Source organism: Pelobates fuscus, chromosome 9 (assembly GCF_036172605.1).
Source record: "Pelobates fuscus isolate aPelFus1 chromosome 9, aPelFus1.pri, whole genome shotgun sequence".
Classification (NCBI taxonomy): Eukaryota; Metazoa; Chordata; class Amphibia; order Anura; family Pelobatidae; genus Pelobates; species Pelobates fuscus.
In genome coordinates this window covers 98053133-98197311 of record NC_086325.1, presented here as the reverse complement: position 1 = coordinate 98197311, position 144179 = coordinate 98053133, and the positions used below count along the sequence as shown (strand labels likewise).

The 144179-nt window shown below is 41.6% G+C and overlaps 1 protein-coding gene across 3 annotated transcripts; it reads left to right on the top strand.

Annotated features, from left to right (window-relative positions):
* Positions 1-60600: 60600 nt before the first annotated feature.
* On the top strand, positions 60601-132083 carry GDPD2 (glycerophosphodiester phosphodiesterase domain containing 2). 3 transcript variants are annotated; one of them, XM_063432187.1, is made up of 17 exons: positions 60601-60627; positions 81547-81712; positions 95933-96036; positions 96167-96260; positions 97185-97244; positions 97382-97480; positions 122669-122762; positions 123214-123359; positions 123470-123552; positions 123634-123784; positions 123982-124203; positions 124334-124479; positions 125037-125184; positions 127429-127511; positions 129348-129376; positions 129916-130000; positions 131551-132083. In XM_063432187.1, the coding sequence occupies exons 2-17, from the start codon at positions 81608-81610 to the stop codon at positions 131600-131602; spliced, it is 1701 nt and encodes a 566-aa protein (XP_063288257.1). In that variant the 5' UTR covers positions 60601-60627; positions 81547-81607; the 3' UTR covers positions 131603-132083. The 3 variants fall into 3 exon arrangements, with proteins under 3 accessions (XP_063288257.1, XP_063288256.1, XP_063288258.1); XM_063432186.1 differs by lacking the exon at positions 60601-60627 and having other exon boundaries at positions 81463-81712; XM_063432188.1 differs by lacking the exons at positions 60601-60627; positions 129916-130000 and having other exon boundaries at positions 81465-81712.
* Positions 132084-144179: the final 12096 nt, after the last annotated feature.

Here is a 144179-nt window from a genome sequence, read left to right as displayed (position 1 = left end):
AGAAAAGAAAAGTAAAACAAGGATTAGTTAGATTAAAAACAAAAGAAGGAAGGTATGTAGATGAGGATAAAGGTCTAGCTGACTGCCTCAATGAATATTTTTGTTCGGTATTTACAGATGAAAATGAAGGAAAGGGACCTCAGTTAAGAAAAAGGATAAATGAGTCATTTATTACACGTGAGTTTACAGAGGAAGAGGTTCTATTTCAACTGTCAAAAGTAAAGACAAATAAGTCAATGGGACCTGATGGAATACACCCAAAGCTATTAAAAGAGCTTAGTGGTGTACTAGCAAAACCATTAACAGATTTATTTAACCAATCATTGATAATAATATTGTTGAATGGGTAAGGCAGTGGCTGAGTGACAGGCAACAGAGGGTTGTAGTCAATGGAGTATATTCGAAGCTTGGGCTTGTCACCAGTGGGGTACCTCAGGGATCTGTACTTGGACCCATTCTCTTTAATATTTTTATTAGTGATATTGCAGAAGGTCTTGATGGTAAGGTGTGTCTTTTTGCGGATGATACTAAGATATGTAACAGGGTTGATGTTCCAGGAGGGATAAGCCAAATGGAAAATGATTTAGGTAAACTAGAAAAATGGTCAGAGTTGTGGCAACTGACATTTAATGTGGATAAGTGCAAGATAATGCATCTTGGACGTAAAAACCCAAGGGTAGAGTACAAAATATTTGATAGAGTCCTAACCTCAACATCTGAGGAAAGGGATTTAGGGGTGTTTATTTCTGATGACTTAAAGGTAGGCAGACAATGTAATAGAGCAGCAGGAAATGCTAGCAGAATGCTTGGTTGTATAGGGAGAGGTATTAGCAGTAGAAAGAGGGAAGTGCTCATGCCATTGTACAGAACACTGGTGAGACCTCACTTGGAGTACTGTACACAGTACTGGAGACCCTATCTTCAGAAGGATATTGATACCTTAGAGAGAGTTCAAAGAAGGGCTACTAAACTGGTTCATGGATTGCAGGATAAAACTTACCAGGAAAGGTTAAAGGATCTTAACATGTATAGCTTGGAGGAAAGACGAGACAGGGGGGATATGATAGAAACATTTAAATACATAAAGGGAATCAACACAGTAAAGGAGGAGACTATATTTAAAAGAAGAAAAACTACCACAACAAGAGGACATAGTCTTAAATTAGAGGGACAAAGGTTTAAAAATAATATCAGGAAGTATTACTTTACTGAGAGGGTAGTGGATGCATGGAATAGCCTTCCAGCTGAAGTGGTAGAGGTTAACACAGTAAAGGAGTTTAAGCATGCGTGGGATAGGCATAAGGCTATCCTAACTATAAGATAATGCCAGGGACTAATGAAAGTATTTAGAAAACTGGGCAGACTAGATGGGCCAAATGGTTCTTATCTGCCGTCACATTCTATGTTTCTATGTTTCTATGAATAAAGTGGCAGTCATATTTCTATTAGGCTTTTCCAAAAAGAAAAAAAAAAAAACCTGCAGTGCTTTACAACAACACTACCCTACTCAGCCCAAGGCAAATGTGTCAGTCACACTCAACAAGAATTAAAGCTTTTGGCACCTCTACAACCAGTCTGCATTAACATGTAGAGATGGGTAGCCAAGCTTGCGCACGTTGAATGTTAATTGTTTCTCCAATTGCCAACTCCAGCAGGCCCTTACCAGGCTCCTCTTTCCATTCATCTCATGCACTTTATTAACAAATCTGCATTTCCACATAGTTCCACATTCTTCTTCACAGCCAGATTGCCTTGTACTCTTGTGTCACTATGGGAGCCAGCATTAACTCTGGAGTGATGTCCAACATTTCACACATGCAATCTTTCTATTCCTAATTTACTTTTGTGATAAAAGCTGCTACTTCTGGATGCAGGCTCTCTCCGGGTTCAGTCTCACAGCTCTCTAGGATTCATTTTATTTAGTTTTTTGGGAATGTGAATAATGGATTTACCTGCCCAAAGCTTGCTGAGGCTTGCGTTAAATTTTTCTGTAACATTCTTGAAAAGTTTAGGAACTGCCATCATTGAACCTATTGCTTCCCATTCCTCTCTCCCAAGTGGACATGTCACTCCTAAGTTCATCTCTGATGATAAAGAATGTATTGCTCTCTGCTGCTCAAGGGTAAGTTCGCTCATCTACAAAATGGAGTGGCACTATGTCACAACATCTTGGTGAAGACAATGCTGTTGCAACCCTAGCCTTTACTCTGCAGTGAAAGTGCCTAGCAATCTTTCAACATTTCTCTAAGACTGCTTCACAGACTTGCCATCCTTGCATCAGTGAAACATGCATTTATCACCACCAGATGTAAAACATGGACTGCACAACACACATCAATAGTCCCCATGTCTGCTAACTTTAACCATATTGGCTCCCCCATCACTCACTACCAAGACCTTGTGAACTGTAGTGCCTGCTACTTCTCCGTCCCACTCTTTTTTTGCATAGCTCAGTTAATTTGTAGTTTCATTGTAATGTAGGATTTTTTATATATATTGTTTGTACTAAGGAAAGTTCCACGTGGGAACTGAAACGTCGACCTATGGAATTTTTGATATAATAGAAAAAGAATTTAATTTGGAATCCAAAAGTTCTGGAATGATATTGATCTATGTATACACTTGTTGCTAAGCACAGGGTAATATATGTTTCATACATTGTTTGAGTTAGAGTGGAAAGCTGTTTGGAAGACATATTGTTAGTGAGGTATAATATTATATGAGTAAAGTAACAGTACGCTTTTCTTTTCTGAAAAAAGTCTCATAAAGTACTCCAATGGAAAAACAATTATATTAAAAAGACTCTATAGGCACCCAGACCACTTCATCTTATTGAAGTGGTCTGAGCAGATGATTATTGCAGTTTTAAGGAAACTGCAATAATTACCTGCTAGGGTTAACTCCACCTCTAGTGGCTGTCTACGAGGCAGTCACTAGAGGGACTCCCGTGCTGTTAGGCGTCTTTTGGTCACCTAACTGATGCTGGACATCCTCACTCTATGCATGGGGACGTCTAGCACAACCAAAACCCCGTAGGAAAGCAATGAATAATGCTATCCTATGGGGAAATCCTAATGCACATGTGGCCATTGCCACGCATACGCATGAGGTCTCCCCACCAACGTAAGGAGAAAGTCGGACCTGAACCAGTGCCGACATTGGCGCTAGACCCAGGTAAGTGACAGAAGGGGCTTATAACCCCTTCTGCACCATGGAGGAGAGGGGGGGGGGGGGAAGGTCCTTGACTGAGGCACTACAGCTTCCCTTTAATTCATAATATGCTGAGGGAATCAAAGTTAGTACCCAATAAATGTATTGTACTGTAACCAAACATTGCTGTTAGTTCACTGTCTCAGTGTACTTTTCAAATTAAGTTGTGTCACTTTAAAACAGTTTAGAAAATCTAGTGCTTTTACAGGGCTAAATTACTAGCAGGCTGAGGCTAGCAGTGAAACAAGCAGCCGTACCCTAAACTGACACTCCCTTCCTTGCTTCTTCTAACATTAAATAAATAAGTTATTAAGAATATTATTTCAATGTTGGAGAATGATGGGAATAAGTCTCCAGTGGTTAAAATAACTGCTAAGATTACTTATCTCTCTAATAATCAACAACAGCCCAATCTCTCGTAGCTTTAAGATTGCACACTGCAAGAAACCAGAATACAATCCAACAACAAGCACAATGCGGCTAATTCACTGTCTTAGTATTCCAGTATCAGGAATTGAAAAACTGACAGGTGGTCCTATTTACAGAACTTCCATGACAACCCCTTCAAAAATTAAACCAATCTTGAACTTTACACGAACTTGACATTGATTGGCTGATGTAACAGGTCCCCTATACTCCGACTGAGTATATCCGTTGTAAATCTCCTGAGTCCGAAGTGAAGTAGTGATTATAGCTCTGATCTACCCAAACATCAACCAAGACTTGACGAAGGGTATTAGAAAGAATGATTTATTATGGCCTAGCATGGGGTCTCCATTCACACAGACCCCCAGCATGGAGTCTCCATTCACTTGTACAATAAACCTTCCAGGCAACTCTGTGTCTGGGAGATAAGAGAGCTAGTTTTTCTTTACCTAATTATCTCCCAGGCACTAGAGGCACAAACTATTACACAAAACCCCTTAAAATACACATAACACACATTTGAACCCCCACAAGCATTATATCCACGGATAGCCTGGATATGAGCGCCCAACATATCCAAATAGCGCTCAGGTCCCACGACCACAGCCAAATCGCCACTGGGGTAAAGTTTTGACGGACTACACATGTGGCATTTGCCCAAATTAGTTCCAGAGAAAAAATGGTAGGGGTTGGTCACTTTTGGGAGATCAGAAATGAAGGAAATGTCGAACTGTTCCCCTGGCTCATAGGTACCTGACTCATAGCGCTGATCCTATTTCGATTTTCTCTATACCGAGTGTTCGCCTAGTTCATGTGCATTTAACATACAAACAATTCTAATAATGATATAACTAATTTTATGTATTTGTATTAATTGTATATTTACATTTTTTCTATGTTTATATTATTTCATTTTTTTCCTTTTCCAATACTTTATTGCAATTGATGTGTATGCATTTCTCAACGTGATATATATATATATGTATTGCTTATCAATGCAATATAGGTCATATTTTGTTGGCAAAAGTGTTTTACTTAATTTCTGTAACATGGAAAAATAAACACACAAATTATTTATAAGCATTATTCAAAGTGAGAGTGCGGTATTCATTTTCTATTTTCTATATACATTTTGGGGGTTCTTCTGGAGTGTGTGCCCCAATATGAGCACCTTAGTTAATAGAGTGCCAGTACCGTACATATTGTTTTGTAAATTTGTCCAAGTATACAGACATCCTCCTGCAGCCCTCAGTTAAACTCACGAGATCATATTTAAAAGACTCAATGACTCTCCTTTATTTTTTTTAATTTGTTTTATTTATGTTATAGGACATGTAACAGGTTTGAAAACACGGTGCATCGGTGCCTACGCAGAGGCATTTAACATCAATCAAACAAGAGGGGGCTTATTACATAGTTCGTAGTGGTTGCCGCCTTGTTAATGGAGGGCATTGCTTAACATTTGTCAGAGGACAGTTTACCCACGCAGGGGTAGTGTGGTAGGATTGGTAGATGGTTTGAGATGCGTTTTTGGTACATCGGTAATTTTGCAATCTTAGCCTACGCAGAGGCTTATAACGAATAATCCCTATGAGTTCTGAGGTCGACATTTTGTATTGTTTTGTATTGTACCTTTCTCAAGTATTTTGGGTGTGTGTGGGTTCATGGGGTGTCGTTGCTATGGTAATATTGTTTTATGGTATATTGCGTAGTGATCAGTGCTGCGTGCATTCCAGAGGGAGTCGGAGAGCCGATCTTAGAGTGCTATATTACGTACCTAGGTCGTGTGTCGTAGAGGTGTAAAGCAGTATGTCTCTACTTGTTGCCTTGTGGGAGTGCCTGTGGTCAGAACCCGTTTTGTTGGATCCTTGTGTCGTTTCTCTCTATTCGAGGCCGTCTCCGGATTGGGGTTAACTGTGTGTCGTACTGGTTGGGTCGGGGTGGTTCCTTGGGTGTCCTCCCTCCATCTCTCTACTTGGGTGTGGTGTTGTCGCTTGTGTCTAGTGGAGGTTAGGACAGTAGGGGGAGGTCTGGTGTGTTGTGTGGTACCGCTTGGGTCAGTGGTGGCGTGTCTGTGTTTGTTCTGTCTTCGTGTTTCGTGGGGGGGTATGTCATGTTCCTGAGGGGGTAGGGTTTAGGGGTGGGTTCTCCTCGGGGCACCCCAGCCCCCGCGTCCCGCCAGCGCCCAGGCCCCCCCTCTGCACAGCCTGTGATATGTGGTCTCGTTGCGGGTCTTCGGGTATCGCAGCCTCGGTCCTCATGTGCCCTGTCCCCAGGTGTGTGTGTCCCGGAGTCCGTGGGTCCTCACCCTTCGTTGTTCATCCGTCGTGGGCGTGGTCCCGGGTTTTGTCTAGTGGTGAGCCATTGTAGCCAGTGGAACCACGTCGTCAGGTATGTCTGGGGTCTTCCTTTCGCTGTCAGGATCATTTCCTCTATGGTCCTTATGGCTTCTACCCTTGTTATCCAGTCCGTCAGGGTTGGTGTCGTGGTTGCATTTACCAGATACGGGGTGATCGTTTTTTTGTAGGCAGGGGGCTGTAGAGGTGTCAGATGTAGTAGGTAGTGTTCTGGTTTGAGATCTACGGCGTTGTCTGTGAGCGTCATAACTACCTGATGGATATCATGCCAGAAAGGTTTGATCCGCGGGCATGTCCACCAAATGTGGTAGAGTGTGCCCAGTTCAGTTCCGCATCGCCAACATTCCGGTGCGCTCGTGTCATACATTGAAGCGAGTTTCTCTGGTGTTTTATACCAGTGCGCTATCATTTTATATCCCGATTCTTGGAATCTAGTGCTTATGGAGGTTTTGTGTGTCATCGTGAATACTGTGGTCCATTGGTCTTGGGTCAGCGGATGCCCGAGGTCTCTTTCCCAGTATCTGGTAAAGTAGGGAGGTCGGGTGCCTCCTTGCGGTGTGGTCAGCAGCCGGTACAGGAGTGATATTGCATGCGGCGTGGGTGCGTCTTGCGTACAGATGGTCTCAAACGTGGTCAGGGGGTCTAGCTGCCGAGGGTAGGTTGGGGATTCGCTTCAGTGCGCTCACCAATTGGAGGTATCGGAATTTAGTCATGTGATCAGGCGGGTTGGGTGTGGGCCTTTCCATTAGCGGAGGGATGGTCCCGTTCACTAGGACGTGGTGTAGCCTGCACGGGGAGGGTAGGCCCAAGTTAGTCAAGGTCCGGGAGTTGTTGAGCATGTGGAATTGTGTTGTGCCCGAGAGGTGGTACAGGGGGGAGATAGATGGTGCAAGGTCCGGGTTCCCTGCTATCCGTCTCCACACCTTCAGTGTGGCCGCTTTTGTGGGGTGCCTAATGTCGTACCTTTTCGTCTGGCCTGTGGGTTGCCATGGGAGCGAGCTCAGCGGGTCCGTTGAGAAGCTAGCTTCCATGGCTATCCAGAGTTTGTCTCTTGTCCCCTGGGTCTATTCGACTATACGCTGTAGGTGGGTCGTCTGGTGGTACTTGGCCAGGTCCGGGAGTCCCAGTCCGCCCTGCGGTTTGGCTTTTGTAAGAATGTCGTATTTTATCCTGGCCGGTCGATTCCTCCAGACGTATTTCGTGAAGGCTGTGCGAACCTGGGTCAGGAAGGATTGCGGGATATGTATCGGGAGCGTTTGGAGCACGTATAGGAAGCGTGGAAGGATGTTCATTTTAAGAACATTTACTCTGCCAAGCCAGGTGATGTGTGGTACGTCCCATTCTGCTAGGTCTTTGAGTACGCGTTCCAGGAGGGGGGTAGTTTTGTCTGAACAGGTGGGTTGGGTCCGCTGTGAGCCATATGCCTAGGTATTTGAGTTCGTCCTTACGCCAATGGAGCTGTAATCATGTTTTGAGGGTCGTGATCAGGGCGCGGTCGCATCCCAGGTGTAGGATCTCCGACTTGGAGTAGTTGATGCGAAGGTTGGATAGTGAGCCGTACGTTTCGAATTCTTGCATGATAGCCGGGAGTGCCGTTTGCGGATCTCGGACCGTGAACAGCAAATCATCGGCGTAGGCTGAAATTTTGCTTTCCCCCCATTTGCCCCGATATCTGGGTTGGTGCGGATCGCGTTGAGGAAGGGTTCTAGACTTAACACGAACAGGAGGGGCGAGAGGGGGCAGCCCTGCCGGGTGCCGTTGTGTATCTGAAATGGCTGTTCACGCAGACTTGTGCGGTCGGTCCATTGTATAGGGCTTCAATCCATTTCCTCATGTTCGGTCCCAATCCTAGAGGAAGGTCCAATCTACCCTGTCAAACGCCTTCTCTGCGTCCGCGGAGTCGGAGTGCCAGAACTTTTGCGAATAGTTTCAGGTCGGCGTTCAACAGGGAGATTGGCCTATAGCTCGGGCAGGTCGTGGGGTCCTTGCCTTCTTTGGGCAGTACCACGATGTGCGCTCTCAGGGTGTGGTGGTCGAGGGTCCCCCCTTGTCTGAGTGCATTGAGCATGTTTAGTAGGTGCAAGATCAAGGAGTCCCGGTATGTTCTGTAGTATTTGATCGTGAAGCCGTCTGGGCCTGGGCTTTTCCCATTCTTGGCCATTTTTAGGGCCCGTGATATTTCTTCCGCTGTGATCGGCTCCTGCGTGGCATCGGCTGTGTCTGTGTCCAACGTGCTGGTAAGGTATTTGGTAAGGTACTCGTTTCGTATGTGGGTTTTGGTGGCGTCAGCCCCCTCCCCGGTGCCTTCCTGATTGCGGAGATTGTAAAGCGCTTCATAGTAGGTGCGGAATCCTTACGCTATTGTTTTCGGTGTGTTATGTGTAGTGCCATTATGTGTGATCTCAGATATGAAGCTTTTTTGTCTGGTTTTCCTCAGTGCTCTCGCTAGCAGTTTCCCGCTTTTGTTACCATATTCGTAAAAATTCTTCTGCGTTTGCCTGAATTGAAATGCGATCTTCTGGGACAGGTGGGAGTTGAGCTTTGCCCTGGCGTTGACTAGTTGTGTGTATATGTCGTCGGCCATGGTGGACTTATGTTGTTTCTCCAGTTCTGCTACCGCTCGTGCAAGTTCGGCAGTTTCTTGGGTGCGTAGTCGCTTGCGCTGCACTCCATGTCTGATCAGGACGCCCCTGATCATGCATTTGTGTGCTTCCCATATCTTTTCCGGGGGGGAGTCCTGCTCGCTGTTTGTTTGGAAGAATTGTTCTAGGTGTGTTTTCACATCCTGGCGAATCAGGGGGTCATCTAGCAGTGATTCGTTAAGTCTCCAGTTCCAGTGTTTCTGGAATGGGGTTGGTGAGGTGAGTGTGATGATGACCGGGGCATGGTCCGACCAGGTCATGGGGGTTATCGTTGCTGTAAGGAGGTCGTCCAGATGGCGGTGCTGGAGGAACAGATAGTCAATTCGCGAATAGGAATTGTGGGGGGGGGGGGGGGGGAGAAGAAGGTGTAGTCCTTCTCTAGATGGTGAAGGACCCGCCAGCAATCTGATAGCTGGTGTTCGTGGAGGTTGGCTTTCATGCCTCTGAGGACATGGCCCGGGAGGGTTGAGTGGCCTGTTGAGGTGTCTAGTTTGGGTTCTAGCGGCGCATTGAAGTCTCCTCCAAGGATTAGTTTGCCATCACTGAAGGAGTCTAGTAGTGCGAGGGTTTTCGCCAGGAAGGGTTTTTGTCCCTTGTTCGGGAGGTACAGGTTGGCGAACGTGAATCGCGTGGTATGTATAGTTCCTTTCAGGAAGAGGAATCTGCCTCCTGGGTCCGCAAGCTCCTCTTCTTTGTAGAACGGTGTGTCTGCCGCAAAGAGTATTGTGACCCCTTTGGTCTTGGAGTCCGGGTTGGTGGCATGGAAGCTCAGCGGGTAGTGTTTATTCGTGAATTTGGGGTGTTTGGTCGTCTGAAAGTGCGTTTCTTGGAAGAACGCGGTGGAGATGTGCAGGGATTTCAGTTCTTTCAGTGCTCTTGCTCGTTTCTGTGGGGAGTTGAGCCCCTTGGCGTTGATCGTGTAGATTCTGAGGCCCGGTTGTAGTGTCTTTTGATGCCTGCAGGAGGGGTGTATCTGAGGGGGAGTAATGTCTGCGCAAACAGGCGTGCGGGTCGGCCCCGACGCCCCGCGGTCTTGGAAGGGGGGGAGGGTGGGAGTGTATGTGCTGAGTGGGGTCTCCCGCGCACGTCCGTCGGGTCCCCTCTAGTGGTCTCCGCCGGAGGCACGCGGGGAGCGTAATGTTGGTGCGGGGGTGCGGCGTGCGTTTAGTGCGCGTGCTGTGTAGTGTAAGGGTGTTAATGTCAGCTGTCTGGTGTGGTTTATTTCTCCCTTGGTCGGGAGAGGGGCTAGAGGTGGTGGTTGGGGTGTCAGGTACACGTGGGTTGGTCGGAGTTTCGTGTAGGTTTACCTAGGTGTTTCCTTTTATCTGTGTCACTCTGTGGCTGTGGGTGCTGTGGCTGAGCTGGTTGTGGTCGTGCGGGGGGGTGCGCGAGGTGCGCGTGGGAGGTGTAGAGTGGATTTGGGATGGTCTGGAACTCAGTTGTCCTATGTGTAGTGTCTCCCGTTGTCTGTATTCCCCTTTTGTGTCAGTAGAGGGGTCAGTAGAGATGGTAAAAAGGGGTGGTCTGCCTCTAGGGCGGGGCTCACGTAGGGATTGCGAGTCCGGTGAGCTCGTCCTGTGGGAGGGCAGTAACCCGTGGGGGTGTGGGTGGCAAGTCTCTGCTCTCTGGCAAAGTCCGTGGGTTGTTGATTCGAACAAGTGTTGGAAGTGTCCGAGCCCTGCCGTCAGGGTGTGTGCAGGTAAGGCCTTAAATAGCCAGTAAGAGTACAATTTTGGCAACAACGGTCGCATGCAGCTTTAACAATGGATAGTGAGACCCATTTATCCAGGCAGTGATGGTATAAACATTTAGCGATAAAGGTCCACATTGACCTTAACATTTGGCAGTTAGCAGCCATTTATGCCTGCGTCATGGGTTGGACGTTTAGTTGTGCAAACCCATTTCAGCCTGAGTCTGTAGTAGTCGGTTGCCATGAGTTTAGGCTTTATCAGTCTAATTGGTGAGTCGGCATTCCCTGTCCGGCATTACATTACATTCCTCAGCCCTCTCCCCCTGCCCCCCTCCCCCCCACCCACCCCCAGTGCAGGGAGAATAGTCTACAGAGCATTGCAGTGATACGATACCACGTCCATGTGGGTCTGCGTTGCTTTGCGGCAGCTCTACAAGTCCCGGAAAGAGCCCTTTCAGCTCCGGCATCCGGTTGGTAGGGGGAAGGTTAGATGGGGTGTGGGGGAGAGAGGGTGACAGAGGGAGAGGGGGAGAAAAAAAAAAGCAACAGAGCGGGGTAAGGACCCCGTAGTCCCAATTGCTAGACATCCAGAGTCTCTGCTTGGTGGAAAGAGGCCGTAGAAGCACAGGTGGCCTTCTCGCTGTCGGGGCTGCCATGTGGACAGAGGAAGGGAAAAGCTAGGAGATGGTCCGTGGTAGGGTCGGCGTCTTTGCATGTCCATTTCCAAGGGGTAAGGTGCGCTGTATGGTTCGCGGGGCCTTTCTAGTGTTTCTCAACTGGTGCGCCCGCCACAGGGGCTCCGTGCATTACTCTTCATGGGCGCCCTGGTGGGGTGGTATTGTATCCCCGACCGGCCCTTCCGCTTCCAACGTGCGGGCCACCGGTCTGCCCAGGTAACTTTCATTGAGGGGGCAGTCAGTCCAGTCCCTTACCGTGGTGGCCGGCAGTCCCAAGGTGTCCAGGAAAATGGGAACGTCCGCTGGGAGACGGATTGTGGCTTCTGTGTTGTCCTTGCATGCCGTGAGCGCAAACGGGAAGTGCCATCGGTACCTTATCTGGTGGTCCTGGAGCAGTGTGGTGATCAGGCGGAGGGCTCTGCGAGTTTGTAGGGTGAGGTGGGAGAGGTCGTTGTACAACTCCACCGTTTGGCCCTTGTATCGCCAAGACCTTTCCGCCCTTGCTTCCTTCATGATATCTTCTTTTAGCTGAGTGTCTTGTATGTAGCAAATTACATCTCGCGGCGGGGCAGATGGAGGTGGCTTTGGGCGGAGGGCACGGTACGCCCTATCAATATATAGACGTGCTTCTGGGGGTCTGTGCAGTATGAGGTTAAACAGTGGGATCAATGCCTCCCTTAGGTGTTCTGGGCCTATGGGTTCGCGGAGTCCTCTTATTCTAATATTGTTCCTACGGCTCCTGTTATCTAGATCTTCTACATGGAGCCGCAGGTCAGTGAGCTGCCTGTCATAAGTGGGGTTGGGGTGGTGTACCTGCACTGTGGGGCCAGCATTTTCCAGCGCTGTCACTCTTCTCTCCAAATCTTGCAGAGAAGTGCGCAGGGAAGCAATTTCCGTTCTCAGGGTTGCTTTAACCTCCTGCACTATGGATTGGAGGTCTTCTTTTTTTGGCAGGGAGGTGAACAGGGCATACCAGTCTGGCGTGGGAGTCCCCTGATCTCGGGAGCCGGCGGCAGTGAGCAGGCTATCCTCAGAGACAGTGGAAACTGGTGAGGAGGGCGCCATGTTGGATGCCTCGTGGTGTGAGGCGAGGATCCCCGGCGTGTGCAGGTAGCTGCGGATGGAGGAGGACGGACCCTCTCCCTGCGTCCTCGGTGTGGTAGGGGTCATCATGCTGGGTTTTGTGCGGCCCATTAGGTCTCCGGGTGGGCTGATGCTTGCGGCTGGTGTCGGCAGGGCTCGGAGCGCGGGGATTATGCCGCCATTCTTGGTAAGCGCCCCTTCTTTATTTTTTAAATAATTTTACTTGACTGATTACCTTTTAGTTACTTGTGATGTACAATCTTTATACATAATCATTCCTCAAAATAAAGGTTGTAATGCAGTCGCTAAAAAATTAAGAGCAGAAAACTAAATCCCAGAAGAACAAATCAATTTTACTATACAGGGAACTAATATCATCTTGACCAATAATATCTGTTGGTTTTTAGATTATTTTTATATACAGAAACAAAGTACAACTATAGGGACTAGGTTTGCCTCTAGCCACGCTAATCTCTTCATGGCAGATTGGGAATCCGAGGCAGTTTGGGGTGACCATGGCTGGTGGGCAAACCTGATCATCTATTTTAGATATATTGATGATTTGGTTTTTATCTGGAAAGGCCCTGAGGATTTTGTCAAGTTGTTTTTAAAGCGTCTTAACAATAATAGAGATGGCATTATTTTATCTTCAGAATACAGTAAAAACTGTATAAATTTAGTAGACTTACATATATTTATTAATGGATATATATATCAGGGAAATCGCTGTCTGGACCTATAAAAATTAATAAGACATAGTGAAGACTGATACATATATAAAATAACAGACACGTTCTTGAGTGCACTCACAAGATGTAGGAAGGCAAATCGCTCTGAAATAGCCACCACCTACTCCTGTAGGGGGGTCACACTGAGAATATACTGGATCTTGTAGATATTAAAATCCGGAACCAAAAGTAGAGCAGGAACAAAGTATGGTAGAAAAGGTATTTATTCATAAATACAATAAAAGGCACTGGTCCAACGCGTTTCGTTCAAACAGAACTTCTTCAGGGACCTTTCAAGTTAAAAATAATAATACAGATACCATACATACAAATTCCCGCTGTACCCTCCCTTATCCCACAGTCCCAATATATAAGGCAGCTACTAATCCCATTGGTGGTGTGGTGGGTGTGTTCGAACTTGGTTCCGGATTCCTCAATCACTTGCCGACTCACAGCTGATCGTCAATTTCTTTTCCCGCTTCTCGGGTTTCAGAAGTGTCGCCGGAAGTGACGTCTGCGTTCCAAAATACCACTTCCGTGCGTTCCATCTCTGATTTCGCATCCGCGTGAAGTGTGGTCCTCGTGAGTCTCTATAGTTATGCATACACATGCGTGGTCGGCGGAAAGCCGAACTTAGAAAAAATTATGATCAGTAACTTGCTACTAACATAGCCCATTGGAAAAAAGAAAAAAGTGTATCAATATCAAATCATAAAACTTTATCAAGTGCAATTATTGCTTCAAATTTAGTTCATATAATGTCTATTTTTGATCATGTCACTTCCGGCGACACTTCTGAAACCCGAGAAGCGGGAAAAGAAATTGACGATCAGCTGTGAGTCGGCAAGTGATTGAGGAATCCGGAACCAAGTTCGAACACACCCACCACACCACCAATGGGATTAGTAGCTGCCTTATATATTGGGACTGTGGGATAAGGGAGGGTACAGCGGGAATTTGTATGTATGGTATCTGTATTATTATTTTTAACTTGAAAGGTCCCTGAAGAAGTTCTGTTTGAACGAAACGCGTTGGACCAGTGCCTTTTATTGTATTTATGAATAAATACCTTTTCTACCATACTTTGTTCCTGCTCTACTTTTGGTTCCGGATTTTAATATCTACAAGATCCAGTATATTCTCAGTGTGACCCCCCTACAGGAGTAGGTGGTGGCTATTTCAGAGCGATTTGCCTTCCTACATCTTGTGAGTGCACTCAAGAACGTGTCTGTTATTTTATATATGTAACAGTCTTCACTATGTCTTATTAATTTTTATAGGTCCAGACAGCGATTTCCCTGATATATATATCCATTTGTTCTATTTTGGCACCTATGTGGAAAGTTGCCGTTGGGAAGCTGTTGCTAAGTTAAGTTTATTTATTTATTTTGTGTTTGCACAGTCTATTTGAGTGTGTATTTTGTGATATATTTATTAATGATGGTATTATTAATACCAACATTTATTCTACAAACATTTGCACAAACACTGTCATTGATAAGTCAAGTTGTTCAGGGTTCAAGTCCTGGGAAAAAAGTGTGGGAACTCACCCAAGATCCACCTCCCCTTAAAAAAAAATGATATGCTCGTATGCATATATATAGCTGGGTGAAGGGGTGACAGTGTGTGGAGGCTGAAAGATATTGTATGGCGGGGTGTCAGTGTGTGTATGGGGATGATAGAGTGTGTGGGTGACAGTGTGTGTGTGTGGGAGGGTGACAGGGTGTGTGTGTGGAGAGATGACAGAGTGTGTGAGGGGGCTCTGACAGGGTTTGGGTAGGAAGGCTGTGAGAGAGTAGGGGGCAGGCACCTTTTCGGGTAGTGGAGCGTATAAGTAACACTACCTACATAGTGGGCAAATGTTCGGATGACAGGATACGGAGAGCCTTTCATGTGAACATGCTCAAGCCTTACTTTGAGCGAGCAGAAGACGTAGCAGCCGTATGTGCCCTGTCCTTTGAAGATAGTGAGGGCCTCCCACTACTGGACTTGCTCGCAACCTCCTCCAGTACCATCAATCAAGTCAGCTTAGGCAAAAAGTGAACCCCCCTTGAAAAGAGCGAGGCCTCTCAGCTACTCCAGGGATACCAGGAAATGTTCTCCGCCATACCAGGGTATACCTCCGCTGTGGTGCACTGAGTTGAGACCCAGGGAGAAACCCCACTACGACAACAGCCTTATCGTATCCCTGAGGCCGTTAGAGAAAATATGCTCACAGAGATAAAAGAGATGTTAAAACTGGGAGTTATTGAACCCTCTCAGAGTCCTTGGGCTTCGCCGGTAGTGCTGGTACCCAAGCGAGATGGCACGACTCACTTTTGTGTCGACTACCGGAAGCTTAACGACCGGACAGTAACCAACGCTTACCCCATGCCCAGAATAGATGAGTTGTTAGACCGTATGGCTGGGAGGAATTACTTGACTACCCTGGATTTGTGCAAAGGATATTGGCAAATCCCCCTGGAGCCAGCGGGCATTCCTAAGTCAGCATTCGTTACCCCATTCTGGCTATACCAGTTTAAGGTTATGCCCTTTGGGATAAATAATGCCCTGGCTACCTTTCAGAGAATGGCCGATAGGCTCCTGGAGGGATTTCAGGACTTCGCATGTGCATTTCTAGATGATATTGCCATCTACAGCCACACATGGGAAGACCATCTGGAGCACCTACCTAGCTTCAGGTACAGTATCTCAGCCATAGAGTAGGATCAGGTAAGCAGCGGCCTGAACCCATTAAGGTAGAAGCTATCACCAACTGGCCACAACCCCGTACCAAGACCCAGGTACTAGCGTTCCTAAGGACAGTAGGCTACTATCACAAGTTTGTCCCAGAGTATAGTGCCCTGGCCAAACCCCTCACCGACCTAACCAAAACGGCACTCTAGACAAGTAACCTGGTCCCCGGAGTGCGCGGTCGCCTTTCAGCAACTTAAGACTGCACTAATCGAGGCACCCGTGTTGGCAGCCTCAAACCATACTAAACAATTTCTTGCGCACACAGATGCTTCCATGTTTGGGCTGGGAGTCATGTTGAGCCAAGTGGGGGACGACGGGATGGAACACCCGGTGGCATATCTCAGCCGGAAACTATTGCCCGGAGAAGTCAGTTATGCCACTGTAGAGAAAGAGTGCCTAGCCCTAGTATGGGCACTGAAAAAATTGCAACCATACCTGTACGGCCATTCCTTTACACTTATGACTGACCATAGCCCCCTTATTTTGCTAAACCGAGTGGCTGGAGACAACCCCATTTGTTGCGCTGGAGCCTGGCTTTATCACCCTACAACTTTACTAGGCAGTACAGGCCACGCAAACAAAACGGAAATGCAGACGGTTTGTTTTAACAAACAGAACTAGACCCTTAATTTGACTTACCCGGACATCCCAAAGCCAACCTGGCAGGGTCTAGGTGGGTATGCCGACCCATGGAACGTAAGGGGAGCGATCTAAATAAATGACAGGTTTATTTCAGTTATTTGACTTTTTTGCATTAGGTAGCTGTAACTACCGAACACCGACCATCCCCCTGGCTCATTATCTTCAAAGAGAATAGTCGATTAAGTGCTTTCCCTGTGTGGCCACCGTTCGTATAGTCGTACGCCACGTGCAGGAGAAAACGGCGGCCATCTTGTTCGCACGAAAGGAGGCAGCGGGACTTGGTCGTCGAGTGTCTGGAACTAAAATCGGACACTCGACTTCCCGAACACCAGTCAAAATGTATGAACACCTGCTTCCTTTTCCCAAACAGCCAGGAGAGCGCTGTTCGGTAGTTTTGCTCCCACAAACCAGGGGAACAATCGCTACTATGAGCCAGGGGGTGCAGTTCATGAATTTGTTTGTTTTTAAGACTTGTCAAAATAGACCGGCCGCACAACCTAAATTCATGGAACAGTTTCTGGGCAGGAGTCTCGTGTGCGGTCAGTCAAAATTGGACTTCCATAAAATTCCAAAACCCCTGAACTGATCTGGGTGATTTTTGGATATGTTGGTCACCCAGATAAGGACTATCAGGGGATATAACATTTGTAAGGGAATTTATGTGTTTTGTGGTGCTTTTCAAGCTTTGTGAGAAATTTGTTTTTTCTGCCTGGAGATAATTGAGTTATTACATTATCTGGGTCAATTATCTCACAGGCAGAGAGGAGGGAATTATCTGTTTGTACTGGGAGTGCCACAGTTTGTCACTGTAATATTATTGGCTGTAACATTTGTGTCCCTGTCCCCCACAAGGTCCACGTGGGAGTGCCCCTTGCATGAGGACTTGCATAAAATCCAGTGTGGCACCTGTTAAAATCATTCATGTTACACAATTCATCTAGTTTCAGCTGATGTTTGGGTACCTGTCTACTTTACTGGGAGAATCTACTTGAGAGACTGTCATTCGTATGGACAATTGTTCGACTCAGCACCCGAACTGTGAGCTATAATCACTCAGGCTCAGGTAGTTCGGCAGGAATTAGACGAACGGGTAGCTGTTATACCAGCGTTCATTACACTGTGTTATGTGAATATTTCATATTATTATGGCGCAGCCTTCTGTTCTTTTTCTACTCCATCCTTGTTGGGGGGTTTTCCCCTATTATATTCTATGCAAAAAAAAAAAGGAGTAATGCGCAACTGGTATTTAAAATTCACACTCAGGTGCTACCATATTTATTAGAAGGAAAAAATATAAGTTGCAAACATTTCGGGCGATTGCCCTTTATCAATGCTAATGTTCTTGATAAAGCATGAATACAAACACACATAGATACATAAAAAGTGCTCACAATAATTGCAGTGCCGCCACCCACATATCAAATAGGATTAAAATCAGCTGCAGAACTATATACAGTGACCATCCACCTAACTGAGTATTCCATCCACTTCCTGGTTCGTCAGAATGTGCGTGATGACGCCATCAAGTCTGGTTGCCAGGAGAATTGTTTTTATTGTTCTGATAAAAACAGTAAGCTTCACAATTGGTATTGAATATGGACAACAATGTTCCTTACTCATCAAAATCAATCATAGGCATTATAATGCCCCATCACACATTTAAATAAAGCAAAGGAGAAAAGGCAGTGGCAAGGAACATAGCACAGCTGTTCTAGGTGTTAACAAATAAGACATAAATATACACAGTGATTATACAGAAGGAACAATAAACAACCTCATCCAATGTGAGGATATACAGCATGCCTCATATGATGTGTCAATATATGTAAAAAAGAGAGGCCGCTGGCAAAGAGTGTTTTTTTTTTTTCGTGCTTGGATATACACTGGAGGAACTACAGTGGGCGTTTTTAATGCTGCACGGTTATACTGTTGTTACTACTTATTGAATCAGTGCCGGCAGGTTTTCTGCCTCTACCTCTTACTGCATAGTGATCCCTTTTACAATTGCAAGTAATTGGAGTGAGATGTCAGCCAACTGGAGTCCAATCAATGAGATGAGATTGGAGGTGTTGGTTACAGCTGCCCTGCCCTATAAAAAACACACACCAGTTCTGGGTTTACTTTTCACAAGAAGCATTGCCTGATGTGAATGATGCCTCGCACAAAAGAGCTCTCAGAAGACCTACGATTAAGAATTGTTGACTTGCATAAAGCTGGAAAGGGTTATAAAAGTATCTCCAAAAGCCTTGCTGTTCATCAGTCCACTGTAAGACAAATTGTCTATAAATGGAGAAAGTTCAGCACTGCTGCTACTCTCCCTAGGAGTGGCCGTCCTGTAAATATGACTACAAGAGCACAGCGCAGACTGCTCAATGAGGTGAAGAAGAATCCTAGAGTGTCAGCTTAAGACTTACAAAAGTCACTGGCAAATGCTAACATCCCTGTTAGTGAATCTACAATACGTAAAACACTAAACAAGAATGGATTTCATGGGAGGATACCACAGAGGAAGCCACTGCTGTCCAAACAAAACATTGCTGCACGTTTACAGTTTGCACAAGAGCACCTGGATGTTCCACAGCAGTACTGGCAAAATATTCTGTGGACAGATGAAACCAAAGTTGAGTTGTTTGGAAGAAACACACAACACTATGTGTGGCAAAAAAGAGGCACAGCACACCAACATTAAAACCTCAGCCCAACTGTGAAGTATGGTGGTGGGGGCATCATGGTTTGGGGCTGCTTTGCTGCGTCAGGGCCTGGACAGATTGCTATCATCGAAGGAAAAATGAATTCCCAAGTTTATCATGACATTTTGCAGGAGAACTTAAGGCCATCTGTCTACCAGCTGAAGCTCAACAGAAGATGGGTATTGCAACAGGACAATGACCCAGAGCATAGAAGTAAAGCAACAACAGAATGGCTTAAACAAATATATGCCCAAAAGTGGATAACCCAGTCAACAAATAGTTCTACGGTGTACATTCCAATTATAAATACATTGCATTTTTTTTTCCCCAACGGCACTTGTAAATCAAGCTAAAAGTTTTTTTTTAATCTGTTCTGTGATCTAGTTGTCAATCACTTCTAAACATTTTTTAAATATTATGTAGAAATAACTTAATAACTTTATTTTGTAATGTGAGACTTTGCTTATGGTGGAGGGAGGTGTGTTTAGCCTTGAGCCATAGCCACACTCTCTGCTGGTATCGGATAAGGATCTGTCTGTCTGTCATTGCTGATAAATGAGTCATAGTAAGACATTTGGAAAATATTTTACAGCACAGAAGGTTAATACTTTTCATTTCCTTTAGCAAAATAATTCACTGTCTAAATATAATATAGTAAATGGTTTAGTTTGCAATATCCATTCTATATACCAGGGCTCAAAATTTCAAGTCCTGGTTTACTAAACAATACTAGACTTTACTAAAGGTTATTACCCACGACAAGACAGGATGGTCCATGGCTCGCTCACCAGGGATGAATTTCTATTTGCCAGGACTTACTTTTCATTTGGCAATGGTTAGTGGTCCGGTGGAAAGGTTGAGCCCTGTTGTATACCACATGAATATTGTTGGCTTGCTTAGCTTCATTTTATTAAAGGGGACCTAGAAAAATGCTGAAAATAATATTCTTCTTTTGCGACTATAAGTTCCCTACCATTACAGTGCCCCTTGACAACCTTTTCCCTAAAAAAAAAATAACAGCATTATGTATCTACTCAAATCAAAAGCTTCTCATAGTAATGAAATGGTATGGGTGCCTATAGTGGTTCTTTAAAAGAGATTTGCTGACTCTATAAAGCCTTATCAAAGACAATATACAGGTCTAGAATCCCTATTGTACAACACAAATGTGCTGTTTTCCTTACAGCTTTATTGCTGTGCCACTTCAGGGAATTTTATAAATACACTAAAACTATTAATGCTAACTGATCTTATTAAGGGAGAGTGTGTCAGGTTGCTCTATACAAGTATGGGGGTAACTAGTGATGTCGCGAACATAGAATTTTCCGTTCGCGAACGGCGAACGCGAACTTCCGCAAATGTTCGCGAACGGGCGAACCGGGCGAACCGCCATAGACTTCAATAGTCAGGCGAATTTTAAAACCCACAGGGACTCTTTCTGGCCACAATAGTGATGGAAAAGTTGTTTCAAGGGGACTAACACCTGGACTGTGGCATGCCGGAGGGGGATCCATGGCAAAACTCCCATGGGAAATTACATAGTTGATGCAGAGTCTGGTTTTAATCCATAAAGGGCATAAATCACCTAACATTCCTAAATTGTTTGGAATAACGTGCTTTAAAACATCAGGTATGATGTTGTATCGATCAGGTAGTGTAAGGGTTACGCCCGCTTCACAGTGACAGACCAAACTCCCTGTTTAACGCACCGCAAACAACCGCAAACAGTCCATTTGCACAACCGCAAACTCCCCATTTGCACAAGGTTGGATACCAAGCTAGCCATGTCCCGTTCCTTTTCCTCACTGATGTCATTGAAGGTCTCTTCCTCCACCCAGCCACGTACAACACCAAGGGTCCCCGAAAGGTGACAACAAGCCCCCTGTATTTTTTTTTTTTAAACGTACACTACTGTTACACCAGATATGAGTTGCACTGGTGTGACACTGTGCCCTGGCAGGCCCTGAAACGCACACGTGTGAAGGAAACTGACTGCTATTATATTACAGTCAAAAAAGTTTCGTTTTTTTTTAAATGCAAGCTATTGTGACACCAGATATGAGTGGCACTGGGACCACCTTAAAAATATTGGATATCGCTAAAAATCATGATCACTATATACTTTCTCTACAAACCTCTAAAACGAACCAAACTACTCATCCATCCGCTATACCACTTTATCCCACCTAGAACTAGTGCCCAGTTAAAATACTTGACTCTTACTTACCCACACTCAGTCATGCCACACACATTTCACCACTACTCTCACTGAATCCCTCTGACTACGGCTAAATTCATCTTCTACATCAGAACACTACTCCTAAGATTGGGTTGTATCCATGTCTCGGGTCTTTCATTTAGAATAGGGGCAGCTTCGGTCTCCTTCAACACTGACACTCCAGTGCATATTATTAAAAGATTGGGCAGATGGAAACCTTCAGTCTACAACCGATATATTCCTCATCCCGAGAAAGAAATGAGGAAAGCTTTTAAAAGTTTGGCTTTGTAAATTTTATGCAATAAGTGTGTTTTACACTTTGCATGAACCCGATTTACATATATTACTAATATGTTTCTGAACATATATATTATATTATTCACTCACTCACTCACTCACTCACTCTCTGGGCCGGCCTAAGACATCATGCTGCCTAGGTCCAACAATAAATGACTATGGGGGATAATGTATAATAAACACAGGTTACTGGCTATGGGGGGGATAATGTATAATAAACACAGGTTACTGGCTATGGGAGGGATAATGTATAATAAACATAGGTTACTGGCTATGGGGGGGATAATGTATAATAAACACAGGTTACTGGCTATGGGGGGGATAATGTATAATAAACACAGGTTACTGGCTATGGAGGGATAATGTATAATAAACACAGGTTACTGGCTATGGGAGGATAATGTATAATAAACACAGGCTACTGGCTATGGGGAGGATAATGTATAATAAACACAGGTTACTGGCTATGGGGAGGATAATGTATAATAAACACAGGTTACTGGCTATGTGGGGATAATGTATAATAAACACAGGTTACTGGTTGTGGGGGGGGATAATGTATAATAAACACAGGTTACTGGCTATGGGGGAGATAATGTATAATAAGCACAGGTTACTGGCTATGGGGGGGATAATGTATAATAATAAACACAGGTTACTGGCTATGGGAGGATAATGTATAATAAACACAGGTTACTGGCTATGGGGAGGATAATGTATAATAAACACAGGTTACTGGCTATGGGAGGGATAATGTATAATAAACACAGGTTACTGGCTATGGGGGGATAATGTATAATAAACACAGGTTACTGGCTATGGGAGGATAATGTATAATAAACACAGGTTACTGGCTATGGGGGATAATGTATAATAAACACACACAAATAAAAAAATAATACAAAAAAAAAATGAATGCAGCTTCAGAATTAATCTAAATTGTATGCTGTCTAGGAGGTGGGAGGGTCTGGAAGGGAGGGTCTGCTGCTGATTGTCTGGAATGTGTCTGCTGACTGTGAGGTACAGGGTCAAAGTTTACTCAATGATGACGAATAGGAGGCGGACCAAACATCGCATATGTTCGCCATCCGTGGCGAACGCGCTATGTTCGCCAGGAACTATTCGCCAGCGAACCGTTCGGGACATCACTAGGGGTAACCCCTAGTGCTAATGTTTAAAGCCCAAAAAACCGAACACTGAAAAAGGGGGGGAAAATAATAGTGAATATCCTTCATTAGAAAAAGCTACCCATAAATAAAGCTTAACTTTTATTAGAATCTATTAAAATTTAAATATAAATACAAGTACTAAAATAGAAATAATCCTAGCCTAAATAGGCTTAAAGGAGCACTATAAGGTCAGGAACACAAACACATATTTCTGACCCTATTTGCCCCCCGGTCCCTTCTTGCCACCTGTCTGCAGCTTCTACCTCTGTCCCTGTTTGCCTGTGAACTGTGTCTGTCTGCTGACATCATCAGAAGTGGTGTCCTGAGCCAATCACAATGCTTTCCAATAGGATTGTCTGAGACTATCAAGGAGGCAAAGCAGGGGCAGAGCCAACACAAGTCAAACACAGCCCTGGCCAATCAGCATCTCCTCACAGAGATGAACTAAATCAATGCATCTCTATGAGGAAAGTTCAGTGTCAGTATACAGTGGGTGGAGACACTGAATGGCAGTGCTGCACACTAGGCAGGACTGCCCCAGGAAGCTCCTCTAGCAGCCATCTGAGGAGTGGCCAGTGGAGTTACCACTAGGCTATAATGTGTAAGACAGTGTTTACAGCAAAAAGACTGAAGGTAATGATTCTACTCACCAGAACAAATACAATAAGCTGTAGTTGTTCTGGTGACTATAGTGTCCCTTTAAATCCAATAAGTAAATCAAAAAAATGTAAAGAACGCAAGCTGAAAAGATAATATGTCTAATTCATCATAAAAATCATAATATAATATAACTGCCTGTCCGAAAGGAAAGAAACAAATATAACAGCTACCTTAAAACAATGTAAACTTCCAAACAGAAACAGATGCGACAGCTATCTTAATGCAATTAGATAGCTTCCAAGAGAGTAAAGTAACTAGATATCTAATGCAAAATAACAATATATCTAAAAGAATCTCAGAGATAGAAAGGGTGGATATTGAATAAGCAGCTATCCTAGATATATCCATCCAATATGTTATTATAGCTGAAAGGCTAAAGAGGTATACTAACACTGCCATCAGTGTCTCCACCCACTGCATGCAGACACTGAACTTTCCTCATAGAGATGTATTTGACTTAAAGGGACACTATAGTCACCAGAACAACTACAGCTTATTGAATTTGTTCTGGTGAGTAGAATCATTACCTTCAGGCTTTTTGCTGTAAACACGGTCTTTTCAGAGAAAATGCAGTGTTTACATTACAGCCTAGTGATAACTTCACTGGCCACTCCTCAGATAGCTGTTAGAGATCCTTCCTGGGTCATGGCTGCCTAAAATGCATCCAAACATTCAGTATCTCCTCCCTCTGCATGCAGACACTGAACTTTCCTCATAGAGATTCGTTGATTCAATACATCTATATGATGCTGATTGGCCCGGGTTGTGTTTGAATCATGCTGACTCTGCCCCTGATCTGCCTCCTTGTCAGTCACAGCCAATCCTATGGAGAAGCATTGTGATTGGATCAGGCTACCACTTCTGAAGATGTCAGCAGACTGCCTGTTTTTTTTTAGCATGCAGATCTACAGCTTCTGGCTTGAATACAGTAAGATTTTGCTATATTTATGGAGGCATGAGGGGTACAGGGGGGCTAGATGGTGGTGTTAACACTATAGGGTCAGGAATACATGCTTGTGTTCCCGACCCTATAATGATCCTTTAAACACTCTTCAGCCTATTTAGGCTAGGATTATTACTATTTTAATACTTGTATTTATATTTCAATTTTAATAGATTCTAATAAAAGTTAAGCTTTATCTATGGGCTGCTTTTTCTAATGAAGGGTTTTCGTTATTATCTTTTGCCCCCTTTTCAGTGTTCGGTTCTTTGGTCTTTATACACTAATACTATATATTAAATCTGAGTAGGTCTATTGAACCGTTAAATAGGGTACAAAACCTACATAACACAGTCCCGGTCTGAACCTTGTACTGGCTAAACCTATAAGATGTCAAAGAATCCAAGAAAATTGCATCATAGATTGCTTCACCTATGTCTGGGGTGTCACGTTCTGTCTTAAAGGAACAAGGTCTATTGTTTGAATGGCCATCTTACAGAAACAGCGTTTGCCTGTTGAGGTATATATAAAGCCCTGTATGATAAAGCCTGTGCTTGGAATGTTATCTCCATTAATAGCCACATCCATCAGTGTAGGAACCAAAGAAAACCTGGCCTTTCATAATAATGCCAGCCCCACTTAGGGAGCACACATTAAACCATGCTGTTGCCAGGCAAATTCACTAGGGAGTCTATTAGCAGAATGAGATAACACTTTTAAAGTAAGGTTTATTTTTCATATTTTTCTTAAAAAGCCACCACCCCTGTTCTCCCATGCTGTAATTACGTTTGTTCTGGAACCAGTGTACGTCCACGCCTATCAATGAACAGGTGCTAGTGTACTGAACAGGTCACAGTGTACAGCTGGCACACCGTGGAAATGTCTCAAAAAAGCCCAGTGTGACTACGTCATTAGACACTCTCGCACTCTGCTGACTAAGCTCAGGGCACTAAGTCTTAGTGCTTTAGGATGCTCAAGCAAACATGGACATCCTTATTAGACAGCCTGCACATTTTTATGGAATATTCTACCCTTTCATGGATAAACTCCCCAGAATGCCCTCTTTCCATACCGTTGCTCCTTGATGCCCTGTTTCCATACCACTCATTGTTGAGACGTATGATTTATTGATCGGCTGTCCTAGTCATGTTGTGCCAGGTTTGCCGGTATTCATACTGTACTGCTTCCAGTTCTCTGTCTGATGTAGTGGAGGAGAGGAACATCACCTGGGGGACCACAGGTAAAACAGTTTGACTACTTTCAATTGGTGGTAAGGGGGTGGGTGCTGTACTGTAGTGGTTATGGTGCTTGGAATGTTCCAGAGTTCACACTGACCTTTTATGTCCACTACAAAAACAAGATTCAGGGGGGCGGAGCTTAGCTTCCTAGCAGGGTGGACGTGCTCCACGAGTGCTCCTGCACACCGACGACTAAAACGGGGGATATACCCCGATCCATCGCTCACTCACTGCAGGGAAGGTGCCTACTGAGTGGGGGAGGCCCAGGGAATCGTTTTGATGCCAGACACACACCCGTACCCCATCGGGTCCCCACGATTCCGGCCTGAGGCCTAACCACGATCGAGCCAGGGAGAGGCGGCCGCTCTCCTGGATGGTAACCTCGCAGGTGATACCCACACAGTGCTCACCTCCAACCCCCCCCCCCCCTGGACCGGCGGTGGTCATCCCGGTCCTCACTGGGGACGATCACCCCCACATCACGACCAGCACGAGAGACAGCGACTAAAACGAGGAGAAGCAACCAGGCCCTGATCAAGATGGCGGCACAGACACGGCCTAACAGGAACCGTATACTCCACACGCCACCCCAGCACATAGGGGTGTTCTTTGACAGGGTTTGTGCCAGCCTGTGGACCACGCTACACACTCAGAGAACGGCCTACATGAGGGCGATACAGGAGGTAGCAGCATGGATTCGCCCGGCAACAAGACGCCATTTTGGTGGGAATCCCCCTCCACGCAAGCACAAGCGGGAAAAAGCCCAATTAAGGCATCAGCTCCTGCACCCTAACCGACTGTCGCCAGCCAAGTCCCTGAACCAGCAGACCGGCACACCCCGGACCGATTATCGGTCAACACTCGCATGCTCACCGTTAAGTAAGCAGCAGACCCGCTCATCACGGCAGACAGGGGCGGAAAGAAGGCATGTGATTAGACTCACGGATCCCCGGGACTGCTACTCCCATCATCACCACTTGGACGCATGGAGATCCATAAGCCCACAGCATCCTGCCTCACTTCGGGTCCCCATCACTGATGACCGGATTAAAAGCAATATGATCAGTCACTGCATGGACTACCTGCTCCAGCACACCAGTGGCGTAGGGTGAAGATTTACGGTAGCCTCTCTCCCTACCACCACTTCGGTTGGCAGAGCAGAACTAAATAAGTACTTTCTTGCTTATTATTTTATTACTTTATAATCATCGGTCTCCAAAATATAGACTGAACTGCTTACATTAGCCTGCTCTTTCTGGTGTCTAGAGACGACAGGAACTGTTTGTATATAAATGCTAGATCTGGTTAACTACACCCGTACACTTTGCATACTAAGCATCACAAGCGTCTGCATTACCTTGCTTATTTTAAAAATGCTACAAATAGGCAACCTTGTACACATGCCATGATGCCCACATGCTTCCTAGCCTCTTTGTTTAAATTGCCCACAAAATGCTCACTTGTTTCAGCAAGAAATGTCGGTACAGGGCTTTAGTTAAAAGTACGAGTATCCTGTTTCTGTTAAATATGTTAAGCCTTGGCTTCGCTTTACTTTAGTCCAGATAACTGGCATGTTAGCCACGGAATGTAATAACCTATGCTCCCTCTGCAACAGGGATGCCCAGTTTAAACGATCTCACGATATTACGTTAAACTAGCTACGACACGTTAATTAAAAATAGCGAGCGCATCAGATAAGCATGCAACCCTACAATACTTCAACAGTGCTAGCTTGTTGATGCTGTATGAATAACCTACTACCCCCCCCCCCCCCCCCCGTGCCTTAGCTGATATATTTAATTTATTCTCGACAAATCTGAACTATGGTTAAGCATAGTCAGTCATGCCTAAGCATGTTGTGTAACGCCTACCAGACAGGGTACATGGCATGCCTATTGATTCGACATACGTGTAGTTACCATAAGTTTACGGACACTCAACTCTAATTCCTAAATGCCTCACGAATATAAACTTTGAAACACGCAGTAGTGGCAAGTACAGATGCCCTGATAGATGTTGCTCCACTGTACCGTATAAGCCTATAAATTACCGTCTAATTTACTGTATATGGTATAAAGTTACTCAACGACCTGCCACACTTAACGTTAGATTCAGGGGGCAAGCAGGGTGCACTACATCACAGATAAACCTAAAGCGAACTTAGATATGTTATCCTATGCTGTTTCATATAAGCAACGTTTACTCATGTTCCTTTCACAATTATGCATAACTATGTTATCCTCTTTATGCTAACCTTCATAGCTACTTCTCACTCTGTTGAACTAACTGTTTAGTTGAACACACCAATTATATAAAAATGTGCGAATTCTCACGTCATGGTTTATTCTATGTACAAACTGTGTTACGCTGTTGTGGCGTAGATTGATATGCCTGTAATCCCCCGCACAACAAAAATAAAGAATTTAAAAAAAACAAAAAAAACAAGATTCAACATGAGCTTGCATTTTCTTTTCTTTTCTTTTTTAATACCATAAGGAATTCTCAGCTGATTTTCATAGATTTGCAGCAACTCCAGGCACAGGTTAGCCATGTGTTATCCATTCCCCTCAAGGATTAGCAGGCCATGGGACACAGAAAGAAAATGAAGCCTTTAAATGAACATAACTACCCGAAACAAACATTCCCATTAAATATTCTTACAGTTCCTTAAAAAAAAAAAATCTCAGGATCACAAACGTTTGTCACTTCAAATTCTACAGACGATTCACATACGGCATTCAAAGCACTGTGCACTTTCGATTTTTTCCTTCCCCCAGTTTCTTATTACAAATAATACTTTTCTAGTCTGGTGCTTACAGAAACTCACTGTCACACAATATTATTTTCTGATCAGATGATCTCTCACTCACAAGTTCTCATTGAAGAATTAAAAACAACTTTGTTCAATGAAAGCTTTTACCATTAGTGTACAAACATGGCGTCAGTCCAGCCCTGGTGAGAGGTGGGAAGGGGGTGCACAGAGCTCCCCCTTCTCTTCTGTCACTCTTTGTAGTATGGCCTTAAGGGAGAACATTAGAGAATCTTTATTATTGTCTTTCCAGACTGACAGGGTGCTGGGGGCAGTGTACAGTAAATGGAGGGGGAGGGGATCCTCATTGCAAGGGGCTCACTGTCAGGTGTACAGAGGAGAATGTAGATCCGTTACTGTTGTTCCCCGAAGCTAAGGCCGGACTTGGAAATAAAAGCTGCCATGAAACCAAATTCCATACCAGCAGTATTATGTGTCGCGCTAGCATAGTGTGCAAATATGCAGGTGGAAAAAATTACTTGAAATTGAAAATTATTTCTTCTACGTGAAGGAAAGCACTCATAGGGCTACAAAATAAACTAAAGAACTGCTTTATTTTAAGCAGACGTGCTTTTCCATATACCGTATCTGCTCGATTGTAAGACAACCCCTCCCAAATTATGGATCTTGCTGGAAAAAAAAAAGAATATCTAAGAATATAAGACTACCCTATGGCATACACCAACACACACACACACACACACACACACACACTTTGACACATGCACACACCTTGACACACAGATACACACAGTGACACAAATACACGCACACACACACAAACACACACACACACTTTGATACATGCACACAGTGACACAAATACACGCACACACACACACACACTTTGACACACAGATATACATACATGATATAGAGTGTATAATAAAAATGCCCTGAAAAATAATTACTTTGTTTCCACTTATTTTAAGTCAAATTACATGCCATACAGAGCCACTTGAACTTAATATACAGCAAAACTGATAAAAAAAAAATACTCGAGCAGTAACTGCCCTGCGGTAAAGCATTACCAGCAACAGTGCAAAACAGTGCAAAAAAAACCTTTCCATAGTATGAAATTACAAAGTTTCTGTACAATGACCAACAAAATATTTTCTTTTCTTTTGTGTGTGTCCTTCTTTGTGTTCAATTCCGTGTTGTTTGCTTGTAAAGCATAACAATAAAAAAACAAACAAACCACACTTAGCAGTGTATATACAGAGCTCAGACGTTGTAATTAGACAGAACTGAACTGAGACAGAGCATGAGCATGCAGCCTGTAGAGTGGAAGATAGCAGCAGGGAGACACAGAATAAACTATACCACAACTACTTTTATGCCTGTCTGTCAATTTAAGATGCCGGTATATTTTTCGTGTATGTATTCTACCATTTGTGCTAGCAGTATGTGAACACCATCAGCACACTTCGCTCATCTATCTTGCATTACAATTATCGGCGATGACGGGCTGTTCCGGGTCTATTTAGCTTCCCTGCACAACTGGTGGGCCCCCAAGCGTGCAGGCTCCGGTAATGAGAATCAATGCATCTTTATGAGGATTGTTCAGAGCCTCCATGTAGAGCGTTGAGACGCTGAATATTAGTGCTGCACATTGTGCAGCACTGACCCGGGAAGCACCTCTAGAGGTGTTCCTAGGCAGTAATGTAAACACTGCCTTTTCTCATTAATGCATAATAAGGTATTTGAAAAATATGATAATGAAAAAACTACCCCTACAGAACCCTTGGAAATGAGCTTTACTTTACTAGCATGCCTGTGTTCAGGGCCGCCATCAGAAATTTTGGGGGCCCTGACAAAGCACAAGGTCTGCCCCCCCCCCCCCCGGGCCCGCCCACGCCCTACCTATTCCGCTGACAATGATGCAGGAATGAATGTGGTGTGTATAGTGGAAGTGTGTGCAGTGAATGCAGAGTGTGTTAATGTGTAGCAAATGCAGAGTGTGTGTCAGTATAGTGGATGCAAAGAGTATGTTAGTGTGTAGTGTATGCAGAGTGTATGTTGTATTAGTGTATGCAGTGTGTGTATTGTATTAGTGTATTAGTGTGTGTGTTGTATTAGTGTATGCAGTGTGTGTTGAATTAGTGTATTAGTGTATGCAGTGTGTGTGTTGTATTAGTGTATGCAGTGTGTGTTGTATTAGTGTATGCAGAGTGTTTGCTGTGTTAGTGTATGCAGTGTGTGTTGTATTAGTGTATGCAGAGTGTGTGTTGTGTGTTGTGTTAGTGTATGCAGTGTGTGTGTTGTGTTAGTGTATGTTGAGTGTGTGTTGTGTTGTGTTAGTGTATGCAGAGTGTGTGTTGTGTTAGTGTATGCAGTGTGTGTTGTATTAGTGTATGCAGAGTGTGTGTTGTGTTAGTGTATGCAGTGTGTGTGTTGTGTTAGTGTATGCAGTGTGTGTGTTGTGTTAGTGTATGCAGTGTGTGTGTTGTGTTAGTGTATGCAGAGTGTGTGTTGTGTTAGTGTATGCAGAGTGTGTGCAGTGTGTGTATTGTATTAGTGTATGCAGTGTGTGTGGTGTTAGTGTATGCAGTGTGTGTGTTGTTTTAGTGTATGCAGAGTGTGTGTTGTGTTAGTGTATGCAGAGTGTGTGTTAGTGTATGCATAGTGTGTGTTTTGTTAGTGTATGCAGTGTGTGTGTGTGTTAGTGTATGCAGAGTGTGTGTTAGTGTATGCAGTGTGTGTGTTAGTGTATGCAGAGTGTGTGTTAGTGTATGCAGTGTGTGTGTTAGTGTATGCAGAGTGTGTGTTGAGTTAGTGTATGCAGTGTGTGTGTGTTAGTGTATGCAGAGTGTGTGTTGTGTTACTGTATGCAGAGTGTGTGTTGTGTTACTGTATGCAGTGTGTGTGTTGTATTAGTGTATGCAGTGTGTGTGTTAGTGTATACAGTGTGTGTTGTGTTAGTGTATGCAGAGTGTGTGTTGTGTCAGTGTATGCAGAGTGTGTGTTGTGTTATTGTATGCAGTGTGTGTTGTGTTAGTGTATGCAGAGTGTGTGTTGTGCCAGTGTATGCAGTGTGTGCAGAGTGTGTGTTGTGTCAGTGTATGCAGTGTGTGCATTGTGTGTGTTGTGTTAGTGTATGCAGTGTGTGTGTTGTGTTAGTGTATGTAGTGTGTGTATTGTATTAGTGTATTAGTGTGTGTGTTGTATTAGTGTATGCAGTGTGTGTTGAATTAGTGTATTAGTGTATGCAGTGTGTGTGTTGTATTAGTGTATGCAGTGTGTGTTGTATTAGTGTATGCAGAGTGTTTGCTGTGTTAGTGTATGCAGTGTGAGTGTATGCAGTGTGTGTTGTATTAGTGTATGCAGAGTGTGTGTTGTGTTAGTGTATGCAGTGTGTGTGTTGTGTTAGTGTATGTAGAGTGTGTGTTGTGTTAGTGTATGCAGAGTGTGTGTTGTGTTAGTGTATGCAGTGTGTGTTGTATTAGTGTATGCAGAGTGTGTGTTGTGTTAGTGTATGCAGTGTGTGTGTTGTGTTAGTGTATGCAGTGTGTGTGTTGTGTTAGTGTATGTAGAGTGTGTGTTGTGTTAGTGTATGCAGAGTGTGTGTTGTGTTAGTGTGTGCAGTGTGTGTATGCAGTGTGTGTGTTGTGTTAGTGTATGCAGTGTGTGTGGTGTTAGTGTATGCAGTGTGTGTGTTGTTTTAGTGTATGCAGAGTGTGTGTTGTGTTAGTGTATGCAGAGTGTGTATTAGTGTATGCATAGTGTGTGGTTTGTTAGTGTATGCAGTGTGTGTGTGTGTTAGTGTATGCAGAGTGTGTGTTAGTGTATGCAGTGTGTGTGTTAGTGTATGCAGAGTGTGTGTTGAGTTAGTGTATGCAGTGTGTGTGTGTTAGTGTATGCAGAGTGTGTGTTGTGTTACTGTATGCAGTGTGTGTGTTGTATTAGTGTATGCAGTGTGTGTGTTAGTGTATACAGTGTGTGTTGTGTTAGTGTATGCAGAGTGTGTGTTGTGTCAGTGTATGCAGAGTGTGTGTTGTGTTAGTGTATGCAGTGTGTGTTGTGTTAGTGTATGCAGAGTGTGTGTTGTGCCAGTGTATGCAGTGTGTGCAGAGTGTGTGTTGTGTCAGTGTATGCAGTGTGTGCATTGTGTGTGTTGTGTTAGTGTATGCAGTGTGTGCAGTGTGTGTTGTGTTAGTGTATGTAGTGTGTGTGTGTTGTGTCAGTGTATGCAGTGTGTGTGTAAATGTGCAATCTGGGGGGGAGGGGGAGGAAGGGGCATTTTCCCATTAATTTTTTACTAAATTAAATGTAAATGTTAGTCCCGCTCCCTGCTTACCTGTGTCCAGGGAGGGGGGAGATTCCATCCCTGGTGGTCCGGTGGGGGGGGTCCCCCGGCTCCCTGTTACCGCAAAGGGGGCCCAGGCAGCACACAGCTTCTCCTCTCTTCTCTCTTCTAATAACTCTCGTGAGACCCGTTTTCCATGGCAACGCTCCGCGAGTCTCGCAAGAGTTATTAGAAGAGAGAAGAGAAGAGGAGAAGCTGTGTGCTGCTTGGGCCCCCTCTGGGGTAACATAGAAACATAGAAACATAGAATGTGACGGCAGATAAGAACCATTCGGCCCATCTAGTTAGTGTATGCAGAGCACGTGTTAGTGTATGCAGAGTGTGTGTTGAGTTAGTGTATGCAGTGTGTGTGTGTTAGTGTATGCAGAGTGTGTGTTGTGTTACTGTATGCAGAGTGTGTGTTGTGTTACTGTATGCAGTGTGTGTGTTGTATTAGTGTATGCAGTGTGTGTTAGTGTATACAGTGTGTGTTGTGTTAGTGTATGCAGAGTGTGTGTTGTGTCAGTGTATGCAGAGTGTGTGTTGTGTTAGTGTATGCAGTGTGTGTTGTGTTAGTGTATGCAGAGTGTGTGTTGTGCCAGTGTATGCAGTGTGTGCAGAGTGTGTGTTGTGTCAGTGTATGCAGTGTGTGCATTGTGTGTGTTGTGTTAGTGTATGCAGTGTGTGTGTTGTGTTAGTGTATGTAGTGTGTGTATTGTATTAGTGTATTAGTGTGTGTGTTGTATTAGTGTATGCAGTGTGTGTTGAATTAGTGTATTAGTGTATGCAGTGTGTGTGTTGTATTAGTGTATGCAGTGTGTGTTGTATTAGTGTATGCAGAGTGTTTGCTGTGTTAGTGTATGCAGTGTGAGTGTATGCAGTGTGTGTTGTATTAGTGTATGCAGAGTGTGTGTTGTGTTAGTGTATGCAGTGTGTGTGTTGTGTTAGTGTATGTAGAGTGTGTGTTGTGTTAGTGTATGCAGAGTGTGTGTTGTGTTAGTGTATGCAGTGTGTGTTGTATTAGTGTATGCAGAGTGTGTGTTGTGTTAGTGTATGCAGTGTGTGTGTTGTGTTAGTGTATGCAGTGTGTGTGTTGTGTTAGTGTATGTAGAGTGTGTGTTGTGTTAGTGTATGCAGAGTGTGTGTTGTGTTAGTGTGTGCAGTGTGTGTATTGTATTAGTGTATGCAGTGTGTGTGTTGTGTTAGTGTATGCAGTGTGTGTGGTGTTAGTGTATGCAGTGTGTGTGTTGTTTTAGTGTATGCAGAGTGTGTGTTGTGTTAGTGTATGCAGAGTGTGTATTAGTGTATGCATAGTGTGTGTTTTGTTAGTGTATGCAGTGTGTGTGTGTGTTAGTGTATGCAGAGTGTGTGTTAGTGTATGCAGTGTGTGTGTTAGTGTATGCAGAGTGTGTGTTGAGTTAGTGTATGCAGTGTGTGTGTGTTAGTGTATGCAGAGTGTGTGTTGTGTTACTGTATGCAGTGTGTGTGTTGTATTAGTGTATGCAGTGTGTGTGTTAGTGTATACAGTGTGTGTTGTGTTAGTGTATGCAGAGTGTGTGTTGTGTCAGTGTATGCAGAGTGTGTGTTGTGTTAGTGTATGCAGTGTGTGTTGTGTTAGTGTATGCAGAGTGTGTGTTGTGCCAGTGTATGCAGTGTGTGCAGAGTGTGTGTTGTGTCAGTGTATGCAGTGTGTGCATTGTGTGTGTTGTGTTAGTGTATGCAGTGTGTGCAGTGTGTGTTGTGTTAGTGTATGTAGTGTGTGTGTGTTGTGTCAGTGTATGCAGTGTGTGTGTAAATGTGCAATCTGGGGGGGAGGGGGAGGAAGGGGCATTTTCCCATTAATTTTTTACTAAATTAAATGTAAATGTTAGTCCCGCTCCCTGCTTACCTGTGTCCAGGGAGGGGGGAGATTCCATCCCTGGTGGTCCGGTGGGGGGGGTCCCCCGGCTCCCTGTTACCGCAAAGGGGGCCCAGGCAGCACACAGCTTCTCCTCTCTTCTCTCTTCTAATAACTCTCGTGAGACCCGTTTTCCATGGCAACGCTCCGCGAGTCTCGCAAGAGTTATTAGAAGAGAGAAGAGAAGAGGAGAAGCTGTGTGCTGCTTGGGCCCCCTCTGGGGTAACATAGAAACATAGAAACATAGAATGTGACGGCAGATAAGAACCATTCGGCCCATCTAGTTTGCCCAGTTTTCTAAATACTTTCATTAGTCCCTGGCCTTATCTTATAGTTAGGATAGCCTTATGCCTATCCCACGCATGCTTAAACTCCTTTACTGTGTTAACCTCTACCACTTCAGCTGGAAGGCTATTCCATGCATCCACTACCCTCTCAGTAAAGTAATACTTCCTGATATTATTTTTAAACCTTTGTCCCTCTAATTTAAGACTATGTCCTCTTGTTGTGGTAGTTTTTCTTCTTTTAAATATAGTCTCCTCCTTTACTGTGTTGATTCCCTTTATGTATTTAAATGTTTCTATCATATCCCCCCTGTCTCGTCTTTCCTCCAAGCTATACATGTTAAGATCCTTTAACCTTTCCTGGTCAGTTTTATCCTGCAATCCATGAACCAGTTTAGTAGCCCTTCTTTGAACTCTCTCTAAGGTATCAATATCCTTCTGAAGATAGGGTCTCCAGTACTGTGTACAGTACTCCAAGTGAGGTCTCACCGGTGTTCTGTACAATGGCATGAGCACTTCCCTCTTTCTACTGCTAATACCTTTCCCTATACAACCAAGCATTCTGCTAGCATTTCCTGCTGCTCTATTACATTGTCTGCCTACCTTTAAGTCATTAGAAATAATCACCCCTAAATCCCTTTCCTCAGATGTTGAGGTTAGGACTCTATCAAATATTGTGTACTCTGCCCTTGGGTTTTTACGTCCAAGATGCATTATCTTGCACTTATCCACATTAAATGTCAGTTGCCACAACTCTGACCATTTTTCTAGTTTACCTAAATCATTTTCCATTTGGCTTATCCCTCCTGGAACATCAACCCTGTTACATATCTTAGTATCATCCACAAAAAGACACACCTTACCATCAAGACCTTCTGCAATATCACTAATAAAAATATTAAAGAGAATGGGTCCAAGTACAGATCCCTGAGGTACCCCACTGGTGACAAGCCCAAGCTTCGAATATACTCCATTGACTACAACCCTCTGTTGCCTGTCACTCAGCCACTGCCTTACCCATTCAACAATATTGGAATCCAAACTCAAAGATTGTAGTTTATTGATAAGCCTTCTATGTGCATCAGTGTCAAAAGCCTTACTGAAATCTAGGTAAGCAATGTCTACTGCACCACCCTGATCTACAATTTTAGTTACCCAATCAAAAAAATCAATAAGATTAGTTTGGCATGATCTCCCTGAAGTAAACCCATGTTGTCTCTGATCTTGAAATCCATGTGTTTTTAGATGTTCAACAATCCTATCCTTTAACATGGTTTCCATCACTTTCCCCACTACTGAAGTAAGGCTTACTGGCCTATAGTTGCCCGACTCCTCCCTATTACCTTTCTTGTGAATGGGCACAACATTCGCTAACTTCCAATCTTCTGGGACTACTCCTGTTATCAATGATTGGTTAAATAAATCTGTTAATGGTTTTGCTAGTACACCACTAAGCTCTTTTAATAGCTTTGGGTAACAGGGAGCCAGGGGCCCGCGGCTTCACACATAGATGGAGATATTCGCTATCTATGTGTGCAGAGAAAGAAAGTGGGGCCCAGGACTTCCAGAGCAGTCCGGGCCCCCCAGGGCCACTGGGCCCGTGACAACTGTCATGGTTGTCACCCCCTGATGGCGGCCCTGCCTGTGTATAAGGACTCCTAAGTCTAAAAAATGCTAGTCTTTGGTCAGTCTGTTTCCTTGTACACATTATGATTTAATACATTAGTTTTTTTCCATTTTTAGCGCTGTATGAGATGTATTTCAGCAATGCAAAGTGTACTGTAACTTTACCTATATAACTTACTGTACACCTGACTAACAATATCTATAGGAAACAGCAAAACACCCTGGCAAATAGCATTACCAGAATTACAGCCTAAGTGGTGGGTGGGGGCCCTAAATAAAAATTGGGGGGGGGGGACACCTAATGTCAGCTTATTTGTTTGCCCCGCGTTAAAGACGGCCGTGTCTCCAGGTACAGATTTAAATAAACTCGTCTGGCAGAGTAAAGGATATCTGGTACTGAAAAAAATAAAAAAAAAAAAAAAAATCCTATCCTACATTTTTCCAGTATGGTTTAAATAAAGGAAAAATATTGGAAAAATCTATGGCGTTATGAAGTTGGAGATACTGGAGTCTCTTACAGATGATTTAAAACTAGATCTGTGGAGAGAAAAGAAAATCAAAGATGTCAATAATATAATGAAGGAGGGAAAAATGAAAACGTTTGCATCATTAGTTTCAGAATATAATTTACCAGAATCTGAAATATTTAACTATCTAAGAGTTAAATCACTCGTCTCTAGAACTTTTGATGAGGGGAAAAGTCAAAACGCCATCTATATGAACCACATTTTTGAAATGAGGAAAACCCCAAAACTTTTATCAAAATGCTATACGCTAACCCGATCAATGTTTCAAGCTATTCAGCCAAAACAGTTTTAAAAATTGGGAAACTGAGTGTAATATTAATATTGATGTCTGTGTATGGGGTGAAATATTAGTCAGAACAAAGAAAAATGTTCACAATATAATATTGATTGGAACATTTTAAAAAGTATGTAATAGGTGGCACTTAGTGCCTACAAGACTAAATAAAATAGACCCTATTTGTGTTGGAGATGCATGAAAGAGGTTGGAAGCTATATACACACATGGTGGAGTTGACCACAAATTAAAAAAAAATATGATATCTGGTCAATAAAACTTTACATGATTTCGATAAGATGAAAATTGATAAAATTCTGACAACAGCATTATTTCACTTGGGTTGGCCGGATTTAGTAACATCCCAATATTACTTGGCCACTCATAGCTTTCTGGCCGTGAAGATTCTCTTGGCAAGAAATTGGAAACAACCTACAGAAATCAGCGATGCTCAAAGGGTAAAACAACTGACGCTCAAATTAAAGATGGTACTTGGTATATGCTGGAGAAATAACACTTCGGTTAGGAATAAAATGTTATTTGGATACTGTATTGGCATTTATGTAAAGTCTGAGTAAAATATGCACTTTAGAATTTTTAATACAAGGTAAATAAAGAATAGATAAGTATCTCTTTATCCTAGCTCAGTCACTTTTCCTCTCAGATAGAATGTACTATCTATGAAATATTGTTCATTATTTTGTTTGTTAAATGTCTTGTGTCTTTCATGTTTTGTACTATCTTTTATATGATGAAGACATTTGAATAAATATTATTTAAATATAAAAGGCACATGATCAATGTATCTTTATTTCATATTGTATCCTGATTGCCACCAGTTTAAAGTGAATCCCAAAATCATGTGGATTTTCCATTAATCTTAAGGGGAACCATTACTTACACACTGAATAAAACATTTAAATGAACCTATAACTTTTCATTAAATGTTTAGTTTTCTTTTGAAATTTAAAAGAAAAGATTACTTAGATATCATAATCTAGCGAGGTCCAGGCATACCAAGCGATTGCAAATGAAGAAAACATATAGAAACATTGGATAGAGGTTTTTATTTATCTTATTTTTTTTAACAATGATTGACAGGGAACTAAGATGGAGGCAACCAGTTGTAGGATAAAGAGATGTTGATTTCAATATTAAATTTTTTTTTCACACCTCACAAACATACACTGAACAAAATCATAAACTAAACACTTTTGTTTTTGCCCCCATTTTTCATTAGCTGAACTCAAAGATCTAAGACTTTTTCTATGTACACAAAAGGCCTATTTCTCTCAAATATTGTTCACAAATCTGTCTAACTCTTAGTTAGTGAGCACTTCTCCTGTGCCGAGATAATACACCCACCTCACAGGTGTGGCATAGCAAGATGCTGATTAGACAGCATGATTATTGCAAAGGTGTGCCTTAGGCTCATAAATAAATTAGATGAGTAAAGTTAATATTAAAAATCCTCAGAATCCTGGTACATGATAATTCCCTTTAACCCCTTAAGGACCAAACTTCTGGAATAAAAGGGAATTATGACATGTCTCACATGTCATGTGTCCTTAAGGGGTTAAATGGGGACACCAGGTTAAGTTATGTTAACTGTTTGGTGCATAAGCAGTCTCACACATCGAAATCGTGAGTGATTTTCCCTGAGCTTCCTAGAAGTAAACACAATTATGCGAGACCAGAGGGAAAAAATATTTTTTTTCCAGCCGTAAAACTGTCTTCTAAACACACTAAGGACATTGTGCTTGCTAAATCTCATTGTATTTGGGGTTGAGAATGAGTATTCCTGACCCAGGATTCTGAGGTTGCTATGGGGATGTTGATACGCTTTATGGACTTGTTTTTTTAACTACGACTTTAAATAAGGAGTCCCTCTGAGTGATACAAATGCCTGTAACACTGCATAAAGAATGTCTACCCCCTCTAATCCCACCATCTGAATAGCCAGGGAACAAGAATTCTTCTATTGAAATTTTCTCACCACTCAAGCATCAATGGAGATGAATGTAACCCTTGCAGGACACAGTACAAGAGCAATTTGCATGTAAACCCATAACACAATATTCTAGTGGTATTTGAAGACGATAAATTGCACTCCATAAACTTCAGCCTTAAAATATCCATCCTCCCATTGTCCATTCCATTCACACATATGATCTGATATGTCGGCCAAATCATGAAAATAAAGCATTTGCCTACGATTGCTATGTGACGTGTGAAAGAGTGCTTTTGATCACTTGCAAAAACAGAATAAACTGATTTATTTCCAGTAACGGGAGCGGATGAGTTTAATTCTCTAAATGGGAGATAAGTATATGAGACACATTGACCCTTGAATATACATTGACTCTTGCTGTTTGCCTTAAAGGCGAACTTTAAGAATCATGGATATGAGTTCACTGCTCTAAACTTTGAAGCTTAATTTACAGAGATGATTGCTGCAACCAGACAAGTGTTTTTAAAACTCTCCTTCCCCCACTCACACTCTCCTCCACCCCCATCACCTATTTAATCTAAAACGCTCTCATTTCCACTACTCAACAATTCTTTCCTATTCATCTATGCTCCCATCCAACTACCTGTTCCCAAAATTAATTAAATTGCATTTTATTACATTTTTGTCCCTTGCTTTCACTTATCATTTTATGGATATATACATTTATACATGGTCCCTCTGTTTTGTAATGGTTTTGACCTTAATGATATAACTTATTGCATTCTCAAATTAAAAGTTTTTACTGAATGGAGCATCATAAGCCTGTCTCCTCAGTCACATTCCCTCAATCCAGGAAAAAAAAGTTCTGTACTAGTGTGTGTACAATCACACACAAAAATAAATTATCAGAAACCACATTTCTAATTCCTCCCCCCAACCTCACACACTACATTTACTTGCTTTTCTAACTTTCTCGATTAATGTGTCGTATAACATTCATCAATTTTATTACATTGTAGATTGAACAATTGCAGCCCCCTGTCACAGTATATTGAATACACTTTCCTTTTCCCTTTTGTGTAATAATACAGGTTAAAAAAAGACTAAAGCCCATCATGTCCAACCTTGAAATCCATTCTTTTATGCTGTTGATCCAAAAGAAGGCAGAAAAAAAACCTTCTTGACTCTATAATGACACTCAGATTTATCTTTGGATAAACAGGCTGCTCAGATGCATATCAATTATATCCTAATATTTAGTTTTTGGGGAAAACGCATCCGGGACTATAAAAAAAATTAAAAAAAAGCAATGACAACTTCTTTAAATAGAGAATTCTAAATATGTATTTGTTCTTACCCTTTCATCTGTGTGCGGTATTTCCCATCTGAGGCATCTTTTCTTCTAAAGAAAACAAAGCCAGTTTTATGGCCTTTCTTCATAACTAATGTTTTCTATTCCCCTTTATTGCCTGTCCAGTTCCTCAATTTATCCAAATCCCTCTGTAGAGAAGTTATGTCATGTACAACGTGTATTATTTTAACTAGTTTTGTGTCATCTGCAAATCTACGACAAATTACTTCCAATGTCCACTTGTCACGATTACACTTACCCAGAGGTCCCTCGCCGCGTATCTGTCCACAGCTGTCACGACTCCCCCTCAGCACCTAGTAGAACTCCGGCAGGCTCAGCACCAGGGACAAGCAGCCAACGTCTCTGCGGCATATGAACACAGTGCTGCGGCTCTCTCCACCATGCCACGGCCCACAGGAAGCTCCAGTCGAACCCATATGGGAACTCCACAAGACCCTAGGCGCGCACGCACCCAAAAGATGGCCTCTTAAAGGGGCAGAACACTTGAAATCTTTTAAAGAGACTAATCCCTTTTAGCCAATAGTATGAGAGAGGTGGATACCTCTCCTCTACATAATCTCAGTTTACCTTACCTCTGTGCTCATTTATACTGTGCTCTTCGGTGTGTACACTTCTGTGAATCCTGTTATCATCTGATCCTTGACCTACCTGCCTGCTATACTGACCCTGAACCTACGCTGCCTGCCCCTGACATCTGCTTTTTCTGGCTATAAAATTGTCACATCCCTACTTGATATGTTGCACTTGACTTACTACTTACTACCTCCTGGGCGCCACCTGTCAAAAACCCCAACACCACTTTAAGATCATGTATATACAGATTAGAGAGAAGTGGACCCAGGACCGTACCTTGAGGTACTTCACTTACCACTTTTGTCTGATATGAAAATTTTCCATTCACAACTACTCTCTGCACTCTATCATGAAGCCAGTGTTCTATCCAAGAACACTATTTTTCATTTAAACCAACTAATTTCATTTAATAAAAAAAATGTAATTCTTTTTTTTGTCGTGCTTGATAATACAGATGCAATCTGCAAAGCCACAACAGCAATACAGGATGAGATATTGACACAGAATTACACAAAATATACATGCATTATCGCCATGTTATGTGGCATTTGTTATCTTCGCACATTTCTTTTTTCGTAGTGGTATTCATGCTAAAGCGACCTGTCCAAGCCCTATGGCAACTCTTGGAGAACTACACATTTTTTAAAGGAAATCATAAGACAATATGCTAGAGTAGTGTATCTAGATGTGGATGCTAGGTAATGTTTGGCAATTTTCAGACATGCATAGTGGGAAATGTACATATGTCAATAGTGAAACTCTTGGTTAGCTCGCGTTATGCAATTAAGTTATTTACAGAGACTCTGCTTAAGTCATTACTATAGTGCTGTTCCCTTATTGAGGGAAGTGGTAGACATGGCTAGGACAGGTAATAAAAAGTAACAAACAAGGAAAAAAGAAAATAAAGAAAAAAAAAGAACTATAAACAGCTGATTGGGCTTGCTAAACTGAACTAGCTGTGGCCCGAAGAAATTAATAAAACTAAAAAATGATAAATGTTGCTTTATATTCTGTTGACGTATATTGTGGTGTAATGTGTGTGATTGTAGGGGGGTTCCAAAGACTACCCCTCCCCGAGGGGGGTGGGTGAGTATGTTAACGAGTGAACGGCCTAGTTTGGATTTGGCAGGGGGTGTAGGGTCGGATGTGCGCTGAGGGCTTGTGGCCCTTTTCAAGCCTGGGTGTCTGATCCCTACCCTGGGAGGATTATGGGTCTTGTTGCCCTGCCCTGCGGTGCGTCATGTCCTGATTTGCGGTAGTGCTTTAGGATATGTGGCTTGTGGGAGGCTGAGATGGCCCATACAAAATACAAGATATGAAACGGTGCTAATAAAAAAGAACTAAACAATCAGGCAATCGTGTAACCAAAGAGTGAGAGGAAAAAAACCAAAACAGTCAATGGTGGTGGTACCGGACAACGGCCTGTCTCTGCAGGCTGTCCGAGGTGCTTCAGGTGGTGACTGCTGCATGGGGTTCCTTCCTAGGTCCCCGGGGAACAAATAAAGTTGCAGTAGCTGGATTCCAGATGTGGGTGGTATTAGTCGACCCACTGTTAGCCATAGAGTCCCTTGGGAGCCCTAGCGTAGGGAACAGTCCCTTTGCGCCCTGTAGATCTTGGATAGGGTGTCTCCATGTTGTACCTACAGGGTGCAGGGTGCAGGCTCCATTGATGTTTGATGTTGTTCACTCGTAAGAGGGATGTGAAGGGCTGGAGAGAATGGCGCCGCGCAAGTGTTTCCCAACAGGTCCGTGCAGAAGGAGAGTGCCATGCTCTCAAAGGAGTATGGTGAGTGATTGCGTACTGCATTTAGGACCACCGTTTTGTCCTTGCCCCTCTGGAACCGGATGAGCAGGTCTCGTGGTGTCGCGGATTAGGGCATTAACCAGTTTAGGTAATTGGAACATCCCTTCTATATCCACTGCTTTCGCTTGCATGGGTGGTAAAAATGCTAGGAGCAGCCTTCACACCAGGTGAGGTAGCTCTGCATCCGGTGTTTTCTCAGGGATCCCCCTGACCTTGAGGTTTAGACTCCTCCTTTGGTCCTCCACCGCCACTAGTTGCTCACTGTTTAGAGGACAAGCCCACTCCTACAGCAGGGTTAATGGGGGCATGTCTACTAACATGGAAGTTATATTGACCCCCACAGGCCATCTTAAACTTGTATTTAATGACTTACAAGATGGCAAATGTTTATCTGATGCACATTTATTCACAGGTTTTTTTTCAACCTGTTTATTGCGTTCGGCTACTTGAATTTCGTTTGGCATTAGTTTGGCCAGCCGAAATTCGATTATAAAAAAAAATATTACTGAAAGCAGTTGATAATTATCAACTGGTTTCGGACGAAATAATTAAATTGAGGCCTTTGTGTTTAGTACATATAATATTACAATTTAATACCGGGTCAAAGAGATTATTTAACAATTGATGGATGAATCCCTGTGAAAAAAAAATAGGAATCACTGACATAGTAACAGAGAAGATTGTGGTCAAAAGGTAAGATACAGAAAATCAATGTAAGTCAACAACCCATCTTTTTGACACTACAAGACCAATTTGAAGATGTAGAAAATAGGAGCAAGTAAAATTAGGCTGCCTGTTGAAAAAAACATGCAATTAAAATTCCCAAACTTTAAAAAGGCTCCATCTTTGAGGATTATTTAGAACTAGGTTTCTTCATAATGCAAAATGATTAGTCCTCTTTCAGTTGTTTACCCTGCTAAACTGTAAGTCACCATTACAACAAAAGCTTTTTTTTAAATCTACACTGATGTATATAATTTTCCAAGTTGGATCTAACGAAACACCTGGCTTACTGTAGTGGCTATACAAACTGGGTGGGAGGTGGCTGCAATGCATGGATTACATTTTTTCTACCATGAGAACTTTGTTGCCAACTCACCCATAACAGGACACATATTTTATTACGAGTATCAATCGTTTTTTTTTTTTTTTTTACATACAAGTACAATGTTAGTCATCAAGGCTATTTGCTCTACATTTTCCTATAACATCCACAAAGACTTTCTCTTGGCTACAAAACTGTAGCTTGAAGTGCTTCTGAAGTCTCCCTAATTTATGGACCAGAATTTAGTCCTTAGTCAAACGCTCATAACCATTCAATGGGTATTGCTTATTGTATAGATAAAAACTGATAGTATCATAATTCAGCTTACCAGAGACCATGGATATGCTACTGCTTGTTTTACTTACGCAATTTATGATTTTATTTTTAATATGCCATGCCAACTTTACCACACCTTATCACTGCTTACACAAGTCCTCCACTTAAATCATTTTTAAATTATTTGTTTCTCATATCACTATCCTGCTGCTTTAACCCTATGTACACTGTGTGCTGAAAGTTAATAGTGAGTCAGGAGTAGCTAACATGGTTGAAGTCCTATCAGTATCTTGATGCTTTAACCATGTGCACACTCCATTAGCTCTCAGCACAGTGTACACAATATTAAAGCAGCAGGATAGTGATAGTCTCTGTAATATGTTTGCAGTTGGCAATATGATTAATCTGCAGTGGTAACATGGAGTCAGGAAGTTTCTGACATAGTTAACAGAACAACAATCATTACAGATTAAAACATATTGAAATCAGATTCAGACCAGTCCTCCGAGTCACAGCCCCAGTCCTGCAGTTTGAAGCCTCACAACTTTTCAGTGTGGGGAAGGTGACAGTGGGGGGCAGGTAGTGTGTGGGGAAGGTGACAGTGGGGGGAGGTAGTGTGGGGAAGGTGACAGTGGGAGGACGTAGTGTGTGGGGAAGGTGACAGTGGGGGACCGTGGGAGGGAGGTAGTATGTGGGTAAGGTGACATTGGGAGGGGTAGGTAATTTATGGGGAAGGAGAAAGTACGGGGAATGTAGTGTAGGGGGAGGTAGTGTGGGGAAGGTGACAGTGGGAGGACGTAGTGTGTGGGGAAGGTGAACGTGGGGGGGGCAGGTAGTGTGTGGGGAATGTGACAGTAAGGGGGTAGTGTGTGAGAAAGGTGACAATGGTAGGGGACGTGATGTGTGGGTAAGGTGACAGTGGGGGGGATGTAGTGTGTGGGGAAAGTGGCAAAAAGAGGGAGATAATGTGTGGGGAAGGTAACAGTGGGGAGGAGGCAGTGTGTGGGGAAGGTGACCGTGGGAGGGAGGTAGTATGTGGGGAAGGTGACCGTGGGAGGGGTAAGTAGTGTATGGGGAAGGAGAAAGTACGGGGAATGTAGTGTGTGGTGAAGGAGAAAGTACAGGGCATGCAGTGTGTGGTGAAGGTGACAGTGGGGGGGAGGTAGTGTGTGTGGGGGAAGTGTGTGAGGAAGGTGACAGTGGGGGGGGGGGGGGAGGTAGTGTGTGGGGAGGCTGTTGTTGTTTACTTAGCAACCACCAGTCCCTGGTGGTCCAGTGGTCTCCTCTTGCTCCCTGGTGGTCCAGTGGGCTAGATATGTAGTCTCTCAAGCTGGAGAGAAGTGGTACTATAAATATAGCAGCAACAAATCCAGGAGCAAATCCAATATAAATCAAATGAGTAAAAAAGGCTAAGTTATTAGAATGCAACTGCAATGTGGAATCAATTCTTAGCTACAGTGTTATTTAAAATGTTAAACTGTTGCTTGTTACTATTTTGAGTTGCTATTTAAAGTTGTTACTTGTTACTATTTCGTAAAAGTGAGAAGGAATGAAATAAAATAAGATAAAATAAAATAAAAATAAGAAATAATAATAATAAATAAAAAAAATAAAAAATAAAAAATAAAATAAGATATCAGTGCTGGTATGGAGAACTCGGGCTTCTCGGTATGTATAGATATCTGTATGGCATGGATAACTTCAACCTAGGAAACGGAAAAGTCCCAAGGTCAGGATATCTTTATACGAATTGTTATACTTTCAAGTGATTTATTAAATGAAAGATCCCATAATCTTATTGGTGGAAAATTAATGATAGTAGATATATTTGTATTATTATCATATAATGTTAATATACTGTGGCAGAAACCAGTTATAAAAAGCTGGCTGCCCTAAGCAATTTGAAAAATCGCCAAAAACAACTGGGGTTATAATATAGCAAAAAATATTTATTAAAGATAAAAATATATTCAAAAATAGAATCACAATAGCAGCAATAAACTTTCGGGTAAAAATCGCACAGAAAAACCTTATTCACAGGCTCGGATGGATGTGGATTACTATTTCCTCCAATGTCTCTATTTCGATCGCCGGTGAGGACGGCTTGCGTGCCACAGTGCGTTCCACCTCCAGCCTCACTTTGGGGGGGACTGCACTGCTTGTCGAGTGCTGATCCTGAGACACCTGGATTCCGGAATGGCTGTTGGGCTCCTGTGCTGATACCTCAGTCTGCTGCTTCTTTGTGAACGTGCTATTTTGCCGCCTGGCGCGTTTCGTAAGGAATTGCCTTACTTCTTCAGAGACGTATATGGTATTATGTGTATAACAGTGCTTATATACCCTCAGTTGTTCATTAGTTAATCGGTTACAATCAATGTATAATTATGGTTCTTCTAAGTTCATTCTTGTAACATACAAATCAACGGAATGTAATAAATGAAAACATTCTCGTGATACAAAATAAACATTTTTCGACAAATATGACAAAATTGTACATTCCATTAGTAGTAGTAAAGGTAATTCTTTTCGGTTTGTTTTTGTGACATATAAATCAACGGAATGCAGATAGAAATCATTTGCAATCTAAATGAAGATTTCAAACAAATATAACAGGATGATGCATTGCATTGGTGATAGACATAAAGTTACTTTGTAAAACAAATGGAGATTCCAGGAGAATGTAATAAAACAATACATTAATCCTATTAAAGACATGAGATTAATTAGACATGAATTAGTGCATAAAATCATATAGACATAAACATGTTTTTTTCTATTTGGAGTTCTGTATTTGAGAAAACAATAAGAAAATTATGAGAAAGTAATAAAGAAACGGGAAACAAGAGAGAAATAATCATCGTAAAAACTGCTGCAAAACTTAAAAATAACTTGAGTGTCTCTTTGTGAAATACTTTAGAAAACATATTTAAAACATAATTTAAAATATAATGTGAACTCATTGTTACAGGTTGTCAGGTTTGTAAACTAAACATAGAGTTAATATAGGTTCAGAAATTTGGAGATTTAAATCTAGATCGAAAGTTTAAGATAAATAACGAAACGAAAATTTACAGGAACAAAATGATGGATAATATATACTATATATAGCAAAAAATAGGAAGAATCTAATATCAGCAAATAGAGAATTGAACAGTGGAGAGGATGGAGGAGTTAAAAGATCATGAGTGGTAGATAAACCATAAAACTTAATAGATTGCGCGGATAACATGGTGGAATAAATCTTATTTGATCCAATCACAACATATTATTCGTACTGCACTTCACATGTATATGATTGATCGCAAGAAGTGATGTATTGGGGATATCTTAATTTGTATTCTATAATCTAAGAATTCTTTAACGAAGAAATAGATGATGCATAGTGTTATGATCTGCTGTGCAGACGATGCGTGTCTTCAATCCCTCTTTTTAGGACTTTATAAAACGAGTTACTAGGGCGAAATAGAGATATTAGTAGTAGATTTGTACAAGTACGAGCATATAAAAATATATACTTACAGAGTCTACATAAACATATATACATAGGTACATACGAATATAGAAAGAGATATATAAATATACTATAAATTAAATTAGTCGCTTGCAAGAGGGCAGTTGGTAAAAGATTTACAAGTGTAGTCTCTCAAAGCCTCCCTGTCTGCAGCTCCGCTGGACGCAAAGCTGCAGACTATGGAGTAGAGATCTCGCGAGCTCCGGTAACAGCGTTGCTGTGGTAACCCACGGCAATGCTGTGATTGGCCGGAGATTGCAGGATCTCTACTCCATAGTCTGCAGCTCTGCGCCCGTTTAAGCTGCAGACAGGGAGGCTCCATGGAGGGGCCACGCACCCAGCAGCATACAGGGTAAGCCGAGGGGCCTCGTCCTGGTGTCGGCCCTTCGGTCATGGACCGAGGAGCCGAAACTTCAGTCAGCCGTAGTAGCATCCGGTTCGGCAAACTTGTTAAATTTTAATAACAGGTTTGTGCAAACCGGCTGAATCCCACCACTAAATATAAGTACACTAAAGCTAGCATAATCTTCCATTGTAATGACTTTAGAACTGAACAGCAAACCTTAGACCAAAATAACTGATCAAGAAAAAAAATCTCCAATCCAGTTTTAGTCACAGTTTAGCTATTTCCATTGTTCAGTGCATGAATACCAGGTCTTTATTTAGTTCAAATTCTCTGTTTTTTTCCCACATGGAGAATGTTTCTCTTTTTTTTCATTCATTATAAAAGTGACATCAATTCAGAAAATACTTCATCCATGCTGAGTCTAATTCCAGCCACAATTTCAATAAAAGAGACATATTATGCCTTCCTGCACCTGAAGCCCTTACTAGCTGCTCACTTACTTCCACTGAAATCCGTACTACCCAGATTCACAGCTGTACAACTCTCCCTCTCTCATACACATCTGTAACAGAGGAAACATTACGTAAAAAATGCATATAAGCAGTTTCTCTTTGTTTGGGATTTGTACACCCTGACATTCTCTTGTGCATTAAAGGAACACTCCAAGCACCATAACCACCAGAGCTCACCCTGCAAGAGCACCTGGATAGACTCAGGAAAGTTGTCAATTGTTCTGTCCATAAGCACTACAGTGAGTCGATTACTACTATAGTCGATTTGTTTTCAAATGGTTTGACACTTATCTGGATTCCATAGGTGCCCCATAGGGTCCCGTAGGTGCCTTCACTCCAGCTTCCTCTTCTGATATCGAGAACTTGCAACAGTTTGCATTAGTGACATCAATTCAGCCCGAGACAGAATTCACTGGTTGGGAGCGTGAGCTGAATGCTGTCTGATTAGCGGAGATATTTTATCTTCTCAACTAGCTCACATAGCGTCTCTTTCACACCTTTAATTCTCTTCTTCGCCCTGCTGTGGCCACCCCCAAAACTAACCTTACTGCTGATAACTTTGCATGTTACTTCACTGACAAGATTGAACAGCTAAGGAAAGAATTCTCCCCTCCTTGCCTTTCTGTTTCTCAATCACACATAGATCATGCCTTTCCTACCCTTCAGACATTCTCCCCAGCTACTGACCAAGAGGTGGCTGCTCTTCTTTGCTCCTCTCGCCCCACCACTTGCCCGCTCGATCCTGTCCCATCTCACCTTATTAGATCTCTCTCCACTTGTCTCGTGCCTTCTCTAACACACATCTTCAACTGCTCGCTCTCTTCTGGCATCGTCCCTGCTGACCTTAAACATGCCACTGTAGTACCTATACTAAAAAAAACATCCCTCGACCCATCCACCCCCTCTAACTACCGTCCCATATCCCTGCTCCCTTTTTCCTCAAAGCTTCTGGAAAGACTTGTCTTTACCCGTGTGTCTCATTTCCTCAATTCCAACTCTCTCCTTGACCCCCTTCAATCTGGCTTCCGCCCTCTCCACTCTACAGAGACTGCCCTTATCAAAGTTACTAACGACCTAATCACAGCTAAATCCAAAGGCCACTACTCCATACTAATTCTTCTTGACCTCTCAGCGGCCTTTGACACCGTTGATCATGCTCTCCTTCTTCAAACTCTTCAATCGCTTGGTCTCTGTGACTCTGTCCTCTCATGGTTTTCCTCTTATCTCTCCCAACGCTCATTCAGTGTCTCCTTTTCTAATGATACCTCCTCCCCTTGCCCTGTCTCGGTTGGAGTTCCCCAAGGCTCCGTCCTTGGTCCCCTTCTATTTTCTCTTTATACTGCCTCTCTTGGCAAACTTATTACCTCTTTTGGATTTCACTACCACCTGTACGCTGATGACACCCAGCTATATCTCTCCTCCCCAGACCTCTCCCCTGCCGTCCTGCAACGTGTCACTGCTTGCCTTTCTTCCATCTCTGACTGGATGTCATCCCGCTTTCTGAAACTCAATCTCTCAAAAACTGAGCTCCTTGTCTTTCCTCCTCCTAATACTGATCCTCCTCTTTCGCTCTCCCTCCAAGTTTGTGGTACCAACATCAGTCCATCCTTGCAAGCGCGCTGTCTTGGCGTCATACTTGACTCTGGTCTCACCTTTGAGCCTCACATCCAGCATGTTGCCAAATCCTGTAGATTCCATCTTAAAAACATAGCCCGCATCCGCCCCTTTCTTGCACCAGATACTACCAAGGAGCTTGTCCATGCTCTAGTAATTTCCCGCATGGATTATTGTAACCCTCTCCTGATTGGTCTTCCCAATAGCCGTACTGCACCCCTACAGTCCGTAATGAACGCTGCTGCTAGACTGATTTTCCTCTCTAGTCGTTTCTCTCACACCTCGCCCCTCTGCCAGTCCTTACATTGGCTTCCTGTATGCTATAGGAGTCAATTCAAGGTACTAACTCACACCTATAAAGCACTGAACAACTCTAGCCCCTCTTATATCTCCTCACAGATCCATAGGTATGTCCCTTCTCGGTCTCTCCGTTCTGCCCATGACCACCTCCTGTCCGTTGTCCGCACTCGTACGGCCAACTCGCGCTTGCAGGACTTCTCGCGGGCGGCTCCCTTCCTATGGAATAGCCTGCCTACCGCCATCAGACTCTCCCCTAGTCTTGCATCTTTTAAGAAGTGCCTTAAAACCCATCTCTTTAGGAAAGCTTATGGCCTCCAAGACTAACCCTTACCTCACACACCTGTCTCTTGCCCTCTCCTAAAGGGCAGCCCACCTTATTTGATTGCAAATTCCTGTCCTAATGTGTTTTACACCCCACCTCCTATAGAATGTAAGCTCGTTTGAGCAGGGCCCTCTTCAACCTATTGTTCCTGTAAGTTTATTTGTAATTGTCCTATTTATAGTTAAATCCCCCTCTTATAATATTGTAAAGCGCTACGGAATCTGTTGGCGCTATATAAATGGCAATAATAAATAAAATAAATAATAGCATTTCTGCATTGTGTCTTGAAGGATAAAAAAAAATGATGTATCGAAAGCGTCTCACGATGGATCTAACACAGTCATGGGTAGAGGAAGCTAAGGGAGGGGGGAAAGCAATCCCCACCTGCTCCCGAAAAAAATCTAGTGGGGGAATTAAATGGGTAAGTTCAAGTGCAGACCCCCATCCCCGGTGACGGTGAGTGATCCCCAGTTTGGAGGTTTGGTCAACTTCCCTCAGGGACATGTTGATGGAATAAATACTACAAAGTCAGAAGAAATTTAATAGTTCTAGTCCAGAGTCAACTGCTAGCATTTCCATGATAAATTATACACACAGTATAATGCAGGAATTGATATATTAAACGGTTATTCTAAGTCTCACCAGGCTGCCTGCTAATTAAGCAGTCCGGCCCACCAAGGGGGGAGCTCTATCACAGTTTCTTAGTGCCCTGAGCATAGTGCAACCGCATCTAATGAAGCACTGGTGCTATGCTTTTTGGGGACAAAGTTGGGACTGAACCCTAAAACCAAACACCTCAGGCAAGCAATCATATAGTAACGTTCAGAAATAATTCATTCTCAAAGGTTGATTGGGATGAAAATGTTAAGCATACCCCCAAACACTGGCATCCAGAGAAGTGGAATGTTGGTGGGAGAGGGGGTGGGGAGGTAACAAAGAGGCCTGTTGCAAAGAGGAAAAGAGGGCAGGTCCATCCAAAGTATTTGCATTTAAGCCTGGCATAAATGCATGCCAGGCTTCCTGTTAATCAAGCAGGCCAACCCATTTAAGACACTGTTTCAACTCTGCATCTAATGATGCACTCTCGCTAGAATTTTTGGGGACAGTTCTATGGTGTCTCCTAAAGTGGGAGATCATGGACCAAAGTCAGGATAGGACCCACATTTGGGACTATCCCACAAAAATAAGGATGGCATGGGTTAGAAAAAAAAAAAAGGTAAGCCTGAGCAGAGGGGACACATTTTAGAGAGACAAATTGGTATTGAAAAGCAGAAATAATGGTGTGGAGTCTTGGAGTCTAGGTAACTTTTATAAAAAATTATAAGAACATTGGTAATTTTATAGGTTATTTGCTCTAAGAACAGCAAAACAAGTTATTTAAACATATGTAAAATTTAGCTTTTATATATATATATATATATATATATATAATTCTTTATTTTTGTTGTGCATCGATACCAGCATGGATATCACAGTTACAAGATTTGAAGCCACATAAGTTAATATCCAGCTTGGAATACGATAGACTGCACTTCTTTTTTTGTAAAGAGAACAAAAGTACAAACAGGGAAAGCTAGTAAGCATATCATCAAAGATAATAAACATAGACATAAAAACAGAAAATCACAGGCATAGGCTACGTGTCTTAATGCTAAGACTGAGTTGCTGGGCAGGTACCTGTCACTTAGACTGGAGGATATGCAAAAATCGTTAGTTGATAATGAAAACTAATAAGAAAAAAAAACATGTTAAATGTTAGTAGTGATGAATCAGGATAACAAAAAATACAGAAACCACTGGAGCTCCAGGAAGCTTAGAGCCTTAATCCTGCTTAGTATAGTCAGTTTGAGCAGAAAGACTGCAGTGTATGTGCAGAGTAATAGCATGACCAATTGATCGTGATAATAGCTTCTCAGGAGATTCTCTCTTCCCACTCCGATCTGCGGTGCTTTTGATGTGTAAGTTGGTAAAGTCCCAGCTTAGAGGTATGTCCAGCTCAGACTGCTCCACCAGCCCCAGAGCTCTATTCAAGCCAGCATCCAATGCGCTAGGATCCGTTCCTCTAGGAAGTCGAGATCGGTATTCCCGAAGAAGCTCACCTCTCGCCGGTGAACCACTCTCCTGGGAGCAGGTCTGTGATGGGGAGTTCAACATCACAAGGCTGGCGGTCCAGGTAAGTGGATGCAGGACCTGGACACAGAACTTGGTTGTTCATCTTGGGACAGCCTGGGTCAGAGTAGGTAACAGGTTCTGCAATTAGCCCTCTTCATGGTGCTCTTCCGTATGCTAATTGGTGAGGCAGATGCTGTAGGGGCTGCGGCGTCGGCCATCTTAGAAGACAAGCTTCGGCAAGCTCCTCACAGGCCCCTTTAATGACAGCTTAGGAGTCTTCCAGCGGGGACCGGGATAACCCCCCACCAGTCCATAGGGGGGAAACGGGACCAGAGAGATGGTATTCAGGGAGCCCCTGCTCAGAATTCAGGCACGAGAACGAAGCGGCGGCCGTCCACTGCGCTCCCGGCCCAAGTAGGCCGCAAAATCTGCATTTCTTCCTAGGACCTCCAAAACACCAAGTTTAGGGGAAATCTGTAGCCCCTGTAGTTGCTTACATAGCCATCCGTTAATTTCATGGTTTTGGGCAAGTGTTGGCAGAGGTTATGTTTGCATAATCCCAATAAATTGCAGGAGCTGTGCTGACATGCGGCCAGCTCGCATGGCGGTCTGGCCCCGCCCCCCGTAAAACTTAGCTTTAAGCAACTGTCTGGAATACACTGAGAAGTCATTGCAGCCTCAAAATGCCCAGAGTAGTACCGTAATTACTGGTCATTAGATCCACACCCTGACATTCTTATTATTATAGTCTTGTGGCAATTTAGAAAGCTGTAATTTTAAAAATCCTCTTACATATAAGCAGGTTCTTAGTCTTCTTTACATTTACATTTGGCACTGTGCGCATCAAAAATTGTATTTCTTATTGTGTGCTAATATTTCAGAATTATTGCATGGTAAGTGTTATACTATGATATCTAATCTAATTCAACCTATGTAGGATAATTCAAAATTGTGTACAATTGAAAAAGTTAACATTTTCATGTATTCCTGTATACTAAAAGGCTATCTTTAAGACTTTTAAAGACTGTGATATTTTTTTTTTTTATCCAAGTGCCAATATTTTTATCTAAACCTATTGCTGTCCGTTTGTATAAAAAACACTTGTATAATTACAATCAATGTGGAACTGTAGTAAACAGCAAAATACGGATTTATACTTTTTATTTCTTTGCAGAACGCAATTGAGCTAGTTTGACATGTTCGGTCCTTCAAAAAGGATAATTTCATTATTGACCAAATTGAATGTCTGAATATTGTTCCTTAATAAACCTTTAAATCATTGCACCACTTCAGAAGTTAAACTAATGGGTCTGTAATGGTGATTTTACTGGGATGACATGTGCTTCTAGGTTAAATGAACTATTAAATGTATCATAGGAAAGCACATAAGGCAATTTCAATACTGTTGGGTGTCCTCTAAAATAAGTTTCTTTGAAAGAAGCATTTGTATCTAAAAATCATTTTATGACATTACATACCTAATTTTCTTTTCTGGATTGAGGTAAAACAGATCTGACATCAACTCTAAGGTAACAAATCCTCTATAAGTATATATGAAATTAAAGTTGCATTAAAGACGTCTTCAAGGTCAGGTGGTATATACTTATGGGTAATTAGGGAGCTTAGCCAGAAAAATAGTTTTTTACTGGAAAGAGTTGTGCTTCTAGGTTTACTATAAATACATTCACTGTATTTGCGGGTGATCACTACCCTGATACTTCCATGGTGAATTGAAATATGCAAAAAAAATTCCCATGATGCTAAGTACATTATCAAGCACAAATAATTGTGGGAAGACTTACACTGCAAGATGGGGGCCTGTATCAGGTCAATCCAAAAGCAATAGATCAATATATAACGATTCTATGACGATTCTTTGAAAACAGAAAAAAATGTGTCTTATGCAAAATGTAATTTACTTTAAATTTACGCTTGCATGTGATATGTGAAAGGGACTATTTTTAGGACGTTTTACTGGAAATGTAATATGCTCTCTCTTTTTGTTAGGTACTTGGTTTTTTTTTAACTTCTATATGAACATAGATGCAATTCCCATTGTTTTTTATTTTTATGTATTTATCACATATCTTGTCACATGATGTACATTTTATGTCACACGACATTTTTTTATTTTCACGTTTTTAAGATTTTGATGCAAAGTAAAATATAATACAAAGGATAGACCTGACCTTTTGGGTCATCTACATTGGAAAATGCACAGGCAGTGAAAAGTTTGAAAGGAATATTCTGTGAAGGGAAAATTGCTCTTTTTTAGAAAGTCATCCTGTTATGAATTGTGCCGACGCCATTTTGTAAGAATTATATTTGAACTGTTCTCTAGAACTGTTTCTGGATTCCTGAGATGTTTCATTCACATTTCAGGGAGAGTAAGGGATGGAGACCATTAAAGATGGGCTAACACATACAAGTGTCTTTTCTCGGGCAGACACCTGTCTCAGTATGTGTTTTAGCAGAAGGTGTTGCAGTGATCATATATCCAGAACAATGAATTGCTCTTTACAGCTTTCTCCTGTTTTTAACTTTTTCTGCCCAGGAATAGATATTGTTACCGGGACACTATGGGTAATTCATTAGAAATGACAACATTTAATAAAATATTAGCAATCACCTTTAACTTGTGTTAATCATTTTTATGTAAAGCTGTGTTTATTTTAGGTGAATGTGCCTGCTTGTTTCCATGGTGAATACCCAACTTTTAATACTATGTACCAATTTTAGATTGCAACACGTGGCTTCTGTTTCTCCTCCTTTTTTGTGTTCTCTCTATGCTGATGGACTGGAGTTTTTATAACAATGATTGACAGGAAACCAAGATGGTGGCACTCAGTTCTAGGATAGAGGTAAAACAGCAATATGTAGTTCTACATTTAAAGTGGCTTGCTCAATTGCACAATTATTTAATGCTGGTATTTTGTAGGTTGTGTTCTTTTGTACTTTGGCACCAATTGCCAAAGGGCAGAGCTTAGGTCAAGTTCCCTTTCTGTAATTAAGTATTTTTCCTATAATTCTCGCCTTGGTATTTCCTGTAATAAAAACTTGCATCACCTCCTTTCTCTGAAAAAGTGATACATATTTCTCTAATTCTGTATGATGTGCACTGTGAAGTGGGCAACAAGTGCCCACAGAAGGGAAGATGAAGCTGGGAAGCTTGTGTATTTATAGAAGAAGATGAAAGTGGAAAGTTAAAAGGAGATCGTGCAGACCACAATACTTCCACATAGAAAAAACAAAACAAAACAAAAAAAACACAATTCAATTAGGTGTCAACAAAAAATATTTATGAAGTGAATGTCCATAACGTGGACACTAAAAAAGAGGGGGTGGGGGGTGGGGGGAAATGAAGTTGAGAGTATATAACTTTCATATTCATTTTTTGCAGATCTAATTGATCAGGTTTTCTGTGCTAGAGCGTCGCTGGACGTCCTCACGCTGTGTGAGGACCTCCAGCGTCGCTCAATTCCCCATAGGAAAGCATTGAAAATCGCTTTCAATGCTTTCCTATGGGGTGCGCTAATGCGCATGCGCGGCATTGCCGTGCATGCGCATTAGGTCTCCTCAGCCGGTGGGCGGGATCAGTCTCGCCCACCGGCCGACGTAGGCTGAATGTGGAGCGGCGGTGGAGGAGCAGACAGCACGTGGGACATGTCGCTGCCTCAGGTAAGTCACTGAAGGGGTTTTCACCCCTTCAGCAACTGGGGATTGGGGGGTGGGAGAGAGAGGAATCCTGCAGTGCCAAGAAAACTGATTGTTTTCCTGGCACTGGAGATTCCCTTTAAGTTCAGCCTTCCTCACATTTGTTTTTTTGCTGTTGATCCACAAGAAGGCAAAAAAAAACAGTTTGAAGCATAATTTTGCAACAAGCTAGGAAAGAAATTCCTTCTTGATCCCAGAATGGCAGTCAGATTTATCCTTGGATCAAGCAGTTATTACCCTACATTGAAAGATTATATCCTTGAATATTCTGTTTTTGCAAGTATGCATCTAGTAGCTGTTTGAACATCTGTATGGACTCTGATAAAACCACTTCTTCAGGCAGAGAATTCCACATCCTTATTGTTCTTACAGTAAAAGCAACCTTTCCTTTGCCTTAGACTAAATCTTCTTTCTTCCAGTCTAAACGCATGACCTCGTGTCCTATGTAAAGTCCGGTTTGTGAATAGATTTCCACACAATGGTTTGTATTGGCCCCGAATATATTTGTATAATGTTATGATATCCCCTCTCAGGCGACGTTTTTCTAAACTAAATAGTTTTAAATTTGTTAACCTTTCTTCATAGCTGATATGTTCCATTCCTTTTATTAATTTTGTAGCCCGCCTCTGCACTTTTTATAGTGCCATAATATCCTTCTTTAGAACAGGTGCCCAAAATTGCACAGCATATTCAATATGTGGTCTTACCAGTGATTTATAAAGATGCAAAATGATATTCTCGTTCCGAGAATGAATGCCCTTTTTCATGCATGACAATACCTTACTGGCCTTGGCCACTGCTGATTGACATTGCATATTGTTGCATAGTTTGTTGTCTATAACAATTCCCAAGTCCTTTTCGTGTGTTGTTATCCCTAATTTGCTTCCATTAAGGGTATACATTGCTTGTGTATTCTTTATGCCGAAGTGCATAACTTTGCATTTTTCAACATTAAATGTCATCTGCCATTTGAGTGCCCAGTCCCCCAGTCTATCTAAATCCCTCTGCAGCAAAGTAATATCTTGCTCACATTGTATTATTTTACAGAGTTTTGTGTCATCTGCAAACACTGAAACATGACTTTCAATGCTGTCTTCAAGATCATTTATAAACATGTTAAATAGAAGGGGTCCCAGAACAGACCCCTTAGGGACACCACTTGCCACCTCTGTCCAGCTTGAAAATTTACCATTAATGACAACTCTTTGTACTCTGTTTTTAAGCCAATGTTCTACCCAAGAACAAGCATTTTCATCTAGACCGATTTCCTTGAGTTTGAACACTAATCTATTGTGTGGAACTGTATCAAATGCCTTGGCAAAATCCAAATAGATCACATCCACTGCAACACCCTAATCTATACTTCTACTTACTTCTTCGTAGAACGCAATCAAGTTAGTTTGACATGACCTGTGCTTCATAAAACCGTGCTGATTGTTTCTGATAACCATGTTCTTCTCAAGGAATTCTTGAATATTATCCCTTAATAACCTTTCAAATATTTGCCCAGCCTCAGAAGTTAAGCTCACAGGTCTATAATTTCCAGGCAATGTTTTTGAACCCTTTTTGAATATAGGAACCACATCTGCCTTCCTCCAATCCTCCGGAACACTTCCTATAAGAAAAGAATCTTGAAAGATTAAAAACAGAGATTCACTTATTTCTACACTTAGTTCCTTAAGTACTCGTGGATGGATACCGTCAGGCCCTGGAGCTTTGTTTATATTAACTTTCTTTAGTTGCTGCAGCACCTTGTCTTGCGTTAACCAATTACAATTATTCTGCAAGTTTTTAGTAGCAAGTTTTTAGTAGCAATCATTTGCACATCTATTGCCATGGGTTCTTCCTTAATATATACGGAGGAGAAATAGTTATTTAAAATTCCTGCCTTTTCCTGGTCTTCATTAACTAACACACCCGTTTCAGTTTTTAGTGTACCTACACTTTCATTTTTAGAATTTATGTACTTAAAAAATGCTTTGGGGTTGGTTTTGCTTTCTTTAGGTATCATTTTTTCATTTTGAAGTTTTAGCAAATCTAATTGCCTTTTTGCACGCATTATTTGAATCCTTATATCTTTTATAAGATGCATCTGATTTGTCCGATTTAAATGCTTTAAATGCCCTTTTCTTATTTTTAATCTCTTGTTTTACTTCTCTACTAAGCCATATTGGTTTTAATTTGTTTCTTTTATATTTATTTCCCAATGGTACATAGAAATGTACCTTTCTAATATTTGTTGGAAGATGATCCATTTATCCTCAGTGTTCTTTTCACTAAAGAGTTTATGCCAGTCAATATATTGTAAAGCTGCCCTTAACTTATTGAAATTGGCCTTTTTAAAATTATATGTTTTAGTATACCCCATGTGCTTTTGTTTTTTTGAGTTTATTTCAAAGGACACTATATTGTGATCACTATTTCCCAAGTGATCACCTACTTGAATGTTGGTCAAAAGATCAATGTTGTTTGTTAAAACCAGGTCCAGACAAGCGTCCATTCTAGTTGGTGCTTGTACAAGTTGTGACATGAAGGTGTAATTTAACAAGTTTAAAAACCTAATTCCCTTTGCTGAGCTACTAGTCCCTCTCTCCCAATGTATGTCCGGGTAATTAAAATCTCCAATAATTAAAGTGTTACCCAGATTTGCAGCTTTCTCAATTTGCTCAAACAGCTGTTGTTCCTCATCAATATTAACATTAGGTGGTTTATAACATATCCCAACCAATAGTTAGTTTCCCTTCTTTTCCCCCAAGCACATATTTGCCCATAAAGCTTCCACATTTTCCTCATCGCATTCCATTTGCTTAAGATTTGGTTTTAAATCATGGTTGACAAACAAACATACCCCACCACCCTTCTTGTTTTTCCTATCCTTCCTAAATAACATGTAGCCATTTAAGTTAACTGCCCAGTCATGTGTCTCATCCCACCATGTTTCAGTTATGCCTATTATATCATATAATAACAAGCACATACTGCACACCCAGGTTTTACATGCAATTCTGTCATGGGTGTGCAGCAAACTTCTGTTTTCCAGTACAACTTCCTGACTATTACCTGGGGGTACAACACCACCTCGCCCTAAAGTAGCATGACAGAGCACTAGAATACTGACATATCTTTTTATAAAAGGTGGCCGCTTGAGGAAGCAGCTGATTGATGTGAAAGAAATAATAATAATAATAATAATAAAAAAACACTTATTTCCTCCTGCTCCCTCCACCAACTGTAAAGAATAGATCCAAGTCTCACAGCCTTGTCACTGGCAATGTCTATGACCATGACATTTTAGAGTGATAGTGATTTAAAGTGACATTTAAAGTGCAGCAATATGTGTTCAGAAAACTATGGTGGATTTGTGAACGCAATCTGACAAACATAAGGTGGAAGCTACTGGGGTGGATGTCATCAATGTATCATATTTGGGGTTTATTCACTAAACAGGGATTTGAAAACCCAGTTTCTAAAATACAGGCCAAAATATCAGTTTTAAAAAAACTGTATCTCCAGCTACGTTACATTCCCATGCTCTGTTGATCAAAAATGTGGAAATCAGTTCTCACAAAATCTAGGCTTATAACCTTTATAAAACGATAGAAATATACTATTATTAATTGCTAAATGTAGGAAAAACAATCTTGGAAATCTACAAGCAATTAATAGTATTTAAATATATGTACATATATATTTTTTTTAAAGTAAGCCACCGGTTTGTGATGTTCACTGTGTCTGGGTATAAACTTTATCATGGAATACTATAAACGAAATTATATCGGTGATGAGAATTTGAGAGCAAAGTAAAATCTTGTTAGCTGCTTTATGTAGGTTGTTTTCCTTGTAGTATGACCAATACACCACTAGGTGTCTCTTTACCATGTTCATCCAAAACGCACGGTCTGCTCCAGGACCAGGATTGGAGAGGAAAATTCACACATAAGAGTGAAAAGACATGAAGTTGGAGAAGAAAGTTTGGGACTTGTGATGAAAGACACGTAGAGCTAAAGATACAAAACCTGTAAAGGCCAGGATTGTAAGCAGCTGCCATGAACGGAGAGGATCCTTAACAGGTATGGGGATTAGCTCCCAAATAGGTGTTACCTAACAGCTAACACACTGCATGCAGTCCTGGCTGGCACAGGAACATGCTAAGATATTAAAACTTACTTTTGGGGGCTGGATGGAGTGCTGGGTTACTGTAAATTGTACCTCTAGCCACCAACACATTCTGTAATGTGCTGCTGTTCACAATTAGTAACAATGTTAAGGAGAGCTTAATGTTTCGTTTTTTTTTTTTTAACATTTTAAATGATGGCTATATAAAAAACTTATACAAACTGATGGGGAACGTGGGGAGTGCTCTCTGCACAATGTAGAATTCAAATGCTGCAGGTAGTAAACTAGGTAATATCAATCAGGAATCCTGCAGCATATAAATTCTACATACTACAGGACAGCATTGTCATGTGTTGTCTACCATCATGATGACATGGTGTGTCCAAGGATATATGTGGGTTTGGCATCCATAACTATATAACAATGAGAGGTGCCAAAAATATGGTCCCTTTAATGCTTCTAAACACTGAATCCTGTGCAGAGACTTTCATTGATATGGAACCCTGCACAGACTTCTTTAAAACTGCAGTTTGTCTAAAAAAAAAAAGCTCCATAAGAAAAGTTAGTTTTATCCACAGACACTGTAGCCGTGACTGATATTTAGTTTGCAAACAGACATAAAATGTATCATATATGTGTTAGTTAACTCTAACTCCTTGTCTCTCATCGTATATTAAAGAAACACTGCATGCATCAAAACAGCCTCATCTAAGTGAAGTTGTTATGGTGCCAAGAGGCCCAGAGTACATTTTTACCTTCAGGGGTTAAACGGTTTAAAAAACAAAGTTGCCCCCAGCAAGTAATCTCAGCTTCTCCCCTGTCTGCATCCGGCTTCTAAAATTTCAGGAAGCGCAGAGTGCGGCTGGACAGGGGCACTGCTGATTCGCTGGGAGTCAATCAGTGACTTCTAATTCACAAAACTTGTTTGGAAAGAAACAGACCTTTTCCATAGCCAGTTTTGTGAATGGCGAGTCACTCATTGGCTGCCCTGTTGGGCATTATTCATTAGGTCTCCTTTAAATAGAATGGGACACTCCGTGTAATAAACCCACTTACAACTAGAAAAAGTGCAGAGGATGGCTACAAAATTAAAGGACCACTATAGTGCCAGGAAAACAAACTCGTTTTCCTGGCACTATAGTGCCCTCAGGGTGCCCCCACCCTTAGGGTCCCACTCCCGTGGTGCTGAAGGGGGAGAAAGGGGTTAATCCCTTACCTTTTTTCCAGCGCCGGGCTCCCTCGGCGCTGGGACTCTCCTCCCTCCTCCCTCAATGCTTTCCTATGGACGCTGGCGTCTTCTCACTGTTAAAATCACAGTGTGAAGCGCGGAAGCGCATCTAGCGGCTGTCAATGAGACAGCCACTAGAGGCTGTATTAACCCATATGTAAACATAGCAGTTTCTCTGAAACTGCTATGTTTACAGCAGAAAGGGTTAATCCTAGATGGACCTGGCACCCAGACCACTTAATTAAGCTGAAGTGGTCTGGGTGCCTATAGTGGTCCTTTAACAAGGTTAATGAATAAATGTTAACAAATTTAAATCTTTTTAGCTTAGATAAACAGGGTTGATATGATAGCGTTATACAAATATATTCAGGGCCAATACAAACCATTGTCTGGAAATCTATTCCTAAACAGGACATATAACACAAGATTGTGCATTTAGACTAGAAGAAAAGAGATTTAGTGTAAGGCAAAGGAAGGTTTTTACTTTTTATACAGTAAGAACAATACGGATGTGGAATTCTCTGCCTGAGGAGGTGGTTCTATCAGAGTCTATACTGATGTTTAACCAGCAATTGGATGAATACATGCAAAAAATAATATACAGGGATATCATTTTTAATTAGTAGGGCTTCTTGATCTAAGCAGATATGCTATTTTCTAAGCAGATTCTGCTATTTTCAGGTTAAGAAGGATATTTCCCTAGTTTGTTGCCATATTAGATGTGCTTCAGACTATTTTTTTTGCCTTCTTTTGGATCAACAGCAAAAATAAATGTGAGAAGGGCTAAACTTGATGGCTGCATGTCTCTTTCCTGCTATGTAACCTATTGCAATGTTATGATGAAGGGATATCATTTGAGGCAATCTCTAATTTTTGTCAAAAGGTTTTCAAGCAGCTTGACAAAAAGCCGTGGTTTTCTATGCACCCAAAGCCAAATTTCTCTGTTTGGACAACCATTTTCAGCAGACATTATTTGTATTGTATATATGGCTGTGGTGAATGAGTGGTTGATTTGACAGTTTGTGTGAATTTGGTTGGATTGCATATGGGGTTTGTGCTGCTGATTCCAAAATTTTAACTGGAGTAAGAAAGAGGCTTTGTATAAAATGAACTCTCATTTACTGCTGACCACAATTTGTGAATTAATACAGATGTCCTGTTTGCAGTAGGAAGTATACACATATTTTTGCAGAGTGAATATTAATGAAAACCAAAAACAAAGTTGTGCAAATAAAGAATTTGTGATTTAATTTTGTCAATATTTACAGTATTTTATTAACTGATGGTTCTGGGAGAAAATTTTAAATTATGTTATATATTTACATATAGGAACTTAGGTGAATAATAAACGTAATTGATGAATAGGACATCTTCTTTTTCAAAACGTAATTGATGGAGAGCTGCTCTTCTTTTTCAATGCCCCCTAAAGTGTCACCCTTATCTTAATTCTCACTTCCATTGCCTCTCTTCTTTTGCTGAACTCCCAACCAAGGGGCACCCTTTTTTCTGTTCTATCTTCCATTCCCCCTCTTCTTTATCAGTGTCTGCCTAATGCCAAAATTATCTCAATAACATTCCTTTTTCTTCTTCAGTACTGTCACCCCAGTGCCTACCATCTCTCACTCAATTCTCACTTCTGTTGTCCATTATTCTCTCCCTGTTCTCATACTTTCTTTAATTATCTTTTTATTTATTGATTTAATTTAAATTACTTTTACTAGATGGACAGCCATGGCATGGCAGAGGAATGAGGAGTATTTTTACAAATGAAGCATGGGTTCTACACACAGCTCCCTTGTGGGCCACTCTGTAGCGATGTCATGGATCACTGCAGTGCGAGCCATCTGCAGAACACTCTATGCTCCTTGTGGCTGTTACTGTATTTTGTATTAATTTTGGTCTCTAAGGTAGCACCACTACTGAGAAATGCATTTTATGGGTATGCTCCCAGTTCCCTTATTTTCTGTGCTTGTGCATCAGGGATAGCAACAAGATCTTGGGCCGGAAGCCCATTATTTAGACGACTTCAGTAACTGTCCAGTATTGTTAGGGACGATCCTGGGGTCACAGACGCCTGGGTACAGAATTTTTGTTTTTGTGACCCAGGTGGGTGTGATCATCTTACTTACTTACAACTTTGCAAATGACCTGTCTACTTTTTATGGCAATGACTCCACCTCTCCAACTATAAGTTCCACCCCATTTTGTAATCCAACACACACTCACAGTGACAGGCACACTTATTTGAAACACACACTGATATTTACATTCACTTGTCATCTAGATGGTGTGGCCTGTAACAAGGGGCCCCGGAGGAGGCCGTGTGTTTAAAATCAGTGAGGTTTGTGTGTCTGTCATTGAGAGTGTGTGTCTGTGTCTCTGTCAGTGAGTGTGTATTTATAAGTGTGTTTGTCAGTGAATGTGTCTGTCAGTGTGTGTGTGTCACTATGTAATAGACATACCCACACCTGCTTCATGATGGGTGTGAGTTAAAGGTACACTCCATACACCATAAACCCTACAGCTCTGGCACCTTTTTTCTTTTAAAATTCTTTATTTTTGCAGTGCAAATGAAGTAACAGACTTACACGGGGTACCCCAAAGGCAATCCTCATGCTATTCAGGCATACATTACAATGAGGTATACATTTGTACTTGCACAATTTTTGTAGGTAATTAATGAAGTCGCATTCTAAAAAGATGAGTCACAGAGTTGTATATAAATGTAATAATCTAAACCGTCACGTTCATTGCTCAGTGTGTGTGTATGCCACGGCCTGCCAGTAGTTGTGATTATTTGACTTATGTGGTTTTTGTAGTGTTGGGTGGCATACAGGTTAGGGAGATGCGGGTCCCTATAGATTAATGTCTAGTCTGGATATGCACATACAGATAGTGGGTATAGGTAGGTCCAAGGTGGCTCTGGCACCTTTTAACAGCAATATTCCAAACCATTTCAGTAGTGATTGCCACCCGCAATCACTTACTCAGCAGCAGGCAGGCTGAAATCCAGACTACCTTCAGATCCATTCAGAGATTGCATTAGTAAATCTTGTGAATAATGTCCTGATTGTACGGCCTCAATGACCCTGGATGATAAAGATTATTTTTGCTGGGGGTGTGGAGCCTGACTCTTAAGATGACCAGACGTGTTTTCCTGTAGCTCTGGCTCACAGCGAAGCATTAATGAAGCAGGCATTACTGGTTCAAGAAGCTCTGCAAGCAATTTCCATGCCTTGGTCAGCGACGTACCGTGTCTGTCGGCCTACTGGCATGGGGAGGTAGCTCACAGCTACTTTATCATAGTCACATATCCCCCCACCACTTTGGACCAGTGGGGGATATTTTGGTCCCCACTGTGAAAGCTCTCTGCAGGAGTGGATAAGTCACCTGCAAGCTCTGAGACCACTCAGAATGCATTCAGGCTAAGTTTGATGGGCTGTGTCAGGAGTTCTGGCGCTGTATATGCCTTCATTTTTGCTGCCTCAACAAGCTTGTCCCACAGCTGCTGTATGAAACAGCTCCAGCACATTGTCCCTACTCCGGTTTGGGGGCCCACGTGGAGAAGCATCCACTCTGCCATTCAGTCTCCCCCTGTCTATGAGAACCTGCGGGCTTTCAATCTTGCATAACGTAAGGAAATGGTTCCTACTTCAGCCTGGGATTGCAGTGGTGAGGAGAACTGTAAGAATAGACCGACCTATCTTGGCATATCTGGAGTTTGGCTATCCTGACAGTGTGGATAGCAACAAGTGGCGAAGCAGTATCCGACATAGAGATAGACATAATATTGTGGCCTACATGCGGCGTAGGGTGACTGGAGGCAGACACTCCATCCATGCAATTAATACCTAGTACTGCAGAGACCCATATTTCTCTTCATTCTCTTTTTATTACGTTAATCATGTGGCATTTCAGTTTATTTTGTTTTACCCAGAGTATTGCATGCGATAGTAAGACTAACGCTACATGTATTTTCCTTCTGCTCTTGCTCTTGCTCTTACTCAATCTTTAGTCCGATGAGCACATAGACATGTCTCACTAGCCTGATAAATATTGTGCAAAAAGTCAATACACATAACAAGGTATAGTTTGTGTATTTCAATTTTGCACAACATTCTTCTTTTTCTATTTTCTATTTTAACGGTGCAGTCAGTGCGACATTTCATGGAACACTTTGTCATGTTTATCATCTTATATACCCCTGTTGACATGTCTACACAATGCTGGCACTTTCTTTATGCACTGAAAAAAAAATGTAAAAACAAAGATTATTTTTGCTAATCCAGACTAGAGGCATTCGGACTACAGTGAAACCCTCCAATGTCTCCATCTTAACTATCTTCTGGTTGATTAACTTTATGTTAATTTAAAGGGACACTATAGTCCCCAGAATAACTACAGTTTATTGTATTTGTTCTGGTGAGTAGAATCATTCCCTTCAGGGATTTTCGTGGTAAACACTGTCTTTTCAGAGAAAATGCAGTGTTTACATTACAGCCTAGTGATAACTCCACTGGCAACTCCTCAGATGGCTACTAGAGTTGCTTCCAGGGGCAGTGCTGCACAGTGAGCAGCACTGCCATTCATTGTCTCCACCCTCTGCATGAGGAGATACTGATTGGTCAGGGATGTGTTTGGCTTGTGCTGACTCTGCCCCCTGATTTGCCTTCTTGGCAGTCTAAACCAATCCTATGGGAAAGCATTTTGATTGGCTGAGTTTAACACTTATGATGTCAGCCAAGTAGGCAGACCAGGGGCAGAGCAAGCAGCTGCAGACTTGAACAAAAGTAAGATTTTACTATATTTAGGAGGTTAAGGGGGAACAGGGGGGCTAGATGGTGGTTTTAACACTAGTGGGTCAGGAATACATGTTTGTGTTCCTGACCCTATCGTATAGTTTGTGCTCATGACCCTATAGTATTCCTTTAAGCAAGCATTACTATCCTTTGAAGAAAAGTTTCATCAAAAGGTTTACAAACCTTTGGTTTGTTTGTTTGTTCTATGGTGCTTTTCATAAATTTTAACTGTTTGTGTTACACGTTTGTGGACCTATGTTGGCCAATCAAATTTATAGTCTTATTTCTTATTTCTCACTGTACTCAAGGGTTAAGCCTAAACCCGATACAATGAAATGACCACCTATGATTGGAAATCATCCACGTTTTTCACTTTTTATGTATTAAAAAGTTAATTTAAATTGACCAAAATTTGTTGTTTTTTTAAAGTTTTTTTTAAATAAGTTTATATTTTATTGATAGAATTTTTTTATGTACACTTAATTGACAAAACATGTAACATGTAACAAAGACATTATGACTAAGTACACATGACATACAAAGCAATATCAACCATCATGGGTTATAATGAACCTTACTATAATTTTTATTGTAATGCAAAAAATAATTTGGCTGTGCAGTAGAGGAACAAGAGTGTTTTTTTGCCCCTTTAATCAAGTCATCGTACAACTGAGAGACTAAAATGTTATTGTAAATATAGAGAATAATATATTTCATTTTCTAACTGAAATAATTGTTTTTTTAAGTTGACACTCACAAGGGAAACTAAACTGTTTCCATTGTCTGTCTGCCATTAAACAATGTGCAATAGGACAAAATCAGATCATAAACCTTCTCCAAAAAATACCTTATGTGAGGACAGCCCCACTAAATGTATAAGACGGGTCCTTCCTTTTCAGCATCTCTCACAAATTGCTGTATGTACTGATGACATCTTGGCTAATCGTGCAGACACTAAATACCACCTTGTGTGGAGTGGATTGTCTTTTTTTTTTATTTCTAGAGAAGAATTGGCACCACTCACTATTAGTGATCGAGATATTAAGAATAATTTCCTATTTTCTTAGGGACGAAGATATGATCTGGTTTGCAGTCACTCTCAGTAGGGTCTTCGCCTACTTTTGTATCTCTAAAACTGTTAAGAACTTAATTAAATGCTTTCCTATGGAGAAAAATGAGGACGTCCAGTGTCAGATACTGGACCAGAGGTCTGTTTCAAACGATGAAGCACTCATGTGACTGCAATTGTTTAACATTGCAGCACTAAAGGCAATAGGGACACTGTACCCAGACCACTTCAATGAGCTGAAGTGGTTTGGGCGCCTACAGTGTCCCTTTAACAAATCATGATCTGACCAAGTATTGTCTTTGATTTACAATATTTTTTATAAGTTTGATTAGACAGGTATCTAACCAACACATATCAAGTCTTGGTGAGGAACCATGCACTTTTGATCTATGTAAAATCTTGTTTCTACGGATGGAAAAGTCTCAACTGTCATGTAAGTCAAACTTTCTACATAATTTATTAAGGGAAATAGATGGTTTTACTACACTTTTGTCTAACTTCTGATCTACAAATAATAATTTGTCCTGCATGGGGTCGGCTACACAATTAAAGTCATCAGCTAATAACAGAAAACATTTCCTAACAGGAACTAACATATTTAAGCTCCTGTTCTAACAGGAGCTTTATTAGGGAGGTATATATTTACCAGTGTGAAATAGTGTCCATTAATTTGACAGACTGGAATAATATACCTTCCTTCTGGGTCGCTTTTATGATATATGTATTCATATTTAACTGTACTAGATATTATTATAGTAACACCACCTTTTATTTAGATTTTTAAGGTATAAAGTATATGGAAATTTCTTGAAGTTCCAAGGAATCTTATCTTCTGATCTCTAGGAGTGTGTTATATAGAAAACCTCTCTTTTGTGGGGAGTTTAGTCTCTGCACGTTTATTGATAACCGATGAATCATCTAATGCCTCGTTTCTACTGAGTGGTATGGTTCGGGTCGGTATGGTTCGGAAGGGTTAGAATGGTCCAGCTTATTCAGGTAAGTGTTTCCACTGCAAGTCAGACCGCCAGGGGGCATGCAGGGTTTAGACCAAATGCCTAGCATGTCATTTGTCGTGAGCATTGACGTTTTCCTGTCCGGCAGTCAATGGATTGTATAGTGTCCGCCCTAACGGTACTGTACCATTTCCTACGGCCCTACATCTGAAGGGGGCCCAGGAATGATGCGGTTTGGTTCGGTTATTTGGGCCACTTTTATAATGGAAACACTCAAAATAGCGTACCAGACCGAACCGACCCGAACTGTACCGCTCAGTGGAAGAGGCATTACTGCACCAAAGCAATAGTAGGTATCCATAGTCACGATGGCATATAAAAACCAAAACAACATATATAAACACAAAAATGTTATTAAAATCAGAATACAATTAATAAAAAAGACAAATATTGTCAAGGATAGCTATCCCACAACTATCAATGACTATTAGGTATGACTCAATAAACCTAATATCGATGTACAAAAATTGTACACACAGGGAGGAGATTGAGTATGAGGCAAAAAAAAAAAAGCAGAACAAGGTGGTTAATTCTTCTACCGTGTATCCTAAAGATTTTTCACAAATTCAGTATTGCAGCATAACTAAACACAGTTCTTCTTTATTTTTTATCCCTTATTCTCCTCAGCCTATTCATATTTAGCTTCTTCCTTCTCCTGTACTATTTACTTTTACATTAATTAGAATATTATTAAGAAGAGAACATTCTTAATTTGAGTTTTATTAAGTGAAGTTATTATGTTTAAGCCAATTTGTAGCGGAGCTGCAATGCTGAGAATCCTCTGGAGCTGGAAGGAAAGCGCTGGCTGGTGGATATAGCCCATTCCCCCAGTAACTGGACGACATACACACCAGGGACGTTTTAGCCGCGAGGCAAACAAGGCATTTGCCTTGGACGGCATTTTCCAGGGGGCGGCAAAAAACGCCGCCCCCAAATGCCCAGGGCAAATGCCTTGTTAGCCTTGCGGCTAACTGACATGCTGACGTCATCTTCCGGCTCTCAGCCTCACTCTGCGGCGCGCGAGGGAGCTGAGCAAACAGCTCAGAGGAAGTGCTCCCTCGCCAGCCGCCCACCCGCCCAACAGATAGCCCGCCAGTGCCGCCCGCCCAGCAGCCACTGGACCACCAGGGAGGAAGAGACCCCCCCCAGCATTCCCAAAGGTAAGGAGGCTGGGGGGGAGGTTAAATAAAAAATAATATATATATATGTTAATGTTAGTGTGTCTGACTGTGTGTGTGTGTTAATTTGTGTCTGTTAGTGTGTGTGTGTCTGACTGTGTGTGTGTTTGCCTTTTAGTGTGAGTGTGTGTGTCTGCTAGTGAGTGTGTGTGTCTGCTAATAAGTGTGTGTGTGTCTGTTAGTGTGTGTCTGTTAGTGTGCGTCTGTTAATGTGCGTCTGTTAATGTGTGTGTGTGTCTGTTAATGTGTGTGTGTCTGTTAATGTGTGTGTGTCTGCTAGTGAGTGTGTGTGCCTGTTAGTGTGTGTGTGTCTGTTAGTGTGTGTCTAGTGTATGTGCCTGTATGTGTGTGTGCTTGTATGTGTGTGTGTGTGTGTGTCTGTTAGTGTGTGTGTGTTTGTCTGACTGTGTGTGTCTGTTAATGTGTGTGTGTGTCTGTTCATGTGTGTGTGTCTGCTAGTGAGTGTGTGTGCCTGTTAATGTGTGTGTGTCTGCTAGTGAGTGTGTGTGCCTGTTAGTGTGTGTGTGTGTCTGTTAGTGTGTGTGTGTCTGTTAGTGTGTGTGTGTGTGTCTGCTAGTGTGTGTGTCTGTATGTGTGTGTATGTGTGTGTCTGACTGTGTGTGTCTGTTAATGTGTGTGTGTCTGTTAATGTGTGTGTGCCTGTTAGTGTGTGTGTTTGCCTGTTAGTGTGAGTGTATGTGTCTGTTAGTGAGTGTGTGTGTGTGTGTGTCTGCTAGTGAGTGTGTGTGTGTGTGTCTGCTAGTGAGTGTGTGTGTCTGTTAGTGTGTGTCTGACTGTGTGTGTGTGTGTTTGCCTGTTAGTGTGTGTGTGTGTCTGCTAGTGAGTGAGTGTGTGTGTCTGTTAGTGTGTGTGTGTCTGTTAGCTAGTGTATGCGTATCTGTCAGTGAGTGTGTGTGTGTGTATTTAGAAGCCTGGAAGGGTTGGGTGGGGGTGGCGCGGGGAGGGGGGCGCCTGAGTTTTGTCCTGCCTAGGGCAGCACAAAACCAGGATACACCACTGGCCCACACACTGCTTTTATGCACAGCCCCATAGTATGGGGTCTCTAAAGCAAGTTTACAGAGGATTTTCCTAAGAGTCTGAGAGATAATTGAGCTGGGAATTTAGATAACTCAATTATCTCTTAGTTACAGGAAATACATAAAATATTATAAAGCACTCCAAAAACATAATAAAACATTACAGGAACCCCACAAATCTTATATCCCTGAATAGCCTGTATCTGAGTGCACAACATATCCCGAAAAGCACTCAGATTGGTTTGGTGGAATAGGATCGCTATTTGGGAGATGTTTTGACCAGCCAGCCATGAGGTGATGCTCCAAAAGAGTTCCAGAGAATCCAGGGAAGTGACCGGTCTTTGTTTGAGAGTTCCTGCGCGAACACCGACAAATTCTCCACCTAGCTGTTAAGAAGCAAATGCTCCCCCCAGTCAGTAGATCCTATCTTCCGAACGTGGTTCGCCTTGTCGGTCGGGAAAGTATACAGGCAGCAGTACCATCCTGACCCGGTTCGCGAGAACGTGTAGCCAAAATAACTTTCCACGCACTTGACGACCAAATACTGCTGCCTGTCTTCGGGAGACAAAGCAGCCAGCCAGGGAAAGCACTCAAGTTAATCCTTTAATTGTGGTTAACAGCCAGGGGTGGTCGGTGTTCTAAGTCAATAATGAGGTGGACCACACAAGTTCTGTTTAGTTCCCGAACAGGGTGATACGATAGTTTTCGGGAAAATGAAAGATGGGTTTGGGCAACTTCTGGGACTGATAACAGGTCTGCCACACAATTTTTAACATTTTCTTGTGAGTTGAAGAAACTCCATACGTTTTGATGAAATACTCTTAAAAAGACCAGGTAGCCCCACTTAAATTTCAAATTATTTTGTATTAAGAAAGGAAACAGTGGAGAACAACCATTCTTTGTTATAGTCTGACAAGTCTGAAAGGACCTTTATATCTTTGAATTTATCACTCAGGGCATTTTTTTTTCGTTTTTGTTTTCTTATATTCTTGAAGGATGAAATTCCTAAATTCATAAGAATGGAACGCAGCTATCGCATCTCTTGGAAGATTTGTTGCGTCAGTGCTCAGTTTAGATATTCTATGCCAACGTTTTATTTTACTTTGTGAGGATATTTAGAAATCCCCAAGGTAACAAAGAATTTCGCCAAAAATTCTCTCAAATTTTCTGAAGTAATATAATCTTAAATTCATTCTCCTGGATCTTTCCTGCAATTCATAGATTTTGTTTTCCAATTGCTGAAATTTGGCTTCAACCTGGGCGTGTTTGTCCTAAACTGCTCGTCATTGAAAATCAAAAGTCTTTAGTTCCTCATCTACGGTTTGAATTCAGCTATTAATTTCCATCAGTTCAGATTTTAAATCTGAAAATGTGATGTTTATATTGTATTTAATCTCATTCACTGTCATAAAATCAATGTTTTAAGAAGTTAGGTGTCCATGTATGTTTATCTTTGTTATCTACTACAGAAGATTAGGACAAGGTAGTCAGATTTTCATTAATGGAAACACATTTCTTAATTTTCTCACCAGTTATGTGTGGTAAGAAGAAAGTAATTTCTCCTTATTGTTTTTTTTATCCTGTTTAGGAGGATATCTGCAATATTGTGTGCATTTAGACACCATTGTTTTTTTTAAAAGAACAAAGAGAAAAAAATATTTGATCCTTTGTAAGATAAGCTCTAGATTGTTGGCTGGAAAACCTTTACTAGATAAGTCATCAAATCTCCATCTTTATCAACGGAGAATTAAACGTTGTAACTTTGCAACCTTCTTATTGATTTGAAAACATCAAAACATCTGGTACACTGGAGCATTATTGATCTGATCAGACAATGTTGACGGCACTTAAGTATGCAAATTACTATTCACCCAGATTCCAATCCTAATCACTCTTAGTCAATTGTAACAATTATGGGTGAGAAATAACCCTTTCCCCAACCACAAAAAGACATTATTCAACAAAGATAAGGTTATCTTACACTATACAAACATGTATTCCTGTTAAAATCAATATCTAGCTCCCATGTCCTACCTTACCCCCCTATATATAGTTAAAATGTACATTTATTGCAGGCTGCCAGTGCTTGCTCTGCCCCTGATCTGCCTCCTTGTCTAAAATAATCAGAAGTGATGATCTCAGCCATTCACAATGCTTTTCCTTAGAAAAGATTGACTGAGATGGTCAGTTCTGATGATCTCAGCCAAGCAGGCGGGCCAAGGGCAGAGCCAAACACCACCTTGGCCAGTCAGCATCTCCTCATAGAGATGCATCGAATTATGTATTTCTATGAGGAAAGTTTAGTGTCTACATGCAGAGGGTGGAGACACTGAATGTTCCAGGAAGCACCTCCAGCAGCCATATGAGGAGTGGCCAGTTGAGTTATCCCTAGGCTGTAATGTAAGCACCACCTTTTCTCTTAAAATACAATGTTTACTGCAAAAAGCCTGCAGGGACTTACTATGCTCACCAGAACCATTAAGCTGTAGTTGTTCTGGTGACTACAGTGTTCCAATAAAAAGGTGAGACAGAGTTTAGCTTAACATTAGCTGAGATATAATCTTACTGTGTCTAATAACAGAGGTTGTTGGGAGACCGTTTCACATCCCCTTCATGGTTGTTAGTAAGTAATGTCTCATAGAGAATACCTCAGGAGACTAATCTTTCCAAGTATACTGAGAAAGAAAAAAAATAAATGCGCTAGTAATTTCGTGCCAGAAAAATGGTTCGTGGGACCAAACGTATTAACAACAGACTTAACAACAGTTAATTAGTGCAGCAATAAAAGAAGAATAATAAGAAAAAAAATCAAAGAATAAACTTGACTCTCTGCATTACTTTAAAAATCTTAGCTGCATTGTCAAAAGGGTCCTCAAGAATGGTTTTGCAGGTTCTCTGCTGCTCCGATTGTCTTTACTTTAATGTATAGTGACTGTGATCAGTGTATGGCGATGATGGTTTACAGCAGTTCTTGTTGCTAGATTAGGCCCTGCTCAACCTGATCAGCCTGTTCTCCCATAGGGATCTTGGTTCTATAGTATCTGTGTGTCTATTTAGTGGGCCCCAAAGTTCACATGGCTCAGGCACCTAAGACCTTGTGTTACTGCCCTTTTCTTGGTGTCTCACAGCCTTAATCCGCAAGCTTCCCGTACATATGCCTTGTCATCAGACTCCTCCCCTCTCGGAGCATGCATGCATGATCACGTCATCTCGAGACAGCTAATGTTTACACTTCCTTTATTGAAAATTCTGTTTAATTTAGAATGTCTTATCTCCTGCTCTGTTAATAGCTTGCTAGTCCCTGCAGGAGCCTCCTGTATGTAATTTCAGCCGTCGGCTGTCCATCTTGCATAATTAACGACTCTGTTTTGGTATCTCTCTTTTTTAAGGTTTATCTTCGGATTTACCATTGTACTTTGGACTTTTATTTACTAAAGTCTCTTTTGGCGCAACCTTTTCTTGTCTTGTTTTGACTTATCTTATTTACATAGACTGATTTCTAAACACCTATATTATAGTTTAAAGCAGGGTTTCACAATTATTTTTTCCCGTGGAACCCTTTGACATATCGTGGAACCCCCTCTCCCCCCCCCCCCCCGAAAAAAAATAATTTAAATTGCGCCATTTTTTTTTAATGTGCCGTATATCTGTGCTTGTATGTGCCAGTTGTATATCTGACACACAGATACACACACAGTGTGCGTGTGTGTATCTGTGTGTCAAGGTGTGTGTGTGTTTGTATGTGCCAGTGTGTATGAATCTGACACACAGATACACACACTGGCAGATAGTGGCACACAGATACACACACTGACAGATACACACACCTTGACACACAGTGTGTATCTGTGTGTGTATGTATGTATCTATCTATCTGTGTGTCAAGGTGTGTGTATTTGTATTTGCCAGTGTATATGAATCTGACACTCAGATACACACTGGCAGATAGTGGCACACAGGTACACACAGGGCCAGATTAAAAGCCCAGTGAGCCTGGTGCTGACAATTATGATGGGCCTAATTACAGAATCTTATCGACCAAAAACACTAAAACACTCCCAAGCATCATGTATCTGATGGAGATGGTGCTGGAGGGAAAGAAAACAGCACCTATAAGAAAACACATACCCTATGCTAATCCATACCCCCTAACAGTAGTGCCCAGTGAAGCAGGAAGTCAATGGGCAGTGTAAAAGGGTTGGCCACTGGCACAAATCACGTAACCTGCCAAGAGGGGTGAACATGCCCCAAAAGAGGACATGTCTGCCCAAAGAATTGGAAGGCCAGCCTGGCATGAATGCATGTCAGGCTGCCTGCCAATCATGCAGGCTGTCCAACTAAGGGCATACAATACACAGCTTGGCATAAATGCGTCTAATGATGCGCTCGCTCCATGCTTTCTAAGGGCTGTCCCCTAGCTCTCGCTGGTCCACTTGTCTCCTTACCTTCTTACCAGCAGACAGAAGGTCCTGTTATACAGTATGGGACAGAGAAAAGCTGTATGTCGTGAAAGGGAACATACCACAGTGTTAGAGAGACCAAAGTCAGCATTATCTTAACTATATTCATTGTCAACCAGTCCACACAAGTTTTGTTCCCATACATCCCTCTTAAGTTTCCATACTTAAGCAAGAGTATGTGAAAAGTAGTTAGGGTTTCCACCTTTCTTGGAAAAACATACCAGCCTTACTAATTTGCATAATTAATTATGTATGGGTGACATCACATGATGTAAATCCCAAGGAGTGACATAAGAGAATATGCTGTACAATCACCAAAAAACTACTTGGTTTAATTCTCCCCATGTCTCCCAGTGCCCTCATGACTCAGTGCCCCTATGTGTTGATTACTCCAGGTCTCAGTGTTCCTATGTATCAGTGTCTCAGTGCCCCATGTCTCCCAGTGTCCCCTAGTCTCCCAGTGTCGTGTCTCAAGGTCTCCCAGTGTCCCTATGTATCACAGTGTCTCAATGCCCCATGTCTCCCTGTGTCCTCCAGTACTCCCATGTGTCTATGCCCCCATGTCTCCCAGGGTCCCCATGCCACTAGGACACTAGGAACATGGGGATACCTGGGGACAAGGAGACACCAGGGACACAGAGATTTGGGGACACTGGCTGGGACACTGGGAAAATAGGGGACACTTGAAGACATAGGGACACAGACACCAGGGACACATACACTAGAGACACTGGCAGGGGGCATGGGGACATTGAGACACAAGGGCCACAGACACTAGTGTCAGAGGTCTTGGAGACATGGGGACATTGAGACACTTGGGGCACAAAGAGACATGGGGGACAGTGAGACACTGTGAGACTAGGGGACACTGGGAGACATGGGGGCACTGTGTCCCCATGTGTCTGTGTCCCCAAGTGTCTGTGTCATAATGTCTCCCAATGTCCCTTAGTGTCTCACTGTCCCCCATGTCTACCTAGTGCCCCCATGTCTCCCAATGCCCAAGGGCCTCAGTGTCCCCATGTCTCCAAGCCCACTGGCACTATTGTCTGTGGCCCTGGTGTCTCAGTGTCCCCATTTCTCCCAGTGTCTGTCATAGTGTCTCCTAATGTCCCTTAGTGTCTCAGTGTCCCCATATCTCCCTGTGTCTCCTTGCAGCATTTCCCCCCATCCTTCACTTCCCTGAGCTGTAGGCTGTGTCTGCAGGGTGGGAGTTGCTGTCTGGACTCCTTGTAGCTGCACCCCTGCAGATCAGTGAGTAGAGATAGGCAGGCAGGGATATGCTGGAACTTCCTTTCCCTGCCTCTCTCAACACACAGCGACTCCTACTGGCCAGTGCTGGTATTGCAGAGTAATCTCTGTTTATCCTGAGAAAAATACCAGCATTTGTATTGTCAGTATGACTGCAATATCGGAACCAGCCAGGCAGCCTCAAATACTGGCTGTGCCAATAAAATAAAAGCCAGGTGGAATCCCTACGAGTAGTGTGTGTGTGTAAAAAAAAAAAAAAAAAAAAAAATATCTAAAAAAAATATATATTTTTTTTCCTTTTTTTTTTTTAAATCAATGGGCCTATTCCATGGGCCTGGGCCTGGGCCTGGGCCTGGAGCTGCAGGTCCAGCTCCATCAGCCCCTATGTTAATCCGGCCCTGGGTACACACGGTGTGTATCTGTGTGTGTATGTATGTATGTATGTATCTATCTGTGTGTCAAGGGGTGTGCGTCTGTTTCAAAGTCTGTGTATCTGGGTTTGTATGTGTCTGTGTATCAAGGTGTGTGTATCTGTGTGTATCTGTGTTTGTATGTGCCAGTGTGTATGAATCTGACACACAGATACACACACTGGCAGATAGTGGCACACAGATACACACACCTTGACACACAGTGTGTATCTGTGTATGCATGTTTCTGTGTGTCAATGTGTGTGTCTGTGTTTGCATGTGCCGGTGTGTGTCAAGGTGTGTATATCTGTGTTTGTATGCGCCAGTGTGTGCATCTCTGTGTCAGTGTGTATATGTATCTGACAGATATACACACACACTGGCACACAGATACACACTGACACACAGATACACACACCTTGACTCACAAATACACTCACACACACACACACTCAGATACACACAGTGGCATACACACACTTGCACCCACAGATACACACTGACACACTGAGATACACACACACACACACACACACACACACACAGGCGCATACAAACACACTGATACATACTGGTACATACACACACACACACATTTAGATGCACACAATGACACATACACAAACCTTGACACAGATACACACATTGACACTGACACACACTCTTTGACAGACACACACTTTTTGACAGACACACACTCTTTGACATACACACATACACTCTCACTGACAAAGCACACATTCACTCTCACTGACAAACACACAAACACATACAAACTCCCTAACAGACAAACACACATTTTTTTTTTACATTTTACTCCACCCAGCCCCCCTACCTTTAGGAGTGCTGGCATGGAGTCCCTGGGGTCCAGTGCGGCTGCCTGCTAGAAGTCCCTGTGGTCCAGTGGGGCTGGCTGCAGCTTGGCGGTTGGGAGGTCTGGCAAACAGGTGAGCGGTGGAGGCGGGCAGCGAGGGAGCAGTGAGCACTGATCTCCCTGCTCAGCTCCCTCGCGCGCCTCTTAGTGATGCCGGAACCGGAGTGACGTCATATTCCGGCTCCGTCATCACTGCTGTGCGCGCAAAGGAGCTGAGCAGGGAGATCACTGCTCACTGCTCCCTCGCCGCCCGCTGCCATTTAAAAAAAAAAATTGGGGCGGAACCCCAATTAGTGTTTTGCGGAACCTTAGGGTTCCGTGGAACTCCAATTGGGAAACGCTGGTTTAACCCCTTAACCCCTTAAGGACACATGACATGTGTGACATGTCATGATTCCCTTTTAGTCCAGAAGTTTGGTCCTTAAGGGGTTAAAGACACATAACTGTGAATATTATTGCTGTGGAGCTCTGTCATACTCTCAGACACACCAAAAATATGGAACTTCTAAAAAAAAATTATATTAGAAGGGAAAAGGAGGACAGAGGGATTTGCTGGCGAAATTATAAAAATGAACACTTGGGAGACGTGCAATATACTGCCATACTTCCTAATAGCATGCTGGCCTGGTGTATCCTGGAAAATATGATCGATCTGGCAACTCTAACTGTGATATTGGTATCCGTCACTCTGCCACTGCAGAAATAGTAAACACAAATTACATAAAGACAAAACTGAATTAGTACTGTACAGTCAGCAATAAATGACCCATGTATTCTAAAAAAATTTAGATTTTAAAATATCACTCTCCAACCACACCTGATATTGTAATTGTTGGGCTGCTCCACCCTCTGTTCCAAATTTTGGCAGGTGTTTTTAAATGATCTGAAAGAAGCAGTGATATTTGAAGAATGAAGCAATTGCCACTTATTTATGTTGCTTGTCAACAAAGAAGAGTCTTTAACCTTTTGATTGCTATATAGGTGAATATATGCTCAAGGTTTTTTTCATAAAAGTAATGTTGATGTCAATCTAATGCCATCACATTTAAAGGAACAGAATAGCATTAGGAATACAAACTTGTATTCCTAACACTATAGAGTTCTACTAACTATTTACATGTGCGGGGCTCCCCTGTGTGTATTGAAAAAAGCTATTTACGTACCGTACCTTTCTTCCCCCTGGTGTTCCAGCTTTACTGCAGTCCTTACTCCTCCCTGGCTGAGATAATATATTCTGACTCCAATGCTTCTCAATTAGAAGCATGGGGAAGAAGGTAAGCTATATCGAAAATCACAGCATTATTCCAATCAGCATCTCCCCATATGGATGCATTAAGTCAGTGCATCTATATGGTATGTATTAAGCGTTTCCGTACTTATATTTGCAGGACTGAACCCAGAAAGTCCCTTTAGTGGCTGTCAGAGTAACAACCACTAGAGGTGTGCTTAGGGAGTAGTAAAATCGCTGCCTTTTCTCAGAAAAAGCAGCATTTACACTGCATAGCTTGCAGAAACAACCTATAGACACCAGAGCAACTACATTAAGCTGCAGTGGTTCTGGTGTCTATAGTGACACTTTAAGCTTGAAACAATGCACTTACAGAGTTATGTATAATTATGTGCTTGGAGCTAGTTGCACCTCAGCACACGTGACATTTGCAGCTTAAAGATCTGTTCTGTTCATGCTTATAGTAGGCTTATCCTCTCATGGCCATTGGAGGTAACGAAAAAAACCTTGATTTGTTTAAAAATACATAGGGATTAAGGAGAGAGTGCAGGTAACTTGTTTTTCTTTGGTTTTGACTATATATTGGGGCTGATGTGTACTGTAGTCATTGCTGTCCCAGTGATGGGAGTGAGCGCAGGACTTATCTTTCTGCATTTGTATCCATTTTTTGTATCACTCAGCCTTGTTACAATGCAGCCGCCCGTCCCATGTGTTCCCTTTTAAGGGTTAATAATGTATAGGGGTGTATAAAAAAAATACCCCTTTCTGTCTCATTAGAGATCTTTGCCAGAAGCTCAAGGAAGCAAGGTAAATGGTTAGAGTTAGGATCCACCGGGGAGGGGGAAGAGTCTGCTTTGACGTTGTCAGGGTTGCTTATCCTCTCATGGCCATTGGAGGTAACTAAAAAACCTCCATTTCTTTAAAAATACATAGGGATTAAGGAGAGAGCGCAGGTAACTTGTTTTTCTTTGATTTTTACTATATATTGGGGCTGATGTGTACTGTAGTCATTGCTGCCGCCCAGTGATGGGAGTGAGCGCAGGACTTATCTTCCTGCACATGCTTATAATAGGTATGCAACCTTATTAGAGGCTGTAGTGCACTTGGTTCCATTTAATTGAATGGGCAGGCAGTCTCCCTCATGATGTCTACTTTTATATTAATAACTGCTGCTTCCTATGATTTTTTTTAAATTTTTTTACATTATGTTTAATTATCCCTATGTATTTGTGAGATAGGAAAACTTAAATTAAATGTAGAAATTCACTCCTTTTTATCCTGCAACTAGGCTACTAGATGTAAGGACAGGTGCTTAGATAAGGAGACCAGTTGCAGGATAAAGAGGTGGGTATTTCTCCATTTAATTTAGGTTTTTGTTATTTCACAAATACATAGGGATAATAAACTCTGTATTTTACACTTGTCAGTTAGCATAGAGAACGCATACATGAAGAGAAGAAATGAGAAGAAAAGAGAAATGAGTTTGCATTTAAAAACATGTTTTTTTATTATAATTTTTTAAATTTATTTTTTATGGATCATCTCATGAAAAATAGGTTACCGCAAGTTATAGGTCATTTTATGTTTTATTCAGTTGTGTAAATTCCAGAGAAGTGACAGTTCCTATTTGATGTAACTCATAAAATGTTAAGGTTAATTTGGTCATCATGGTGGGTTTTTAATACATAATCATTGTGCATTTTGTCCGTTTTTATTTTTTGCTAAAACAATGTGATGATCAGCGGTAACTTGCTTTTTGTGTATAAAATCAATCTCTAATCATGTAATAATTTTCAATGAAACAAGCTACATATAATGCATATACCTAGGCAGCAAAAGGTTAAACAAAGTATGTAACATAAGGTATAGGTGTGTATGTATGTATATGTATTGCTTTTTCTTACTTTTTCATAGAATAGCTAGATAGTAAAATGTGAGAAAATTGAGGGAATAATGTATTAAATAAGGAAAGGATAGCATTCATACAGTGCTACATTGAATCGTTGTCATAGTTTCCCTACATCTTTTAATGTATTAAATACTCAAGTGATGACTTTTCTAGTTGAACGTACCCACTTGGGTGGACTGAAAAAAATCTTCTGATAGTGTCCCACTGATCATAGGGTCTTCCTCCGTGTGTGCCACATTGTAAGTGTGGTCCCTCCCAGTCTGGTTTGACTTGTTCTAAAATATCAGATAAAGAAAGGAAACTTGTCACACTGCCTGTCTGAAAGGTATTTGTTAGAAGGAAGAGTGAGATTCTTCTCTGACTAATATGTGACCTGCTTTACATTCCTTTTGAAAATCTTTTTTTCTTTTTCGTATGAAGGGCAACTTGTGTTTGAACCCTTCCTTTTCCTAAACCACGCAGCCCTTCGCCCCTCTGTAGGATGGTGTCGCGGCACAGAGTTTGGAAATCGTGCTGTCTTGGTGGTCTGTGGTGGTTTCATAGCTGTAAGTGTGAAAGACCTAAAGATAAGGAGCCCAAAACAACGGTGAGTTGGATTTACATTGGAGCTGAATTTATTAGCTTTTGCTGGTAGTCTATGGAAGTTAAATACATTTAGCACTCAACATTTTTCATCAAATATAGTGTTAGTTTTATTGAGTGATTTGGCACTAGAGTCAATATTGAGTGAGTCTTTTTTTCTATTTGGCTACTTATACTTATGTTTGTTTTTTATTTTTTTTATATTTACACTGTACTGAACTGCTTAGTATGTTGGCACTGTATCACTGTCAATTATAATAATGGATGCTAATTACGGATGCCTGCCTGCTCCGTGTAATATTTAGATTATTTGATTTTTTTTGTAATGTATTTGCCCTAACAATGTTTGCTGAGGTTACACCTGTTGCTGTGGTTATTGTTGCCTGTCGGCTTCACGTATGATTCTGTTAATATTGTGTGTTTGATATCTTTATGTAATTTTCGTTTTTGATCATACCACTTTGTCTTAAGTTTGACTGTGTGTGTTTGTAGAGATTCTGAGGCAAAGATGGCAAATTATCAAGAACGCCAGTTAATACCAATTGTAGGTATACGCTTGGATTATCCTACAAATTATAGGTTTATTCTTAGAACTATTAGGGGTTATGGCAGATTTGGCTGGCAGTGGGAAAACACCAACATACAAATCTTTAATGGCAAATGTAGCACCTAGTCTCCTAGGAGTATGCCGATGGTAATCTGTTTATGTACGGTTTCTAGCTCACTAATCAAAGTTAAACATTCTGATATGAGTTGTCTTGGTGGTTCTATGACTATATCCCATATTTTATCCCAAGTGTATTAAGCTCCTGTCAATAATTACTTTAGTACTCTACATATCCTCTTTGCCATATTGCATCTTTTATTTGCCGTGCTTAATTTTTCATTTACCACATTGCACTCCTCTAGCAGATTTAATCTTTTATAACGTATTTCATTGTGATTTTGCCATAGTACATCCCTTATCAACATTTTAGTCCATGTTTGATCACTCAGCCTAGCACATTTCAGTTTTCTACGAAACTGCTTCACTTTGATTTTTCAAGATATATTCTGTGTTGCTGCCTGGGGCATTCAGTGTCTCCACCCTCGGCATGCAAACACTGAACATTACTCATAGAGATGCATTGATTCAATTCAACTCTATGAGGAGATGCTGATTGTCCAGGCTTGTGTTTGGCTTGTGCTTGCTCTACCCCTGAACAGCCTCCCTGACCGTATCAGCCCATCCAATGCTTTCTTATAGGAAAGCATTCTTATTGGCTTAGATTAACACTTCTGATTATGTCAGCCAAGAAGGCAGATCAGGGGCATAGTCAGCCCAGCAGAATGGAATAAAAGTAAGATTTAGGGGGGAAAGGGGAACAGGAAGGCTAAATAGTTAGTTTAACACTATAGGGTCAGGAATGCATGTTTGTGTTCCTGATCCTATATTGTTCCTTTTAATAGGCAATAGACTTATTATTACCTTCAACTCCTCCTCTTATATCTCACACACGGCTACTTTCAAAACCTTGCAATTGCATTTTTACAACTCCAACCTCCACTACATTAGAAAAGGCTGAATGAAACATGACATCTCCTCATGGTTGGCAATGCCACAGCACTCCTACACAAAATCAGCCTGCTACCCCCAAAGGTGCTCCAAAACAGCTGAATGTTAATAAGGCACTAATATCACACATGGGATATACTAAAAGCAATACATTCACGCAGCATGATGAGTTCATAAAGGGACAATAATCATAAAAATAACAGTAACATAAAAAAAGTAACATGAAGGGCATTGAAATAAGTTTTAGTGATAAAATATATGCTTGAAAAACGATGTTTAATCACACTGGTAGTTTCCAAGATATTTTAAAATGAGATGTGTCCTGTTTGAATGACTTCTGATCTGAGAAACTTACTTAAAAAAACAACGTTCTTTCCTTGAAATGTTTGTAAATGAGTGTTGCAGCTGGGTTTAGGTAGAAATTGTCAGGTGGGTAAACGATATAAAGCAAGTATTTGGTGCTTTGCTAATAATTACTGAATATTATGGGGGTATGGCTGACATCCTAAATCTGAATGTTTGTTTGTGCAATGATGAATCTATGGCTAATAACAATATCAAATTTTCTAGAAAAGTGATGATTCAGCGACCTTTCACCCCAGTAATTGCTATTCCAACAGAGGTATGTTAAAAACTAAAAAAAACAGAAAACCCCCACCTCCATTGCACTTCTGTGTTGTAGCAATTAGATCTCTCATATAATGCCTCGAGCACGCTCTTGGGCATATAACAGAGAAACATAGACATTGAATGTGACGGCAGATTAGAACCATTCGGCCCATCTAGTCTGCCCAATTTTCTAAATACTTTTATTAGTCCCTGGCCTTATCTTATAGTCAGGATAGCCTCATGCCGATCCCACACATGCTTAAACTCCATCACTGTGTTATGAGCTATATGCAATTTTTCCTGCAGTGGTGTACACATGCATGCACTGTGTTATTTATGTACTTTGCTTGGCAAAGCATGTAAATCAAAATGAAAACAAAAAACTATATAGAGAATTTAAAAATAATTTTAGCACAACTTAATGCTAACTTAGTAGGTTGTGCTGAAATCTAGGACATGAAAGTTCCTTGTAAGTCTACTGAGAAAGAACAATTGTTTGCCTTCCCAGTGGGATTTCTTCCTTCCCTTGGCCCTCAGCTTGCGAATCTGTTAATGCTTGTGATGTGGTGAATATCATGTTTAGACCCTTAAAGATAAGATATTTATATTTTAGCATTTCATAACTATATGGCTATATATACATCTTAGATAAAATTTGGATCTTGTAATAACTTTTTTATTTTTTTATTGGACTAACAGAATTGTTTAATAACAAGCTTTCGGGAGGACCTCCCTTTCTCAAATCTAAAGCATTTCTTTAGCAAGACGATACATAGAATTCAATGTTGAGTTGTGATACAGGGGTTAAAGCAACATGAGTGCAGATAAGTCGCTTTAACCCCTGTATCACAACTCAACTCTATCTATTTCTATCAATTTCTATCTATCTACCCAACACATCTACCCAACACACAACTAGTGATGTACCGAACTGTTCGCTGGCGAATAGTTCCTGGCGAACATAGCGTGTTCGCGTTTGCCACGGCGGGTGAACACATGCGCGATTCAATCCGCCCCCTATTCGTCATAATTGAGTAAACTTTGACCCTGTGCCTCACGGTCAGCAGACACATTCCAGCAAATTAGCAGCAGACCCTCCCACTTCCTGTACAGCATCCATTTTAGATTAATTCTGAAGCTGCATTCTTAGATAGAGGAAGGAAAGTGTAGCTGCTGCTTATTTAATAGGGAAATTGATAGCTAGGCTAGGGTATTCAGTGTCCACTACAGTCCTGAAGGACTCATTTGATCTCTGCTGTAAGAACAGCACCCCAAAAAGCCCTTTTTAGGGCTAGAACATCAGTCTGCTTTTTTTTTTTCTTTTTTTGTGTAATGTAATTGCAGTTGCCTGCCTGCCAGCTTCTGTGTCAGACTCACAGTGGATACTGTGCCCACTTGCCCAGTGCCACCACTCATATCTGGTGTCACAATAGCTTAAGCTTGCATTTAAAAACAAAAAAATGTTTTTTACTGTAATAGATTGAATAGCAGTTGGTTGTCTGCAAGCGTCTGGGTGTCAGGCCTTCAGCGTGTACTCTGCCAACCTCTGCAAGTGCACTTTGCCACTCATATCTGGTGTCACAATAGCGTGCATTTAAAAAGAAAAAAAGTTTTTCACTGTTATAGATTGAATAGCAGTTAGTTGTCTTCAAGCGCGTGTCAGGCCTACAGCGTGACCTCTGCCAGTGCACATTGCCACTCATATCTGGTCTCACAGTAGCTTGCACGCATAGTACCACTAATCCAAAAAAAAATGACAGGCAGAGGCAGGCCACCCCGCAGGGGCCATCGTGGTCGTGGTGCTGTGATTCCCTTTGGCCCTAGAATAATGCCCAGTTTTCAGAGGCCACGTACCCTGAACTTGAAAAGTTCTGAGGACATAGTTGACTGGCTAACACAGGACACCCGATCTTCTACAGCTTCCGCTCGGAACCTTGACGCACCATCCTCCTCCAGCTTAGCTTCGGGCACCTCTCAAGATACCACTCACCCGCCTGCCGCCACCACCAAAACTAGCACCACAGCCGCTTCACTTGGTATGTCAGAGGAGTTATTTACATATCAGTTTGAAGAAATGAGTGATGCGCAACCATTATTGCCAGAGGATGTAGATAACAGGGATATGTCTCAGGCAGGCAGTATTACACACATGGACGTACGGTGTGATGATGATGATGTTGTACCCGCTGCTGCTTCCTTTGCTGAGTTGTCAGATACAAGTGAAGCGGTTGATGATGATGTGTCCATGGATGTCACGTGGGTGCCCGCTCGGCAAGAAGAAGAACAGGGCGCAAGTTCAGATGGGGAGACAGAGAGGAGGAGACGAGTTGGAAGCAGGGGGAGGTCATCGCAAGGAGCTAGTGGCACAGTCAGACAGCATGCAACGGCACCCGGGGTCAGCCCGACAGCACGCCAATCAACGCATGCTGTGTCCACCACCAGAATGCCGTCATTGCAGAGCTCAGCAGTGTGGCATTTTTTTTTGTGTGTGTCTGCCTCTGACAACAGCGATGCCATTTACAACCTGTGCCAAAAGAAACTGAGTCGTGGGAAGTCCAACACCCACCTAGGTACAACTGCTTTGCGTATGCACATGATCGCACATCAAACGCTTATGGGATCAACACATGAGTACAAGCAGCACACAAACTCAAAGCCGCCATCCTCCTCCTGGTCCAGCATCTTCAGCCACGTCAAGCACTGCTGTCCTCCTTGCCCCCTCTCAACCATCCGCCACTCCGTCTCTCGCCTTGAGCAGTTCCCGCTCATCTGCCCACAGTCAGGTGTCTGTCAAGGACATGTTTGAGCGTAAGAAGCCAATGTCACAAAGTCACCCCCTTGCCCAGCGTCTGACAGCTGGCTTGTCCAAACTATTAGCCCGCCAGCTTTTACCATACAAGCTGGTGGAGTCTGAGGCGTTCAAAAAATTTGTGGCTATTGGGATACCGCAGTGGAAGGTACCCGGACAAATTTTCTTTGCACAAAAGGCAATCCCCAACCTGTACTCGATTGTGCAAAAGGAAGTAATGGCATGTCTGGCACACAGTGTTGGGGCAAGGGTCCATCTGACCACTAATACCTGGTCTGCAAAGCATGGTCAGGGCAGGTATATCACCTACACTGCGCATTGGGTAAACCTGCTGACGGCTGCCAAGCATGGAATGCGTGGCTCTGCAGAGGAGTTGGTGACACCGCCACGACTTGCAGGCAGGCCTGCTGCCACCTCCTCTACTCCTCCTACTCCAACCTCTTCCATAACCTCCTCGGCTCGAGTCCTCTTCTGCTGCTACGTCTTGCTCCACATCAACGGCACCCCCCCAGCTCCCCAGGTACTATTCCACATCCCGGATACAGCAGTGTCACGCCGTTTTGGGTTTGACTTGCTTGAAAGCAGAGAGTCACACCGGACAAGAACTCCTGTCCGCCCTGAACGCACAGGTGGAAAAGTGGCTGACATCGCAGCAACTGGATATCGGCAAAATGGTTTGTGACAACGGAACAAATTTGTTGGCGGCATTGAAGTTGGGCAAGTTGACACATGTGCCATGCATGGCACATGTGTGTAATCTGATCGTACAACGCTTTGTGCATAAGTACACAGGCTTACAGGACGTCCTGAAGCAGGCCAGGAAGGTGTGTGGCCATTTCAGGCGTTCCTACACGGCCATGGCGCACTTTGCAGATATCCAGCGAAACAACATGCCAGTGAGGCGCTTGATTTGCGACAGCCCGACACGTTGGAATTCAACACTGCTAATGTTCGACCGCCTGCTCCAACAAGAAAAAGCCGTTAATGAATATTTGTATGACCGGGGTGCTAGGACAGCCTCTGGGGAGCTGGGAATTTTTTTTGCCACGTTACTGGACACTCTTGCGCAATGCCTGTAGGCTCATGCGTCCTTTTGAGGAGGTGACAAACCTAGTCAGTCGCACCGAAGGCACCATCAGCGACATCATACCATTTGTTTTCTTCCTGGAGCGTGCCCTGCAAAGAGTGCTGGATCAGGCCGTAGATGAGCGTGAAGAGTAAGAGTTGTGGTCACCATCACCACCAGAAACAGCCGTATCAGCATCGCTTGCTGGACCTGCGGCAACGCTGGAAGAGGATTGTGAGGAAGAGGATTCAGAGGAGGAATGTGGCTTTGAGGAGGAGGAGGAAGACCAACCACAACAGGCATCCCAGGGTGCTCGTTGTCACCTATCTGGTACCCCTTGTGTTGTACGTGGCTGGGGGGAAGAACATACCTTCAGAGAGAACATACCTTCAGAGAGAGAGGACGAGGAACAGGACATAAGTAGCTCGGCATCCAACCTTGTGCAAATGGGGTCTTTCATGCTGTCGTGCCTGTTGAGGGACCCTCGTATAAAAAGGCTGAAGGAGAACGACCTGTACTGGGTGTCCACGCTACTAGACCCCCGGTTATTCTCTTGGGCGCCAGCTCGTTATTCTCTTTTTCACTTCACTAGGGACACTTCACTGCACTATGGGCACTTAGACCCACTCTTTGTCTTGCACAGTGTTATTCCTAGCCAGCATCTGTGATGGGAAATCAGGCAGTCATCTAAACGTTTAGATTGAGCTTTAGCTTAGAACACCCTTGAAGGTGTTTAAGGAGATTAGGGCTAGTTTAGAGGATTCTTCTTAGACCTCTCTGAGTCTTTATAGCCCTTCTACCTATCCAGCATTTCTGGAAACTAGCGAAGAGAAAGGGTGGCTGTGTGTCTGATACATTTAACTTTATATCACCTTATTGACACTTAATCACTCCGGTCTCCATACTCTCTGCCTATACCCATCTATTTAGAGGGAATTTCCTTGCCCCTGCCAATATTATATAATAGGTAATAGTATTACCATTATTACACAATTAGGTCTCTGAGGACAGGTGTCAATCCATATCTGCCAAGTGACCCTATGTAGGGGGAACAGTCCCTATTCTGCTCTGTGTCAGTGTGTATCAGGGGCTCTGAGGACAGGTGTCAATCCATATGTCAGGTGTCAATCCATATCCATTGTGATTTAGGAATGTTGGGTACATTATGCCCTTTATGGATTAAAACCAGACTCTGCATCAACTGTGTAATTTTCCATGGGAGTTTTGCCATGGATCCCCCTCCGTCATGCCACAGTCCAGGTGTTAGTCCCCTTGAAACAACTTTTCAATCACTTTTGTGGCCAGAAAGAGTCCCTGTGGGTTTTAAAATTCGCCTGCCAATTGAAGTCAATGGTGGTTTGCTTGGTTTGCGAACGTTTGCGGAAGTTGCCGTTCGCGAACCGAAAATTTCTTGTTCGCGACATTACTACACACAACACCACAAGCAACCTTGCCCCAGACACAACCAACCTCAAAACAAAAGATCACAGGCAGCCTCTCTATACATGCATAACAGCCTCTCCCAATCCTAATGCCATCCCTCTTTTTGTCCTTTGATATTCCACTTATAGGGACACCAGAGACAAGCCATAGGCAAGTGCATAAAAAGTGTGTCATTAAACTTGCATGTGCTGAACTAAACACAGGGCATTTTCCCTATGCCAGCAGTTCTTCAGCATTGTTCTACGCGTGACCTGTCCAAGAGGGGCATTGTTTTGTTCCTGTGTGTTTACAATTAAAACAAGGCTGTGTTAGTACTTTGTGTCACTAACGGTCTCCAAATATCATTGAGACTCTGGAACATGGATTTCAGACAATCTTTTTATTCAACTACAAGCACATATCCGCTTCAGTAGCTCATTCTTCAGTGACCACTCAAAATAGTTTCAACCGTTACACAGAGATCTAGACATTCCTGGGATGTGTGCCCTGCTGTCCTTAAACCTGTTTGAGCTCATCTCAACACCCTTCTTTTTTCCAAAAATAAATAAAAGAACTATAAAAGGCTTTCGATAACAACATTCAACAGGAAAAATACATAAAACAGTAAACCATAAACCTGGACTAGAACAGTTCATCTGTACAGCTAATGCTCATAAGCACTAGGGCATGGTCCAGATTCACATGGACATGTGGAGTGTGGTCTTCTTTGCCTATATGGTTGTAGAGTTGTTGGTTGGGGGAAACGGGTCTCTGGAGGAGTAACCAATGGCTGTAGATTACCAGTTATCTGACTAGGAACATTCTGATGTTTTGTATAATTTCCAGGAATAGTATTTTCAGTCCTCAAGATACTGAGGTGGACACCACAGTTCATGCCAGATATCCTTAGCAGCTAAATTCAGGGATTGTATTTCACCTGGTAGAGATCTAGATCTCATTTGTGGACAGCAATATGTATCACCCGCTGGTAATAGAACGTTGAACATTCTCTTTCCCAGACCCAGGGCCGGTGCAAGAATTTTTGACTACACAGGCATAAATGCATTTTGACACCCTCCCCCCCCCCCCCAAAAAAAAAATGCATCTTCACCTCTGTGTCTCGTAGCCCCTCGTTTACATTTCTTACCCCCATTTGTGTTTCATATCAACTCTCTTGTATGTCTTACCCATTTGGTCCCCTTGTGCCTTACACCCCCCTTTAGTGTGTCTCCTACAACACCTCTTCTGTATTTCTTACTTCCCCGCCAGCCACTTTCTGTCTCTTTCTCCCTCCCCACCCCCCCCCCAGTCCCTATCTCTCTTTTTCTCCCATATAGACATAGATAGAGGCAAATACCCAAACATACAGACACTATCATACAAGCACACAGACGTAGTTATTCAGGCACACAGTCACAAACAGACACAGTCATAAAAGGCACACAATCAAACTAACACAGTCATGCAATCTACACATACAGGTACACTGTCATACAAACACAGACATACATTCATACAGACAGACATAAAGAAACGTAGAAATAGGCATATAGAGACATGCATACAGTGATACAGAGACATCCATACGCAGACCGTCATAAAGAGACATACAGACAAGGCATAGAGAGACCTACATACACAGACAAACAAAGAACCCTGCACACTGATACCGTGTAAATGCTCCGGCCATCCACAGTGGTCGATGCTCTGGTGTCAGGCGGACATCGCTGGATCCACCAGTAAAGTCTTCAAAAGGAATAAATGCAGGCAACACTCCAATAGTAAGGATGGTATATTTATTGATAGGTGAACCACCCCATAGAAAGTGTGACGTTTCGGCTCAGCAGAGCCTTAATCATGCAATAAGGCTCTGCTGAGCCGAAACGTCACACTTTCTATGGGGGTGGTTCACCTATCAATAAATATACCATCCTTACTATTGGAGTGTTGCCTGCATTTATTCCTTTCGAATACAAACAGACAGTCATAAAGAGACATACAGACTCTGTCTCTGTATGACTGTCTGTCTCTGTATGTACATAGGGTGGCTAAAAGATAGATCCCTATCTGTCGTGCAACTTCAACAATGCTTTGAAAGCTGGGGCTCTACCAATTCCCCATGCTTGCAGGATTGTATTTAGCACGGAGCTGTATGTGTGTGTTTGATTGTAAGCATATGTTTGTGTGACTGTAGGGGTGTGTTTGTATGTAGGGTTTGCATTTGAATGCAAGCATGCATTTATGTGTAGTGTTGGTTTTTGAATGCAGGGGTGTGTTTATATATAAACTTGGTGTGTTTGTATGTAGTGTTGACATTTGAATGCAGGGGTGTGTTTGTATGTAGTATTGATGTTTGCATGCAGGTGTTTTTGTGTGTAGTGGCTTTTGAATGCTGAGATTTATGCACATATACACATACACTGTGATACACATACACGAAGATAAACACACTGACACACATGCAGATACAAATATTCACAAACTGATGCACATTCAGATTGACAGACACACACTGACAGACTGACTGACTGACAGACACACACTGACAGACACAGACACACATACACACTGATAGACATACAGATACACACACACACACACACACACACACACACACACACACACTGACAGACAGATATATACACACACACACACACTGACAGACAGATATATATACACACACACACACTGACAGACAGATATATATACACACACACACACACACACACTGACAGACAGATATATATACACACACACACACACACACACTGACAGACAGATATATATACACACACACACACACACACTGACAGACAGATATATATACACACACACACACACACACTGACAGACATATATATACACACACACACTGACAGACATATATATACACACACACTGACAAAGATACACACACACTGACATATAGATACACACACACACACACACAGATACACACACATGCTGGTCAAAATATACACTTTTCTAGCCACTCTCCTGTTTCCTACTTTGTGGGTTCAGGAGGGTGGCTTACCTGGGATCCACAGTGCTGCCTGAGGTAGTTGGGAGTTGGAGGAGGTCCTGGCCAGCCCCCCTCCTCTCTGCCTTCTCGTGCTCTAGTCTTCTTGGGCGGAAGTCCTCCCATGCGCTATGTGCTACAGAGGGAGCAGAGATATGACATGTTCATATCCCCACCCCCTCCCCACAGTCCGCGGCACTGCAGGTTGGTGCTCCGCCACGCTACAAGAAGTGACCGGCAGGAGAGGTGCGCTTCCCTCCTGTCAGCCACCCGGACATTTGCACCCCCGGGCCGGTGCGCCCTAAGGCCTTTGCCGCCTTATGGACGCGCCGGCCCTGCCCATACCTTGTATTATGATAACTGAAATTAATTTATCTTGCCTGTGATAGTTTCTAACCCAAACTCTAGCATGAGTATCTAGACATGTTCAACTGTTTAGAATGTTCTGGCCATACATGATCAAGAGGAGTTCTCGGGCATCTTCCAAACATTAACATAGCAGACCACCTATGTAGCATGTGGTGTATTCTGGTAGTAAATAAAAAAATCATTGTGCATTAGATGCTGGGAAATATTTAAAATATCCAGCATTACAGTGCTGGGTATTATTTAAAGCCAGAAAAGTCTCAAATTCCTGTGATACAAATTGGACCATTGTCTCAAAACCAATGTTTTAGGCAGTTCAAATTTTACAAACAAGCTGGAAAGTATGACAATAATTTGTTCTACCATAGTACTTGATATTTTCACCACTTCTGGTCACTTAAAATGAGCTTCTACAGCTATTAAATCCATCCACTGATCCTGCAAAATCAATATGTCTTGTCCAATGTTCAGTTGGCCATGGCCAAGTCTTGGAGGGATCCCTTGTCGGTATGTGCACATGTATTGCAAGTAGCTACATGAGAAGAGATATTTGTATCCAAAACAGGCCACCAAATATACTCCCGTGCGCTTAGCTAGACATAACCTTCTAAAGGTGTAAAATAGAGAATAATGGTTTGAGATCTGTGATCAGAGTAGGTCTGCCATAAATATGAATGTGGACTTTCTTTACAGCCCAAATTATTTCTAAAGCTTCCTAAAAAAATTTAGGCATCGTTGTTTTTCTCAGCCAGGGTTAAAGATCTGGATGCAAGAGACACAAGGTGTTCCAAAACAGCAGGCATAATATGAGTAAACACTGTGCCCAAACCATGTAGAAAAGCATTACAGGCTAGTACAAAATGGTTCTTAAGGTCATAGAGGACAAGGAGTCTTGAATCCAGAAGTTGTTTAGAGCGTTAAAATGCCTTTGAAAACAACTCAGTCCAGGCTCACTGTTTATCACTATCTAAAATATAGTTTAATGGATATATATTTAGTGAGCCAAATTTGGTAAGAAACTATGGTAATTGAGCTTACCAAAATAAGAACATAGCTGGGATACATGGACAGGAGTGAGAGCATGAACTAGTCATGTGGACCAGTCTTGTCCACTAAATGCACACAATACTCCTAACTGTCACGTAAGAACTCACACTTCGGTATGTTTACATTCAATCTGAAATTCTGTAGGTGTTGTAAAACTGCTTATCATTTTCACGACCTATAGGCATTTTATCTAACATGCACTGTGGATGCGGAATACCTGCCAGTATCTCACCCATTATCCATTGCCAAACTGTAGGCACTGCGGCAATTTCAAACACCATCTGTGTATACTGAAAAAGCCCTTTGTGAGTGTTGACAGTTAACAAATGTCTGGAGCCTGGGGTGTATCTCCAACTGTAGGTACGCTTGATGTAAGTCAATTTTAGTAAATTTTTCTCCACCTGCAAGGGAACTAAAAAATTCTTCAATCCGTGGTAAAGAATATTGATCAACAACTAATTGTAGGGTTAAGTGGTAGTCTGAAATCTCCGCAAATGCGAATGTCTCCATTTTGTTTTTCGACAGGAACTAATTGGGAAGCATGTTCACTGCTCGAAACCGTAGTAATACATTGATGTTGTAATCATTCCAGTTCAATTTTAGGTTTCAATGCAAAAGGTTTACAAAATATACCTTAATTTAAAGCCGAGTTTGCTTGCCTTTCACCAAACCTAGTGTTCCATCAAATACAGTCTTATATTTTTTGTTTAATGTTTCAATCGAAGTAGAATTTGAACTGTTGCTGTGATTATTCACTGTTGTGGTAACTCGTGCATGCCTAAAGCTTCAATCCAGGATCTACTGAACAAGTGTGGTCCTCCTCTGGGGAAAAAAAAAAAAAACAGTTAAATAGTTTGTCCTCACTTTGAATTTCCAACAATTCTCACTTTAATGGATAACCCTGTTAGTAACTTAATAAAAGTAGGTTAAAATGAATGCGTCACTTGGTAAAAGACTGCGTGAAACAAATTCAACAGATTTTTTTTTTTGGGATGGAGTAGTAAAAAGAATTGATTGGGATGGAGCAGTAGTTATATTTTATATAGGTTTCAGCACACACTTTAATACTGGTTTTGTCAACTAATGATTACGGGGGCGGCAAATGCTAGATTGCAATGCAATGTAACATACCTAATCACACTAGCAAAGAATATGCTCATGATGCAAATGCCTGTATTCTATCTCAAGGGTCTGTCATAAGTTTGTAGGACGAAAATTCTTCCTCTTCAACTGTTTACTAATAGAATGCACTGACACTTTAGTTTTCACTTGCCTTTGAAGTTTAGAATATAGTAATGGGTATTAGGCCAGACATTTATTTCCAAGGTTGTCACTGCTGAGTCTGCTGACACACTGACTGCAGCTGAAGAGGCCGTAGAGGTGGATGCCATTGGCTATGGTTTAATGTCATCATCTTTTGTGAATCAGCCTTCCTTAGTTGTCTTCTTGAAATACTTGACCACATTCCTCTGGTGCTACTGCTAATCCATTTTATTAAAATAGCTTTATTAATGCGTAAGGTTGAAATTTTGCAGAGTTTGGGTTGGGAAATGCTTGCCGCAAGCAGTTAGATTGAGCAGCAGTTGGTCTGATAACATTAGGGTTAGGATAAAAAAAAGCTGCTCAGCCAGATAAAAAAAAAATTGTGAAATTTTCTCAAAAAAATTCAATATACCGTACATCATTTAAGAAAAATATCAATATATCAATACGTAATAGGAAATAAACTTAAAAACAAAAACAAAACAACAAATGACAATTTGATGACCTTTGTCCCTTAATTCGTCAACCACTAAACATACTGGAGAACCATTTAGCAAATTAACTTGATTGGGGCAATTATGGTAATGCACATCCTCTGAAATTGTGAGACTTGCCGGTAGGGGACATGACAGTAGGTGTTATTTTAGCAATTCATAAGGGGAGGGCAAGATGGGCATTCTATACTGGCCAAACCAATTAGGGTTTAGAATATAATAAAGTTCCCTCATAAGGGAAGGAAAGCGTTGTCAGTTTCACATAACCCCAATGTATTAATTGATTACTTTTATGGACTTTACTCTGGCATCCCACTTCTGATAAAAAAAATAAATAAATACAGTCTGCAGTCTTAGGCATGGAACCTGCACAGTCATTGTATCTGTCCCTATCCCACAACATGGGACTATGACTGTCGATCAGTCCAGATAATGCTAGTTGCATGATCCAATAGCTGTACCCCTGGCAGCTGTGGGGACTCACCAGATAGGGTCGTACTGTTTAACTTTTATTAATGTTCTTTACTTTTATTTATTTTGCCAATTATTGAATCTTTTTCTTCCTGTATTACAGCACGAGTGTATCCGGGTCCTAGTGATATTTGCTATTTTTGCGTTTACCTTCATATGGCTGTATGTAACTCTTATTCTGGGAAATGACATACACAATTTTAACGAGTGAGTATGACTACACATTCCCCTTTCTGTGGGTTTGCATTCCTGTCATGTATATTTTGTTCTGTTTTTTTTTTATGCTCAGGTGCGTTTGTCTCATGTTTCTAAGTGTTGTAACATTTGTTTCCTACAGGTATATTTTCAGATCCGCCGGTTTGTGGGTTGACTGGTCTCTTGTGTTGGTCATAGTGACGGCCGTACTACTGACCTATTGCTCCTTCCTACTGGTATGACTTGGATAGGGAATTGTGGTATAAAGAAATTCAAATATTTGGGTATGAGAACACTGATATGCCCATTACAATGAACACAAATCTCTTCTTTTAAAGTGATTTTAAAGTGGAACAGTCACTTGCCAGCAGCCATAATATTGTGTGGACTTATCCCTCTAATATTTGTTAGATGTGAAGAATAAAAATAAATGAAATCAACACCTCTATATTAGCTGATAGACAATCATTGTCATAAACACTGTCATTTTCAGCTTGCAGTTAGCCTAGAGAGAAGAACAAAAATAAAATAAAATGCTTCTGTCTCTTTTCCTCATTTGCATTGTGTGCCTTGGCTGTGCCTGGACAGAAATGGCTTGTGATGCCATTTGCTCAGTCTTTAATATAAGTTTTAAAAGAAAATGAATATCAGTGCTGCAGTAATTGTTTGAGGTTTTTTTTTTTTTTGTTTTTTTTTACAGATACCCACATTATCTTAACCCCTTAAGGACCAAGCTTCTGGAATAAAATGGAATCATGACATGTCACACACGTCATGTGTCCTTAAGGGGTTAAAGGTATTGGCTTTGCCACTTGCTCAACAATTATAATATGATCTTAGTGGCTCAGTTTTGCAGTGTAATATGTACTAAAATTAATTTTGTCAATATTTTCATAAGATTTTTTTTTTTTCTCAGTATTGAAAAAAACCGGGGGAGGCAGTGATGCTTCACTTAACAATTGGTTTAAGGCAGTTGATATGAGCTTGTTCCAACTAGTTGAATCCAATGAACTAAAATGAAGATCTGATTATGAGTCAGGGGGATAAGGGCACTACACGAATAATATCGACACCTGCTGGACAGAAAAGGTTATGTCATCAGTAATAATTTTATTTTTTGTTCATTTCTTCCTGTGCCTGGCTGCATTGGACTATTGTAGCTGACCTCTTTGTGCCTCACTCTTTGTGGTCAACCTGTCATATTACACATCATCCACAAGGTAAGATACATATATATATATATAAATCCTTGGTCAATCACATGGTCTGTAAGCATTTTGTTTCACTGTGTCATTATTCATTTTTTCGACCATTTTTCTTATTGCGCCTTAAACCAGCTGTTTTACATCCTTATCAGGTCCTTCTGGCTTTATGTTTTGTGCTGGTCACCCTGGGAATAGTTTTCTTGGATTTGAAGTGGAAGGAAGAATGGGATGCAGTGTCCATATCACTACAGGTAATTACCCCTCTCCCTTATATTTCCTTTAATGCAAGACAAAAGTTGTATAATGAAATAGCATAAATAGTATAGTGAGAGCAAATTCTATACACCGAATATAAAACAGATAAAATGTATAAAACAGGCAATATTACCATATATCTTGAATGTTGTGGTGCTGAGCCGTAAACAGTGGCTCAGACTATAGGCGCCTTATGAAAAATTCCTGGAGACCACAATGCTGGAAAAGCAGGTTAAGTTGATCACTGACAAAGTCCCCTTGTATCAATTGATGAAAGCCAAGTCAGGAAGTACAGGAACAAACTTTATTTGCATAAAATAGCATAAAATGGAATCTCGCAAATGTATTGCACTAACGCGTTTCGACCGTTATGGTCTTTATCAAAGTGCTGTAATATCAAACAAATTTAGCGTTTAAATATGTTCAAAAAAGGTGCGCTGTAGTTTCTTCGCCGGTTTACTTCCGGTTTCCGGCTGTTACTCCTAATCATCTGCTTTCCGGCTTCCGGTCACGTTGCGTGTCACAAGGCACTTCCGGGTCAGCGGTCATGTTTCCCTTGCGTTTCAGTGAACCTCCGGTCCCGGTCGGAATCAATGAGCTTTCCTCAAATGTCTTTTATACACATGTCCGTTATATAAATAAACAGTATAGAAAATATCCACTCCATACATTTTTATCCATTCCTTATACTGCTATTAAGCTAGAATAACTCATTGAGAAAATAAATAAAATATTTTTAACTCGTTTAAAAATGATAAAAATTAATTGGAAAAAATACATATATATGTATTAAGGCCTTTTGGCCTGTAATTGTGGGAGGGGCGCATGACACACCTCTTCCCTACTTAAGAGACACCCCTTACCTGGCTCCATATCGTTCGAGGTCAGCGCTGCATCATTTCCACATCCGAGTCATCCAGACGCCATTTTACCTGATTACTCCATGAGGTTTTTTTAAGCAGAGCTGTGTCAGGAATCCAGCCACAGGCTTTTCCGGCCTACCACCTTCTTTCTTCAATCCATCGCCGTGGATGGTGTCCAAGTGACTCACAAACTGTAAGTCAACCTACCCGTTATGCCAGGCATCAGTCCCACGGCACCATGCACGGGTCAGGTCCTCACTTTATGGCTGCATTTTGTCTAAGTCTGTTCTAAAACCATTGCATGTTCATGCATATCATTCGTTTAAACCCCCTACCGGTCTTTGGGTGTACTACAGGCTTCTTAGACATTATCGCATTTCATGTACAAACCAACGAACCACTGCATTTTCGCCTACACACTGACCCCTACCGGTCATTTGGTGTACTACAGGCTTCTCAGACATTATTGCATTTCGGTTTGTGTTTTCTGGTCGGCACTTATTCATAGTATATTCTATGCACGATTGCTGTTCGCATTAAAATGCATACGGTTAAGCTATTCATGCTAACTTCTGTTTCCCTTCATACTAAGATTTGGTTATTCTGCTATGTATTCACATAGATCTTTTTTGTGAGTTACATTTCATCATTTCATGTATTTACATTTGGTTAAAAAGTTGCTTGGTTAAATAGACAGACCATTTTCATGCTATTTTTAAGGTATCACTTATTACATCAAGGGTATGAAACCAGCTAACATTTCTGTATAGACATTGGACTCCCACGCTTACTGGAGTTTTTTTTTTTTTTATATAATGATCCATTTCATTACAATTAAATCAGCCTACGTTACAGGCCTCATTTCTTTGTTGTTAACCACGACACAAGGATTTAATTCCTTTTCATGCATACTCGGGTTGAATCACACGTACTGATCCAACCAATCATACGTTTCCTGCACAGTAATCGGTTAAACTTTCAAATACTTATTTTACACGATCTTAGGTTGTCTATTTTGTTTCAGTTTGCTTATTATATATATATGGTTTTAATAATAATAGTTATTTTATTTTACAATGCAGATATTACATGAATATTACTGTTATGGTTAGCCTACATTACGGCTCCTTTTTCTGTCATGCTCGTACGACATACCACGAGTTCAAGGACACTGTCCTATTTTCAAAGAGTATAATGGAGATATGATGTTATTACAACCATGTACATTACGATTACATGGCACTAACTATTCAGGCCATTTCTTATCATGCTCATACGATATACCACGAGTATCTAAGAACACGGTCCTACCTTCCACAGAGGGTTTCGGGTTGAATCACACGCATTGGTTCAACCACTCATACGTCACGTTACATTTTCTGCATAGATTGTCATTTCACATAATTTCATATGGCAATTACAAACTCAGGCCTTTTCTTGACACACTCAGACGACGTAACACGAGTATTCAAGAACACGGCATATACGTCTCACAAGACTTTCGGTTTTTGAATCACAAGTTCTGGTTCATACATTCATACGTCACTTTACAGCAACATTTATGATTCTGCATATTGTCACTTCACATTAAAAAGTCCCTTGCATTCCCAGATCAGTTTAGTGACATGCATATCATCTGATCACCTTCCATATATACACATTACACGGCCAATCCCCTGCTGCCAGGTATCGGACTCAGCGTAACGCTTGTCACCAAGCATGGGCAGTCATGTCACTATCATACTCATAGATTTTACACCTCCCACACATACTGCTAGAAGCCCTAATCCCAGCCTATACAGATTACACAGGTCTCACAGGATCCATTCTCACTCTATCCCTTTTTAGGTTTATCCAGGTTTTCATACCTGTCGAATCTCAAAACTTCATACATACTACCAGGTACGTAAGCCTGCTCACGTTGTAGTTCACATACGTTTCATTCTTCTAGGCCATAGAGTACTGGCAAGTTAGGGGTATAGGCCCAAATAGGTACCTCCCTTCTTGGCATTTCTGCCTATCGTTTAGTGGTCCGCGAGGCCAACACCCCGCCTCAACGTTTCGGAGGCAAACGCCATCGGGCCACACGTGAGTTAGCCGCCTCGCAATATTATAGAGAGGGCCTCACCTGTCACTCCCTCCCCCTGTTTTCTTTTACTATCACTGAGAGGCCTACGATTCCTGCCACTACGACGGGTGGCCTCAATAACCCCTCGCGCCAACTCATAGACAGAGCCTCTCATAGCCACTTGGCAACTAGCAGGGCCTCACCTGTCACAAAACAAGATTAATTTTTCGCCTTTCAGGCCTAGTTAGCCTGCCAGTATCACCCCTGGGGAATCGGTCACTACACCCCTTACCATGGCTGGGTCGGCCGCTGCGACCCCTCCAGCACTGGTTGAGTTGCAATCACTTTCTCCAGCCATCTGTTTCAGGGCACATGCTAAATCTGTGTCCAAATAAAATGTATCCCAAAACTATACTTAACATCAATAAACATTTCTGTACTTACGACATTACTGCCACATCATCCATCTAGACATTTGGTGGAATTCATTATCTCGGGTCTATCAGAAGGATTCACACAGGCCTCATACACATGCCTTCCGGAATCCTGGAATGTCCTAATTTACAATCCACACAACAAACCCTACAGCGGTGGAGACACTCATAGCCAGGAAGTGGCAGAGGACTTCCTATGGGGGCCCTTCCAGTCCCCTCCGTTCACCACATAGCGGACAAACCCCATCGGTATTGTCATGGGGAAATCTTCTCACAAACAGAGACTTATCATTGATCTATCAACACCTCACACCTCTGCCACTCCTAGTCTGAACACCCTCATACCCTCTGAGGAATTTTCACTGCAATATTCCACCATAGATCACGCCATTACGGCATGGGCGTAGGAACCCAAAAAAATCTGGGGGGGATAGCATTTTTACTCGCCGGTTATATTCTTATTCTGTAAACTAGGAGTTGTTTATCCCATTGTACAGCGCTACGGAATTTGCAGTCGCTATATAAATAATTAAATAATAACATTAAAGGGTCACTACAAGGAAGGGGTTTTACTTACCCGGATACAGCGCCGGGATCCTCCTGATTAGAACCACCCCTACCCTTCCCATGAATATTAGAACCACCACTACCCCTTCCATGCACAAAAGAACCCCACCTACCCCTTCCACGCATATTAACCCCCTACCCCTTCCATGCATATTAGTACCCCCCTAACCACTTCCATGCATATTAGTACCCCCTAACCCCTTCCATGCATATTAGAACCCACCCTACCTCTTCCATTCATATTAGTACTCCCCTAACCCCTTCCAATAATTTTTCTACCTCCCCCCTCCTCCCATACATATTAGTAGCCCCCCCTAAACCCTTCCAATTATTTTTCTACCTACCCCTCTCCCCTATCCTTATTAGTAGCCCCCCTAACCCTTTCCAATTATTTTTCTGCCATGTTAACTAACGCCAGTGCTGGAGTGCCGCCGTGTTTACATTAAAAGGCCTGCAGGGACAGGCTATAGACACCAGAACCACTACATTAAGCTGCAGTGCTTCTGGGGACTATAGTGTTTCTTTAATGTGAGGTAAATTAGAGATTAGTGCCACGAATAATATGCTAGATTGCCTACTTACAACCAGATGAGGATGATGATGGGCTCTAGCTGCAGTCTGGCTCCACTGGTCTGGTGTAGAACAGGCTCTCTGGAGGCTGTTTTTAACTGTGGTCCCAAAAATCAATGTTCTGTGAGAACGGGAAGCAGCTCCATTTTTTGGGGGCCCTTTACACAGCTCAAGGTCTGGGTCCCAGGGTCCACCTTCACGTTCCACCAATGAGTTTGTTCACAGGGGGTGGAGTAGGGGATGTCCTGATATGTGTGTAAGGAATGCATTGTGTGAATCTGTGTTTGTATGTGTAAGGGCTGCAAGGTGTGATTCTGTGTATGTACGGGATGCAGTGTGTGCGTCTGTACGGGATGCAGTGTGTGCGTGTACGGGGTGCATTGAGTGCGTGTACGGGGTGCATTGAGTGCGTGTACGGGGTGCATTGAGTGCGTGTACGGGGTGCATTGAGTGTGTGTACGGGGTGCATTGAGTGTGTGTAAGGATTGCATGATTGTGTGTGTGTGCACGGGGTGCATTGAGTGTGTGTAAGGATGAATTGTGTGTGTAAGGGTGGCATGATTGTGTGATTGTGTGTGATGGATGTCAATCTCTTTCTCCCCCTCCCTCGTCACTCTCTTTCTCCCCCGCCCTCCCTCCCTTGTCACTCTCTCTCTCTCCCTCCCTTGTCACTCTTTCTCCCCCTCTCTCCCTCCGTCCCCCCCTTGTCCCCCCTTGTCACTCACTTTCTCCCCCCTCCCTCCCTGTTTCTTTCTCCCCCTCCCTCCCTGTTTCCCCCCCCACCTCCCTGTTTCTTTCTCCCCCCCCTCCCTGTTTGTTTCTCTCCCCCCCTATTTCTTTCTCCCCCTCCCTGTCTCTTTCTCCCCCTCACTGTTTCTTTATCCCCCTCCCTCCCTGTTTCTTTATCCCCCTCCCTCCCTGTTTCTTTCTCCCCCCTCCCTCCCTGTTTCTTTATCCCCCTCCCTCCCTGTTTCTTTATCCCCCCTCCCTCCCTGTTTCTTTATCCCCCCTCCCTCCCTGTTTCTTTATCCCCCCTCCCTCCCTGTTTCTTTATCCCCCCCTCCCTCCCTGTTTCTTTATCCCCCCTCCCTCCCTGTTTCTTTATCCCCCCTCCCTCCCTGTTTCTTTATCCCCCCTCCCTCCCTGTTTCTTTATCCCCCCTCCCTCCCTGTTTCTTTATCCCCCCTCCCTGTTTCTTTATCCCCCCCCTGTTTCTTTCTTCCCCCCCTCCCCTCCCCTCCCTGTTTCTTTCTCCCCCTCTCCCTCCCTGTTTCTTTACCCCCCTCCCTCCCTGTTTCTTTCTCCCCTCCCTCCCTGTTTCTTTACCCCCTCCCTCCCTGTTTCTTTACCCCCTCCCTCCCTGTTTCTTTCTTCCCCCCCTCCCCTCCCCGTTTCTTTCTCCCCCCCTGTTTCTTTATCCCCCCCCCCTGTTTCTTTATCCCCCCCTCCCTGTTTCTTTATCCCCCCCTCCCTCCCTGTTTCTTTCTCCCCCCCCCTCCCTGTTTCTTTCTTCCCCCCCCTCCCCTCCCCGTTTCTTTCTCCCCCCCTGTTTCTTTATCCCCCCTCCCTCCCTGTTTCTTTATCCCCCCTCCCTCCCTGTTTCTTTCTCCCCCCCCTCCCTCCCTGTTTCTTTCTCCCCCCCCTCCCTCCCTGTTTCTTTATCCCCCCTGCCTCCCTCCCTGTTTCTTTATCCCCCCTGCCTCCCTCCCTGTTTCTTTATCCTCCCCTCCCTGTTTCTTTCTCCCCTCCCTCCCTGTTTCTTTCTCCCCTCCCTCCCTGTTTCTTTCTTCCCCCCTCCCTGTTTCTTTCTTCCCCCCTCCCTGTTTCTTTCTTCCCCCCTCCCTGTTTCTTTCTTCCCCCTCCCTGTTTCTTTATCCCCCCCTCCCTCCCTGTTTCTTTATCCCCCCTCCCCTCCCCTCCATGTTTCTTTATCCCCCCTCCCTCCCTGTTTCTTTCTTCCCCCCTCCCCTCCCCTCCCTGTTTCTTTATCCCCCCTGTTTCTTTATCCCCCTCCCTCCCTGTTTCTTTATCCCCCCTCCCTCCCTGTTTCTTTATCCCCCCTCCCTCCCTGTTTCTTTATCCCCCCCCTCCCTCCCTGTTTCTTTATCCCCCCCTCCCTCCCTGTTTCTTTATCCCCCCCTCCCTCCCTGTTTCTTTATCCCCCCTCCCTGTTTCTTTACCCCCCCTCCCTCCCTGTTTCTTTACCCCCCTCCCTCCCTGTTTCTTTCTTTCCCCCCTCCCCTCCCCTCCCTGTTTCTTTCTTCCCCCCCTCCCCTCCCCTCCCTGTTTCTTTCTTCCCCCCCTCCCCTACCTGTGTTGTAGCGTGGCCGAGCTCTGTACTGTCCGAGGGTACAGGGAGCTTCTTTTTCCTGTACCCGGCGGACTAAAAGGAAGTGCACACTCAGTGTTCACTTCCTTTTAGTCCGGCCGGGTACAGGAGACAGATGCTCCCTGTACCGGCGGACTATACAGGGCTCGGCCACGCTACATTGAGGGAGTGACAGGAGGGAGCGCTGAGCGCTTCCCTCCTGTCAGCCCCTCTCCTCTGGCTGCGCCCAGCCCGGGCAGAGCTGCAGCCGCCTGAGGCTCTCTACAGAGCGCTCGGGCGGCTGCAGCAAAAGGGGGGCCGGCGGAGCTGGGGGGGATTTCCCCATTACCTGTCCCCCCCGCATGATTTGCTGGGGGGGATGCGTCCCCCCCATCCCCCCCGGTTCCTACGCCCATGCATTACAGCTATCATGCAGGCAGGGGCCGGAGCATGGCTCAGTAAGACTGATATCACAATGCTTTCAAGTTACTGCCTATCCACCCTACACTGTGTCACCTGCATGGTATCAAGTGGGCAGGGAACTACTATTTTGCTCACGTTTAACATTTAGGTTCCAAAGTAGTCCGGCCATTTTCGACGTATTCGCCGAAACCCTATGCTGGTTTTATTAAATATAGCCAGATGCCCTACAGTTATACATTATCTGGATGATTTCTTACTGATCGAGGAGAAATTTCCCCTCCCAGTAGCCTAAAAGAAACCATCACTCTATTCGAACAGGTGGGTGTCCCAGTCTCCTCCACCAAGACTGAAGGACCAGATACCTTCATCACATTCCTGGGTATCATACTAGACTCAGCCACCATGCAAGCTAGCCTGCCACGCCCAAGGTAGAAAACATTCTGATCAACATAATCTCTACATACAACTCGGTACTTGCAACCGCAAGAATTACAGTCTCTGCTTGGGTCACTGAATTTTGCCATTCGCATCATACCTCAAGGCCGGGCTTTCATCTCACAACTCCTTTACATGTTTCCCACTTTTAGACATGATGGACACAGGTCACCCCTGGATACCCAAGCCACGGCAGGCGTAATTATGTGGAGAAAAATTTTAACCACCTTGAATGGTAAAAGCATGTTCCTTCCAAAATTGTCTGACTCCTCACCTACCATTTGGTCAGACGTGGCGTCTACCACAGGTTTTGCAGCAATTTTTCAGGAACGAGAATGGCTTTGGGGCAGCTGGCCTTCAGAAGTTCAGGACCTGGAGGGTTTTTCCACTACCTCAGCTCTGTTTGAGATATATCCCATCGTGACGGTTGCCGTGGCATGGGTGCATTTATGGGCAGGTTCGTCTGTACGTTGCTACTCAGACAACCAGACAACCAAGTAACTTGTCACATTATAAACAAGGTCGATCCAAATCACTGACTATTATGAGATTCTTGAGGAAACTCACTTGGCTGGCTGCATGTCATAATTTTCTCTTGTTTTGTATTCATGTTCCAGGTGTAGGTAACACTGCTGCTGACAATTTGTCTCGCTTTAATTTCCAGGCTTTTCGTCAAATACTCCCGTCAGCCGCACTCACAGCCACGAACACCCCACTATTCCACCATCTAGTAATGGACTAGATGCTATTATGCAACATAGCAGAACATTGTCCCAATTAGCACTGTCTACTAATACCCGGGAAACTTACGATAGAGCTTTCATTTGATTTAAAGATTCCTTTCTGAACACAACATCTTACAACCTTTCATGACATCCTGGTTGGGCTTTGCTTCTTTTTGCCACCTCAAACTCAAACTATCATACAACACAATCAAACCATATCTGACAGGCATCCAACATCACATGCTAACTTTACAACCAGACAAATCAAGTGTCCTACCAATTAAGAACATCCTTAGGGAGATCCGAACCCCCACGTACGGCCCAGAGGCTACCCATAGATTTCCATATTTTTAAAGACTTATACAATTCACTAGATTTAAACCCTTTGCCAACAACACAAACCTCATCGTTAAAACCGCCATATACGTAGCCTTGTTTATGGTTTCTTGAGACCAAGAGAATTTACCGCAATCAGCACAACACAGTCCACTCACATCCTACTTCATTCACACTTAACAAAACACATGGACTATTATATCTTGACTCTGCCTCACTCCAAAACCAGTCAACATGCACTTTCAGTAGAGGTTAAGTACTATCCTACTCACAACAGGTGGAGCCCCGTCAAACTACTGAACTCATATACCCAGCATAACAACGAACCACCATCTCAACCACTTTCAGTCTACAAGGTTCGGTACTCACTACCACCACCTTTATGACACACGTCAGGTCTTTACTTACACAGCTGGGCCTCAAATCAGCTAACTATTCGGGCCACTCCTTCCGCATAGGAGCGGCCTCCACAGCATCCAGTGCAAACATTCCAGTTCATGTTATCAAGTCACTAGGGCGCTGGAAATCATCGGCTTACTCTAGATACAAACCTAACCCGGTACAAGAAGTAAGAAATGCCTTTCAAGACATGTCTGGTTAAAGTATGTATATTGCTGGTATGTAATACATTTGATTTTCTACTTTTGCCCTCTTTATTTACAGGCCTACCTCATCGTCGGTTCCGGCACACCACAACCGACTTGCTCTTTAATACCATCCTACACTTATCAGTGTTTGTATCTTCTGTACTATCATGAGCCCTTAACACAAGTATTAAGGCCTTTTGGCCTGTAATTGTGGGAGGGGCGTATGACACACCTCTTCCCTACTTAAGGGACACCCCTTACCTGGCTCCATATCGTTCGAGGTCAGCGCTGCATCACCCTCCCACCCACTCCTCATTATTAACTCCTTTTCTCTTTACATTTCTTCTTGGTGGGCCCTCTTTATTTACAGGCCTACCTCATCGTCGGTTCCGGCACACCACAACCGACTTACTCTTTTAATACCATCCTACACTTATCAGTGTTTGTATCTTCTGTACTATCATGAGCCCTTAACACAAATATAGATATATCACCGGATATATAAAAACCAGATATATTAAAAAACAAATATATATATAAAAAAAAGGGGATTTATAAAAAAACAGGTAAAAAACAAATGTATACAAAAAAGGGGGGAAAAGAGAGAATATATAAATAATTAAAATGGACCATAAATAGACAATAAAAAATACATATCATAAAAAAGAGGTAATTTCAAAATCTGCATTAAGACCTTCAGGAGTCAGGGTATTGAGGTTAAACATCCACCTCATTTCTGCTCTGCTTAAAATATTATCTTTACAGCCCCCTCTCCAATGGACTTTAATTTTTTCTATACCTATAAACTGAAGGCCTTCTGGATTCCCATTATGATACTCTAAAAAAATGCTTGGAAACACTGTGGTTAATACATGTTTTCTTTATATTGTTAATATGTTCTCCTATTCTAACTTTCCGTTTTCTTAACGGTTTGCCCACATACTGATAACCACATGGGCAAGTTAAGAGATATATTAAATTAGTTGTATTGCACGTAATTAATGAGTGTATTTTATATTCTTCTTCTGGATTTTTATTTGGAGAGTTTTTTTTTATTATTTTTACTTGTAGTTCTTTTTAATCTACACCCAGTGCAATCTCCACAGTAATAAAAACTTACTTGTCCTCCTAAAAAAGTATTAATTTCCTTTTTTTCTTTATCTAAAAAACTATTCGTTAAAATTTGCCTGAAATTTCTGTCTCCTCTAAAAATAAATTGGGGTCTATCTCCTAAATAGGGTAAAAGATCCTTGTCCTCCTTTAACACATGCCAATTCTTTTTAAAAACATTGCATAAGGATCTATTATTGGTACTAAAATTAAGAATCAGGGGGATCTGTTCTTCCTTTTTCCTCTCTTTATATTTATATTCCAAAAGTAGATTCCTATCTTTTCTGCCTATTTCATCTCTGGCATTTTTAGTCGAAATTGGATCGTAGCCCTTATCTATAAATTGTTGTATTAAGTTACATGATTGGTCTTGATAATCATTAAAATCTGTACAGTTCCTCGGAGGAACTGGCCTTTTGGTACATTATTAAGCCAAGGTTTAAAATGACAGCTTTGCAGGTCTATACAACTATTAACATCCACCTTCTTAAAATGAGTTTTACTCTTAATTTCATCTAATTCTATAAAAATATCCAAATCTAAAAAGATGATGTTCTGATTACTAATATTGGAGGTGAGTTTAATATTCCAATCATTGGAATTTAAAAAATCTAAAAACTTAACCAGGGAATCCCTATCCCCCCCTCCATATAATAAAAATATCGTCTATATACCGCTTGTAGAGGACCAGGTTTGCCCCCAAATCCATACTGGGGAGGACAAATGTCTCTTCCCAGTGGGACATAAATACATTTGCATAACTGGGGGCAAACCTGGTCCCCATAGTGGTTCCTTGGATCTGCAAATAAAATTGATCTTCATACCAAAAGAAATTATTTTTTAATATGATCTCAATTCCTTTTAAAATAAAATCAACCTGTGACTCATTTAAATCTCCCAGTTTTTGTAAAAAATGTCTTGCAGCCTTACAGCCCCTCTCATGGGCTATATTAGTGTATAGGCTGCTCACATCACAAGTTGCCATAATATATTCTTTTTCCCATTTAAAATCTTTTAAAATTTTAAGCAAACTCATTGTGTCTTTTAAATAGGTTGGACATTTCTTAACAAGATCTTGTAAAAATTGATCAATATACTGTGATAAATTAGATACAAGTGATCCTATAACAGATATTATTGGCCTGCCAGGTGGGTTAAAAATATATTTATGTATTTTAGGCAATACATAAATCACTGGGATTCTTGGGTATTCTACTTTTAAAAACTTATATTCTTTTTTGTTTAAAATCCCTATTTCCAATCCTTCCTTAATAAAATTCTCATATTCTTCTTTTATCCTAGTTAGTGGATTGACATATAATTTTAGATAAGTGGTGTTATCATTTAATTGGTTCTGTTAGTGTTAACAGTGGGCACAATTGTTCATCAACATTAAGAGAAAAAAAATGATATAAAAGTTTATATCAGCTGCACCACTAAAGGGGTAATGTGTACAATTACATGCGATGCATGTTAAGCCCAATACACGGGACAGAGTAGAAGAAAATGGAAACCTCGGATTTTAAAACATTGGTTGCAGTGAATCAATGAAGGCAAGACAAACGTTTATCTGAACTTGTTAGATCCTATGCAGGAGAGGATCTTACAAAATCCATGGTTCAGGGCCTAGTGAACTGTAAATTTGGAGTTAAGATGCAAGTGAGCAATTTAGATTTTCATACAAAAAAAATAAATAAAAACAGATCACCAAAAGGTTTAAATGTTATTGAATATTAATGGCATTTTTTTTGATATTGAAGTATCACTTATTCTCACATTAATTTAAACATTCATTTTTGGCCTACTTGATATTGTTGGAGGTCCAGTACATTAATAAGAGTGTAACTAACTGCTGCCTTTTTGAGCAGACTTGATTATTTATTATGATGATTTTCTTTAAGATGGATTGTAACACGGGTTTCCAGCTCTTCAGACTTTTGCCATATTGAGAAATAACAACATTGAATTTATGGAATATGTGTGTGTGTGTATATATATATATATATATATATATATATATATAGTGCTTAATTTTTATTTTATTTTCAATTTATAATATTTTTTATTGAATTCTTTGTTAAAGTAAGCATAGCGGTTACAGAAAAGCAAGGTACATGTTAGTAAGTATCACATGTGCTAGACATCGTACACATTTAGTACCAGCAAGTACAATATTTTACATGGAAAAGGTACAACAATGATTGCAGGCAGGGCCGGACTGGGGATACAAAGCAGCCCTGGAAAAAAAAATCTATGCCAGCCCCAAAAGTCATTGCGCCATATATTGTCGCACGTAATATGTAAGGCTATGTCTTGCCACCCCAGATGATTGAGTAATATATGTGTATATATTTTATATTCGAAAAAGCTATATATATATATATATATATATATATATATATATATTGCTTTTTCGAATATAAAATATTGGTCCTTTCAGAGTAAAACATTTAATTATACAGTAAGCATACTCACATGCAGACACAGACAATCTCACTGACACACAGAAGCTCATTGATACACAGCCTCATAGACAAACAATATCACTAATATACATAAGCTCATTGACATAAAAACACAAGCTCACTCACTAGCAGGCACACACACACACATGCAAGTTCACTCACTTGCAGGCGCACACACACAGCTTAATGTAGTGGTTCTGGTGTCTATAGCCTGTCCTTGCAGGCTTTTGAATGTAAACACTGACTTTTCAGAGAAAAGGCAGTGTTTACATTGCTTCCTAGTGACACCTCTAGTGACAGACACTCAGACGGTCGCTTCCTGTGTCAGTGCAGATTGGCTGAGATCATCAAGCTTGATGATCTCAGTCATAGAGGCAGAGACCAGCACGACGTTGGGAAAAAAAAAGGTGAGTAAAACACTATTTTTAAAAACACACACAGACATACACACCATGACACAGACATACACACACACACACACACCATGACACAGACATACACACACACACACACACCATGACACAGACATACACACACACACACACCATGACACAGACACACACACACACCATGACACAGACACACACACACACACCATGACACAGACACACACACACCATGACACAGACACACACACACCATGACACAGACAGACACACACACCATGACACAGACAGACACACACACCATGACACAGACAGACACACTCCCACTGACATACATACTTGTTGCTACCTGTGTGGGTGGGCAGACTGATAGGTGACCTGCGGCCGCAGGGAGAACTTAAATGGCGGCCGCAGAGGAAGCTCTTCATGTCATATTCGGGCCCCGGTCTCATTAAGCTGCACGCAAGGGAGGGGGAGCAGAGACAGAACAGCCTGCTCCCCCAGCGGCCGCAAGAAGAGCTTCCCCTGCGGCCGCCATTCAAGTTCTCCCTGCGGCCGCAGGTCACCTTAATATCTCCCCGGCCCCAGGTGCCGACGGCCCACCGCAAAATTTCCCGGTATCCCGGTGGGCCAGTCCGGCCCTGATTGCAGGTTATAGCAAGGTACAATTTTTAGTACACGTTGCGTATTTAGTTTGTGTTATTACTTTACAGTGTGTGGTCATTGTGTGTGTGTGTGTGTGTGTGTAGTAGGTATATCAGGTAAAGCTGTGTTTTAGGTGTAGCTCCATTTAATACTACAATTTTAGTATTTGTGCCATAAGAGGCCTGCACACCCCTGCTTTTGTCCTAATATGTGCTTAATTAAATGTCCATAATGTTATATATATTTTTGTGCCTCTTTTCCTTTCATTGCATGCACACAGTAGTCCATGATTGTGTAAAATAATCCCTATGCAATTGTTTTGTATTCTTCCCCTATACATTAAAATCTTAATTATTAGAGGAGGAGTAATATTTACACTTAATCTTAACATAAGACAAATTTTGGGAAGATTTGGAAAAATACATTATTAATATATAATAATAATTCATTCGATATTGTGATACTACTATATTACGCACTGCATATGCAGGTATTAACGATCAGCCCTTTTTATGCAGTTTTCAGGTAGTATTGCTCTTACATACAATGTGACGGCAGATAAGAACCATTCGGCCCATCTAGTCTGCCCAATTTTCTAAATACTTTCATTAGTCCCTGGCCTTATCTTATAGTTAGGATAGCCTTATGCCTATCCCATGCTTAAACTCCTTTAGATGGTCTCTATTAGAGTTTTGTATTTGCATTGTTTTAGCAGCTGCACCATCCTTTATTTATAGCAGAACCTGTTTATGGGGTGATATTTTTTTTTAAATTTCTACAGTTTTAATAAGGAATGGCACTCATCAATAAAGACTCACTAACATTCTGCTTACACAGGAATCTTTCTCAAACCACATGAGTGGCTTGAGTAAGGCTCTTGTGTGAGACGAATCATTGCCTATTCAACTTCAATACCGTCTGCAATTTGGGATAGAGCCTATGTGTGCCCAGATATTTTTTCTTTGGTCTACAATTTCTTACATTTTTGTGGACTTAGTGTCACACATCAGTAGTTAAGGACTTTGAGGCAACTGGGCAGGAGCCCTTACAACCATTTAAAGGCAGCTGTCACCTCATAATTAATATTTCTACGTCGGACAGTGTTTGAAAAACCAATGGTTAGTCTCTATGGTCTTCCCTGCTTCTGTGCAGGGAGTGAACTAGGCAAGACCATAGAGACGAACTGTCGGTTTTCAAACACTGTCTGACCAAAGGTGCATGTATATGGCGGAATGATCCCGACATATACTATACTTCATTTGGGTATTGATGAGTTTTTCTCATTTTACCTATTTATTTTTACATATGCGTCATTTAAAAAAAATGATCTATTTCCTCTCAAAACACGATGAAAGAATTATTGTATTAAAAAAAACTAATGTCGTCCTTTAACCCCTTAAGACCGCAGGACGTACTATGCCGTCCTTATTTTGGTGGCTCTAAACGCCGCAGGACGGCATAGTACGTCCTGGGCGGTCTTCAGCCCCACGTGGCCGGCGGAACATGGCCGCTGCAGATCGCGGTCGGGGGGCATGCCTGGCCCCCCAGGCAGCCCCCCTGTGCCTGGGGACCGCGGTCTGCAGCTTCCGATCGCAGTGACAGGCTGTCACTGCGATCGGTATTTACCATGTGTCAGCCGATTTGAAATCGGCTGACACATGGAGCCGGCCGCATTCTTCTGCAGCAGATCGCGGTCGGGGGACATGCCTGGCCCCCCAGGCAGCCCCCCTGGGGTCAGTGACCGCGATCTGAACTGTCAGGCTGCAGTCTGATCACACTGACAGGCTGCCATAGCCTGTCAGTGCGATCAGTGTTACTATGTGTCAGCCCATTGGCTGACACATGTAACTGCAGCCATTAGCCCCCTACAGATCGCGGTGGGGGCATGCCTGTACCTCCCAGGCATCCCCCTGTGTCCAATTACCGTGATCTGTAGGAGGTGATCACAGTGACAGCCAGTCACTGTGATCACTGTTAGTATGTGTCAGCCAATGATCTCAGATCACTGGCTGACACATTGTCTCTGCCCCTCTCCTCACCTCACTTCGATCTGAGAGAGAGAGGCAGAGAGATCGTGGTTTTTGCAGCTCCTGTGGAAAAAGAAAGTTTAAAATTTTTTTCCAAGTTTTAAAATTTATATTTTATTTAACCCTTTCAGTGCTGATCACAGCATATTACTGTGATCAACCTGATTAGGGTATTTATTTATTATTATTTTTTTGGATCAAAAAAAAATTATTTCTAATTTTTTTTGATCCTTTGTGTCAGTCGCAGCAACCCAAATCTCCATTACCCTTTCCCCGCTGCCGTGATCACTATACTGTACAGTATATCTGCTGTACAGTACTGTATCAGTGATCACTGTGATCAGAGGGCTCTCTGATCAGACTGACCTTTTTTAGGGTTATTTTTACATATCAAAAAATAACCCTTTCAGTTTTAAAAACTTTTGTGGGTCAAAAAAATTATTTCTAATTTTTTTTGATCCTTTGTGTCAGTCGCAGCAACCCAAATCTCCATTACCCTTTCCCCGCTGCCGTGATCACTATACTGTACAGTATATCTGCTGTACAGTACTGTATCAGTGATCAGAGGGCTCTCTGATCAGACTGACTTTTTTTTAGGGTTATTTTTATAGATCTGAAAATAACCCTTTCAGTGTACTGATTGCAGCTGCCTATACTGTGATCAGTACATTTATATTATTTTTTGAGGGCGGGTAGTAGGTGTTAGGCAGGTAGATAATTAATTACCCACTTTAGTATATAAATTAATTAATTTGTCCCCCTAGAATGGCACGTCGCTACTCAGCCGAGGAGGCGTATGCCATTCTGGCAGGCAGTGATAGTGACACTCTGCAAGACAGTGACACTATCACTGCCTCTGACATTGAGCCTCTGAGTGAGACCTCAAGTGATGGTGCCCCACCACCACTCACAAGAGGACGCTCAGCAAGCCCAATGCCAGGCGGAGACTGGGTGCCTCCAAATATGATGGCCCCAGAAATACCGCCGTTCACTGTTACACCTGGCATCACTGTAACAGTGGACGACTGCGAGCCAATTTGTTTTTTTGAGCTCTTTATGTCAGACGATATATTTGAGCTCATGGCTCAGCAAACGAATTTGTTTGCTATGCAGTATCTCTCTGCACATCCGGGGTCCCATCATGGTCGCAGGAATATGTGGAGACCCACGGATGTCGCAGAGATGAAGCGGTTTTGGGCTTTAACCCTAATGATGGGTATTGTAAAAAAGCCCAGTATCAGGTCCTACTGGAGCAAGCAACGTATCCTGGCTACACCTCTTTTCCCTGAGGTTATGTTGAGGGATCGCTACCTGCAACTGCTGCGATTCCTTCATTTTAATGATAACTCGCTGTGTCCCCCTAGAAACGACCCACTGTTTGACAGGCTATATAAAATTCGGCCCTTTATTCAACTCCTGTCAGACAAATTTTCTGAAAATTATGTCCCCGATAAAGATATTTCAATTGACGAGTCCCTTATGAAATTTAAAGGTCGACTGCTATTTAAGCAATATATTCCATCGAAGCGGTCCCGATATGGCGTTAAATTTTATAAATTATGTGAATCCTGTACTGGTTACACATGGGCGTTTCGCATTTACCAGAGGAAGGATAGCCATCTTGACCCACCAGGATGCCCTGATTCTGTGGGTACAAGTGGCAAGATTGTTTGGGATCTAATCCTTCCCTTGTTGAATAAGGGATATAGGCTATGGGTTGACAATTATTATACCAGTATAGAATTATTTAAAAATTTATATTGTTTTGAAACCCTAGCCTGTGGCACAGTGAGGAAGAATCGCAGGGGTTTCCCCCAAGCCCTGGCAAGTGGCAGAAGCAGTAGAGGTTCCTCTTCAGCTCTCCGCCAGGATGAGTTGCTTGCTCTTCGCTTCAGAGATAGGAAAGATGTATACATGCTGTCTACGATGCATGACGAAAGTACAGTGCCAGTGTCTGTGAGAGGTAGCACTGAGCATCTGGAAAAGCCGAAGTGCATTGTAGACTACAGCAAGTTTATGGGGGGAGTAGACTTGGCTGACCAATGCATACAGCCCTATCTGGTGAACCGAAAAACTAGGACCTGGTACAAGAAAATTGCAATCTACGTGAGCCAGATTGCAATTTTCAATGCCCATGTCCTCTATACAAAAGAGGTCATAGGTAGGCCCTGCCCTTTCCTCGAATTCACATTAAGCATTTTGTCCCGTATGTTATTTACCCAGCCCCCCAATCCCACTTTGGAATCAGGAGATCTCCAAAGACTTTGTGGCAAACACTTCCCTTCCCGAATCCCATCCACCCCTAGTAAAAAAGCTCCCCAAAAAAAGTGCCGTGTTTGCTACAAGAAAGGAGTCCGAAAGGACTCCAGTTTTTATTGTCCAACCTGCCCATCTCTACCCGCCCTCTGCATAACAGACTGTTTCAAAGTCTACCATACAGAGCTGAATTTCTGAATCACTCTGTATGGGACTTTGGCAGTTTGTTTGCTTGATTTACCTGGATTTCTGACCTCGGCTTGTCCTGACTATGCTTTGTTAGCTGCCTGTACCGACCCATTGGCTTGTTTTACCGACTACTCTGAATTCTGGATTCCCCTGACCTTGGCCTGTCCCTGTTTACGCTAGCCATTCTAAAGTGGCTACACCAAACAACTCAAAATACTACATTTGTAGTACTTGAAATGTGACTTCCCAATAAAAAACTGATCACAGGGTTAATGCTGTGATTAGCACTGAAAGGGTTACAAAAAATAGTTTTTTTTTTTCGTTTATTTTACTTCTCAAACTTTTCGCACAGTGACTCTCTATGTGATATCAAAGATCTATCTGCCTCTCTCTGCCTTCACATCAAAGTGTATGTGGGGTACTGTTCTATTCATGTGATATAATAAAAACCTGGAAACATGGTACATGTAGGTACTGTTATATTCAAAAGACAGTGTTAAATCAAAATACTAAGTCTCTAGTGCACTAACTAATATCAGGATTATGACATTTCCAGTGAAAATGCTATTTATCTGATTAAAAAGACAAAAATCAAAGTAGAAATCACTACATGGGCCCAGCATTTCTGTTAAAATGGCTAGACCTAACATCTCAAATTATGCCATTTGTTATACTCTGGGGTGCCTACTTTTGAAAATGGTTTGCCATAACGGTGGGAATGTTATTACCCAGGCTGCCATACTCTCTGAAAAGCTACATAGGCCCAGAAAATAATATTGGCAAACTTACAAGCTGAAAGGGCATCTAATATATTTCGCCCTGTGACTTATCAGTAAAATCTGAAATAATAGTACGTGGGGGTACCGTTATATTCAGAAGACAGTGTTAAATCAAAATACCAAGTCTCTAGTGCACTAACTAATATCTGTATTATGACATTTCCAGTGAAAATGCTATTTATCTGATTAAAAAGACAAAAATCAAAGTAGAAATCGCTACATGGGCCCAGCATTTCTGTTAAAATGGCTAGACCTAACATCTCAAATTATGCCATTTGTTATACTCTGGGGTGCCTACTTTTGAAAATGGTTTGCCATAACGGTGGGAATGTTATTACCCAGGCTGCCATGCTCTCTCAAAGGCGAGATAGACCCAGAAAATCACTTTGTTAAATTGCCAACTTTGAAAAGGACATCTAATATTTTTGTCCCCATGACTTCCCCCCCAAAACAGAGAATCTAGTACATGGGGGTACTGTTACATTCAGGAGACAATGTTAAATACAAATAGTGAGGCTTTGTTGCAATAACTCATATCAGGAATATGAAATGTCCTGTGAAAATGGAGTTCATGTGCGTGAAAAAGCACAAATAAAGCTATAACCCCTATGTGGGCCCTTCATTTCTGATAAAGTGGTTAGACCAAACATCTTGCAATGCACCATTTCTTATACTCTGGGTTGCCTACTTTTGAAAATGGTATGCCATAATAGTGGAAATGTTATTACCCAGGCTGCCATGCTCTCTCAAATGCGATATAGGCCCAGAAAATCACTTTGCCAAATTTCAATGTAATAAAGCCTAAATGGATAAGCCGTATATATGACCGTGTAACTTTCCAAAACACCATAAAACCTATACATGGGGGGTACCATGGCGCTCGTGAGACCTCACTGAGCAGAACTAGGAGTGTTTCAGGGCAGTAAACTATATACTAACAATAATATTATCAGTGAAAGTACAGATTTTATGTGAAAAATGCAAAAAAAAAACCAAACACTAAATTTGGCTAGGGTTTGTGCCCAAGTGGCTACTAGAAAAGACTGGGCATACCCCATTTTGAATACCCTGGGATGTCTACTTTTTCAAATGGTATGCCATGATGGGGGTAATTTTCATTTCTTGGCTGCCATACGGTCTCAAAGGCAGCCTGGACACTACAAACTAATCTGACAAATTTCAAGGTGAAAAAGCATAAATGGATAAGCCGTGTATATATGACCCTGAAACTTTCCAAAACCCCATAAAACCTATACATGGGGGGTACCATGGCGCTCGTGAGACCTCACTGAGCAGAACTAGGAGTGTTTCAGGGCAGTAAACTATATACTAACAATAATATTATCAGTGAAAGTACAGATTTTATGTGAAAAATGCAAAAAAAAAAAAAAAAAACCACTAAATTTGGCTAGGGTTTGTGCTCAAGTGGCTACTAGAAAAGACTGGGCATACCCCATTTTGAATACCCTGGGATGTCTACTTTTTCAAATGGTATGCCATGATGGGGGTAATTTTCATTTCTTGGCTGCCATACGGTCTCAAAGGCAGCCTGGACACTGCAAACTAATCTGACAAATTTCAAGGTGAAAAAGCATAAATGGATAAGCCGTATATATGACCCTGAAACTTTCCAAAACCCCATAAAACCTATACATGGGGGGTACCATGGCGCTCGTGAGACCTCACTGAGCAGAACTAGGAGTGTTTCAGGGCAGTAAACTATATACTAACAATAATATTATCAGTGAAAGTACAGATTTTATGTGAAAAATGCAAAAAAAAAAAAAAAAAAACACTAAATTTGGCTAGGGTTTGTGCTCAAGTGGCTACTAGAAAAGACTGGGCATACCCCATTTTGAATACCCTGGGATGTCTACTTTTTCAAATGGTATGCCATGATGGGGGTAATTTTCATTTCTGGGCTGCCATACGGTCTAAAAGGCAGCCTAGGTCACTCAAACCAATCTGTCAAATTTCTATGCAGAAAATAAAATAATGGACAAGTCGTATATTTGACCCTGTAACTTTCCAAAACCCCATAAAACCTATACATGGGGGGTATTGTTTTACTCGTGAGACATTTCTGAATACAAATATGTATGTTTTATTGCAGGAAAACCGAATAGTATTCTGACATTAACAGTTAAATTGCCATGCTGAAATTGAAAAATAACAAGATTTCATAATTTTTTCAAGTTTTTTAGATTTTATTCATATAAAATGGAGTTCCATACATGAATGTTTGATATTAAATGAAAGCCCTGTTTCCCCTGAACAAAATGATATATAATAAGTGTGGGTGCACTTAGTATGAAAGAGGTAAATTATTGTTGAACAGACATATAGTAAAATTCTGTGGTTTGTTTACATTTTTTTTGGATCACAACTTGTACATTTGGCTGCGGTCTTAAGGGGTTAAATCACTGTGGACTTAGTAGGTTTTTTTTTTTTTTTTGTTTTTTTTTACATCATCAATTCCTTAGTAAAAAAGGTGTTCAGTGATTCCTTTTTTGGCTTCATTTTGCATATGTAATCCCTCTGAAAAATACTGGGGGTTAATTCTCTGCAAAGGCCTTCAGATTCTTCATATTGATCTCAACGTGGAGTTTTTCTATATAGACCTAGATTTGTGCCAAGAGATATTGTCAATCTGAAAGAGGAAATGGCCTTACTAAAATTGTTCCAATAAGCTGGCTTGTTCTGTTCTATTCTGAAGGGTAATCCAACCAAAAGCATTGCTTTTGAATGGAGTAACCCTTGCTGGAATGCCCCCCCCCCCCCCCCACACCCATCCCCCCCCATAAAAAAAAAGCTAAATTACACTGTGGAAATGCTTCCACTGCATTTGCTGGTGACGTCACAACCATAGCCCCCCAACACTTGTTTTGAGGATAGTTGTAAGGTTGCATGTGTGGGATGCTGTTGTGATGTCGTGTTCCTGCACGTCAATGTGCTGTTAGAATACTTTTACATGGGTGCGATCTAATGGTGTATGTGTGTGTGTACATGCGCAAGGAGGCTGTATCAAAGATCTCCCCAGCCAGAGCATGCCTAAGTGGTCTGTCTGCCCCTTCAGAGAACCCAGCAGCATGCCTTGATCCCCTACAGCTTAAACTTGACATTTAACATGAGGGTGGAGGGGTGGGGGGGAGACAAAAAGTTACAGAAATATTCTTGTTCTGATGTTATTTCTAGAGGCAGACACCTTTATCGAAGGCAAAATAATCTAAGGCAAGGTAATTTGCAGAATATCTTCATTTGGTTCAAGTGATCTTCCTAATATTAATCACATTTAGTATTTATGAGAAGTGGTGACTCTTTTGCTTAATAATTAACTAGGAATCATGGGAAATTTTAAAAAGGGAGTTGCAAACATTAGGCTAGAATTGTAAAGGGGAAATTGTAGAGCTGAGAAATTCCCACTATGTTGGTTTAGTTTATAGATTCTACTTTGTCTACTGTGCCTCTTTAATTAATCGAAACTATGTATTTTTTTTTTTTTTTAAGGGGCCATGAATGGCTTCATTCATGCTTGAATGACGGGGGGAGAATGAATTCATTCATTTTCCCAAAGACCCTTTTCTGTATTTCTAAATATCCTTTTCTGAACTTGCTTGAGAGTATATCTGACTTCTCCTAGAAAGCAATAAGTTTAATATTTAAAAAGCAATTTTCATTGACTTAATTGCCTTTACAACATAAAAGAGAACCTCTTTTTTTTTTTTTAAACCAAATTTGTTCTGAGAATATACGGAGCCCCAAATGCAAAAAAATACAGAAGGTTTACCATTACCTCTACCTAAAGGACTTGATTGATTGTATATAACCTGGAAACCGTTATTATGACAGTTAATTTTACTGATGTGTTTCTCAAAGTATTGCCTTGGTAACCTATAATAAACCTGTAGTATCTTGCAGTCATTTTTGTGAATGCAAGAATTGCAGATATTCATATCCCAGAATAATAGAATAACTCAGATTGCTTATAATCCACTAACTAGTTTAGAATAAACAATGCAAAATAAATGTATATGTTTCTGGTAAGTCACCCCCCTGAAGAGATCATATTGTCCTATAACTAATTCTTATATCGGTAAATATTTTGTAGCAGCTGAGCTGCCATGGCTGGGATCTTGGATAGTAAGCTAGTCTAGAGCTGTGATCCAACTTTTTGTGCCTTTATATTTTGTTGCACCGTCACCTGGTTTGAAGTCCCAGTCCCCCCACCTACTCTAAATACTCTATAGCAGTGTTTCTCAAATGGGTCCTTAAGAACCACCAACAGTCAAGGTTTTGTCAGTACCTCCATTGGTATAAAACAGGGGAATACAGGGAGTGCAGAATTATTAGGCAAGTTGTATTTTTGAGGATTAATTTTATTATTGAACAACAACCATGTTCTCAATGAACCCAAAAAACTCATTAATATCAAAGCTGAATATTTTTGGAAGTAGTTTTTAGTTTGTTTTTAGTTTTAGCTATTTTAGGGGGATATCTGTGTGTGCAGGTGACTATTACTGTGCATAATTATTAGGCAACTTAACAAAAAACAAATATATACCCATTTCAATTATTTATTTTTACCAGTGAAACCAATATAACATCTCAACATTCACAAATATACATTTCTTGCATTCAAAAACATAACAAAAACAAATCAGTGACCAATATAGCCACCTTTCTTTGCAAGGACACTCAAAAGCCTGCCATCCATGGATTCTGTCAGTGTTTTGATCTGTTCACCATCAACATTGCGTGCAGCAGCAACCACAGCCTCCCAGACACTGTTCAGAGAGGTGTACTGTTTTCCCTCCTTGTAAATCTCACATTTGATGATGGACCACAGGTTCTCAATGGGGTTCAGATCAGGTGAACAAGGAGGCCATGTCATTAGATTTTCTTCTTTTATACCCTTTCTTGCCAGCCACGCTGTGGAGTACTTGGACGCGTGTGATGGAGCATTGTCCTGCATGAAAATCATGTTTTTCTTGAAGGATGCAGACTTCTTCCTGTACCACTGCTTGAAGAAGGTGTCTTCCAGAAACTGGGAGTTGAGCTTGACTCCATCCTCAACCCGAAAAGGCCCCACAAGCTCATCTTTGATGATACCAGCCCAAACCAGTACTCCACCTCCACCTTGCTGGCGTCTGAGTCGGACTGGAGCTCTCTGCCCTTTACCAATCCATCCATCTGGCCCATCAAGACTCACTCTCATTTCATCAGTCCATAAAACCTTAGAAAAACCAGTCTTGAGATATTTCTTGGCCCAGTCTTGACGTTTCAGCTTGTGTGTCTTGTTCAGTGGTGGTCGTCTTTCAGCCTTTCTTACCTTGGCCATGTCTCTGAGTATTGCACACCTTGTGCTTTCGGGCACTCCATTGATGTTGCAGCTCTGAAATATGGCCAAACTGGTGGCAAGTGGCATCTTGGCAGCTGCACGCTTGACTTTTCTCAGTTCATGGGCAGTTATTTTGCGCCTTGGTTTCTCCACACGCTTCTTGCGACCCTGTTGACTATTTTGAATGAAACGCTTGATTGTTCGATGATCACGCTTCAGAAGCTTTGCAATTTTAAGAGTGCTGCATCCCTCTGCAAGATATCTCACTATTTTTGACTTTTCTGAGCCTGTCAAGTCCTTCTTTTGACCCATTTTGCCAAAGGAAAGGAAGTTGCCTAATAATTATGCACACCTGATATAGGGTGTTGATGTCATTAGACCACACCCCTTCTCATTACAGAGATGCACATCACCTAATATGCTTAATTGGTAGTAGGCTTTCGAGCCTATACAGCTTGGAGTAAGACAACATGCATAAAGAGGATGATGTGGTCAAAATACTCATTTGCCTAATAATTCTGCACACAGTGTACATAGATCCTGGATTGTTGGTGGGCCATGAGGACTGGTTTGGAAACCACCACTCTATAGCCATTCCAATAGCCTTAAAACGGTACAGTGTCCCAACTGTTACGTCCTACTTATTTCTCTTTTGTGCCTTTCTCCTTTTCAGATGACCAGTCCCTTTCTGCACATTGGAGCTGTGGTTGGAGTCTCTGCATTTGCTTGGGTCGTAGCTGGATATTACTGGGGCACTAGCAGCAAAGGTACAATCTGTCAGCCAGTATAAAATCCAGTTTTTTTTTTTTTTTTAAATGGGAAAAGAAAATAAGGAATCTAGAAATATTAATGAAATAGTAGACTGCAAATGTTTCTTGCATAATCAAAAATCCAATTCAAGTTATTTTATTACTTATATTTACTGTCTGCCCCTTTGGAGAGTGTGTGATGCCCTCTGGGTTCAGTTCTGAGTCCAGAATGATTAATTAAATGTGTGTATCTGTAGTACCCCAGCCCATTCATTGAGCCCAACTTAACAATAAGGGGTGGTAAGTGGTATTGCACCATTTTCATGAAACACTGAATAGGGCTTAAAAATATTTTAATGTAAAATGCATCTGAAAATGGGTTTTATCACAATTTCCACTGCTATAGTTGTTGCATTTTCATTTCTGAAAAGTATATCTCCCATAACCTTTACTTTTTCCCCTACTACAGTGTTTAAGTGGATCATTTTGACAGTGTTCGCCATTCTCCTGGTTGCCCTGTATATTTCACCTTTATTTATATCATCCCCCTGTATCTTGGAGTCATCAAAACTCCCCTCTAAGCCGAAGATTTATGGACATCGTGGTGCTCCTATGGTAGGGGAATGAAAGGGAAGGATTTAATTTCCTGCTGATGTGAGAAAAGGTGGAAGGGTTTAGGTGAAAGATGGATGTTTGTTATTGACAGGTGTAATGTTCTCTTTCAGATGGCTCCAGAAAATACAATGATGTCATTTGATAAGCTGGTGGCAGCTGGTGCCGATGTGTTTGAGACTGATGTCATGGTGAGGTAAGAATGCAAATGAACAATATCTAAACCCTTTTGCACAAACAACAATTGTCCTTCACAATGCCTCACATGTCTCCTTAGTTTGGATGGAATTCCTTTTCTGATGCACGATAGTACCTTACAGCGCACTACAAATGTGAAAAATGTGTTTCCAAACCAAGAGAAAGAAAACAGCTCAAACTTCACCTGGAGTGATCTTCAACAGCTCAATGCTGGGGAATGGTTTTTGCAGGTAATCACATTTAACATCCTTTCCTCATTGAAAATACTCATGTACTTTTCTATATATTGGACATCGGTTCCACCTTCTTTAGCTTGAACACTTGTTTCTCTTTGCATGGATACTTTTTCAACCCATGCGTTCTTCAAAAAGCCAAAAGCTTCCCCATATCTTTCGTTGTTGACTGTTGATTTGGTATCCAATTACAGAAGAATCCATTCCATACGCTGGGGTCACTGAGTGAGCTTGACATTCAGGAGGTGAAAAAACAGAAAATTCCCTCTTTGGAAAATCTTCTGAATGCAGCGGAGAAGAACAACATCTCAATCCTATTTGATCTCCGTCAACCCCCTGATGGACATCCATTCAATGAGACTTATGTCAATGTTACATTAAAAACCATCTTAAACTCAAAGATTCGTCCAGAACTAGTGAGTGTTAAGTTGTCTGTCTCTTCATTCCTTGCACAATACTCATTTCTCTGCAGAAAAAATACGGTCTCTGTTGTCCTTACAGCATTACTAGACACCTTTTAGTAGAGTATTTTCTTACTCTCACCAGGTACTTTGGCTCCCAGATGAGGAACGAAACTTGGTTATAGATGAAGCTCCTGGTTTCCGACAGATATATGGGAGAAAAAAGGAGGAAAATGAAACATTGGATTTTGTCAATTTGTCCTATAAAAACCTGACTGTGTCTGAAGTCCGGTGAGAACGTGATATTTTCTCCTTTAATCTTTGTCTTTCTACAATTGCTCAGTACTTTTCAGTGGGGTGTGTGTGTGTGTGTGTGTGTGTGTGTGTGTATGTGTGTGTGTGTATGTGTGTGTATGTGTGTGTATGTGTGTGTATGTGTGTGTATGTGTATATGTATATGTATATGTATATATATATGTATATGTGTGTGTGTGTATGTGTATATATATATATATATATATATATATATGTGTGTAATTTTGTATCACTATCTAGAGTTGCAAGATCTGCCATATTTGATTGTCACATGTAACGTAATGTTAGGAACCACGAAAAAAGTTCTGTTCTGTAGTATGTAATATTGCTTAATCACAAAATATTATGGCAGTTCCTTCTTGTTAGTTTCCTTTCTACACAATACATTGCATCAGTTTTCATTTACTGCTCAACAATAATTTGATGTGACAAATGGGGGATTTAGCAGCTCTACGCCTCTAATTTACCATCTATTTGACATGTTTCCTTCCTCCTCTAGCTACTCATTTTACCCATATTTCCTCTCTCCTTAGCTCATATCGGAATGATAACACATCAGTCAATTTCTATGTGGTTAATAAACCCTGGCTCTTTTCCCATGCATGGTGTGCTGGAGTCACCTCTGTCACCACCAATGCATGTCAACTTCTGCAGGCTATGCAGCGTCCTTTTTGGGTCTTGGTGAGTAATATCGTACTGCTCCTACACTGGACAATCTTTCTCAACTGTGAGTACAATGAGTACTCTTACACCATTCACTCCTGTATTGGACACTAATGTGATTGTGTATGATTTTTCCTTTCACTATGCCTTCATGCATCTTTTGCCCTTCAACCCATCATTCATGAACCACTTATTAGGCTAACAAACATCTCCCATTGAATGAAGATGGCTATAGAAACTTTATATTAAAAAGCTGTAAACCATTTTCCATATGTAAACATGGTCTCCATATTGTCCATTCATGTCCACTTGCCAGGGGTGGTCCTGGAGAACTCGTACATTACATTCAAACATGGCTCACCAAGAAGCCTGCTTACCATCGTGCAAATTAATGGCTCATCTTCAACCTGGACCACATTCCTGGCTGGCTACTTATAGTAGTATTAGAAATACACTCAAGAGGATTGTTTCACAGTAGATGTGTACATGTATATATGAATATTGAACAGATAAATGTGCAAACAAGGTGCATGCATAATCTTTTTCTTGATAAACAGGTGCAATAGTGTGCTTATTGTTTTGACTTTTATTTTATTCTTCATCAAGATCTTGCATCCTCTTTCCTGCACATATAACGCAACTTCACTGTTTTGACTTTTCCTTCACTCATTACTTTTCCAATCTGATTAAATTCTGATCAAAGTCAGGGCAAGGATTTTTTTTGGCTACACAGGCAAAGATGCAATTTGCCACACACTCCCCTCCACTTGTCACACTCTTCAACACCAAGGTAAATTCCTGCAGAGTGGTCAAGCTGTTAGCGCTCAGTGATTTCTTTTTTTTTTTTTCTTCAAAGCTTCAACTTTGTTTGACTGGTTGCCATGCTATGAGAGGAGACTGCAGGAACATGATGTAAAATCTATGGGTTCTGAGGCTAGTGAGGAAGTGAAAATGCAGCACTGAGTGCTATCTGCTCATCTTCGCTACATAAGATCATATGGGTGGCAGTGGGAACCAATGGAGGTGGGGTAGCTGGTTCTCTGAATTTCCGCATTGGTGGGACCAAAAACATTTCACAGGGCTCCAGGGTAAAGCAAGTAACACAAAACAAAATACAATCCGCACTCAGGAGTAGACCCTCATGAACAACAGAAAAATACACAGAAATAATGAAAAGGTGCACATTTATTGATATAAAAATTGCAGCGATTTATGGCAGAAAATATACATGGCAGCACCCCAAAAAGCTGAATATAAGAGCAGTAATATTGAGTAATGCAAACAGCATATGATAGTCACAAGATGAATATATAGATATCCAGGCAAGGACAACACACTTGCACAAAATAGGAACACTTTAAGGAATTAAATATTCAGTAGTTGTGATACCTGCTGCTGCCAGACGTGAGGAAGACCACCTACACCGCCACCCACAAAAAAGGTAAGAGTGAGTACCCTGGATGCGTTTCGCACCCCCCTGGTGCTTTCTCAACAACTTGATTTTTGGGGTGATGCCATGCTATTTGGGGTGCTGCCATGAGACAATTTTCTGCCATACATCGCTGCAATTTTTATATCAATACATGTGCACTTTTCCATTATTCCTGCGTTTTTTTCTGTGGATCAAAAAGGTTTACTCCTGAGTGTGGACTGCATTTTGTTTTGTGTTACTTGCTGCATATGTGGGATAGCCCAGCACCGGAATTAACCCCATCAAGACCTTAATCTCAGGATTATTTTACCTGACATTTTACTTGGAGTTGCAGTATCGTTTGTGGGTTGGTTTCATACCACACCCACGTGTATTTTTTTGTTGTATTTTGTCCAGGGTAGAGCAGTCTAATCGGAAATCTCCTGTCAGCTTTGAGATTATGCACCCCCGCTACTGAAAAACCATGATGTGAACACCTATGCAACCTTAAAAGCAGTGCCGAAACTGTTGCCTGTACTGTATATTGCAAAAATTGGTCACAGGAACCGCACTTACTCCCAACGCCCACATGTGCTCAGGAACAGGACCAGCAATCCCAATACGACAAGACAATAAGAAAGATTCCAGGCACTCCAAATGTGAAAGCCGTAGGCTGGTGGGTCGAAACGTTGCTGTTAATTTTTTTGCAATAAATCTGCCTACGGATTTCACATTTGGAGTGCCTGGAATCTTTCTTATTGCCTTGTACTGTATATTGCTCATCAACTAACCAAGGTGTATCATTTGGTGCTATGTGCCCTTAAATTGAAAATGTTTCTTCTGTCTTTCAGGATCCAACCTACTACTTGATAACATGGATTGTTGCAGACTGTGTATCTTTTCTCCATATAATTTGGGCATTTATCATTCAGAGGTCAGTTGAATTAACTAATTTCCAAACACTTGCTTTCTTGTTTGAAAATAATGAACTACTCTGGAGTGGTATATATGTGTGAACAGGATGTTCAGTTTTCATTTTTTTTGAAGGCGGGTTTGAGAGTTTATCACAATTTCTATTTTATTGAACAAACCCATGTACTATTGTTTATAGTGAATTCCTCACTAAATTCTAATGAGTTACACTCTTCCAAATTGAAATTGAGTTGGGATTGACATTGACATTTTTTTTTTTTAAATATCTTTTCTTTTGCAAATATATTCAACAGAGCAATAAACCTCAATGTTTAGGTACTTTGTGAGAGATCCTGCAGTAAGTGTAAAGTGTCACATTTTGGTCATTTCTCGATTTAGTAAGGCAATTTGACTATCCCTGTGTAACTTAATTTGGGTGAAAATTTGATGAACTGACATTAACTTGAGAAAATTAAATTTGATGTTCAAAGCAACACAGTATCAGAATATGCTTACACATGCCTCGTAGTAATATTATCTGTCGTTATATTGGCTACTTACAATATTAGTACTCATTCTGGATGTGGGAGCCAAACCTGAGCAAATGTAAGGAAAATTGATTCCACTTTCTATATTTTTTTTTTATTTGGTGATCAATCACCATGTCAGCATTGACTAACGAGTTAGCTCCTCCCCCACAGAAGAAAGAACAGGAAACAGAACTTTGAAATTATTAAAATATAACCTCCCTCCCTAATCAGTCTTTGTAACAGGCTCCATGGCCCTCACAGAAGGAGAATTGCAGCTTAATGCTGCCATGGGGATTATTCATGAAAATAAAATTATGGTAAACATATTTTTTTATTCCTGTGCAAACCATGGTAGCATTAACCATTAATTAATACCCATGCAGTGTATATAGTGGGAGAGAGTTTGCATTAGATACAAAAAACATTACTGAACTAATGGGCATAAAGCCAACCGAGTAGTCATTGGGACTACTTTTGTCTTCTCAGACAAATAAGTGTACTCTGGGAAGCTGTTATATTTTATTGTAGGGAACATTGTTGCTAAATATGGTACCATGTAGGAACTAAGATCCAGATAACTAGATCTATGAAGAATCAATATTTCATACTGAATGCATTAGCTAATGAAATACTGTCATAATTACTCACAATTTGTCAAAAACCTGGCTATAACTATAGTATGGTGTCCAGAGTTAACATTCCGAAGAAAAATCAAAAGTATATCCCCTACTCAGATCATGAGACTCATGTAGAAGGTACTGAACAACCTGGTCGAACACAAAGAATGGGAAAGGAACTAGAACAGTATACCACACAAAAAGGTAATCTAGCCCTAAAAAACCCCAAGAAAGATATATTAAGGCAATTATGACTGTTGTTACTCTAAACAGCAGAGTTGGATTACTCATTAGGCAGCATAGGTCATTGTCTGTGCCCGGAGCGCCAGCTGTAAAGAGACCCTCCTTGAATAAGAATGAAGCAAAGAGCACTGGACTATATTTGGTGGCCTACATTTGATACAGATATCTCTTCTCCTGTAGCTACTTTCAATGCACGTGCACCGACAGTCGAATCTAACCAGGGATCCCTCCAAGACATGGCCAACGTAACCTTGAACAAGACATTGATTTTGATATTGCAGGACCAGTGGATGGATGGATGAATGTATTTAGTGTCTGCTCATTATAGGGGGGCTAAAAGTGGTTCAAATGTACAGCAGAACAAGCTATTGTCTTACCTTCCAGCTTGTTTGCAAGATGATTCCTGCTGAGACAAAGAGTTTGTATAGAATTTTGCTGATTTATGTACAATTATATCTTGTCTTGCAGAAAATGTATGCAAAAGAAAGAGTCAAAAGGTAATGTTGCCACAATATCATTTTTAATTTTAATAAGATAATATACAAATACGTATACCGTATTAACTTCTCTTACTCATACTTCCATATACGCTCTCTCTAATGCTAATATTTGTCATCTGCTGTCTACTTATTTCAATCTAGAAGATTTCCTCCATTCCTTCTGCTACTTTCACCCTCTATTGATTTAATTAGATTATATTGATCAATGTATGATATTGATGCCTCATTTAAATGTATTTTAAGTGTTTATTGTAAGTCAGTGTTTGTTAATAATGAAAACACGCATTTCTTTCTATTAATATGATCTTGCTCCTGGATGGATGTCTCCATATGTGGACAGTGTAATCTAAAATCCCTTCAGCAGCATAACCTATAGTCATGTGGCTAGATTTTTTAACATCAATTTTAACCACAACTTTGAATTCTATGTGTCATCTTGCTCCGAAATGCTTTAGACTTGAGAAAGAGAGAATCTCCCAAATTGAAAAAAAATAAATTAAATATATATATTTTAATCTATATATTCTGACCTTCAGGATACAGGAAACAGGTCTCTGGATTCTGGCCTTCAAGATACAGGGAGCAGGCCTCTGGACTCTGGCCTTCAGGTTATTGCAGCAGGTCTCTTGGACTCTGGCCTTAAGAATACACATATAGGAGAAAACACAAGACATTAAAATAAACAACAAAATTGAAATAAACAAGCTTGACTCAAACAATGATTTGTCAAATAAGAGTGGTTAAGACTAGACTATATAGGGAGATGATTAACAAAGTAAGGCCACCTGGGGCCGAGTCAGATCTCTTCAGTCTTAGTGCAGCACCCTACGTCAGCAACACAGCAAGTTAGTGGAAGTGTGAGATACTGCACCAGTCTAAAGAGAACTCATTAAAGCCAGAGTATTCATAAGAAATCCTGACATCACCAGTAATATAACAGAGATCAAACAGAAAGGTCAGATCATCCCAAGATCTGTTTTATTTTTGTTAATCTCTCAAAGTCAAAGAACTGATGTTGAGATTGCATGACCGATTTTCTGACTCTTCATCTTCTCTGCAACTCCTCTCTGTTGGTGCTCCCCAAGGTTTTGTATACATTGATGCTGCCTCCCTTGGTAATCTCATGAGCTCTTTTGGCTTCCAATATCCCTTCTATGCAGGAGAGATCTATGTGTCCTCTCCTGATCTTTCACTTACTGTCTATAATGAATGCAGCATTGAGGCTCATCTTTCTGTCTGCGTGCTCCTACCATGCCTCGCCCCTCTCAGTCCTTACACTGGCTTACTGTAAGATATAGGGCTCATTTTAAAATTCTGGTTCTTGCTTACAAATCTCTACATAACGCTGCTCCTACCTGCTTATCCTCACTAGTACAAGTATTTCTCGTCCAGGCCCCTATGCTCTGCCAAAGATCTGCATCTATCCTCTGTTTGTACTTGCATCTCTGACGCCCACCTTTAACACTTCTCTAGGGCTGTGCCATACACCTTCCCTGCCCCGTAAGACTCTCACCCAGTCTCAGTTCCTTCAAAAGATAAGATAATAACTCACTTCTTCAGGAAAGCATATAAATTAAACTGTTAATAGCTTGCCCTCCCGACACCTTGGTAACCCACCCTGCTTCCCCTCCTGCAGCTGTGTCATCCAAAAATCTAACCCTTCATTGAAAACTATTCTGGTAACCTACTTTTTCCCCATACATAAAACACATCTTACCTATGATTCCTGCCTTTGGTGTTGTTACAATCAAAAATGGAAGGTTGATTGTAATTTACCACTTTTTGTCACTTGAATTGGGCTAAATTGCTCCAAATATGTTTACCTAACTCACTCATAAGAATTAAGAGCTTTATAAATTATCTTTGTGTAGTAAATAGGTTATATCTGTATCCTTATCGGAGTAAACATGAACTAACTGTTCATGAAACCTAGAGTCTCATGAATTGAACAATTAATATATGCTATTATGGTGTTCCATTAATTAAATGCTTATATAACAATTGTACCATTTCATGGCAAGCAAAGCAGTATGGCCCGCAATAAAATAAATAAACCAAGGTAATCTCCAGCTAACTTTTCATTGGCTTTTTGTTTTTTCCTGTTTTCATTTTAATTTTTTTATTGTACCTTTTCCACGCTCTTAAACACATTATGTCTCTCTGTGTTTCAGAATTAGGGACTGTGCTACTTATGAGGCTAGAAAGTCTGAACTACTGACCTAAAGAAGCGGACTGCAAGCCTTTTGCTCACACTTCATATGACTGCTTATGGCAAATCGGGTGAAGATGTAGGACAACAGGAACGATACATTCCTCAGAAGGATCTGAAGATCTAAACAAATTAGCAAATATTTTAGAAAATGGTGAATAATTTTGAACTGGGCTTTGTCTCACCACTGTTAAACCTCATTGTTTTATACATTTTTTTTTTTATAACTGATCCAGTTTCGTAATATTTTTCTGAGAATTGTAACTGCACTTTGCTGCAGTTATTGTGCTCATTTCTTCTACTTTCATACTGAATATGGTGCTGTTGACAACTGTCTGACAGTCTTACCTCAAGATAAACCTTAATATTGCAAAAACAAAGGGGACCTGCTCTGGATTATGGAACAGAGTGACTTTTGCATTTATAAAGTAATTTTTGGGATACATGAAATAGATTGAATATGAAGAAAGAAGAAGAAAAGTTTTTGTTGCGAAGCGATTTTTTTTTTTTTTAAATGGTATATTTTTTCTATCCTGGAGATTTAAGGAAGAGTTGGTTTGTTTTTTCTTTGGGGGGGGGGGGGGGGGGTTATAATGGACAGACCTATTCTTATGGTGAAGAGGATTTCTTTTAAGGTTATAGAGTAAACAATGATTTCTTTTAAAAGAAATGAAAAGGGAGTCAAACATTTGCAGTTCTCTAATGTGGATAATTTGTCAGTTATCCACATTGAAAAAGAATCTTCAACTACATATTTTATTTTTTAACTTCGCCTAAACAAGGACATTCTCATTTTCGATTATCCACAATTTTCAGATTAATGAAGAACCTTGTATATATGTCCTGTTATTTTGTATAGAATTTATAAATTGTGTTCCTACTAATTATTTACTATTTTTAATGTAAATAATAAAAATAAGTTGGTACAATCTGGTTTCTGAAAACCTTAACTTGATGGAAAAACACACTTATGTTATGTTTATATAGTTCTCAATAATAATTAAGCAGGTTTCTGTTGAACATGGAAGATTAAAAGCCAAAATAAAGTTAAGACATGAAGTGAGTAAAGGCACAGCAATGCTAAAGAATGTGATTTTATAGCGGTGATTGGCAAGAGAAATAATGTTGTGTATAAGATGGTCTCTTCCTATGGCTTGTATAATTTATTTAGACAAGGAACCCTGTGTCATTCTGGCGTCATTGGCCATGCACGTTCTAGCATCATATACATGGCATCTCACCATAGGGGATATAACTTCCTGGTTAACACTGATTCCTTGCATTGACTTGGTTCCTATATACTAGACAGTGTGTTTCTAGTGCTATAGGTTTATTTGGCTTCTGACTCTAATTGAGTACTCATGTAATTCTGACCACGACTTGTCCCTGATATTTGTTTTTCTATACTCCTTTTGACCTGTTTATGGTTACACTCTATGTGCTTGCAGACATTATGTCCATAGTCTGCACCTACCAATACTGGTGTGTTTTCGCAACGATATCCCACTGGTACCTTCTCAGAATCAAAGTGGTTGTTTCCTTGACATTCATAACATAGGCAGGGGCATTTTTTTAATGAAATAGTTACTACCAGTCCATTTTGTACTCCTGCCATATCAATCAATATACACAGGAAATCCATACAGACCAGATCCATAGGGTCAGAGTCTTCCTCTGAATATAGTTCCAACAACTGTGTCAGTGCTGCTCCACTGACTCTCTCATACATGGCCAGTAGAAATGGTCTTGCACTGGTTCAAAAGTGTTGTCAACCGCTATATCATTATGTTGATAATGAAGAACCTTTAGTACTTTACTCCAAAACCAAGATTTTCTTCATATGTCACTGCAGGCAGACCGGCTTCAATGAGAGATTATAGTGGGTCAAAGCTGCAAGCCAACAATATTGCATCTATTTTAGCTTGGGTTAATAGAAATGGCAAGGGAATTGGTGGTAATCCTCATTATAAATTCAGCACCATATAGTTAGTTGTTTAGTTTACCTATGTTTGCCCATTTGCATGCTAGAAGTTCCACTTTATGGACATGGCAATTATTTTTGGCTAATGATAAGTCCTAAATGATGTGGATAGTATGTCTCACTCCATGCCTGTTAAAGGACACCAACAAATCCTCTCATCCTGGCATCTACAAAAAACACATATGTTTTTCTAGATCAGCATGAGCCTGCAAATGTGCAGTTGACTTGTCTCTCATGAACCATTTTAAATGGTGGCTCATCTGACCACTTGCTGCAATTTTTTTTCCTGTGCAATGTATGTTTGTTAAGAAAGGGCTAGTTTATTCAAAGATATGAAGTGTATGTACATTCACACATTGCAACTCTTTTATTTTCTTTTTTAATATTTATTTATTTATTACCACCACCATTGTGAAAGCAGCCATATTTGTTTCTAGACTCCTGGACCAATTTTTCTTTTTCTTTTTTTTTTTTTTTCAGGATGTTTCCCATATCCCAACCTTCTGATTGGTCTGTTAATAATGGCCTCTATTGGAATGGAGCTGAATTTGTTACTATGTATTCAGTGCAAAATACCCCTTTTCATAATTTGTGAGCTTCAAGTAGCCTCTGCTTCCAGGGCTGTCTTAACGCATGGGCACACTGGGCAGTTGCCTGGTGGCCCCACGAGCATATGGGCCCCATAAGCTTGCAAACTTTTCAGTATATTATTCTGGGAGATTTTTTTTGTTCAGAACCTTCAAACCCTCTTTAATAAATTGTACTAATTGTACGTAAGCAAGACAAAATCAACACATGTGTTTTTTAAGTAGTAAAGCTATAATAAAGCTATTCTAATATTTAATAGACCACGTTAGTTTCCTTCAGCTGCTACCTACTAAATGTTTGGGCTAATTCATCTCTGCTATACATTATGGTTTTTAATGTTTAAAAAACGATTTTGTTGGAGGTACAAATAAATATAAACCTTATTTGATCTATAATTTATATTTTCATTCCTGTGAGGGGTTGTGTAAGTAGGGCCCCAGTGCACTGCATTGCCCAGTTGCCTGTAATGCTGTTAAGACAGTCCTGTCTGCTTCCATTTTAGAGGGAAGTTAGATTCTTAAAATTTAGGTTATTGTGTTAAACAAGTAGAGCAGATCGGGGATTTTCTTTTTTTTTTTTAGGTAAATTCTCAATTCTTGACTGTGATCAATATGAACATTTTTTGCTGACCAGTTACAGATGATTACTGCAAGCATACTTTTCAATTTCCATTAATCCTCGACATCAGGCATAATCCTCTTGCTCCATCTCAGGATTAGATTCTAAACAATATGTGATGGAAATCTCAGGAAGGTAAACGGTAATAGAGAAAGGGTAAATAAAAATAAGAAGTCCGTACACCCATAAATCATAAGAGACATTTAAATGACTGATAGTTCTATAATTTACTATAATTGAGAGAGAAAAAAAGAGTGCATTTATAGCAGTGGATTCCAACCCAGTGCTCAAGTACCCCCTAATAGTCCAGGATTTAGAGATTACCCAGTAATGTCTAAGGTGTTTTTAGAAAAAAAAACCAACAAACAAAAAAAACACTTTAGACATAGCAGGGTAATCCCTTAATCCTGGTCTGGTAGGGGGTACTTGAGGACTGGGTTGGGAACCCCTAATTGATAAAATATTTAAATCTGTCTCTTTCATTTCCAATAGTGACCATCTCTGAATTCTAAGGGGTATACTGACACCTAGTGGCTATATCAGATATCATGTTTTTTCTCTACTGCTCTTTATGAAGAACATGATATAGATATTTTGTTTGTCAAGTTTAATACCAAAAAAGTGAGCTGGATGGTAAACTGACACCAAACAAGTGGGGTATCCCCTACCTATAAAAGCAAACAAACAAACAGCAGTTATGGTTTGTTATACAGTTGTGCTCAAAAGTTTGCCTACCCTGGCAGAAATCGTAACATTTTGGCATTGATTTTAAAACTATGACTGATCATGCAAAAAGTATTTTATTGAAGGATAGTAATCATATGAAGCCATTTATTATCACATAGTTGTTTGGCTCCTTTTTAAATCCTAATGATAACAGAAATCACCCAAATGGCCCATATCAAAAGTTTACATACCCTTGAATATTTTGCCTTGTTACAAACACACAAGGTGACACACTGGTTAAATGGCAAAAAGGTTACACATATACATATACATATTTTGATACATTTCTTCTTCTAATTCAAAATATTAGTTCTTTCAGGGTAATTAAATTAAACCGTAAAGCATATGCACATGCAGACACAGACAATCTTACTGATGCACACAAATAAGCTCATTGACAGACAATCTCAATGACACACACAGACAAGGTTACTGGCACACACACAAATTTAGTACAGACAAACTCTGATACACACACACAAGCTTACTACAGACAAGCTCACTGTCACACACACGCTCACTACAGACAAGCTCACTGATGCACACACACTCTCCCTACAGACAAGCCCATTGACACACACATGCTCCCTACAAAAGAGCTCACTAACACACAGATTAACTACAGACAAGCTCCCTGACACACACAAACTCACTAGCAGGCGCACACACAAAGAGGCTCCCTCACTAGCAGATGCGCACGCACGCACACACACACACACACACACACAGATGCTCGCTCACTCACTAGCAGATGCACACATACAAAGGCAGACAGTCACTGACACCGAGGCAAACATCCACACACACAGAGACAGGCAGACCGTCACACGCACAGGAGACCGTCACATGCATGCAGACCGTCGCATGCAGACAGTCACACACACGCGCAGACAGTCACACACACGCGCAGACAGTCACACACACGCGCAGACAGTCACACACACGCGCAGACAGTCACACACACGCGCAGACAGTCACACACACGCGCAGACAGTCACACACACGCGCAGACAGTCACACACACGCGCAGACAGTCACACACACGCGCAGACAGTCAGTCACACACACACACACACACAGTCACACACAGACACACACACAGTCACACACAGACACACACACAGTCACACACAGACACACACACAGTCACACACAGACACACTGACCTGCTTCTTACCTCCACATCCCTTGGAGCTCCTGGAGGCTGGATGTTGGGGAAGCAGGGACTCCTTCCTGCTTCCTATGCTGCAGTCAGCCAGGCCCCGGCTGCACAACAAGCTCCGCCCCACCGCACAGCAAGCTCCACCCCCGCCACATTTTTTTTCCGTTTTTTTAATCATCCCGGCCGGCCATGTGTGAGGTGTGCCGGCCGCCTGGCTCCCCCTGCTCCCATGGGGCTCTGTGCGGCCCCACAGCTCACACATGGCCGGCTGGGATCACAGGAGCCTATTCACTGATAAGGGCTGTCACCCCAGTCCCAGGTGCCGCGGCCCACCGGGAAATTTCCCGGTATCCCGGGTGGGCCAGTCCGGCCCTGCCCCACACCCTCTAGCATCTAAGCTCATTGAGCAGAGTCCCTCAATCTTTCTGTTCCTGTGTGTCCAATTTGTCTGGTTACAAATATGGGTCTGTTAGTCCACCCATTGTACAGTGTTGCTGAATTTGTTGGCGCTTTATAAATAATAATAATAGTAAATAATAACATAAATGTATGTATATTCTTTTTATTGTGTCATTGCACTTTAAGGTTATCTGGTTTTATTTACGGTTTATCTTTCTTTTTGTTTTTATCTAATTTACTTTAAAGAAATGATTCTAGATAGTCCAGGAGGTGTAAAAATATAGATAATTGTTATCTCCTTCAATGAATAATAATAATTACAATATAATGTAATAATATTCAGTGTTGTAAATGCCTACAGCCCTGGACAGAATGAGAGAGCAGCAAACCACTAAACGGAAGACACATAGTAATTCACGTCAAATGTTAGAACAATGAAATGGGCAGTAGAACTTTCTAGAACGTGCTAATAACTCTCTCACCTAATCTTTACATATTGTCAATAATTAAAGCTGGCATTATGGCTAGTTTCTAAGATAGAGTAGGGAGACCTAAAGTCCCCTGCATCACCGTATTATTTTTAATGTGAATTTTAAATAAAACTTGTGTTTGCTATACGTCATGTCAAGTTTCAATCTTGCCTATCAGACATACGGGAACAATTACCCTTTTCATAGAATCTCAGTAAATATAGAATTATTTTCCATCTAGAGATAGTTATCCTATTGTTAATCATTATAGATTTGTTTTCACCATTTTTGGTTGCAGTACATTTTAATACCATCAATTGTAGCATGTTTTAGGATTACTCTTTTTTTGTTTTCCTCCCTCATATTCTCAGCGTTGGCAATGATACCCTTTTGGAGTTAGACCTTGCTGTCAAAGGATGTCTCAAAAAATGTATAACTCTTTACTTCTGTTTTTTTTATAGATTTTTTTTTTTTTAGATACATTTCAACCAGATTATTCTCATAATATATATATATATATATATATATATATATACACACACACACTGTATATAAAAAGCAGAAAATAAAAATTTTAATAGTCAAAATACCAAAGAAACCTTTTTAAACCATCAAATCCTTATTGGTACCTTATTAATATTCTGTCAAACAGAGAACTACATAATGGTTTCTCTAAGCATTCCATCGAAACATTGTAAGCATAAAATACATATATGGAGTACATGTAACTACACAGGCTGAATTCAATCCAGGAAGGATTCATGCTGACTTGTGAAAAAAAAAAAAAACATTTATCCCTAAACCTAATTCCAAGTTGTAAAAGTTATAATTAAAACATATATCATATATTAAATGAATCTGAAGAGGTGTCATAATTGACTTATTAAGAAATAATAATAATTTAACAGTTTGAGTATTACCTCTGTTCGGGGCTGGTACCAGAATGTTTGCTGCCATAGGCATAAAATAACTTGCTGCCTTCCCCATATGTTATGATCACAGTGTTCTACCCATATGACCCGCCAATGTGTCATATCATTCCATATATCCATTTTACAATATTTACATTAAACCAAAGATGAAAGATGCAAGGTGAGGATATTGTTTATATATATCATTATAAACATGAACACAAGATGGCAGTATTCTTTGACTATATATAACCAACCTTATATCAAGCTTTTGAAGGAGTAGAAAAAGGAAAAATAACATCACAAGCCATACATCATAATTTGAGGTGAATGGAACTCCTCCATGGTGTACAATAAGGGTGTTCCTGTACGAATTAGATGGATCTTAGCATTGTCACTATGATAATATAGTCAGACTATGCAAAAAATATAAATACATTTGATGATCCCCTATAATTTTCATGCTTGCCTGTCTTATACTTTCCAGATTTTGTGATGACCAGATGCAACAGGTTGTCTATTAAGATGCACATCAAGTTCCTGTGAGCCTGTGCCTCTGTGTGTGGAGTGGGAGATGATAGGGTCCTATCCCTGCCCAGGGATATCTTCTGAGCTCCCTAGTCTGCCCCTGACTTTGATCTTTTGGCCCCCTCCTCAATAATATTAGGGCTTGTCCCCCCCTCTATTTTATGATTAACTAGGTTCTCCATCCATAGGTTGGGGCTGGAGAAGAGACAGTAGGTCTCTCCCTTTATTTAAAATATTGGGGCCCCCAACTGCTGGGGAAGCACTTAACGTCGAATGACGGTGCTGGCGATCGCAGGGATAATGATGTTGCTGGGTGCCTACAAGTCAGTGGCAGACCAGCAACATCAAATTGCGATGTCCCAGGCCAGCCCACGTGATCACTGTGACAGACAGTCACAGTGGTTACAATGCTGCTGGGATATCAGATCCGCCTCCCTCCACCTCTGTTGGGTTTGTGAAGTGGAGAAAGCCGATCATTGTTACTTTGTGTCCCTGAAGAGAATAAATTGGGTCAGAAAATGTGTAAAATCCCCTTTACCCTGTGCTTTAAAAATAATAATAATAATAATAATTAACCCTTTCCCTGCTGATTGATCACTGCCAGCAGTGATCAAAATACAGATCACGGTACCTTACTTTAAATTTGATTTTTTTTTTAGTAACCATAAGTGGTTACATTTTAATATTTTATTTGATCAATTTGTGATTTAGTTAGTAGGGGTTGGTGGAATTTAGTGGGAATTGGGGACTTTAGTGATAAGCTTGTTAGGGATGAAAAGTAAAAAAAAAAAGTTACAAAAATGTAAGTTTTTTTTAACTAGCTTATCACTAAAGTCCCCAATTCCCACTAAATTCCACCAACCCCTACTAGCTAAATCATAGTACACAATGTTTAGGAAGTATAGCGCAAAGGAGGCTTATGCACTGTTAGCGGGCGACTCAGAGGCGACAGACACTGCCTCAGGGAGTGACGCAGGGGACAGGGACTATGTGCCAGATACTGAAATCGCTGAATCCACTGATGCTGAACATGGCACAGATGACTGGGTACCCCCTAATAATTTTTCACCAGACATCCCAGAGTTCACTGCCAATCCTGGCATACAGGTTGACCTGTCTGGCTAGAATGCGCTGGATTGCATGCAGCTGTTCTTGGGGGATGATATTTTGGGGGAGATCGTCACCCAGACTAATCTGTACGCTGCGCAGTATCTGGCACACAATCAAGAGTCTCTCATCGCCAGGAAAGAGAGATGGTACCCCACCAGTGTGCCAGAATTGAAACAATTCGGGGAACTGTCAATGCTCATGGGGATAATTAAAAAGCACACCATTAGAATGTATTGGTCTAAAAACCCCATTTGTAATACCTACAGATATGTAGGGACAGATATGAAGACATACTGTGATTTATGCACTTTAGTGACAATACGAAGTGATCCCCATCCACAGTATGATCTTCTATATGAAATACGCTCTCTAATTGCCCACTTTAAAGAAAAAAATGCCATTATTTATACCCCCCAAAACCATGTTTACATTGACGAACCCTCATGAAGTTTAAGGGAAGACTGGGGTTTAAACAATACATCCCATCCAAAAGATCCCGATATGGGATCAAGTTTTATAAATTGTGTGAAAGTGGAAAGGGCTATGTGTACACCTTCCATGTATACAAAGGAAGGGATAGCCACTTTGATCCCCCAGGTTGCACAGATATAGTAGGGACAAGTGGAAAACTTATCTGGGACCTAATCATGGTGTTACTAAACAAGGGATAACACTTGTTTAGTAATGCTAGTTTTTACAACAGAATCCCACTTCGAAAAATGCTGTACTGCTTTGAGACCGTGGCCTGTGGCACTATTCGGAAGAGTCGCACAGGTTTCCCAAAGGCTCCAGCAGAAAAAAAAGTAAAAAGAGGGGAAACAGCAGCTCTCTGCCAGAATGAACTGCTGGCACTAAAGTAACGCGATAAAAGGAGGTGTTCATACTAACCACCCTCCATGGTGAACGCACTCGCAGGGTCACAGTTCGTGGCAGAGGGTAAATTAAACAGGTACCGGTCTGCATAAAACATTACAATCGGCATATGGGGGAAGTTGACCTGTTCGATCAACTGATGCAGCAGTATTTGATCATGCGAAAGACCAGGGCATAGTACAAAAAAGTAGGCAAATATAATGCAGACAGCAATCACAATTGTATCACACCTTGCACCCCAGAAAGGGTGCAAGGTGTGATACAAGAGGGATGAAAGAGCGGAGATTGGTTATTACTGCCCTGATTGCCCCTCTCAGCCTGGGCTATGTATTGGCCACTGTTTTAACATTTTCAACACCCAAGCCGAATAAGTAGACCGGTTTTGGGGTGTGACTTTAGTTATCTGTCTGGTTACCGAATGTTGGCTGTGTCTCCCGTTTATCCTGTCTTCTCTGATCCTTGACCTTGGCTTGTCCTATCATTGTTCCGTTTCTCTTAACTCCTTTGACCTCGGCATGTAACCTGACTATTCTCTGCTTGTATAGCACAGCCATTCTAAGGTCCGGTATTACAAGTTTCTCTTTCTGTTTTCTCTTTCTTTGTGGTTTGTCTGTGTGTTTTGGTTCCGGAATCCGTGACAGCGATGCCCGTGATGCAGATGACTGGGTACTACCCCCTTTCAAAGCAAATAGTATGCACTTGTTCATAATTTCAATTGATGAGCTGCTCATATTTAAAGATAGATGTGGCCTTTGAGAGGTAATTTGCAATCATCAGCTGCTAAAATGAGACTTAGGCCCAGCGTCCGTTTTTGAAAAATATTAAACATGTGTCTCAAATGTTCCCCTTCAACATCTACATATCCCTGAAAAAGGTACAAATGGGGGTATTGTTGTACTAAGACGACATAGCTGAGAAACATATTAGGTGTTATACTGCCGTAGCACACATAAGGATTGCAAAATATACAGTAACATCTCCAAGTGTGTGTCAAAAAGGCAAAAATTGCTAATTGCTACTAGACTTGGTACAAACTAGCAAAAAAATTATCCTACACTAAGGTTTAAAATATGCCTTTTGAAATACCCTGGGGTGTCTACTTTTACAAATGTTTTTTTAACAGTCAAACTGCTATAATGCCCCAAATTTAAACATGGGCCCATTAAATTTGTCTCTCTCAAAATTCTACTGTAAAAACTGAAATGGACAGGTCTCCTATATGGCACTGTAGCTCTCAGGCTGTCCCCCTAAAGCCTGTAAAAAAAGTTTTAAAAAGTTAATTAAAGTTATCAAACAGTTTTTAAATTAAATATAAAGTACTTTGTCCTGAATGGAACTGAAACGTTGACTGTTACACTTTTATAAGTAAAGAAGTTCCTGAGAAAACTACCTGGGAGTGCCGATTTTTGTCTTTTATACGTTTAGTTCAATCAAGCACCTCGTGCAGTACTCACACTCACTACTGTTTCTGTTTCTCATTTCTTTTTGTTTAGCACTACACCTGGCCCTTGTTTAGCACCTATATATTCTGGTTTCTCCCCTCACTCCCCTCAATCCCTGTCAGATCATTATCCTTTATCCTGTACCTGCTGTTTCCTGGTTCCCGTGATTCTGACTCCTTGCTCCTGTGTCTTGTATCCTGTGTTCCTGTTCCGATGTCCTTATGGTCCTGTGTTCTCGTCTCTGCCTGGTCCTGTGTCCTGTGCCTCCCGTACCAGTGTTTTCTTGCAGTGTTCCTGCCTTTACTTCATTTCCAGTGATTCTGACCTTGCTGCCTTATTTACGTGTGACCTGCTTTGGGCTTTGCTCCTTGGTGTTTTTTATTTAGTGCTTGGTGGCTTAGGATCCATGCCCCACTTATAATCTGTGGTGGCTGCAGGATCCTGCCTAAGGACTTTACTTTTGCCTAAGGACTATCACGTGTACTCTGCCTGCTCTATTGTATATATTTGTCGCATTGTACATATTTTGGTTTTGTATATTATATCCTTTGGTTTTCTTTTAATACATATTTTCTTGATTGCTCCATTCATCGTGTCCTTGCATTATGTCTCTGCTAAGTTGGTTCCAACATTTAAAGGGACAGTGCTGTCGCATGGGAAGCACCCCTTCATGTCATTACAGAGTGCAAGGCTTTTATCTATCTATCTATCTATCTAAAGTCTCCTTGCACACAGGCTAAATAAATATAAAGCAAAATATTACTGGGTGCTGGGCCTGGTCATACAGACATGTAGAGATGAAAGAGGTGGTCTGCACTCTCGGTGTTCTAAAATGTAACTTTTATTAAAGGGAATCTCCAGTGCCAGGAAAACAATCCATTTTCCTGGCACTGGAGGGACCCTCTCCCTCCCACCCACCAATCTCCGGTTACTGAAGGGGTGAAAACCCCTTCAGTCACTTACTTGAGGCAGCGACGATGTCCCTCGTCATTGTGTCCTCCTCCTCTGCATTGCGTCAGCCGGTGGGCGAGACTGATCCCGCCCACCGGCCGAGGAGACCTAATGCGCATGCACGGCAATGCCGCGCATGCGCATTAGCTCTCCCCATAGGAAAGCATTGAAAAATAATTTCAATGCTTTCCTATGGGGAAATTAGCGACGCTGGAGGTCCTCACACAGCGTGAGGACGTCCAGCGACGCTCTAGCACAGGTTTCCTGTGCTATGAAGGAGGAAGTGACCTCTAGTGGCTGTCTAATAGACAGCCACTAGAGGTGGAGTTAACCCTGCAAGGTATTATTTATAAAAAAAAACTGCAATAATTACACTGGCAGGATTAGGAGTAGTGGGAGTTGGCACCCAGACCACTCCAATGGGCAGAAGTGGTCTGGGTGCCTGGAGTGTCCCTTTAATTTACATTAAAATATGCAGAGTTTGCCAACGTTTCAGTCCCAGGACTTTCGGGACTTTCTTCAGGACAGCATTCTCCCTCTCCCTTTCCCTCTCCCTCGCCCTCTCTTCCCATTTTCTTTATTCTTATAATCAGTGAGCAGCTTCCTGTTTCATTTTTGTTGGAGGTTTGGTGGTTGTCTGAAGGCCTAAATGGGTGTTTCAGAGAAAATGTTTTTCGGAGTCTCATCTTCTGTTAACATTGGTTGTAGGTCTTTGATTTTCCGTATTTCCTCAAGAGCTGGGTTATAGGTGACCAAGTGGTATCGTGTAGATATATTTTTTTTCTCTCTCTGTGTACTGTAGCAGGTGCGTGCGTGGAGTTTTTACTTGGAG

Bases quoted from the DNA above. Each gene is read 5' to 3' on its own strand.
- GDPD2 (XM_063432187.1), top strand. From the start codon at position 81,608: ATGGTGTCGCGGCACAGAGTTTGGAAATCGTGCTGTCTTGGTGGTCTG. The intron at 96,037-96,166 runs GTGAGTATGACT...TGTTTCCTACAG, and splicing joins GACATACACAATTTTAACGA to GTATATTTTCAGATCCGCCG. The intron at 97,245-97,381 runs GTAAGATACATA...CATCCTTATCAG, and splicing joins TATTACACATCATCCACAAG to GTCCTTCTGGCTTTATGTTT.